At 29.2% G+C, this 129,948-nt stretch overlaps 4 protein-coding genes, 1 long non-coding RNA gene and 1 other non-coding gene across 15 annotated transcripts; 3 read left to right on the top strand and 3 right to left on the bottom strand.

Moving 5' to 3' along the window:
• Positions 1-7,720: 7,720 nt before the first annotated feature.
• LOC107172558 (E3 ubiquitin-protein ligase RNF185-like) lies at positions 7,721-16,242 on the top strand. 9 transcript variants are annotated; one of them, XR_016189478.1, is made up of 12 exons: positions 7,814-8,011; positions 8,111-8,266; positions 8,328-8,475; positions 8,545-8,705; positions 10,395-10,526; positions 11,392-11,446; positions 11,512-11,623; positions 11,712-11,872; positions 13,447-13,653; positions 13,749-13,810; positions 13,897-14,074; positions 15,930-16,242. XR_016189478.1 is itself a non-coding variant. In XM_089216265.1 (9 exons), exons 4-9 carry the CDS (start codon positions 8,467-8,469, stop codon positions 11,807-11,809), a joined length of 567 nt encoding a protein of 188 aa, XP_089072391.1. In that variant the 5' UTR covers positions 7,721-7,842; positions 7,902-8,011; positions 8,111-8,266; positions 8,328-8,466; the 3' UTR covers positions 11,810-13,199. The 9 variants fall into 9 exon arrangements, 6 of the variants coding, with proteins under 6 accessions (XP_089072391.1, XP_089072393.1, XP_089072390.1 ...); XR_016189479.1 differs by having other exon boundaries at positions 13,897-14,350; XR_016189480.1 differs by lacking the exon at positions 13,447-13,653.
• Positions 16,243-22,733: 6,491 nt separating this feature from the next.
• LOC107163828 (uncharacterized) lies at positions 22,734-31,918 on the bottom strand. Its single transcript, XM_015511423.2, has 6 exons — positions 30,882-31,918; positions 25,061-25,234; positions 24,797-24,938; positions 24,373-24,713; positions 23,360-23,561; positions 22,734-23,227 (listed from the first exon to the last, which is right to left on the bottom strand). Exons 1-6 carry the CDS (start codon positions 31,665-31,667, stop codon positions 22,911-22,913), a joined length of 1,962 nt encoding a protein of 653 aa, XP_015366909.2. The 5' UTR covers positions 31,668-31,918; the 3' UTR covers positions 22,734-22,910.
• Positions 31,919-34,520: 2,602 nt separating this feature from the next.
• Positions 34,521-35,573, top strand: LOC149060558 (uncharacterized). Its single transcript, XR_016189913.1, has 2 exons — positions 34,521-34,845; positions 35,196-35,573. It is a non-coding gene; the product is annotated as an uncharacterized LOC149060558 (long non-coding RNA).
• An 876-nt stretch (positions 35,574-36,449) lies between these two features.
• LOC149060557 (U2 spliceosomal RNA) lies at positions 36,450-36,643 on the top strand. The gene has a single exon (XR_016190059.1). It is a non-coding gene; the product is annotated as a U2 spliceosomal RNA (small nuclear RNA).
• A 4,953-nt stretch (positions 36,644-41,596) lies between these two features.
• Positions 41,597-51,700, bottom strand: LOC107163813 (NHL repeat-containing protein 2). Of its 2 annotated transcripts, none has more exons than XM_015511400.2 (12): positions 51,544-51,700; positions 51,155-51,441; positions 50,882-51,048; positions 48,899-49,058; positions 46,037-46,416; positions 45,777-45,941; positions 45,358-45,689; positions 44,514-44,784; positions 44,092-44,349; positions 43,553-43,678; positions 43,227-43,422; positions 41,597-42,696 (listed from the first exon to the last, which is right to left on the bottom strand). In XM_015511400.2, the coding sequence occupies exons 1-12, from the start codon at positions 51,570-51,572 to the stop codon at positions 42,164-42,166; spliced, it is 2,904 nt and encodes a 967-aa protein (XP_015366886.2). In that variant the 5' UTR covers positions 51,573-51,700; the 3' UTR covers positions 41,597-42,163. The 2 variants fall into 2 exon arrangements, with proteins under 2 accessions (XP_015366886.2, XP_015366887.2); XM_015511401.2 differs by having other exon boundaries at positions 51,540-51,697.
• Positions 51,701-68,135: 16,435 nt separating this feature from the next.
• LOC107171889 (uncharacterized) lies at positions 68,136-129,563 on the bottom strand. Its single transcript, XM_089215618.1, has 10 exons — positions 129,023-129,563; positions 124,624-124,993; positions 111,622-111,910; positions 96,793-96,954; positions 91,781-92,257; positions 89,597-89,878; positions 77,911-78,216; positions 73,529-74,101; positions 71,542-71,839; positions 68,136-69,336 (listed from the first exon to the last, which is right to left on the bottom strand). Exons 2-10 carry the CDS (start codon positions 124,930-124,932, stop codon positions 69,261-69,263), a joined length of 2,772 nt encoding a protein of 923 aa, XP_089071744.1. The 5' UTR covers positions 124,933-124,993; positions 129,023-129,563; the 3' UTR covers positions 68,136-69,260.
• Positions 129,564-129,948: the final 385 nt, after the last annotated feature.

Raw genomic sequence — 129,948 nt, 5'->3', positions numbered from 1 at the left:
TCGCCTTAGACCTTAGATTTTAAGAGCAGTAATAAATGTTCAATCTTTCACTTTGAGGTTTATGATAACAAATCGGATTAACAAATGTATATACGAGATAATATATAAACTCGTAAATACATAGATTCTGGGTGGTAAGTAAAAAGTTTTCTGTACTTTTCAAAATAATCAGAAGAAACTTATTATTATCGTATGGAATTTTAACAAACATTTTAACTCAACGTTTACAACAAATACACTTAAATAAAATTTAACAAAATACGAATAAAATTAATAAAAACATAATAGGTATGGTAACATGGTAGCTTTTAACTCTAGGTAGTCTGGTTAAGTTTCCATAAGAGAATTTCAAGTGATGAGTAAAGTTAAAGCCAAATATTATGTAAGTATATTATCTAAGGTTAAAGCTGCATTCAAAACATGTGGGATAGTGGGTTTCGTTGACTGGTTCGTTAAAAGCATGGATCGTACAATAATTTATGACGTGTTCTATTGTTTGAGATTGATTACCACAATCACAAGCAGGGGAGTCTTTCATGTCTCATTTATATAGCATTTTTGCACATCTTTTTATGTCCGGTTCAAATATTATGTTTAAGATGATCCATTATCGTAATTTAAGTGTAAAACCAGGTACATTGGAGCCGATACATATACATCGGGGTTTGATAAACTCCAGTTAACTGTCCAGTATTAGTCTCCATTGAATTTGTTTAAATCCTTGGTTGTTACCTGTCAGACAAGTAGGCTCTAGCACAGAATAGATTAAATCAGAAGGGACACTTTCAATGTAAACAAAAACGTGGCGGCCATGTTCCCGTTGGCTACTTTATCAATTTAGTTAGTTAAAAAATTGGTATCATCATTCATGATTTAATTCAAAACATTTACATTAAGATTATTAAGAATCTTAGTAAAAGCATTTGTTACACGTTTTTTTAGTGTGTACTGCTTTTTAACTGCAGTTAAAACATGCAGAATATGTTCTGTTGTGATCTGTCGTCTCTCGTCTGTACTTTTTTGAATAATACTGTGCATTAGAACAGTGGTTCTCAACCTTTTTTGGTTCACTTGGTTTCACACTATTATACATCACAAGTTTTCACGGCACACTCACGCACTTGACATCCACAACAACATCGGAAAGTTAGGCTTTTCGACACTAACAAACATAAAAAACAAAAAAACGGGTGAGGCTTCTTTCCGTTGATCAGAGAATGCGTGTCTGCTTGTCTTCAACTCGACCACGTATTGAACTTTTGTGTACGAAACGACAAGCTCAAGTTTCTCACTAATAATTAAAAATCTATTAACTTTATGATATAATATTCCTTTGTTTACTTTAAATAATTTAGTTCTTAAAATATTATTTTGTTGCTTTAAAAAAAAAAATGTCATATTTAATAACATTTCTCGTGGCACACCTAGACAATCTCGCGGCACAGTAATGTACCGCGGCACACCGGTTGAGAACCACTGCATTAGAAGCATTATATAATAACATACTCTTTTTATCTTTTTCCTTCTCAACCTATTTTCTTATTTTTAAACCATAATCTTAATGTACCTCTACTATTCAAGCTTGCCTTCAAACAATCGTGATCTATAAATTTCTAAGCTACATTTTAGCTGCTAATAAATAAAATATTTTATTTAATAAAACGTGTATTTTTTTTCCAATATGTATTTAATATGAATACCTATTTTATCATATATTTGATATATACTAATCTTATGCAGTTGCTAATTTTAAAATTAAGAATTTTAAGCAATTAGTAAGTAATTTGAATAAAACTAGAGTTGGATCTATACATTTTTGGAAAAACATTGTATTTAACATTTTGTTAATGTAAATGTCTATATTATTATTTTCATCTTGATAATCGTGATCTAGACTTTAGATTCACAAAACTAGAAGTAGAAATTACTACAGACTTCTATAGGTACTAACTAGATAGTATAACTCGGGGCATTAGTTGAAGCCGGGTTCCATCATTTTTTTGATTGGCAAATAGTATACTACCTATATCATATATATATATTTATGGTAAATAGGTATCAGTTTATGTTGTATTGTATTTTATTATTTCTAGACTTGATGTTTGTAACAAAACAAAATTATTATTATTATTATTATTATTACAAAATTATTTTTATTATTTTATATAGATCATTTTGTCATTATTATTTTATTTCACCTTTAAAAAAAATATATTCCATTTATTCCTTATACATTTTGAAACCAATATTTTACCAACAAAATGACAGTCGTCCCCATGCGAGCTTCACTGATAAAAATGTAAATAATATATGAGTACCTCAGTTAAGCCGCGTTTACACGGTGACGGCGACAGTTGATGTTTCAATGTTAAAGAACTGTCATGGCAGTACTGTCACACTATCTAACGCGACTAGATAGTCGATAATACTGTCGCCGTATAAACCCCCTTTAGTATAGAAATCTGTGAATAATACTCACGACCCGCAAGGCCAGTTTTATAATATCTATAGATTATTTATAGATGTATAAGGCTTTGATAATTTAATAATATAATTAAGTTGTCTATTAGTAAACACTATAGTCTATAATATACCTATTATTTTATTGAATTCTTTATTGTATGGGGGAACCCGGGGGCATATTAACTTTAAATAAAAACCATAGGGAAATACGACCTTTTCATTGGTCTTACATATTTAGCACCAAATTCAAATTATGTTATATTATTATAATTTATAATTTACTATTGAATAATGAATATTGACTAATTATTTAAAATTTTAAAGAATATTAAATATTATAAATATATATTAAATAAATATCTAATTATTAGTTATTTCTTTTTATTTAACATATTAGAAAGGTTTTGTTTTCTTATGTAGGAAACATTTGGTATAGTCAGACACCTATATAATAGTCTGTGTTTTAGTTCATATCACAAGGTTAAAAAGAAAGTAATAAAAGAGTGCGGTCTAAAAACACAAGTTTCAAAACTCAAGTTAAAATATAATGAATACAATATTTTAGGTAAATTTTACTGAAATTAGGTACAAGCTTACCAGCATTCCGGAAACATGTACCGTAAACTGGGGAACTGCAAGCAGGCCGAGCAGAACTACACTGAGTGCCTGCGACAGATGGAAGAGGCACACTTGACTGAGGACGACGAATGTCAATTAAGGGAAACGGCCATCCTTGCTGTGGACGAGTGCAAACATTGTGTTGGTCTGCAGGAGGATGATTGGAAAACGTGTGACTCGGATGATGAAAATCCGACTACCGAGCTGTTAGTAGGTGGTAGAAACAAAAACATTCCGGCGCTATCGGCATTCTTGGAACTCAAATGGTCCGAAAATATGGGACGAGGTGTTATGCCACTCACGACATAAACATAGGCGTGCGCACGGGTGCAGCAGAAGTTTCATATGCTGCATCTGCCACATTTTTTGGGCCGATTGATTAGTCTATGGGCCGGTCGGGGCAATTCATTATTTAATAATTTAATATAAATTATAACAATTAATAAGTAAATAAAATTGATGTGAACCATAAATAATATAATTATTTTATATTATAACTAATAAAGTCTGATAGTACTTGTAACTTGGTGTTTTCAAAAGCAGTGAACAAATGTTTCCTTAAATTTTGTATGTGAACATTTGTTAATTGTTAAAAAAAATGATATTATTATAATCACTTAAGTAACAATAACACTGCCTGTGTATAATATGATCAATAATTATAATTTTGACTATTCAACATTTATTTGGCCGATTGTTAAAAAATGGGCTGCTTAATTTTATATGCTGCATCTGCAATGAAAGTCTGCGCACGCCTATGGACATAAACACTGATAAGTTAATAATTTATAATGATTTATAGTTATGTTTACTGTGTTTGGTAATTGACAAAAAATATTACTTACATATGGAAAACATAAAACAAGAAAATATCGTCCTGGTCAACTATTCCTTATCGAAATAAGGTAGCCCGGGTAGGTAGGTACATTTTCCACCCCTCCGTTAGACGATGGAAATGGAACACAGACTATGTCCCAGACTAGTAGTTGATGTCATAGAAAATAAAGATAATTTGTGGTTGACGTTGTGCGCCGCGTCCAGATTCTGAAGGGACACTGTAGTCTGTACCATTATGGCATTATCGCTATTATCTACCCATGGTTAATTTTTTAATGTCTTTTCGTATAAAAAATAATGAATTTAATAATGAAATATATTTAATTGTAATGAAATTATCTAATTAATTTACAATAAACTAACCTTACATTTGTGGGCCATTACTATCACATAATAATTTTTGTTATAATTGTCTAAAATTATACGTAGATCCTATAATCTGTCCGAAATGTTCATTGGTAAGTTTTTTATCTTCAAAATAATAGAAAATATTTCATGCATCCATATTCTATTTGATGGTTGGTTAATTAATTATAACACGTATTATGTAATCTATAAGTATAACTACCAAAATTCCAAATGAAAACTATAATTCTGACTAGTCGACTAGGTGTATAATTTATTTTTAGATTTTGAGTTGAGCAATGAGTGTAGTGATTTTGTAATGATTTTTTTCAGGCGCGTAGCTAGAAATGTCTAAGGGGAGGGGGGTGTTATTCAAAATTAATTGAAAAAATTATAAACACAAAATTGATAACTTTACGTAGGTATACGATACTTCATCATGATAATCAAATAATCAATAATTAAGAAGTTGTAAACGTTTTCTTACACGCCGCATAAAAAGATATAGGTATTAAATCATGCATGAAACGAGTAATCGATAAAACGCCACAGAACATTCTAAAATAGTAATTAATGCCGGATCCCGGCTTAGTGCTTTACATTATTGGTATCGTAATGACGTAATATAAACTAATATACTTAATTTTTATAAATAAGTGTAAATCACGATTTAAGATAATTTGTGCTTATGATGCATCTTTATCTTGATAAAAAAATATTAAGTATACCCCGGCTGAGGGTTGGTGTTATTACACCTGTAACACCCCCCTGGCTACGCGCCTGATTTTTCTGGTGTCTTTTATCTTCCCTTAGTCTTTAGGATAATGAAAATGATTCGATTTTTTACTTCAGCATCTTTCCTGGTAGGATAGTGAATCAAGTTGGCTATAGGTATACATATTACATTGTTTTATCTATTGAAAATTTGTTTTGATTATCTGAAGAAGTGTGAGATAATATGAATTGCAGACAGTTAATACTGATTTAATAGTAGATTTGTAGTAACTAAAAAAATGAATTAATATAATTATTAAATAGGAAGCATAGGCGTGCGCACGAGTGCAGCAGAAGGTTCATATGCTGCATCTACCACATTTTTTGGGCCGGTCGGGGCAATTCATTATTTAATAATTTAATATTGATGTGAACCATAAATAATATAATTATTTTATATTATAACTAATAAAGTCTGATAGTAATTGTAACTTGGTGTTTTCAAAAGCAGTGAACAAATGTTTCCCTACATTTTGTATGTGAACATTTGTTAATTGTTAAAAACAAAAATGATATTATTATAATCACTTAGGTAACAATAACACTGCCTGTGTATAATATGATCAATAATTATAATTTTGACTATTCAACATTTATTTGGCCGATTGTTAAAAAATGGGCTGCTTAATTTTATATGCTGCATCTGCAATGAAGGTCTGCGCACGCCTATGATAGGAAGTAAATAGGATGAAGCATCTATAATTTAGGTGTATATGATATTTATAATCATAAAACATGTATTATTAAATACTACTCATAAAATGCAACAATATATTTTTCAATGAGAATAATTGACTTAACAAACATAAATTATACTATTAAAAAACCAACAAAAAACTACTGTTATCGACAAACTAAAACACATAACAAAATCTAAAAAGTATACAATAACTTAAATTAATATCACCATAATTATTGAATTATGTAGTACTGTAAACAGTACCGGATTAAGATATTTTGCGCCTGTAGGAGTGTAGGCAAACATTTTTCTGGCGCCCCCCCCCCCCTACTCAGGCCTTTGAAAGTAAAAGTAAATATTATGTACCTAACATAATATACTAATTATTCGTAAGTGCATAGGATTATAAAATTAATAATATACCTATACTAGATAATATTGTATTTATTTAACATTATTATCAGTAAACACAGTATTCAAATTTGGGAGGGGATGCTGGGAGACATTGTTCTTTTAGCACTAGGTTACACTTTAGATATACAAAATACAATATTTTATCATAAATTAGATTAAATTAAATTTGTAGCTTATACATAATAAAAAAACAACACAAATTTGTTTTAATTATTACTACTTTATTTTATAAAACAAATTGTCACTTTCTAGTCTTACATTCAGAGAATTCTTTTGTTATATTAATAAATGATATTTCATTTAAGAGTTCACTTTCTATGATTAGTAATGCTAAACAATTTAAGAGTTCAGCACTAGTAGTATACCTTAACTAATTTTTGATTCGTTTCATGAAAACGATCGCTCTCCAGAACAATTTGTCGGTGATAATAAAATATATAATCATTAAAATTACATTTAATTTTTCATTTAAATTATTATATTGTATATTTTTTTTAATATAAAATTTATACAATAAAAAAATATTTTTTAGAATTGTTCTAATTTTCAATAAATATATTAAATTTTGGCGCCCCTCAAAAGCGGCGCCTGTAGGCACGTGCCTACCGCGCCTGGTGGTTAATCCGGCACTGACTGTAAACTTAAGTCTACTGCATTATGTGTTATATTATATAGGTAGGATAGGTAACCTTTGAAATTTAAAACTGTGTCCAAAACTCCATCAATATGATTTAGCTTTAGACTATTAATATAACCTTATTGTAAAGTATTACAACAATTATTATACAACATGTATTGTGTGAAGCTTTCGTATCAAAACTATTCAAATCAGTAATTGTATCTACATGACTACATTAAGTGACTTAGTGGTTACAACATATAAACAGCTATAACTGTTAAAAATAAAATGCTGTTAGCAATGTTTTTTCACATGAATAAAATATAAGACAAGACAATAGTTCTTAAAACAGACAGAAGTGGTTCAAAAATTATTTTGAATGGGTTGTAGTGGCTAGTCACGAGTGTGAAGAGAGTTAATTAAAAATTGACTATAGGTAATAATACATTTTGGCTTCTTCGACAAATGTTAAGACTTAAATGGTAATTAATAATTACCTAATTATAGCTGATTCAGTACTATAATTGCATTGGTTTTTTTTTTTTGTAAAATACTGTGATTATTTTAATACCTATTTGTTTTTAACATTACTTATAAGTTATAATCTTTTAATTGTTTCAAATAGACAATGATCAAAAGTATACATCTATAATTTATTGTATTTATGGAAATATTTGGTAATTAAATCTGTCCTAGGACAAAATAATTAAACATAATATGATAAAATAATAATGTTTGTGATTTGCTGTGGGGGGAAATGAAGTTAGAAGTAAAAGTCACTTAATAATATGAGATATTGCGATGTACCGCCGTACCGGTGAAACGTACCGAGCCGACCTATTATTATCATTTATTAAATCGAACTTACTCGTAGCGTCGTAGCACGTCAAGACGGTACACCGGTTAGTTGTTTATTCCAAGTCGACCGCACATAATTTTCCTCTACCATGATTTAAACTTTACTGGTATGAACTTACGAACGGTTTATTTTTCTGATCAGTAACCCCGGCCTGACTAGCATAAGTATTGCTATAGTTGGTAGTCCGTAATCTGTATAGTGATAGACGGAAACCGCTTTTTTTCTCAGAGAAAGGTACATGATATTTTGTTTTTGTTACCCATAATATTATATTTATTTTTATTGGTTGTCAGTCTCGGATCGCAGTAGAGCCGTACTACGTAAAGCGTTGGTGGTTGCCGGCTGGTGCACAATGCACATTGCATTGGCCATCGATACCTGTCCTGTCCTGTTGGCTATAGAAGTAAGCATTAATGCATTATCAAATAGTTAATACTACAAAATATTTTTTGTTCCATTTCAATTGCTCATAACTATAAAGTTATAACTCACTATTCACTAGCGACACTAGCCTGTTGACGTTTGCCGAAGACCAGATCGCATGTCCGGCGTGGCGGCGTAAAACCGTAAACTATATTTTGTCGAAATTATTACAGTGCATAAGATATAAGAACAGATTGTGCAAAATACGTTCACATAATTATTCTACCCATAACTCGTAAGTATAAAAAACAAAATAGTAACATTTTCATTAATCACGTAAAACTTGATGTACGTAGGAATGGTTTAAGTTAATACAGGAGATAATCAAAACTATAGGTAGTTATAATGTTGAATACATCAATTACGAACAATTAACTTACGGATAATGTTAATTGGCTGAATTTTTGTTATTGTTACGAGTGCGATTTGTTTCTAATGTATGAGGTATTACTAGGCATGATGTTACAATATTATTAAATTTTGATATTAAGTGTCTATTTTTGAACCTGTTAGAACGCGATGGCTACCATTAGCAACGAGTCAGATTCTTCGCAAAAGAACACAAGCAATGAAGAAAGTGATGACAAAGATGATGAGAATAACATGTTTGAGTGTAACATATGCTTGGAGAGCGCAAGAGACGCAGTTGTCAGTATTTGCGGACATTTGTTTTGGTTAGTACTATTGCTAAATGAAAATTATATTGACAAGTATATATGTTTGTTTATATGTATTTGTATGATACCTATATATGTAAACATTTTATTTTCACTATTTGTTGTTGAAATAATACAATTAAAATAACGAATCATCAACCATTTAGGTGTGGATTTTCATATATAAATATTTATATTATTTTTGTCAAAATATATTAAAATTCCATGAAATATTTACCAAAAAGTTATTTTAGTATAAATCATAATATATGAACAACAAAAAAGTACTGAATAGAAAAACAAACTGACCAACCATAACAATTAGTCACCAAAGCAGTTCCCTAACTTCTTTTCAAAAATAAGTAGTTAAAGAAAACACTTACATAGATACACAGCAACTTTGGCACCCCTTTACAATTACATGGTACACCCTTTGGAAAACATAGGTTTATCAATAATAGTAATCCTATTTCATCTTATTTATCACAATGTTCTCTTTAACCGCCTTATAACCAAATTATTCTTATAGACCAGGGGTGGCCACTAACCTTAACTTTGGGTGCCTCAAATTTATAAAATTAATTCGAGGTGTGCCACACATTGTAAAGCAATGTTTACAAAATAAAGATACATTTTTCATTTTAAAACAAATGAAGGAACATTTATTTACTTTTAATTTTAGTCTAAGTTTGGTTCAAGAGCCTCACGAAATTGATTTAAGAGCCGCATGCGGCTCGCGAGCCTCGTTGTGGCCACCCCTGTTAAAGACTAAGTGGAAAAAAAATCTCAAAATATCTAGCATGAATCAAAACCAATAATAATTATCCAAAATATGGTATTTTGGGAACAAATTTATTTCTAAATTTTAATCAAAATTGTTTATTTTCTACCTTATGTTTTTACAAAATTTGAGTCTTATAAATAAAGTTGTGTATCTTATAAAGTTATAACTTATTATAATTTTTTTTTATAATGTATTTTGATATGTCCAAGTCGTTCTAGATGATTTTTAGCCTATTAAAGCGACTGAACCTTATACCTGTAAGTCATACAAGTAGCGTTCACTGTATTAACATAAAAATCTGCACTTTATTCATGACAGAAATGAAGTGCTTAAAAATAGTGATTGGAATGGTTACCTTATTCAATATATTTTAAATTTTTCTATAACTAATTACAGAACATTTAATTAGATATTCATAAGTTTGATGATAATTTTATATTTATAAACTAATACAATTATTATCAACAGTAAATATAGGGTATAGTATGTTCTGGTAATATGCTTCCTAAAAATTAATTTCATATTTATGTTTTAGGTAATTTATTGTTTAGTATTTGGTACCTACAGTTAAACCTCGATAAATCAAAATAACTTGTTCCCTTGCTTAACCTAATCTTACCCTATTAAGCCGAAAACCTTGAAAAAATTCAGCTTCTCTTGAATTACAACTTGTCAAAGTTTCACTGTTATACTTTATACATAATTAGAATCAATTCGCAATAACTCAAAGTTTAGGATAGATAAAAAATAACTTTGAGATACCTAACTCTAATTTGACCTAAACTAACCTTGAGGACAGTAAAATAAAAAATGTATGTTATTGCTACTCGACTGTATTAGTAATTACTAAATACTATTGTTCAATAATTTAATACATTTTAGTAATATTATGTAGTTCAAACCTAATACATTTTATACTATAGCTGGCCATGCTTGCATCAATGGTTAGAAATTCGAACAAGTCGTGCAGTATGCCCTGTATGCAAAGCTGCTATAAATAAAGATAAAGTAATACCAATTTACGGACGAGGAAATTCCAAACAAGAAGATCCTAGGTAAATTTAAATGCTAAATGCATTTTTTTAATAACTTAAATTAATATTTATTATTCATACTTCATATTGTTTATTTTATAAGAATATACATAATAAATAAATTGCAGTGTCGGGTAAGTAACATTACTTTTTTTAAAAAAAAGCAACTTTGATACTAAGTATAATTTCTTACTTTAAAATTTCAAAGTTTTATCAAAAGTTTCATTTTTACTACATCCAACCAATGGCTGATTGGATACAAAGTGCCATTCAGTAGTGTTTTATATAGCTTATATAATCTGACTTTGCCCTGGAAAAAATGAACAATTTATACAATTAATCGGTTTTGATGTAACCCAGTTCATATTGAAATATATTGGAAACCTTCATGGAAATGTACTCAACAATTTCTCAAATTTTTAATGCAATCAAACATATATTTGCTTATATATATAAGTATAGAAGATAGCTATCATCGAGTACTTTGTTGCTTGTAAGAAAACCCATCACTTATATGATCAAATTTTATTTTAAATTTGTTATTTAACTTACTGGTTTAGTGATGCTCAAAACTTAAAAAAAAATAATTAGGTTTAGCTTAGATTTTAGTTTTATTTTTGATACGTAAATCATAACATTGCACATTTATTTGTAATTGGATTAGGTTTATTTTTATAAAGATTACGCCTAATACGTAAACCTAAAGGTCTATCATTTTTTTTTTAACCTAACCTAGGATGTTACTTTAAGTTAAAGTCTTTAACAGTATTTAGCTTTGTATGAGTGAAAGAATTTTACATTCATTACAAACAAACAATTTCACTTCTTTTTGAAAATAATACTTATGAATTCAGTGTTCACTGTTAAATATATTTTTATGTTTCAGAAATAAAGTGCCACCTAGGCCGGCTGGTCAAAGAACAGAATCCGATGCTAATAATGTGAGTCATCAACATACAAATTTTTATTTCTCATATTCATATGAAACTGGTTTTAATTTTTTCAGAGTTTACCCACTTTTAGCTTTGGAGAAGGTAATTTTCATTTGTCATTTGGAATAGGAGCATTTCCTTTTGGATTTTTAACATCGTTTAATTTCACTGATCGTCTACATGGAAGTAAGTACACAACAGTTACATTTTTGAGTTATTGATTTCATTAATAGATTAAACTTGTTAAATTTAATTAATTTATAAATTTAATTAGTTCCAGTTGGTAATCAACTACAACAAGATGATCAATACTTATCAAAACTTTTCTTATGGATTGCAGTAATATTTATTATTTGGCTATTGTTAGCATGATTTACTCATAGAGTATGTTCTTTTTATTTTAAATATTATTCTATCATTCAATGAACTACCGTGGTAAGCACTTAATGAGAGTTTCTTTTTATATATTATTTTAATTCACTAATTGTCCTAATCTATTGGCTTTATAAGTTCCAAATTTACTTCAATTTGTACTATTTGATACTTAGTCTGACATTTTAACTGTTATTGTTAGTCATATTATTTTTTATGATATGATTACTTAAGTATTAAACTTTATAACAGTTTGACGAATATTTTAGCCATGATTTTGTCAAGAATATTCACAATACCAGCAATAATTTGAATAGTTCTCTCTTTTGATTTAAAATCTATACTAAATCTGGAGTTATTGATTTGTAATTTGTATTATGTTATAATTATTTTAAATGTCACAGTTAATTTAATATTTTTGAATATTGTATTATTAATAATGATGGTTTATTTATAATAATATAATGGTATTGTTTTAGTTAGTTAAAATATAATAATTCTCTATGATTTACTATGTTAAAACATTTTTTGTTATTATTATTATTATGTCCATCCCATCCATTATATTATACATTTTAAATCTTACCTACTTAAATAATAATAAATGTTTTATTGTTCATATCTTCTAATTCAAACATATAAGAACATAATACCTGTATGTTATTCATATGTTATGTCTTACTAATATAAACATTTTAAAATTAAAAATATACTGTTAATTCTAATATGGTCATTTTGCTTTGATATAAAATATTTATCAGTTATATATCAAAATAACCCTGTTGTGTCCTCAAGAATATTCATACATTTATTTGTTAATATTAAAAATAACAGAGTAGAAGGATTCTTTTGAATGTAAAATAAAATAATTTTACCCATGTTATTTGTGTATTAGTAAGACAGAGCACATGAGGTATATACAACTTAAGAATTGTGTGTTATTAGATTATCTATATAAACATTAATGTTGAAATTTAAGGACTTAACAACTAATCATGAGTATTATAAAATGTAGAAATGTTATCTTAAGAATATTAAATACTTCCATTTGGTAGATCATTATTAGAAACTAAAAAGGTTGTACATTGGTTATCAGTTAATTAATCGAAGATTTTTTTATGATGTATATTGTATATTATGTGATTAACTTATTGAAAAACACTATATATTTTTGAAAATTATTAACATTTTTAAATCATTGTTTTATATAATTTGATTTTGTTAGCAATAATTTACACAGATATTTTCAAAGGGTAACAGGGAAGATAAATGTTTTTGAAGGACTAAATTAAGAATATTGTAATTGTTTGAGGGCCATCAAAATTGCAGACCTTCATAAAACCAATAAACATATTAATTAAATAATAATCTATAACACCAGAATATTTAATATTATCAGTTTTTTTTCTTTGTGCCGTATACAATTTACCGTGGGCTACCAACCTAACCATTTATTTCCCTTAGAGAAATTTATTTAATGTTGATTATTTATTTCACACCTGTAAATTATCAAATTTAGTAGTTGACAAACTTAACATATTTTACTTAACAAAACCAAATTGCAAAATAATTTTATAATATGATTATATTTTATATATTTTATTTGAGTAAACACAAAGTTTATTTTCTTCTTTTAGTGAGTTAAAATTCTGTTACACAAAATTGTTCAACCATACGATGCTTCAAATGACTGCTTTATTGTCTTTATGTGTGTGCCAACTAATGACATGTTATGGCAAAATATCCAAGGCCATGCACTAGCCAGTAGCCAGAATATTCTGCATTGACTTAAATAACAAAGCATATAAAATTATAATATATGTTAATGCACATTTTAATTATTAGTATGTCCAACATGAAAAGAATAATATTATTATGTATAATCATTTTGGTATTAATTACTCTATCAAATAATTACGTATTCATAATTTTTTTTCAGAAAAGCTAATTGTTAATAATCAGTTCTTTGAAAAATTTTAAAAATTAATTAATTATCTCATGGTAAGTGTTCAAGTTATTATTTTTAATAAACATTATTTGTTTTGATATTAAAGTTGTGCTATTCAAAATTGTGTTTACTTTGCTAGATTAAAGAACAGAAATGGCACGTTCATATCCGAAAAACAAAATACAATCAGGATATAAGAAAACACATACAGTGGCTGAACTCAGTGACTTACTGATGTTTTTTGAAAAACTTTTCAATACTACAGTGCCATAATAATAATTATTTATGTTAAACTATAAAATGGATAATATCCATGTGTATGTTGTTCATACTATATTACATATACTTAATTAATTTTAATTAACTTCTTAAAAGCAATTGATAAAAATATTAAATTTATGACGCCCAGAAAAAAACATCCGTGTCTAATCTTTATATTTTAAAAATAATTATATTAAGACAAAAACATAGTAATATATGTTGATAGTCCAGTTTTCTGCCTTCTACGGCCCAGTTTGGGACTGATATCAGCCAGTTACAGGTTGTTAGATGCAGGAAGATTATGTGATAAAAATTTCCAGTTACAATAAGATGTAAATATTACACCAAACATAGTATAAGTACCTGTATTCAGTAATCCTCGTCCCTCACCCAATATATCACATCTCACTTTTCACATACCACCATCCCATTGACCCACTCAATTACTCAGTTTGAATTGATACTTGTATTTTATGCCACTGTAAAGCTAGCCATACACAATCCGGTTCGCCGGAGAGGTCGGACTGCGCAGTTTAACCTGCACAGTTTTAACCGATTCCCGACGACGACATACACGCCACGATTTGCCGGATACGCAGGACTGAGCAGTCACACGCTTTCCGGCCAATAGTCCTCAGCTAAAACCAACATACGGCCATACATGATCCGGTATGCCTGTACAGTCATGACTGCGCAGGCCAAAAGAATCTTTTTTCGATTTTTTTCCGGCCGCCTGCACAGTCTCCAAAAACTGCGCAAACTTGTAACACACACGTTCCGGAAAAACTGTGCAGTCCAGCCTCTCCGGCAAACCGTATCGTGTATGGCTAGCTTTAAAAATGTTTTACTATTTATCATTAATTACTAATTTCTATGAATTACAAAATTTAAATGAAACCTAACATTTATCTCAATTCTATTCAATTATTCACCAACATTTTATTTATTTATAGCTATCAGAAACCCCATAATCTCTAAAACTAATGTTTAACATTTAGTTTAAGTGTGTTATTGACTTATCATGAAAGCATAATAAAAAAATGAAAGCATAATAATTTACACGTATGTTTTAATTAATATCTATTAAAACATACAAAACATATGGTTTATTCAAGTTGGACCTGATTTGATTACTGATTACTGTATTTGCCATCAAAATAAGTACAAATAATTATTCAGTCATTCTTTAACCAACTTCTGAATTCTGAAATCTTGGATTTAGGAAATTTTTTTTATTAATTTATAAAAAAAATTTTTTTAGCACCAAATTATATATTAATTATTATCTTTAGCAGTGGCATAGCCAGGATTATGAAAAGAAGGTTTAATTTAAATTAAATTAAATTCTTACAGTTATCATATATAAATAATATATTTACTATAGAGGAATTTAATTTGAGGAAGGGGAAGGTTGAACAATCAAAATCAATGTGGCTTCCACACTGCATCGCATAATTATTTAACAAACCATAATTAACTTTTTTAAATAAATTCAAAATATTAAACTGCTTGATAAATTATAACATTTATCTATTTTATTTGTCAATACAACACACTTGCTTAACATAGAAAGCCTAATACCTTTTATATTATAACATAAATATATAATACTATTATACAAACAATATGCATTAGTAACTATGATACAAGTTTGCAGATTTCTTAAGCAAATTAAACTGTTTAGTTTTTTTTTAAATGTTGTTCCATAAAAATCTTTTAAATTTAAATGTATATTCATAGAAAAATAAAGAATTTTGGAAAACCTTTTTTATTCAAAGATGTTACAAGTAAGAATAAATCTAACAGTAAGCCATAAGCCATAAGGTCAATAATAATTGAGATGAAACTTAAATAACAATAATTAAGTATCATTAATTATATTTAATCTTATTGGTTATATTTACTTTTTAGATTTGGGATAAGACTCCTAGAGGGAAACATACTGCCTACACAGTGGTAATAAGAAGAACACTGAATAGTTAAGCAAAGACCATAATCTTTTAAGATGTTTTAGAAGTATTTATCAAGCCAATGCCGATTACCTAAGACGTTAGTTGGTCCTCCTCTACCACCTCCCTCCTATATATTATATGTACAACTTTTTTTTATTGTTAACTTTATTTTATTAGCATAAATCTGTTTTTGGGCTGGATAAACTATCCAACTGATATGATTAAACTATTACAATAATTTTACAATATAATATAAAGTTTTATTTTTGAAATTATTTGGTATAGTTATACCATAACTATTAATAACATACTTAACATAATCAAACTTCTTTAAAAATAGTTTAAATTTATTTGCTTTAAAGTAAATATTTATATGGTTAGAAATACGTCTGTTTTTTTTCAATGAATTATCAGTGAATTCAATAAAAATTATGTTGAATTTATTTTTTAAAATTATATACATAACTTTTTTTAATAAAATAATACGTAGCACTTTACTTGATATTTCTACTCTACAAAGAAAATTATTTCTCGTTAATTGTTTTTCCCCTAACACATATGTCTGATTCAAAGATTTTAACATAGTATAGGAAATCTTGTATTAAATTTAAAAAACTTATATTCGTATAAGAAATGTATATGATTTTTAACAAAATAAATGGCAAATTATTGGGATTTTGATAAATTTTATGAACTTTAGGCGAACTTAAAAAAAAATTGAGGTTTACGCTAAACTTTTTTTTTGATCTCCACTAAGAGAAAGACTTGTATTAAATTGTCAAGTTTTTGGCAGAATAAGCATTTTTTTCAATAATAGTACTTGAAAGTAGTTTAGAGTTTAGAAAATGTAAATTTAAACATTCAGTGTAATTTTAATTTACACATTCATATTTTAAGGATTACCTCAAAAAACAAAATTAATTTTTTTGAAAACAGGTTTGTCATACAAGTCAGACAGTTTTTCTTTAATTTTGATGTGTTTTTACATTTCAGAATATTTCTGAAAAATTTTAGACAACCCCCTCACCCTTCAGAAAAATAATAGTAATAAAAATAAATTTTCCTTCTAAAAAAGTTGCTGAAGTATAAAATTGATTCAATTTTTACTGCCTCATCTGATACCACAAATAGTAAAATCAATAAATGTATTTAAAATTACGTGTATGACTCGTTTGCGGACATTTATCTTTTTACAATTCATTATTTAAGCACATCACATTTCTGTTTTCACTTTAATATAGGCTATATCTGTTTTTCATAGGCGTAATAAAAAATTTGTACTTGTGTGTTCTAAATATATAATATTAACCTATTAATGATTAATAATTAATAAGTAGTGGGTAATATTGTAATAGTAGTCTATTGGTTTTATATTACACTATTTAAACTGCTAGGTATATAAATTTAAAATTTTTGCCTAATTTTGAATGGTTGAATTAAAGTCCGATTTTCTTCATATAAGCTAAACGATCAATAATTGATTTTTTTATATTAATTCCAAATATACTGACAATATACGGACATCCTTATTAGCAGCTTCCGTTGCTAAACTCAACTCGACACATTTTTTGAATTTTGAATTGTTAAATCCTCCATATTTTTTTAATATTAGATCTATGAGCTCCCAAATTAATTTATCACGCATTATACCATCAAATTTCAACCCAAAATCACAATATTATACATTTATACTGTATTTTTTAAGAACCGTGATAAAGTGAATTGTCGTTTAGTTCGACTTACTGTTTACGTTCTCTGATTTTATATTGCGTGGTAATTGAATTAGGTTTAGGATGTATGTAATTCAGTTATAATATTTTTATTTAAATTTTTTTTAATTTGCTTTTTATAATAATCATTATTCATTTTAATTCATCATAAATTTAATTTACTTTCTGGTTTCTTTGAAGTGCACAAATCTCGCATTACTGAATAGCCTTTTCATTGCTAAGCAACGTTTAGAACATTAATTTCTTTTTTAAGTTTATTCATTTAATTTAACATAACATACAACTTATCAAACCTTTCCGCCCATCACGTATCAAAATCATCTTCCAGTTTAAATCCAGTGATTTGTCTCATTTTTTCAATAAAGGAACCTTTTTAAAAAGTTGCTCCACCTTGGTTTAATGATATTACTCCTTGATAATCATTCTCTGGATCCATTATGATTGTTCATAAATCATAATATTGCTGAACAATATGATAACAATATTCGCATATTTGAGTAGGTAGTTTCCAGAATATATCCCATCTTCCCATACATAGGCCCAGTGTTTGAGATTTTTTCTCGTGGTGGGACTGAAGCTCAGGTTTATATCGGACACTTATAATGTGGTATATATTTGACATTAGTTTTTTTTGTGGGAGGGGGGCTATAACAATTGAAGGGGCTTACTCCCCCATTATTCACACCTATGATCCCATCCTCGTTGCAAATTTCAAATTTGTAATGTCTCTAAAAGTCTAAAAATCGGATGCATTTAGATAATAATTATTGAACCAACATGTGTGTTATTTATTAATGCTTATTTTTTTACAACTACAATTACATTTTAAACAAGCAACAATGTCAATTTGTATAACAAACATCAGTCTCTTCGGCGGATTTTTTGCATAACATAAATGTTTCATAAAATCATAATCATTGTGCTTATGTTAAGTGTATCAATCTCACATTTCTTAAACAACAGGATTTGCATCTTCTTAAGTTACAATAAAGTTGGAAATAATATATCACTCGCCACTCAGATTAGTATCTGGAACAACTTTGTTAAGAAAATTCGAATTTGTTTTAAATGACACTAAAGAACCATAGACAACCTTTAAATACAATATGTACAAGTAATACAAACCCTCTACCACTCAGACAAAAAAAAAATTAAAAATTGGGTGATGACTGATGGGTGACACTCAGGAGTCAGGAAAGTATTTGAAACATTTCTGTGAAAAATACAATGCAGTGTCGTTAGAAGTTTGGAAAAAAAAATATGCTTATTATTATATATTATATTATATATTGCTTCAGCGATCAGGCTGAGAGATGACTTTTGTGGAGTGGTGATATTAAGTTAGCCTGCGTCATTGTTGTAACGATTAAATACCTAAATAAATTATAATTCGCTTAAAGTTCAGTAATTTTTTTATATTTCTTGGAGAAATTAACAGAAGTCGTTATCCTATAGTAATTTAGCATTTATTATTTTTATTTTTTTATTGGAAAAATATTATGCATAAATACTTACTATATTAGAAAAGAACTTATTAATAGCTTCTTCCATTTTAACCAAGACATTTTAAATATTTGCTAATATTATACAATACAAATTTTTCCTTTCTAATAAACAAGTTTAGTTGTCTCATATTAATTTTATTGATGGTTTTATTTTGCAAAATACGATGTTCTCTGATATAAATAGTTTAAAAAAGTATAATTTTATTGTTCCAAAATGTTCGTTTAACATGACATACCTAATAAATGTTTCACTATTAATATTTTTGGAAGAAATAATGATCTCTACATGACTTGATAATATTGGTAATGCAACTATGCAAGTGCAATATGTATATGTCCGCAGCAAATTTCCCCCTCCCCACACGCGTCTTACTACTCATTAATGTTAATTGACTTATTGTTTATTGAATCATATTTAATTAATTAATCACAGGCCCCCTATATTTTTGGCCCTGGTAAAAACTAAATTTGGGATCTTCTTAAATAACAATTCATTTTTTGACATAAAAGATATTTAATAATGATAATATTTAATATTTATTTATTAATGACTTAAATATTAGTTTTATTAATAGATTTTATAAGAGTACCTACTTAGGTATAATTAAAAAAAATAATATCAACAAATTTATTATAGGTATAATTTATAAATAGAGAACAAGTGTAATATTATACATATGCATAGTACACATTAAAAATGAATGTTACAAGTTAAAGTTAAAAAAACAGTTGTTAGGTAACATTGGTAACAATAAAATAGTGTGATTATTATAACTCATACTGTATAATATTTAAATGTGGGTATATATTATAGTTCTGGACTCTGGTACCTACACTTATAAATATTATAATACTTAATAGTAGTTAATACCTACACATTATTTGCATGAACACCTGGCCCCAGTACCATGAGTCCTTGGTTTAACAACCTAAACGTACAACAATCACACATAGTTCAATTTAATCGTTTACATATAAGACATTCCTTATTACCTTAAATCACTATTTTAAACTTGGACTAAACGACTCACCATTTTGTACACTTCATTTAAATGAGTGTATCCATGACTTCTCTCATATTTTATTTAACTGTCTTGCCCTGCGGCTTAAACGATAAATGGCGGATAAATTCTATATAACACTCTTAAAACTCTTAATATTCTTCTCAATCTTTACTTTATTTTAAACACCAAATCATAAACAGCTACAAAAATGATACCTAATCACATTATATATATTGGAGGCTGGCAATATAATATAGTAAATAATTAATCTATTGTTTATCTAAATTTGTATTGTTTTTCTTTTTTGTTTTGTAACTGTTGAGTTATCATAGTTGTAAACTAGTGGATTCAAAATAAAATAAAAAAAGAAGTTTTACTCAATGCTTTATTTTAGTGCGATAATGATGTTTAGGTTTATGTTTAAGCGTCAATATTTCTACAAAAACAGTATGACAAAAAGTTATAATTACTAAGACTAATTAAAATAACATTACCAAAATATAGTTTTCTCAGAATAAATCTCAATAATGACTTTATTGTGACATTCAGTTTATGTCAGCAGAGCATGGGTGTAAATAAGGTCCTCAAATGCATAGGGCTTGACTGCCTGAGCCCAAATAGTTTTAAAAACGAGAATATTGGGAGACTTGTCTTCTACCCAGTACTTAACTACATAAAATTTTATCTATAATGCTGATACAATTTAAAACTATCACAAATCGAATGTAAATTATTTTTTTTGATAATTGTAAAAATCAAAGAGTTGTATAGTCATAATTTATATATTTATTACATATTATAAATATTTATAATATTATACATCATTAGTTGCATTATAATCTCATAAAACTTGTTAAAATTGATTCATTATCAATTTGGTTAGATAACTCTTTTTCTGTGTTTATTATACTTAAATCGGTAAATCCATCTTGTTCCATGTTGGACCTTAGATAAGTATTGTTTTTTCTCATAGAGAAAAATGATGACTCACATGTTGCCAAGCTTATGGAGTATAGCTAATTATTTATATTTGGATAGGTATCATATGAAATAACCGACAATTTATTTATTTATTTATAGGTATTACCATTGGTTATCAATATTTATAAAAATAGATTTCTGTTTGTTTGCCTTTTATGCATTCTTAAAGGGTGGATCGATTGTGATGACATTTGGTACAGTGATATATTAGGCTTATGGACAGAAGATAGACCAAATTAAAATGTGATAGACCCAAATATCATTCAATTAAATGTTTGAATTGTTACCCTGTTCTCGATAAAACAAATAAAATTACATAATAATAAACTAAATTGAATATCGTTGTAAGATTATTACTTAGTATATTTTAACCTTTATCTAATATATATGTATAAAAATATACTGCTAGCAAAATCACAGGAAATAAATTTAAGACACAGTTTGAGACATATAAGAGGTAGGATTTTTAACGGGCTACCAAGTGCATGGGTTCAGCTAGTAATTTATATAATTAATATAATAAATATAGATTATAAATTACATAATTTATTATAATAAAGATAACCTAAATATTAAAATATTTTAGGAAGAGCTTAAGATGGCTCAGGACGGGCTTAGCCCTCCTGCTAGTTACATCCATGTTGTAAAGTTAACCCATACCATTAAACCATAGCTTAATTAATATTGCACTAAAGCTATACTACCAATTTTAAATAATAAATATTAAGGATTTTTTTTCATTCTTTAAATCTGCAAAAAAATTTCTAAATTAATAATTACATATTGAATCTGAAAGTCCCATTTCAAAATTAGTCAAATATAATTTTTTGATACTTGGTCGAACTAACATAAATATTACTATTATTGGTAAACATTAATAATTTTATCACAGACATTTATCTCTATTACAGCTTATGAATTATTAATAGTTCTACATCTTTAAATTTATCATATAACGTTTGAAAATAATTTTATTGGAATGAGCCATGAACAAAGGCGTATTTAGGCACAGGCCCTATAGGTCCGGGCCTAGAGCGGCAACATTGGAGGGCGGCAAATTTCAACAATTTTTTTTTACAAAATTAGAAAAAGTATTTTTCATTTGATGAAATCAAACTCAACTAATTTTTGTTCGCTCAAAATTAATCATACTAGTATATCTACATATATCTCAATGTATCTTTTTTAATATAATAAATTGTATATTTAAATACGTTTTAGAAATAATTGTAGGAAGGATGGAGGTGGGAGAAAGGCGGCGAATTGGAAAGTGCCTAAAGGCGGAAAAACCCTAAATACGCCACTGGCCATGAATTATGATAACCAATTAATGTGTGCAATGCGAAGATTACACTAGTCCAATTATTTGGTCTGTAAATATTTCATTTGTACACTAAACACTGTCTTATTATCAAATTCACTAACACATTATGATTAATTATATAAAAATAAAACATTATAATTTATGATATTATTGGTCATGAGTTCATGACAAGTAATAGACATGAAGGAAAAATACAATTAACATAAAAAAAAAAAATAGTTAATTAAAAATGTTTCTTTATTTTTACGTTGCTTTAAAATAACTTTATTCCTAAGAATGTTTTAATACTTATTAATTAGGTTTAATATAATCTAATAATAAAATAAAATAAATAATAACTGTAAAATCCAAATTTAATATATTAAGTAAAGTATTCAAAAACCTTTGATTTAAATCTTAAAATAATTGCTTTGTTAAGATGTAAGCACAACGTCTATTATTCGCCTGGGTATACTTGTTGACAAATGTATATCTTAACCTTAGCTTTAAATTTTCTTCTGGTCCACATCTATTACAAGTACTTTTAGTGATAGTTTTTTCTCCAACAGTCATAGTTTTTTTAGTTTTTTGAGGACCACGCCACATACGGAACTCATTAATTATAAACTTGTTACCTTGTTCAACAAGCAGCTGATCCCGTAACAATAAACCAGTCTGTCTAAATCTAGTAAATGGTGAATAAGATGATGTCGAAAATCCTATTTGTAGCTCATCTATAAACATAATCATTTTAATTAAAGAGTTAGATTTGGACAATTATGTAAAAGCATTTTCAACAAAATCGCAAGAAATTTAAGTTAGTAATTTTTAAAAAAATATGTAAAATACTATTAAAATATTTATACCTTTATCATCGATAATTTCTTGACCATTAGGAAAATCAACTACCATAAATAATTCTAACATATGTGCATAGTCTCCTCCATTGGCACTCGTATAAGGTGTAATACACTCTAAAACTAAGTCTTTACTATGTACATGGCGAACTTCATCTATAGTACACTTATACATATCAAACTTCTTTAATAAACAAGCATTAGATACTACCTGAAAAATATACTTAGTTCAAAAAATCAGTTTTTTAAAAGGATATATATTAAAAGAATCACTTTAAATTATAAAAGTACAGATTTAAAAATGATTGCTTTGATTAAAATTTAGATTTGGGTCCAATTATTTGTCGTTGCTTAAGTAAGTACTAAAAACTACTTATAATTAATATAATTTTTATAAAGCAAAATAAATTATAGAATTTCTAATCAAAATGTTTTCGGTTCTATGAATATATCAATGTAAATACATTTTTTGTAATTTATTTATAAATGATAAATAATTGAATATCATTATTTATAAACAAGATGGTGTAGTAGTTGCACATGAATGTCTATCGTTTAATACTGCATTACAGACAATTTTAGACTCAAAAAATTCCACATAACTTTGTTGTTTTTAATATTAAAGTGAATTAGACTGTTATAAAATTAAAAGTAACAATATTTTCTAGGATCCACATAGATATTTTATACTTTAATTTTGAAACAATTTATGAGCATTTTAAAATTTACAATAACGACAAAAATTTTAATTAAAAATACTATTTATTTAACATTTTATATTCTCTGTTAAATACTATTTGTTTTTATTAACAACAACATAGGTACTTAGTTTTTTATTGTTATTGTTATTATATACATAAATATGCTAATACAGTTAAATAGTCAAATAAGTTAAATACAATAACATCTTTAATATAAATAAGAAACTTTATAATTATTGTACCTATAACAGAATGTTTAGTAAAATAATATTGAGTTGCATCTTATTCTTTATCTTCAAGAAACATAAATCAATTATTTACCTTGCACGGATCAAAAAATGTAACTAGAGGTTCATCCATCAAGTGCCACTTTTCTTTTGCTAATTTAGGACAGTCTACGCTTTCAGAATCACAATCAACTATCATTTCTGTATTTGATCTCATATCAAATCCATAAACATCACTCCACCATGAACACAATGTTGAATCTGAAGAACTGTCAGTATCAGTTTCGGATTTATCAGACTTGTTTAAATTTAAGCAACTATCAGATTTTTTATTTGTCTTTTTTTTAATCCTTTTGCGAATACGACAATTTCCAAAGATTCGCCTTTGTTCTAATAACTGACAATACAGAGTAACACGCATAGGAATCATTAAACCTATAAAAATATACAAATTAACATAAAATAAATTTAAATATAAGGAAAAATACTTGGTGACTAAATTATATATCAATACAAACCATTTGAAACAAGAAAACGATCTCTAGCTTCAATAACCTGTTCCATTTGATCTCCTTGACTTAAAACACAGTCTCCCAAAAAATCAGATAATATAACATCTACCTTTTTCAGTCTGTGCGGCAACTGTTTTAAGTCATGAACCTTAAAATACAAAATTATTTAAATAGGAGCAGTAAGAAAGCTGTAACATTGTGTAACATTTACATATTAAAATGTATAATATTAGTAATAGGTCATATAAAATATAATCCAATTATTCTTACATTGCTTTGGACTAAGGTGATCACAGTACTATACCGATTGTCTGTGATTATACGTCGAGCATATTCAATGCAAGCCGACTGTTCTAAAGCAATTACTTTTTTGGCTTTTCCATCCCGAGCACATAACAAAGGTAATAAGCCAATACCACAGCGGATAACTAATACCACTTTATCCTGAAAAATGAATTTAAAACAATTGTAATGCATAATTCATAAGACAGAAGAAAAGTAGTAAAAATTATTATATTTATATTTAATATTTTACCAACAAAAATTTGTATATAATTATATTTTAAGCTCTGAGAGTAGAGTATGAATGTATTGTTATATTATTACATTTTAAGTTATGTTAATATTTATATTATCTAGGTTGTATATATTCGTGTATTTTGAATATAATGCTATTTTATATTTTTTCCTTTTATTCACATACAATTTTCTTAAAATATCACAAAACTGTATTTTATTTGTGCTTAGAATCTATACTTTGTATCTTTAAATTTAAGTTTTATAGGTATATTTTTATATAAGATGTATTTTATTAATAATTGTATTATATATCTCCAACACAAGCTTTGTTTAAAAAAGATAGATAATCGAATCGAAAATATTATAGATAATAAATAGATAATAATGTATATTTAATTTTTCGATCAATGAAAAAAGGCTCAGATTTTCGAGGTAAAAATAAAACGACATTAAACATGTAAAAATAATTTATTTAACCTATTTTTCACTAAGCTCATCAAATTATTAATAGAACAAAAAGACTGAAATTTTAGCTTAAACGTTATACAAAACCAACCATGTTACAAATCATGTGATACTTACATCATCCCTTTAAGGTGGGTAAATTATCTATAGGTATAAAATTAAGAAGAATATATTTAAAAAATGTCAAATTATACCTTCATTAAGATTATCGCACACTGCAACGGCGGCGGTAAGTTTCTATTGGCTTAGCGGTGCTGTTGTGGTAAAATGTGGCCAGCTTTTTTTGCTACCGCCGCAGTGTGTGCAGGCCTTTATATTTATATATGCTGAAAACGTTAAAAAATAACAGCCCTTCAACACAAAATGTATTTTATTTTATTCCATTTTATATAGTGGGTGGATTTTAAAAAGGCTGAAAATTTTAATTTAGTAAAATATATTATAATATAAATATAATAAATATATTATAATGGTGTGCAATCTACAATGTTCAAATTGAAGGATGTAAGTGAGTGTAAGTTGTGTATGTTTACACTACTGTAATCCTTTGTTATTAAGCATTTGAGGCTGACCTAGATGATGGAATTTATTAAAGTACTATTATTTAACTAATGTTTAAGTTTGTAAGTTTGTAAGTTTCTAACCCTTTTGATGTTATATAAGATATTAAAAATATTTATCTGGTTTCAAATATCATTTTAATTGTAAAATTTGAGGAATTACAAGAAAGAATAAGATGGTTAACATTTAAGTCATAGGTATTTAACCTTTTCTGAGTCACGGATCCCTTTGAAATATAAAATATGATCACAGACCCTCCCCCACAAAAAAAAAAAATTAGTATAAATTTTATTATTTTTTAATGATATTACTAAGACTAAAAGATTAAATACTAAATTAATTATATTACAGTGAATAATCACTTTTTGTAATAGTTTAAAACAAGTTTCAATGTGACATTTGCTGTGCTTTTGATTGCAATATTGCCTTGAAATCTGGGACCGTACTCTGGACAAAGAAATATTATTTTTTGAGAGTTCGAGTTCAAGTGTTGAGTTTCCGAGTTAAGTTGAAATTCTCATAAGATTGTATATTACAATCACAATAACTTAATATAGCATTTAAGTAATTTAAAATAGATTAAAGTAATCTAAATTTGATACATAAAAAAATTGTTGTCTTTCAAGTGGCAGAATGTAGGCAACACATTATTATTATTGGTATCTTAAAAACATTATCGAAAATCATAAAGAAATATGAACAACCATTACTATTTGCGTTATTTAAAATAAAACTCACAACCCCCTTGTGGACCCCAAGTAACCATCTACGAACTGCCAAGGACATTTAGTTAAGAATCTATATGATCTAAGACAGCGATTCCCAAACTGTGTACCACCACACCCTGGTGCGCCGTAGTGTCTTTACAGGGGCGACGCGCTGCCATAGAATGTTATCATTAATCCCATTAATTTAACATATACCTAAATCTTAATATAATTAATGTTTTAACATAAATTTAATGCCTTTACATATGTATAATTACAATTAAATAAATATTTTCATAGGTTACTACCTAGTCAAGAAGACTACATTAACTTAATACTTTTCTTTAATGTTTAATTACATGTTATCTATTTTATTAGGGTACTTATCTAAGTTTTTTATTTTTATAAATTACATAATTATCCTTTTGTTACTAGTCAAGAAGACTGAATAAACTTAATAAATATTATGTATAAATTACCTATTACCTATTTTAATACCTATATACATACTTACCTATTTTATTTGTTTTAGAATACCAACTACAGAGTTATGACTTATATATACTGGACAAAATTTTGTTATAACATAAACAATACAATTTGTTTATAATAATTAATATTTAAATGATTTTGATACCCGATCAGTCACCCCAAAACTAAAAAATAAAATAACTCAAAAACTAACGAACCGATTTTTTTGTGGGTCGAGAATGATCACTTGTATGACTGTACCTATGTTTATACCATGAAGAATAAAGATAAGGAGCTCGCACTCCCGTTGACGCGCGTAAATAAAACACACTCGTTTCCATCCGCACGAAATAAGGTATGTGATTTCGCCACTAGGTCGCAGGTCGTTCGATGTTTATACTAATTATACTAATTCATGATTTATTTATTTATACTTTTATACGTCTGTCTCGGTACTACACTATACACTTCTACAGTTGTTGACTTATGTTTTATATCTTATAAGTAAAACATTATCAAAAAATGAATGTAGCTATGGCATTTCAAGTAATTTCTAATACATATTGTGATTAATTATTTAATGTAATAACTTAAGTTAATTTTAATATATTATACAGTTTTTCGGTGAGCCTATTGCATCAGCAATGCAATTATTGAAAGGATTCCATAAAGACTTGGCAGATTGTGAACCAACTATTAAATTTATAACTAGAATACAAAAATTAATTATTGCAATGAATTCCAGAACTCCATTGAATGCATTACGACCAAATTCAATACACTGGACAGTAATTAAAATATACCTACTTTATAACTTTATGTATAGATTTATAGTATTTGCATTCATTTTATAAACCATAACTTTTGAATTTTAGGCAATTGGTGAATTTCTGTCTTATATGAAACAGTGGGAATCTATGGTAGATGACAAACACTTTATGTCGAATAATACATGTTCTGGTTTTAAGATATCACTTACTGCATGTTTAGAAATATCAAGTTTTTTGCAAATTAATTGTGGTTATAAATATGTGATGACATCTAGATTGAATCAAGATGCCCTTGAAGTAAAATAAAAATTAACAATTATCTAAAAATTAGTTAAATTATATTTTATGTGTATTTTTAGAGGTTTTTTTGGAATGATGAGGTCTGCTTGTGGGTCAAATGACCACCCAGACTCAGTTCTTTATATACAAATGTTTCGACTAATTTCCACATATTCATTAGTTAAGCCACCAAAAGGTAGCAATGTTTCTGGAGGTGAAATATTGGAAACCCTGATGACCCTAGAGGATGTGACTGAAAATGTTTCAAAAAAAAGTAAAATTTCTTGGGAGGATAGCATGGATCGTATATTGGACCAAGGTATACATTGCGACGATCTTGAAGAAATAATTGAAAGAACTCCTAATAATCCAAATGATTTCATAATAACATACATATCTGGATATGTAAGACGTAAAGCAATACGGTTTTCTACCTGCCAGAACTGTCAAAATAGTTTGAAGTTTAACAACTTTGAAGAACTTAACAGAAATAAAGTGTTAGAAGTACGTAGCAGAGGAGGATTATTAGCTTCTAGCAATAGACTTTATTATTTAATTTCAACATTAGAATCAGTTATTGTTAAAACAATCGAAATTAATAAATTGAATGTAGATACATTTTTTGATGTTGCCGGTACATTAGAAAATGTTGAAAACTTGCCACTTATTGGTTGCATTGAACATTGTCGAGAATTTACCCAAAGAATACTCCATTTTTATACTGTGACAAGGATGCATATGATTTGTAAAAGATCAAATAATGTTATTGACAACATTGCAAAGGACAAAACACGAGCACTCAGGAAGACCTCAAAATATTAGAACGTTGGAAAATGTTAATGTTATTATTATAATTTTTTTTATTTTCCTAATTGATTTCTTGTATATTGTATTATAACTCTTAATTTTGTTTAGTTAGTTATTTAAACTAAGTTTAAAGGTCAGAAAGAATTACATCATTAATATTTTATTGAATGTGTTTATTGTATTACCTATTATAGCCTGTAGGTATTATAATTATAACCTAACTAACATTATTAAACACCAGTTTACAGTTAACAATTTTTCTATATCTACAATATTATATAATTAACATCGCATTCTTTATTTTGGAAATAAATGCTAAAAACTTCCAAATTACTGTATGCATTCGTCATGTTATTCAAATATTTTTATTATAACCATCGAACGACGCGCAACCCGTGGTGATTCCGCGCAACTTTTATTGTACGAGCGAAAGTCGGCCTGGTTGTATCAGCGAGTGCGAGCTCCTTATCTTTATTCTTCATGGTTTATACACATTTTCAGGGCAGTGATCAAAGTCACCCCAAAAGATGGGTAAGTTTGATCATTATCTATCATAGTTATAACTAATACGAAAATGAAAAAAAAAATTAGTTTAGGCAATTATCAGTTAAGGTATAGAATAATTATTAATAATTAAATGTTTTATATTTCAGTTAGTTATTAGTATAATAAGTATAGAACTAAAAAAAATGAAAAAAAATTATCAAAGTGACCCCACTTTACAGTATTACAAATTGCTATGGTTTTTTATTATTATTTTCGAAGGGCACCATATAAACACCTTATTTCAAAAAAAGGTGCTGAGACACAAAAAATTTTGGGAACCGCTTATCTAAGAAATATTTAAATTTATCATAAATATGTTGAAGTAAGTTGATTGTACATTCAGTTGGGGGGAGTACGTAACAATTGTCTTTTATGTATCCCGAAGAAACAAAAATGCCGACTGTATGTTTTGGAAATAGGAGCAGTTATAATCATTAAAATATTATAAAATAATATTTTTAATGATGTTTTCATATATTTTATTAATTTTAATAATAAGGTAGGTATGTTGGAATTACTTGTCTAGTGAACACTCAAGTGATAGCTAGCTACTACTTGTATTACTTACTTTGAATGTAAATATAAGCAGATTTTATCACTCTTTTGTAAAATTAAAAATTAAAAATATCTAAATGAATACACCTAGCCCCCTTCATTAAAATACAAAACATATCATATTAAGTTAAAAAATATTTGCATAGAACAAATAATTATTAAAATAACACAACAATTTACTGTCTTAATTATCTATATTATCTATAGAAACTATCACTATATCCCATAATATGCATTTGTAATTACAATTTTACGGACTGATCACAAAATGATGAGAAAACATAATTTATAGTAACTGAACCTAGATAGGTAGATATTTTAAATATTGTTAATAAGTGTACTAACCTGCCTACTTATGTACCTATATTTAAAAACATATAAGTAACTTTAGCAAGATATAATTATATTTACTTTAATATATCCTTTTGAACAATATTCTATGCAGTTTTTAAACGTAATAGTGCGCACATAGTCTTTGATTTCTGCCTCGTGTATCCCATAGCGAGCATAACGATCATCATTAAAATCTGCAGCAGTCATCATATTCATCTTCTCTATATCACCTGGGTCAGATTCACATTCTGAATCATATTCAGAATTTTCATCTATGCCAGGCAAATCATTAATGGTCAAAACATTTTGACTGAAAGCCGGTTCTGTACAACCAGAATTATTTATAGAACCTGGCTGATCATTTTTTCCAAAGGGTGTATTGTGGACATTTGTCACTGAAACAAAATCGTTGAATCTCACTGAGGCTTTGGTTTTGTTATTCCGATATTTGTTTGGATATTTCTTGTTGTTGAACTGATTCTGACGATATCCGTTATATTGTCTGGATTTGTTATCATTCCAATTCAACTTGCCCGAGTTTTTGTTGTTTTTGGCGCCTACTGTTCCCGAAACAGGGTTTGAACTCAAAGGCTTATATGTTGACGAGGGCATTTTTGATTCATCGTACAGGTTTTTATCGGAAAACATAGATAATTCGACTGGTTTTACCACGTTGAAATATTTTAAATATGCAGTAGTGTTGTAAGTAGAATTGTCGGTGTTGCCATGGTTGACGACTATCCCACGGTCCGGATCACGTGTTTCGTCTGGACGGTCCGGTTGCTGCTGTTCTTGGTTATTCCCATCATTTCTCCAAATTGAATAATTATTATTACTTCTATAGTTATCGTCGTTATTCTGCATGGTGGTCAACCGCGATTCGTAGCAGGTTGCTTACTAAATCGAACGGGACATGCACTTACCGAACACGAAATGACAAATAACGCAAAAGCAATAACACGATTGCCGACGAACGATTACTCGAACATCGAAGTCTCCAACGACGAATACTCGAACAGTGGCAATCGTGCGATATATCGGTATGTGAGAGGTGAATACTGAATGGGATAATGGATTTCATAATCATAATTATTGTTATAACTTATAAACATTAAACACAGAAAAAACCCAACGACCGTGGTATTGATAACGACATAACAACATCAACAATAATGATATTAATAATAATAATAAATAATAATATTATCAAGGATAGCCGTGTCCCGTGTATATTATAATAATTAATATAATTAATATATTGTAATATTGTATATGATATTGTACTTTTGTTCAAATTTTTGGCGCCAATAATGCACGAATCGATCTAAAACGGAAACGCGACGGTCTACGCCGGTCGGATGAAAATAAAAATAGGTAGCCAATAAGGCAATAAGTAGCTGGTGAAACACCATCAATTTCATATTTTTTAAATATTAAATATTTACCGAAAAAAAATCAAAATCATAATATATTATCTTAAAATCGTGGTAATGACTGGTGTATTTGGGTATACGGCTTATACTCACTTCTCTAGTTTTTTTTTTCTCTAAATAAACAATGATACGGCAGTTTAGCCCCATATATCTATTAGAATTTTCGATGTAATATGTTCTGTATATTTTAAATGTTCTCAGATACTATATTTTACTATTTAGTATTTAATATTATTAGCTGATTATCGAAAAATATTTTGTGAACCAATTACCAGTATGAAATAGTAGATAGTAGATATCGTATGGTAAAAAACTAAAAACTATACTTGATGTGTGCTAAGGTAATTATAAAAAATAGGTGGGTGTGAAAGGTAGAAGTGTCTGATGTTATAGGTAAAATGTTGGACTTTGACACCACTGATTCAACATAATATATTATTCAGGCATAATAGAAGTACCTATGTGTATTCAGTACCTCAATTCTGTTTCCTTTGTATTTATAACAATGTTTATTAAAATTATTTAGAAAAACTATCATCTACAATCATCAATCAACAATCACTAACCATTAACTTAATGGTAGTTAGTTATATTTATTTGATGAATAATTTTTTTGTTATTAATAAAGATAACTTCTTATACATTTATTAGGTATTACAATTATTTAGTTAAATATTTATATTTACTAATTGATAATTATAAGCTCTGAAATTTTGAATTTAGAGCAAGGAACTTCAAAGTGCATTTGCACATTTTGTATGGTTAATACTGCCATAATATGTGAAAGGCACACATCATTGTAAATCAAATACATTAATCACTCAGAATGTAAAATTGAACAAATTAAAAATGTCAAGTGTTTATAAATTATTAAATATCGTATCCAGTTTCAATGGTAGTTATTTTTTTAAATTATGTCATAATAAATAATAATCAAAATCATTGTATTAGAAATATTTGTTTCAATATACAATTTCATAAAATGTATATAACAAATCTAATATAATGGATAATATATTAATATCTGACATGCACACAATCCATAACACAATAAAAACGCTGATTTTCCGAAAAATCTTCAGTTTGTGAACGAAGAGTTTGGGTTCAAGAGCGCGCCACCGATACATACATTTACGATACATTTGGGTACGGTACACGGTACATACTAGTGATGGGAATAATCGAATGATTTCGATAATCGAGAGATTAGTAATCGAGATATTATAATAATCGAGTAATTCACTCGATTATTTTAATCGAGAGAATGGTCACTATTAGTCGCTAGTCGCCGAGATATAATAATCGAGAACATGACGTAATCAATAGATAAGAATCACTCAAATAATATTACAAATTTACGGTCGATAATACTGCAGCTTAACTCAAGATCTATAAAAATAAAATACTTTATACTTTATAGTACTACTGTCTACTTCATAAGACATGAATCTAGAGCTTTACTACCTATAAGTATTAGATACTAGATAGCCGTGCTCGATTGTCAATAGACAATATTACAATAATCATTAATCAATAAAGCCAATAAAAATATGAAAATAAACATTAAAAATTAAAATACGTACTATTTTTGAATTTTTAAATATAATAAAATCTTTATAATGAAACAAAATAAAATAATATTATAAGAAAAACAACTGACAATTTATTTTGTTTGTACATATTATGTTTAAAAATACTAATAATATTAAACAATTTTTAAATATTTAACGTTTAACCAAATATAATTATATGTAACATAATTATTAATTGTAATACTATATTTAAAAAAACTGTATTTATATGATGAATAATAATAATTTATAAATTATAAAAAAAATGCTTCAAGGTAAAACAATAAAAAATAGTAAATACCATTTAATATTAAATAAAGTGAATAAAAATCTGACAATGCTTAGTCTTTACCGTCAAGCATATAAAATTCAAATAATGATAATCAAAATTCAACGTAAGTAGATATTACTATTTATAAAAGATTTAAATTACTATTTAAAAAAATAATATAGTTTAAATTTTTTGGTGACAGCCTATTTCGACGATCATTTGTTAGCAATCAAACTATAAACTAGTTATTATACAAATAGTAATTACTAATAACTACTAATTTTTCATTCGATTACTTTTGACCGAGCAATTCGATTATTTTTCTATTTCTAATAATCGAGTAATTGAATAAATCGATTATTTTTCAAATAATCGAGTAATCGATTATTTTCTAATAATCGAGTACTCGATTATTTTCTCTCGATTGTTCCCATCACTAGTACATACACTGTGTTTAGTGCATGAAGTGAAATTGTTGGCATAAATCATAGTAATAAACATTTGAAATGAATTGCGTACGTTATTTAACCTATTTATAATGTTTAGTCAATCACTCTGCGCACTTGATTTAACAGTAAAAACAAAAAAAAAATGTAAATTGTAGCGAGTTACTAAGTCCTGGGTTATTTCAAAAAACGTGAAGTATGCTAGTATCCAGTAGGTACTTAATCAAAATTAATAAAATCAATACATTTTATTTCGAGCTGAACTATGGCCAATGAGTAAACACCAAAACAGGCCTTTATTACAATGAATCATTATAATAGGTACGTAGTACAATAGCATAAGAAAACGTAAAACACTGTAACTTCTAGAACATTTCATAAAAAATAAAAATTACATTATTTTGAAAACAATCACTTCAAATTTAATCTTTATAATATTAGGTAAGTACCTAACACATCATGTAGTTATACGATTTAGTCACTCGGCGTCGAACAGTGAGTCGTAATTTGACTGCATTTAGTTTAGTGTATCTCCATCTCAAACGTTTCTAAAGGCCCAAGATTTATAAGATTATAGTTATTGTGTATAGCTGACATTTTTGTGTACTCTGGACAGTTTGACCTAGCAAAACATGAACCTTTCAACTTTATTAATTTTATTGAGTTTATAGGTGGATCGCAAGGATACAAACACAAAACGTTACTTACATTTGTAGTCACTGTTCACTCATGGTGGTACATTGACGGCGACGGTAGCGCGGAAGCAGTTGATAATATGATTCAATCAATTTGTTGTATTACTACGAATGTTACACCCGGAAATGGGCGATTTTAAATTCCATCAATACTTTTTTACTTGAAAAATCGAATGGGTGGAATTTACATTTTTTTCAAAATACATGCTTGTAATTTACAAAAAGGTTTAAAAAGGTCTCAAACGGTGGAATTTATATGCACCAGCATAAACCTATACAAATAATAAAAATACATATATTATTATATAATTCTATTTTAATTGGAATCAAAATAAAGATTTTTATATGATTTTATACTCGTCTATATTTCTTCTTATTTGTGGGTGTTAATATTTTGTACATTTTTATACCTATATATTTTTATATGATATTAGTTAAGTGGACTGCACAACTAAAAAGGTTGGGAATCGCTGGTATAGACAAAAGGCTGTGTGCCCTTCAATGGTTAAATACAGATTGAATGAGTTACAACCACTTAGAATTTCAAAATATAAAATTTCATTTGTATAATTATATAATTTAAACAATGTTTATAAAAAAATGTATTTCTTATTTGTTTAAACTATTTGGAATATTGTACATATTTAGGACGATCGTACGACAACGAGATGGCGTTATTTGTACACGATCGTCACCGCCACATCAGACTCAGACACGTAGGTAATATTCCAACGACGCGACGGTGGTGGCTATCGGCTGCCGCCGTCGTCGAATTTTCGTATACCGAAACACATATTTTGTTATAATTCAATCGCTATGGTACCGAACTGTGTTGTATTCAAATGGTTATTTGAACTCGTATGTATTTTACAGCTATAAAACAAATGAAAAAACACATTTGTGTAAAAACAGACAATGAAATAGGTGTTTTTTGGAACATAATATTTCGTATATTCGTCCGTTTTTCACTGACGGTAGATGGCGCTATTGAGCTGTACCATTTGTCTGATGGTATCGTCAACAATTAATCCTTAAAATCATCTATTTAAATGCAATTATCTTCATTCAATGAAGTGTAAAACATCAAATTAGTGACGTGTACGGCCGTTCTTCAAAACGCGATTTTTCGAAAATCGAAATTTTCGCTCTATCGAACACGCTCAAATTTGAAACTGCAATCGTCTTAGAATTGCGTTTGTCTTTAAGATACCTCAGTGATGTTTGGAGAGTATCGCTTCTCGGCCTATCGGCTAAGATCAAAGTGTAGTATCTGTTCTTATCAGCTTAACATCTGATACACCTTTCATCGAAAGGTTCAAATGTTAAACTAATTTTTTCAAAATTGGTGGAGATTTTGGGGCTTGCTCCTGCTCCACCGCGGGTTGACCCGGTATTGCAGTACCACCGGGAACGGCCCACATATCAAATCATGAAGTTTTTAAGTAGTTAATTCATCACCTACATTTTCGAAATTTACAAACGTGGATTTTCAAAATCGTAAAATTTTGGATTTTGAAAATTTGAAAATTTTTCGAAATTTTGAGTTAAATTAAATGGAAATCGTCCTAACAGATATCAGTTTTCCAAATTTTGAATCCTTAAGTCAATTAAATTTGATGGTAAAGTATATATTTTTATTCCTCTTTAATTTCAAGTTTCGGAAAACTTTTAGTTTTTTTTGTTCTTTATGAATTACAACATTGTGAATTTGTGATTTAATGTGACTACTGTTATTATTCATTTCTTGATTAAATCATTTAAAATATTGTAGTTTATACCTATTGTATAGTGATTTGTTAACTACATTCGTTAAATGCATACGCGCCACTCCGACGATGACGCGTTTCCCTTGCCACTATGACGCGTATGAACTTAATCAATGTAAACTAAAAATGCGCGCGTACAATACGTTGCCTATGATACGCGTCCATGTGAAACGGGTCTAACCTAGCCTTTTTTTTATTTAGTTTTTATATCATGATTATTTAGTATAATAGTATAATAATATTATATCTTATAATATTTTTTAATATTCAATACAATTTAATACTTATTAAACTGGATTTTGGTATACTTTTGTATTTGTTGGTACTTGATTAAATATAATACTTAATACTAATATAATTTGATACTTAATATCTAATCCAAAAATTAATTTTTTAATGTACGTTGTATGTCCATAAATGGTTTGAAAATTAATTTAAAATAAAAAGTACGCTCTAAGAATCACAGTATCGTCATTTTATGTGCTGGACGCGGACGATGACGGTTTGCGATCGGTTTCATGGTTAAAATTTCGTCAAAATGAAGTCGGATCGAACTCAGTCGTATCAGGGACGCACATCACATGGGCGGTAATGCCATTTTTGGCCTACCGGAAAATTTTAAAAAGGGGCCCCCACATGCCACATGAAAAAGAATTTAATAATATATGATATTAAAGGGCCCCATTACCGAAATACGAAGGGGGGCCACCGGGAAATTCCCAGTTGCCCGGTAGGCCTATCCATCCATGGACCATGGGGACGCATGGACTAACGACACTTTTCTTCGATTTGACGTTAGCGGCGGTGTCGTTGCAAGCGGCGGCAATAATTTCTCGTTTAACGGCTACCACATCATATTCCCGTATTACTTATATTCTGATCTTTCGCATTATAAACGTATAATACACACGTTTAAAAAATTGAATTCATTGCTATAATGTTGCCTTACCAAACCGTTCCGTGGTGGACTTTTCAATAGCTTAATATATTTATTTAATAATTTGAAAAAAAAAAAAATATTAAATAACGTAAAAAGTGAATAATGTGAAAATAATATATATATTACATTTTTTCTTCATATTTTATTAACCTATTTCTACTAACTTTCTAGGGTTCCTTTTGCTTTTGACACATTTGTATGAAGTAATTTATCATTTAATTTGAATTTGTAGAATATTATCCATGATAGTGATGAACTGATGAAACCAATTATACAGCGAACAGCAGTCTATAGTAGTAAAGTCTATAGATCTAAATATTAACCTACCTAGCGTACAGCTGAACCAAAACGGTTAGTACTTACCCTTACCTGCCTCCTCCCATTTTTAAATATTCACTGCAGAAAGTAGGCTATAAGTGGGTTTGAAATGTACAATGTACCCTTCTACAGTAAAATAAAAGTGCCAGATGGGGTAACAAAGTTGCAATTTTTTAATGTAACTATTTAGATTGATAAAATAAAATAATAAATCGTGGAAATATATTTAAGTGACTTTTTTATCGACTGAAAACGAATTCTGTATGGTTATTTAATTTTAAAAAAGGTAGTGTGTGTGTGCTTGTAGTGCCCATAGGTTTATCATGAACCAGTGCAGTTATAATTATAGGGCCATTATACATTTATAATTTTTAAACTAATTTAACTTATATATGATTATTGGTTGTATATACCTGTATAGAATTATATTTGTTTATATATTTGACATTGCAAACATAAATAATATTTCATTTAACGATCTAAAGTAGTTATGCATTTATAATGTTTACTACATAGTGGGCCTTTGGCCCCAAGACCCATGTGAAACCAATACAGTTGCACTACTTGGTATCTTGGTACCTTACGAGTATAGGCGCCACTGATTGTAACATAATATGGTCAGTACCTACTCAGTTTTGGGTAAATAACTTTTGAAAAGTAATAAAATTACGGTAGTCGTTACGTTAAATATTTTTATTTAAATTACATTATAGCGTTACCTGTCATTATTTGTATCACATTTATTTACTATTATATTCAAACAGTATAGCATTACTGATATTATGCACTAGTTATAATATACACAAATTGATTACCTTGTTCTTCTTTTCCTTATGTATTTAAAACTATTTAAAATGTATAAATTATCACTAAATCATTCTTATATTGTATTCTGATATTCTTATATTTATATAATGGCAAATGATATTAAACACTGCATAATTTACACCATCAAAAGAATAAGAACTTATTCAATATAATTGAGCAACAATTGCTAGAGTTGGCGGTATTTTCGGTATACCGGTTTTTCGGTATTTACCGTTTGATCGGTATTTGCCGAATATACCATATATTTTATATATGTCGAATGTACGATATTTACCGAATATAGTCGGGGCACTGAGAAATGCCCAAGGTAGATTTGGATACCGATCCTCTAACTGGTGGAAAATATTCAATTCAGAGTTTCCCAATTTATCTCGGTTAGCAAAAAAGTATTTATGTATTCAAGGTACTAGTGTACCAAGTGAAATGTTGTTTAGCTACGCAGGAAATGTTATTACAAACAAACGGTCCTTGCTGTCTGAAGCCCATGCTGAACAATTAATATTTACCAAAAAATGGGAATTTTTCGATAAAAATATTTGCTAAAATGCACTTTACCAACCCCCTCACGATTTTCAAAAAAAATTTTTTTAACCAACTTGTTTTTTTATGCTTAAAACGATGGTGTAATTTTTTTTTACCGGAAACTATTATTTTAGAAGTTATAGCCTTCCAAAGTTTGCGATTTTACGCTTATGTGTTTGCGCGCAAAGCTATAAGACAGCCACTATAACAAATTTTTATAATTTTTTTATGTATTTTAACCAGTTGTGGGACATAGTAATTTTCGGGTGAAAAAAATGGAATAATTGCACTTTAGCTCTCACACGATTTTTTCGAATTTTTTTGAAGTTTTTGTTAGAGTATGACAAGTATAGTAGCTCCCTACGCCTACCGGCTCCGGTCGCCAAACTCGATGGACCTCCACATCTACCACCGGGGCTAAAATAGCAAACCTATGCGACAGAGTATAAATATACCAATTATCTTTATGATAACAGAATAAGCTATATTAAGTTGTTTTGCTATTATCTTCAGGTAGACAACTTGCTAATGGGTACCTTTGTCCTATATAGTATATACTATAACTAAACTTACCAAACGAGTGACCCAATTATATAATTACCTACCTAGACGATGATTGACGATTATGTGATATAAATACTTTATAAATTGTATAAATAAGTAATATCATTAAATATGTTGTACCTACCTACAGTATTTATTTATTATTATTACGCGCGCCCTGTTAACTGTTGTGTTATGCGATAAGCGTGTCGTGCGCATACGTACTATTTGTAGTATAACCACAAACTTTGGAAGGCTATAACTTCTAAACTAATAGTTTCCGGTAAAAAAAATTACACCATCGTTTTCAGCATAAAAAACAAGTCGTTAAAAAAAAAAATTTTGAAAATCGTGAGGGGTTGGTAAAGTGCATTTTAGCCAATATTTTTATCGAAAAATTCCCATTTTTTGGTAAATTGATTATACATATAACATATTATGTATTTAATTTAATAACATTTAATCAATCTAATTATAATTTTATTAATTAGTATTTGTAGAAAGTTATACAAAAAAGAATAAAGGATATTAATATATTTGTATTTTAATTTTTAAATAAATAAAAATGTTTAATAAAAAAAGAACTACCTAATAAATATAAATTACACATTTTGAGTTTAAACTGTTTTTATTGTTTACAATTTATGAATTACTTTTTAGTTTAAATCCTTATTGACTATTGTCTTTAATATGTTTCTGGGAAACACATAAAATGATATGCAAACTATTTTGTGGGTTGTAGTCTTGTACTCTTTTAAACCAATATAGGTATTTTATTTCATATTTATAATGATCCTGGAGCTTAAGAAGAACTCAAAATGAAAAAACTACACTAAAAATGAAAGTGGGACTCCATACTCCATAACTCCACTGGCTCATCTTAAATTATGTTGTCTGGTTATAATATAAATCATAGCAGACACAATTGAACTCATAATATTTAATATATAAATATTTCATATTTATGAAAATTTATTATTAATTAATAATTATTAAGTTGATTTATATTTTATTTTAAAATGATAAAAAATATAAATAAGGCATTAGTTGTATAATATTATAAAGTTATTTTGTATAATTTTATCACAAAAAAATAAATTAAAAAAATAATTGCAGTACAAGCGGTATATACCGAGCAAACGGTATTTACCATGCGAGCGGTATGTATTGATACCGTTAAATACCGGTATGTAAACACATACTGAATACCGGTGGGCAAATTCCACATACCGCCAACTCTAACAATTGATTACCAATACATTTTTGTGAAATAATATTTAATCATCTATTATTTAGAAAATATTTATATCAAATATGGTAAAATATACACAAATACACCAAAAGATGCACTTAGCATTTATATCAATAAGTTTTTTAATTTATTTATTTTTAATAAGTTTCGTTGGAATATGCAATATTAGGTTACTTATGGGAAAAATCAAATAAATTATACATATAAATTGACTATAACTAAAAATTCAGTTTTATTCCAAAAAGATATTTTATTGTTTATCAACAAATAACACATGAAACATTTTTTTTTTGTTTTATAGGTAAATTATCTTTGCACAATTTAAACCACAAAAAATAAAAATAATATATCTAATTCTTAAGTTACTGATATCCATAGTTAAATTTTTTATAAATTCATCGGAATCGTAGGAATAATTGAAAAATTATCAATAGTAAAAAAGTTTAATATTAACTCCCATTTATAATGAATACAAATGAAATACATTTAACTAAGAAATTATGAATTTAAAATAATAAAGAACCTACAGATATCACTAATACATCGCAAAACGATACAATAATTCAAAGTCATGCATAAAATATAAATACAAAGCTCATATTTATCTAACAGAGGGTAATGTATAATATATTTATATTATATTCATAAAATCACATTAAAACAGTCAAATTAAATTAAAATTGTGTTGAAGATTTAAAAATGTATTTGTTAAGTATTTATTAATATTTAGTTTAAGACTAAAATTATAAATAAAATAATTATGAAATCGAAAAGATCAGTTATTAAAAGTAATAGAAGATGTTGATGCAGACACATTATTTACCAATTCTATTGGCGAGTCAACGTTACATGTTGAAGTAAGAGAATCAATCTCAGAAGATGCTTTATTTAATAATTTTTTGCCACTTTTATTATATGGCAGAGTATAAGGGAAATAAGTATCAGCTGCTTGAGGAGTATTTTCTTCATCACCATACCGGACACGCACCACAAAATCAAATTCTACAGGAACACATTTATCATCATCTTGACAAATACTTGTTTGACATCTTAATATAACAATTTCCTCTTCATCGTCAGATTCATCTTCTGAATCTTCATCGGATTCATTTTCAACCTCTTGATTATATTTATCATTCCACCGTTTGTTCCCTTCTTTAGATTTTAAATTTTCAGTATTTTCATCGTTTTTAGCTTCTTCCAATTCTTGTTTTGGTATACGAATTAAGTACTTAAAATCAGCTGCTGCTCCTACTACAGCTGATATGGAGGTATTTGATTTAATTTCTTTTGATTCCCATGTTGAATCTAAATAAAAAGATATTTTATTAAATACAAAATCTTATTAACTAAGATATTATAATAATTTAATGAAAAGTTTTACAAAATATTACAAAATTTACAATATATTTTCAACACGGAAAATGCATTAATTAATAAATCAAAAACTTGGTTACATAACTCTTTAAAATGAAGGGTATGTAGGAATATTTAGATATGTTTTCTAACATTATACATTTACAATGCATGTATTAAGAATAGTTACTTAAAAAAAAGACTAATAATTATATATATATTTCTATATTTTTTATTCAAAAACAATGTATTCATCATTTAAATTAGTACATAAATAATGTATACAGTATAAAAAATAAATGTATGCCTCAGTAAATAAGTTATAAGTGGCATTTTTATTTTTATTTTTATGTTTAATTATTTAGAATGTAATTTCAACACTTAAGTTAAAATGTCTGCATATTTCCCTTTATTTTATTTGACTTGGCTTACAAGATAAGTAATTGTGAAATCAACAATTTGATTTACATGATAAAATTTACCTGGCAGCTGAAGAGTCCAATTCAAATGTGGTTGTTCTTCAATAGTTTGAGACACATCAGTTCCAGAACTGCCTCCTAAGGTAACGCGTCCGCGTAACATAAGTTGCCCACCTGTACGTCTATTTAATCTAATTTGAGCTGTTCCGACCACATTTGATGGCGATGATTCCAGAATTTTAGGAAATTCCAACTGTAGCTGATTATGAAAATAAAAATAAAAACATAAATAATTATTATTATGGACAGTATATAAATTTAAAATAAATTATGAGAATTAGATAATAACAAATTATGTTTGTTAAACTCAATGTGTATTATTATTTTACCTTTTTAATAACATAAGTATCAAAGTTATAAACCCAAATAGAATGATTATTTGTATCAGCTATCAATAATAGACTGGATCCATCTTGAGGATTTTCAATAAAATGTAATCCATTAGGTTCATTCAACTATAAAATATAAATTATGTAATTAATAGTATCTATTTTTATACACTTTCTGTATTAAATTTTACAAAAATAGTATACTAAGTCAAAATTTAATAATAAGACTCATGTACATAATATAAAATATTATTGCATTGATGCCAATATTAGTTCAAATTAATAATAATGTTGTCAAAAATGATATATTGCATTAATATTATAGTAATTTTAAAATAAATATATTCACTACTTTGCATTACTATATTAAATATTATTTAATAAAAAAAATATATTTTAATCAATATAAAATGAATTAAACACAGATAGTAAAAATTAAATACATAAAGTCTGATGTAACTGAGGAAATTTATATTTTATAAGCTTTCAAAATATTCAGTCAATTTTTATAGTAATTATTTCTTATAAATGAGACACACCTTAACAGGCAATGGTAATGTGTGTACAGATCCACCCGTAGAGCCAGGAATGCCCCCAGTTGTTGTGTTGCCACCACCATTATTATAATGATTTTGTTTATGACTGTCCGACAACCCAGTAACATATTTAATTTTATGATTGTACGAATCAGCTATATACAAAATGTTACGTTTATAATTCCATGCAACGTCCATAGGATGTTGTAAACGTGAATTCGCACCAGCTCCACCATCAATATCACCATAGCTGAAAAGATCCTAAAAAAATGTATATTATTTATAAAATTAGTGTTCGCACATTTTGAGAAGTTTAAAGTAATGCAGATACAAAATTGTAATATAATATGTTTAAAATTTAAATAAGGCATGTTGTTATTAATAAATTTAAACAGATTTTCAATACAAAATTTGAAACAACTCACGGTTGGATCAGGACTTCCGCCAGCTACATTAAGTACCCTATACTTTCCCATTGAATCCAAATACATACGCCTGATTGATGAACTTTCACTATCAGCAATATATAAAGAAGGATCGGACCCTTGTGATACAGAACCAATACGAGATGATGGCTTAGTTAAGCACAATCCAGATGGTTGAGCAAAAGAAGCACGTTGGCCATTGTAAGAATTATTTCTATTTTCTTCTTTGCCTGTTCCTGCTACCATAGTGCATAATCCTTTAGAACACCATCTAAAAGTTTAATTTATTTTTAATCAAAAATAATTATTAATATCAAAACCGATAATATGTAGTTATAAAATATAAAAAAATTATAACTTGTAAATCAACACATTAAGTATATTTTTTTCAATTTTATTTTTAATACTATTATACTTTTTTTTTGCAAATCAACAAAACATATTAAGTATTCTTTAAAATTATTCTGTATTAAAACTAGAGGCCACAGTTGTAACCGAGTAATACATAGGTAGGTACAAATGTATTAAAATAAAAATATATATTTATTTTAAAATACTTTTTTATATGAAATAATCTTTATATATATCTAATACTAACATCTACTTAATTTTTAGTTTGATAATGGCACAGAAATACACTGCAGTTCATAAAAGTGTTTACATGTGTATTTTAACTATTCTGAATAGTTAGGCACACAGGTACAGGTAAACATCATATATAAGATGTATAATGAAAACTGATAAGAATTTGTTAAAGTATTGTTAAAAATATATTAATTTATATATTATAATATTATATTATACAATTAAAGATTAAATTAAATATTTAGATGATGATTCTTACTTTGATTTCATGCTTGAACAAGTACTAGTACTTGTCTTATCTAAATAAAGAGCCCATATTTGATGCAAACCAGCCATAGCAATCAATAAACAGCGCACTGGAGATGGTGTTGGAACAGAAGTAGACTGTTGGAGTTGTTGATAGTTTTGATTAGGTGTATATGGCTGTGGTGTGTATTGTTGTTGATATTGAGGACGCGCTTTACGTTTGTAATATACTACATCCCAGGGAGTATTAAGGATTTGAGAATTCCACATTTGGCCTCCATATTTATCATGACCTTTTTTCCCATTGCCAGCTACAGTTTTAACAGTCTTTTCTTTTAAATCAATCTGTAAATTTATAAGTTTAGATGAATATAATTTTTAATTTTAAACATGCTAGAAATATCAAAAATTTATAGAATACTTAGTGGTTACCTTACGAATAGCATGATTTTCTGTGTCACACACAAATAGAATATAAGAATTTTGGAAGCATATGCCTTGAGGACTATGAAATAAAGCTTCTGTGAAATTTCCATCTTTGAATCCTTTTTTAGTAGTAGATGGAAAAAGACCAATTCCGCCGCCACCAATAACATGCTGTTTATAAAATTAAAAATTTTTTTTTATGTAGATACTATTTTTATTCTTTACTTTTAATAAATCATTAGATAATAAAAGTATGAATATATTACCTTTACACGTCCTTGAAGTGTACACACCACTACTCTATGGTGCCCGCTATCAGCAATCGCTATTAATATTTTACCATGACGTCGGTAATTTGAATTAGAACTATTTAAAGTTTCATTGCCATTATTCTTCCTCTTCTTCAATTTTTTAGTGTATGCGAACACCTTACCGGGATAAAGTAGATGATGTTTTGTAACAGATGACTGTTTACCTGTAGCTAATGACTGTAAAGTAGTACGGCCTGGAACAATTTCTGGTATACTATGTGAGCTTATCATAGATGCTTGACGGAGAATTTGTAAAGCTGTTTCAATAAACGTAGGCAGTAGTTGTGAGTGAAATTCTTCACCTTGAACCACAAGCATGGGTTCACCATTAGGTCCTTAAAAAAATTAAGATCACAATTATTTTTTATAATTAACAATAAACCATTTTTTTTAGATTCTGAGCGTTGCAATGAATGTATTGATTTTTAATGATGTGTGTTTTTTAGTTTTTTTGTGTCTATGTACACAATAAGTTGTCAAAATAGTGTTTTGATTTTCAATTTTAGAAGCTTTTTCGGTTGGAAAGTGAACCTAGTTTGTGCATTGAAGATGTAAAATTTTGAATTTTCCAGTAGTTTTCAAAAGCGCCGAGAAAAACGGGAAATTTTACTTAAAATTTTTGAGAAAATCGAATTTTGATATTGGTGTAACTCTAAAACAAATTACCATAGACACATAACATTTTCACTGAGTGTTTATAATATCATTTTTTTTATTTGATAACATTTTTAAAATATTTAAAATCTTTTTAAGTTATTTATAAACATTTGAAATTTTCGATCATTTTAGTTTTTTTTTTTTTTATAAATTACAGTAAAATTGTATTCTTTTGGTTAAAAATCTTCAACATTTAATACAAAGCTCCTAATATATTGTGACAACAACATTTAAATTTAAAAATATTAAGTCACAATTTTTTTAATAAGCATATATAGTACAAATTTTGACAAAATACGTAATGATCACAAAAATTTGCAATTTATTTTAAGTTAGAAATTTATAGAAAATTATCTTTTTAAATCTAAGGTTTAAAAATTCAATACAAGATTTTTCATGAGTTTTTCTACTTTTATCAAATAAAAATTGTTTACTGCAAAGTTAAATAAATTTTTATGAGCATTTTAATTACAAGATTGGATATTTACTCAATTTCTTTTGTACAGATATTCTAATTTTATTCTTATTCAAAAACAAATAATTGTAGAAACTTGACATTTACACCAAATGTTTATTTTATCAATTCTTATACTTGATAAGTTTTTCAAAATATTTAAACAATTTTTAAGTTATTTATGGACATATAAAATTTTATTCATTGGGTCAAAAACTTGAAAATTTAATACAAGGTTCCCCATAAGTTGGTATAACAGCAGTTGGAAAATATTAAAAATTCAGTGTCACATTATTTTTATAACCATTTAAAATTCAAGTTTTGACAAAATTTATTTAATTGAAAATGTACAAATTCTTTGGTTGTTAAAAATGTATAAAACTTTTAACTTTTATAGCTAAGGATTAATAATTTAAAACAAGATTCTAGGTAATTAGTTAATTTTGGTGCAAAAGAAATCTAAAAACTACAAACACAGTTGTTTAGTTGTTTTATCTATAGTTATTTTAAGTCCAATTTTAGGAGAAATTACATATTAAATAATCAAGAAAATTTTAGTTAAAGTGTTGTAATTTAAAAACATTATTTGTGGTGGGTACCTAAATTTCTAGAGTATACTTTATATTCTAATATTAATAGCTAATGTTGTTACTCGTTAACGACTTGCATTAATATTTTATAATAAATTGTATAGATATACATGTTATGAATGACTGAGTTCATAGGCGCACATAGGGTGTGAATTTAGGGGGTGCTGAAATAATTTATAGTACACAGACCCGTGGGAAGTGAAGCCCCCCACTACACCACCCTAATACTATAATAATTGCATTGCAATAATTATAAATTTTATTAAAAATAAAAATAAATATTTTGTAATTATATTACAAGTTATAATAACAAGTAATCATTAATTATTAATGTTAGACAAGATTTAATTTTCTGTTTGATATTGCAAATGTTTGCAATATAATTTCCCCCTCTATTTTATTGGTAAGATCACTCTCAATGCTAAGCGTAGATAGCTTGGTAAATCTTTCTATCTTTCTTGGCCCATATTGGTGTGTAACCAGTTTTTCAATCTACGCATAGCTGAGAAGGAGCATTCACACGTTGACGAAGAAATTGGAATTGTTATTCCCAATACCTTACAGACATTTGGAAACGAACTTTTATAACATTGATTTTTCATGCCTTCATATATAAAGCTGGCTGGTAGACTATTCATTAAAACCATCATTTCTGCTGATAAACTAACTGTTGATATTTTAAAAATATCCTGATATACATAAACAGATTTATATAATAATATTTCAAAAGATATGACTATGTAATAAATATTTTAAATAGTTTATGCGGTGCTAATTTTAAACCTGGGAGTGCTAAGCACCCCCAAGCACCCCCCTATGTGCGCCTATGACTGAGTTGGGTACAAAATTAATCTGATTTGATTCGTTTGAAATTAATTTTATAGGTAACTACCTACATATTTTTTGATGAAATTATAACATTATAATTGATATAGTATAATAATGATATTATATCATTGAATTCAAATTAAATGCCATCCATTACAGTAAGCCACTTGTAATCTAATGTACACTGTACAGCAGAGCAACATCCACATACCCGCTTTTTTAAAGTAATTATACATAACTTAATGTACAAACAATTTTTTTGGTGGTCAATAATATATTATATATTACCAATGAGTACTAAAGTAGGCCAACAGCATACAGCTAAATCATTCCACATTGTACCATCTGTGTCATTTACAACACAATGTTCAATTGAATATTTCTCAATAGCATGATGTACATTTATAGATTGTTGTTCATTTGGAAATTTTGCACTATGTACACCAATCTGCAAAGATAATAAGCAATTATTTATGTTATTATCATACATAAGCAAAGCTGGACATTGTATGTATTTATATATTTTTATAATATATTAAATTTGTATTACACTGTTAATGTTTTATTTTGAAAGATTTAAGATTAAATATTTGACTAACTTTTATGTAATCTTTGACTGTTTTAAATTTATTTTTATGAATTAATAGCATTTTGGTACCAAAAACTACATAATAATTTCTAATCAAAATCACAACTTTTAATTTAATCATATCACAAAAGAGATGTAAAAGAAGATCAAAGAAGATATGAATAAATAGAATGGAGAATATAATGAAAATAACTGGTATGAGTAAATTAGGAAAAGAGGATAGATCTCTACGAAGGATATGTAAGAATGATATGACTCCATATAATTAAAGAGTGCAGGGCAAAGTAAAGTCAGAGAATAACAATGAAAATTACATTTTTTGAATTCTATAACTATCACAAAAATATTTAGTGATTTAGAGCAGATACATTAATTTAAAAAAATTACTGAATAGTTTTAGTCTAATGGATCATTATTTTGTTTTTGAAATTAGAAAAAATAAATTTTTATAAAAACCATCTGTAACCCTAGCATCCGTAAAAACTTTTAAAAGTTCAAAAATTTGTTGTATAGGTTATTTTTAATTTTTAATTAGTTCAAATAAAAAAAAAAATTGGTTTTAGATAACTTAATCCAACGGAAAAATGTATAAAAAATGTTGCAGCTTTTATAATGCAAGAGGTATAACTTGGAATTTTGGTTTGATTTTTGATTTTTATTATTAGTTTCCTAATCTAAACAATATCTATAAATAAACAAAAAGGATTTTAATTCGTATTAAAATGAATAAGTTAATAATAGAAAATGTAAAAGTTAATAAACAATATTTTCAATTAGGTACATAAATATCTATTTATTATAAATGATCAAAAATTCAAAACAAGCACTAATGTTATAAGTATTTCAATTCCATTAAAATGAATACAGTATTTGTTAATAAACATTGTGATGCAAACATACAATGAGTCTCTGATCAGGAAAAAGTAGTATACTAAATGAGTTGGAGGTTAAAAAAAATGTATACCAATTTATCTAAATATGAATCGTAAAATAAAAATATACTAATACACTATAATATAAAACCATCCTAGGCGCAAAGTTGATCTCATACATTTTTAAGAAATTCAATTCATTCATTACCTATATTTATTCATTTATAAATCCTTACAATTGAATTGTACATAAAACCAATTAACTACTATAGCATATTTTAACTGCATTATAATAATAAGGCACACATATTAAGCAATTACTTCAAAATTAATAAAAGAAAAATAATAATTTAACAATACATATACTCATTTTTTGTTACAGGCAGTCTGTGATGGTAAATTAAATGGTAAAAAGAAAGTAATTTTTTTAAACTTTGACAAGACTCAGATATTATTTAAACTCAATATTAGTGTAATATTTTAAATTTCAAGGAACTCAAAAATATTTTGTTGAGATAAGTTTGTACATACCTATTTGAATGTTACATTAATCAATGAATTTAAATATTTTACCCACAATTTTGTCATAAATTGGAACTTAGTGTGTTAAATTCTGGGATTAATATGTTTTTTTTTTATGATAGCAACTGCAGTTCTAATTATAGACTTATAATAATTATTGTTTAGAGAACAAATGATACATACTAATAAAAAATAAAAAATAAATAATGGTTGTAAGGTAAAAGTTAAGTTTTTTGTAATCTTCAAAGGATTTTCCATTGATTAGCAGTATTGAATATTTATACTTACAATTACCAATCCATCTTCACACGTAAAACGCTGTTGTAAACTATGTAGAACAGGTAGTATATGCAAACAATTCACACAACAATAAGTGAAAAAATCAAGTAGAACAAGTTTGCCTTTTAGATCTTTATTGAATAATAAAGGTTTTGTACAATTGAACCAATCAAGATCTAAAAATACCCAAACAAAATTATGTTTATGAATTAATGTGTTAACTTATGCCTAGTATTTAAAATAATTATATTTTATTGGTAATTTTGATACTATTAAACGTACTGGGCTTAAACTCATTGACGCGCAATCCTGATGAACCAACAACTGATCCACTCTGAAATCCAGGGTTACTAGTGGTTTGTTGACTACAGCACGCAGTTAGGATTTTCTGAATATAATCTTCGGTTATCTCCTGAAGTTGAACAGGAATCGGAGATTCAGATTCGTCTGTGGAGGCTTGGTTACCGGCCGAGCTGTTAAACAGATCAACAAACACTGACGATATCTCAATAATCCTGTCCATGTTTCTACTGTTGCGGCGATTATTGACTCCGGGCGTGAAAATTAATCTGAACAAACAACAAAAACCGAATTTCCCAATATTAATATCACAGACATAATCTAATAAATGTATTTTGAATTAATGAAATACGTTCGTCGTACTTACCTACGTGATTAATTTATAGTAATAAAAATTCATAAACTACAATTACAATAAAATTCTCAAATATCTGTTATGAAAATACGAATATGAAATTCGGCAAATAATGCAGTATAGATAAACGAATCCGTGTTCCGTTGTAACTTGCGGGTGGTAAGCCATAAACACGAATGATTTGTTGTGTACGAATATGGTTCTGATGATAGTGAGACCGCGACCGGGATCACTGCTTTTTGTTCTACACTACACTTGTTCCAAAGTATATTTGTTCCAACTGGGCAAGACAATAAATAAGTATCAAAAAATTAAAAAATTTGCATTTTTTTCTCCAAGGAACATACAAATTGGAACGAAACTTACGAATCTGACTTTTTTTTTTATTACATTCAAAACGCATTCACACCTAAGTTATCATGTCGTTAATGTTTTGGTATTGTTTAATAAAAAAGTTGAAATCGAGTTTACCAATAATTGACTACAAAAGGTGGGTTTCCGTCTTTAAAATATGTAAATAGTAGATACCTATTAATGTAATGTAGGTTCCTAGTGTAGGGCGATTGACTGAGCTAAAAAGTGAAATCCCTTCCTCCTAAAAACCCTCACAGCTGTAAATACTTATAGGGAAAAGCAGCAGCGTAGCCAGGATTTTTTTTCGAGGGGGGGCTGATCAATTTTTTACACAGCGGTGCATTAAATACCTACTAGCACGGCCGAAGCTATAAAAAACTAACAAAATAAAGATGACAATTTAAAATTAGTAAAATACAATTTAAGACTTTTTGAGTGAATATTATAGACCATTAAAATAATTTTTAAATTTTATTAACATTTCGGGGGGGGGGGGGCTGCAGCCTTCTCAGACCTCCCCCTTGCTACGCCATCGGGGAAATGTCATATATATCCTCGTTTTTCAGCGGCCGGTGGTTCCAAAAAACAAAGTAGGTGCACTATTATAGGTTAGGCGTATTTGAAGGTGCTTTAATCTTTAGTTTTTGCTTTATTTTTTACAAGCTTTATGCTTTATCATTTAAATTGATAAATATTCTCAAAAAATTAAAGTCAAGTGGCTTGAATGAATTTCTAAATATAAACATTGATTATAGAGTACCTAGACTATATATGCCCGCCGCCCGAATTTATGAGATAATGGGCCCTAGGGAAAATGGTAAAAATAGTCATTACCAAACATATGATTCATCATAAATACATAAATGTACCTACTAAAATATTTTTAATTAAAAATGTTACAGATGTAAGACATTAAAAAAAAAATTACACATAATATAACACTCAAAATGTACATACCTACACTTGTATGTGGTAGTTAATCTTATACTTAATCAAAATTAACAATAAATGTATAAAAAAAATAATTTACTCATTATACTCATCACATGTCTTATTGAATTTTTCATTTGGCTTTAATGAAATTCGATATTATTTGATTAAAATTAATTGATGGTAACAAATCATGTTCTGTGGATAATATCATACGACATACATAATTTTGTGAATTCTTCTTGTTTGTTGTGCTATTTTGAAAACAAAATAATTTGTACTACCTAATGTGATTAGTACAGATTCGGAAAAATTTATCGATTGAATCAATCAACATTGATTGACTTAAAACATGGAATATTAATTTTTATTTTAGAATGGAAAAACAATATACTAGAGTTCATTTAAAAAAGATATATTCTTTTTCTCATTGATAAATAATAAACCTATATAAAGTATTAGTCATTATTACTGAGGAATTTTAACAAATCATGAAATCAATAAAACAAAAATTTTAAAACCGCTGTTATAAATATATTTTTTATGAAAAACCAGAAATATTGAGCACTTTTGACGCGTGATAAAATTAATTAAATTACCTACATCACAAAAATAAATTACGTAAAAACAAAATCCAATTTTGAAAAGCAAGAGAACTGAAAATATTACAAATGTTTTACTTTTTTGATGTGAAAAGTTAAAAAACGCACTGTAACTATTAGTTAACTTTAACGTTTTAAATCGATTTCTAACGGGAAAAAATTCGTTTTAAGCCCTGTGGTCTGTGAACGTTTTTAAAATTCGGGCGCTTACATAATGAGACGTTAAAATAACATATCAATAAAAATCATGATATTATTATAAAACATATTGAAATTAAATCAATAATAAAATATAGCATAGTGTGAAATTTTGGATTCCTTATAGACTATGTAAGTACATAGTTGTCTGTACTATTATTGGTTAAATTCGATACAAACACATGAATCAACGTATAACAGTACTGTCTGGCCGGAAAGGGAAGGGTATGAATTATACGAATACCTACTAAGAAAAAACAAATAGCAATTCATTGCCTGAAATCAGGAGTGGCTTTAGTTCTTTGCCTGGATGGGGGCCAATATATTTTGATACCTATGTATTTTGTATTTATTTAAACTATAATTAAATTAGTCAGCAAGTGTTTATATAATATAGCAAAATAAATTAGTGTATTAAGTAATTATTTAGAGTAAAACTGAACAGTTTGTTTATATATATATCTATATAGGTATATAAAAAAAAAATTATAAAAAAATTTTTTTTTTTAAAAACATTCTTTTCTTAATAATACTATTACATGAACGAAAAATTTGAAAATAAACTTACTTTTAAAACAATTTCTTAATGAAACTTCAAGGTTATTAAGATATTACTAAAACTGTGTCTAAAATGTATTTGTTGCAAAACTAAAATTACTGCCCATGACAAAATTATTGGCACATTCTACGCTCAGCAGTACCATAACTGCGCATCGCAGGAAACTGAATAGATATGGGCTCGATTTTATGGATTAATTATTAAATATTGAAACACGAGTACCTATCTATAATAATATTTTTCTGTGTCTCGATGATATTATTAATATCCTATTTTTATTATCTATAATATTCACCTAATAAATATACACTATACACAAACCAGAGCATATTTTAAGTAATTTTCACTGGGTGGCACTTCAATAAAATTGTCTACCAGAGGAACATAGAAAGAAAATCAACTCTCCTATCTCAACAATTTTGATATAGGTTTATTAACTGTACTCTACTGAAAAATACATCTACAAGTTGTATATAGGTTTATTTATTGAGAATTTGAGATATTATTATTATATAAAAATAACCGATTTTTCAATAATAAAACTTTGATAAAATAAGTAGAACAGAGTATATATATTTCTATCAGTATCTGTATTTAAAAAAATACGTGTTAAAATTTAAAATTATATGTTTGAATCTATGGAAAAAAATGTTTGTATAAATTCTTGATTCTGGTATAGCTCTGGGTCAGGTAGTTTCCTTCTTTTCTCTTTAGATTCCAGAAACTTAGCATTTTAATAACAGCTATATTATAATAGTATACACTAGGTATACAGTCAACAAACAGGATAAGATCGTTACTATTTATTAATACTAAAATTCGTCCAATATGGGCTTTTATAGTAAATTACGGACCGATTGAAAAATATTTCTCGAAGGGCCGAGACTATCCAATCCGGCCCTGGACGAGTATAAGTATTTGATATTTCAATCACAGAACAATGCTATGAAATATGAATACTTCTAAACAATTGTATAAAAGTAGTATAAAATTTACCTATACAGTGTATGGTCGCCTCGCCTGTCTTTCATCAGGAGTACAGGACGAAAATTCAAAATATGTAGAAAATTAGAAATGTTGTAATATAGCACCTTATTCCCACCCAACCTTCAATTTACGGTGACGATCGACGACTTCCGAAGAAATTGATAGCATTGTTAAAATTACGTGTACCTACTATTTTCGTACTACATCAGTACAACTATATCTATTCGTATAATTTATATTATCAATAGGTATATAATATAAACAATTCCGACAAAATAGTTGTGAGCATGTGACATGTTCTACATTCAATAAAATATTATTATTGTTTATTATATAGTATGGGATAAACTATACGGGCGAATGTAAGTTCCTACACGAGACCTAGCAGGTAAACAAGATACATATGTCAGTTCCTACACGATAAAATAAGGTACATATGTAAGTTCCTACACAGCAATAACCAGGTACATGTGTAAGTTCCTACACAGTAAAAAATAGGTACACGTGTAAGTTCCTACACTAAGTATATTATAAGTTATCAATATGATATTAGTTATAATGATATATCATATTATAATACTGTCATACATTTTAACCCTTTATTCTATATAATTCTTTATAATATTTAATAATTTACCTTATAAATATTATCAATTTAATAATTTTAAAAATAATAATTGTAATAATATAATAATAATTCGTCATTTATTGAAAAAAATAAAAATAAAAATTATCCATTCTATATAATATTTAATAATTTTAAAAATAATAATTGTAATAATATAATAATAATTCGTCATTTATTGAAAAAAATAAAAATAAAAATAATCCATTCTACCTATATAATATTTAATAATTTTAAAAATAATGATATAACTGCAGTTATTAGATTAAAAACTTATAATATTCCTAGTGTAGGAACTTACACGTGTACCTTTTTTTACTGTGTAGGAACTTATACACATGTACCTGTCTTCCGCCGTGTAGGAACTAACATACGTACCTTTTTTTTTTCGTGTAGGAACTTACATATCACATAATATGTAGGAATTAACGTATATATTTGTCTACCTGCTGTTACTCTCGTGTAGGAACTTACGATTCCCCAACTATACAAGAGTCGAAAGCTTAAAATAGTTTTATGTTCTTTATACATATATTATATACATAATAATTGACATTGGTACCTATCGGTCGTTATATGAGAATGTATTAGTCAGTGGCAGTGTGGCACGATCACCCACCAGTGGGTAGCATTAAAATATCACTGGGGGGCACTAGTGCCCCGTACTTTGTATGTTAAAATATGCTATGACACAAACTTTAAATTTTAATAAATAAGAACACATTATCGGCCACCAAAGACCAACAGTTCTTAACATATCAAATTATTGCTCGGTACATTATTATAACGTCATATTATTTTATAAACATAGGCACAAATTGAAAACAATTTTGCGTATAATCTAAATATAAAATAATATTTCCATCGGTCTTTTGCGCCTCTGGAGATGACCTCCAGGTACACTCGTCATCGGCGACCTGGTTGTCCAGGTCAAGAATTGACAACGTGGTTATGTTTTGTCACCGACCCGAGAACTCCATACAAAATTTGAGCCGTGTAGAATGTAGAAGTGACTTAAATTGAACTCGCAAGATTTGATAACAACAGAAATGAATGAATGAATGAAACATTGCGAGTTAAAGAAAAACATGTAATAAAGGGACTTGTCCTAGGTGATTCATCAACGTCCAGACCAAACTGCTGAGTCTAGAGACTTAAAATTTTGTACAGAGATTCCTGAAGCAATGAAGAGGCATACTAAGAAAGGATTTTTCAAAATTCGCATTTTAAATGGTTGCTCAAACGGAGATTTTGAGATTTACGATGGCAATTTTGTTTATAAATGGTTGCTATAACAACCTGATTTATGTGTTGACACATTTATCACTTTATTATAACAGTGTAATGATATGCTCACACATCATGATTGTATGTTGTTTAAATATTCAATAAAATATATAACAGTCAAGTTGTCGCACGCAGATAACAGTTAAAATCCAACAAAAAAAACACCATTGTCCACTGATGAAAGGAACGATTTGTATTATTTAATCACATGGGAACTTATACGTAGTTGTGACTATCTGGCACAACACGTGTGAGCTATTTCGTGTGCCACCAGGGCGGGGGATGGTCCAATGAGGATCTCTGTTGCCAAAGACAATGCTAAGTCTTTGGAAACGCAGAGGCCTTTGGTGGAGCCACCTACAACCCTGGCTGGCTGGACCACGTCGTCTCCTTCCATCAGTGCATGTAAAAGCCGTAAAAGCCGTAAAAGCCGTATGGCAATATTAAAACCTGAGTGAATAATTCTTAGTCATTACATCCACCCTGTATATACTGTAAAAAAAAAAATACTGTAAAAAATAATATAAGTTAAGTCAATATGTTAATTTATATGTACACAAAAAAAAAATATACTGTAAAAAATAATTAAAGTTAAGTTAATATGTTAATATGTCTGTACATCAATGCAAAAAAAAAAAAAACATAAGTTAAGTCAAATCGATAAGTCATAATTGTTTGTACAACAATGCAAAAAAAAATACTGTAAAAATAATTTAAGTTAAGTCAATATGTTAATATATATGTACACAAAAAAAAAAAATATATACTGTAAAAAAAAAAAAAATTAAAGTTAAGTTAATATGTTAATATGTCTGTAAAAAAAAAAAAAAATTAAAGTTAAGTTAATATGTTAATATGTCTGTAAAAAAAAAAAAAAAAAATACTGTAAAAAATAATATAAGTTAAGTCAATATGTTAATATATATGTACACAAAAAAAAAAAATATACTGTAAAAAATAATTAAAGTTAAGTTAATATGTTAATATGTCTGTACATCAATGCAAAAAAAAAACATAAGTTAAGTTAAATCGATAAGTCATAATTGTTTGTACAACAATGCAAAAAAAAAATACTGTAAAAATAATTTAAGTTAAAAATAATTAAATTATATACGTAAGACAACAAATGTTAAAGCAAATAAGTGCACAGAATAAGTAATAAAATGTCTAGAGTAATTAACCCAATCTAAACCTATATGTAAGAATATGAATGTTAAAGCAAGTAAAAAAAAAAAATAATGTGAAACACTAACACACTCTAAATAAGAACATTTCCAATGTATACAAAGCAATAAACTAAGTTATGATTGCTGTTACATCATCATCAAAAAAAAAAAAAAAAACCAACTGTAAAAAAAGAAATATAGTCATAACCTTAGTTAAGTTTACATAACTTAATTTATAATAATCCTCTGTGTACTATTGCATAATAAAAAAAATAAAAAAAAAAATAACCTAAGTTAAGTTAATATAAGTATAAAAAATAAATAAATAAATAAAATATTTATTCAAAAAACAGTCAAAAATAAATAACACTAAAATAAACAAATAAACAACAAATAAAATAATAAAATACTATATAAAAAAAAAAAGGGGGGAAGTTCAAATAAGACAAACCCTATAGAGATAAAAAAAAAAAAAAAAATTAATTAAGTACAAAATACAATTAAGTAGTTATAAGTCAAACATTACCAACTCTAGCTAATAGTTAATAAGAAATAATATGTAAAACTAGAAACTAAGCAAACAATATGTCATTACATACAAAAATGTTAAAACTTAATAAATTGTAAAGTAATCATTATCATCCACCAGTTAGGAATCTTAAATTTAAAAATAAAATAGTAACATTAATACAAATAGAGCAACAATGGAATAGGAGTGGAAGAAGACTCAAGCTTCAGTCCTGCACACATACTATTCCTATATTATATGTAAGCTCAAATCATATTACACTCGACCCTTCAATTTTGTATAAAAAAAAAAAAAAAATTACCCGGTTACATTATATTCAAACTTTTAGAACTTTCAGCTTTCAACTTTAAACTTTAAACTTTCTCAACGTCACACTTGATGTATCACGCTGACACTCACCTGTGAGTGGTATTGTGAGGGCACAATACAAAAAAGCGTAGGGTGGATGTAATGATATGCTCACACATCATGATTGTATATTGTATGTTGTTTAAATATTCAATAAAATATATAACAGTCAAGTTGTCGCACGCAGATAACAGTTAAAATCCAACAAAAAAAACACCATTGTCCACTGATGAAAGGAACGATTTGTATTATTTAATCACATGGGAACTTATACGTAGTTGTGACTATCTGGCACAACACGTGTGAGCTATTTCGTGTGCCACCAGGGCGGGGGATGGTCCAATGAGGATCTCTGTTGCCAAAGACAATGCTAAGTCTTTGGAAACGCAGAGGCCTTTGGTGGAGCCACCTACAACCCTGGCTGGCTGGACCACGTCGTCTCCTTCCATCAGTGCATGAGCACCACTCTCGAGTGCATGAGCACCACCCAAAACTAAAACAACCTCAAGAGTGCAGGAGCACCTAAAAACTTTTCAACACCAGACATTGCGAGCGACAGCTGGACCGTTTCTTTTTTAAAATCGAAATTTAACAGTGTTGTTTTTCTTTAATCTGAGTGTTTAATAAAAAACCTTTATTTATTTTATTACGTCAACTGCATATCAAAGACAGCTGCGAATAAGGTAAGGTGCATGCGCATCTATATTCATATATTTATATAATTTCATATATTATATTGTATTTATTAAATTTTTATAATTTAATAATTAACATTTTATTACTACGGTGTACTTGATCGTTCTCGAATCACGACCTCGAGAACCCTCCGACGATTAGGAGGAAGGTAATAGCGCAATCTTAATATTTATATCTAGTAATATATAACTATTGACAGGAGCCTTAGTTATATAATAGTTATATTAACTTAATTATTTTAGTCAAATTATTACTTATTCTAGAATTTTATTTTTCATTATTTTAAATTCTTTTCTTTTATTTTTGCGTTATTACAACAGCTAATTATTATTATTATTATAAAATAACGCGTCTTCGTATACGCGCAATTACAAAGTTTATGTACGATAACTTCGGTTTTTTCTAAATATTGAAATGTATTAAAACAACAAGGTGTTTTATTTATTATTTTCGAATATTAATGCATCTTCATATACGCATCTCAGTTTATGTTCGGTTCTTTAAGTGTATTAAAATAAATTTTTTACATTCTTACAAATTATAATAAGAAAATTATTAATATATGGTTGTCGAATTATTAAACAAAAATGGCACAATTATGCCCCACAATATCATTCAAATTATTGGTGACGGAGCATGCCTGTTTAGGGCAATATCTTTTGTGTTATATATGACACTCAAGATAAGGCACAAGAAGTACGTAAAAAGATAGTAACCTATACCTATGTGATAAATCACTGGGAAGATTATTCAATAATGTCACATGATAGTGATGACAATAATTATCGTTGTTCTGCTGGCTACTTTAATGATATGTTAAAATTTAATACTTATGGAGGTTAATGTGAGCTGGTGGCAACCTGATAATTATTTTTGGTATTTATTGAAGTGTATCTCAATAGTGAACTGTATGAAAAATTTGGTTCAGAAAGGAACCCTGTAAAGAAATTTCGTTTTAGTTCTATGCAAGACCTATCTAATGAGCATTTTGATGTTTATTTACCATATGAAGATGAATTGACTATATTTATATCTGACGATTTTGATAACATACTAGCTCTCAGAAGAATACTAAAAAACGACGGAAGAGATTTACAAATAACATCTGGAAAAAACAGCTTATACAATCTACTAGGTACTAAATATTAGCTAAAAAATCAAGAAGTTCATAAAGTAGCAGCAGCCAAGTATAAAAAAAAACCAGAAGTAAATATGGTACAAGTTTATAGATATGAACAAAATAATCCAGTTCGAAAAACAAGATATTGTGTTATAAAGTCATGATAACATTGATAACACATCTCAATATTTTAGTGAATTGCACCGTTCATACGATACACTGCAGTACCCATTACTTTTCTGCCATGGCGAGGATGGTTATTCCATTAATATCTCTCAGATTGATTCAAAAACTAAATAACCACTTCAGAAAACAGTTTCTGCATTGCAATTTTATTCTTACCACATCATGATTAGACAAACGGAAATCAACTATTTACGATACTGTAGAATCTACAGTGATAGATCACTTTTTAATTAATATTTAGTTGATATGTACGCTAAAATTGAAACAGAGTGGTTACATTTTATTAGAAACAATTAAATGCAACTCACTACTCAGAGCTGATAATTACATACATCTCAGATATGCTATTGGCCCAGTATTGGGAGAAAAGATACCGATCTTGCCCATCTTGGTCAGACGGTAGTGCTTCCGTAATCTTTCACTGGCTTACTTCGGCATATGCATGAAAAAACTCAGGACATACATTCGTCATTACGGTCGGGTCGTCCTGATTTATTCATAACTTTTACATATAATCCTCGATGAAAGAAGTTTCAAATGCATTACTACCTAAACAAAAGTCTTACGATTATCATGATATTATAGCTAGGAAATTTAATTTAAAATGTTAAAACATTAATGAAATTGTTAACAAAAGCGAATTTGTTAGGGGAAGTGCAATGTTTTATGTATTCGGTCGAATGACAAAAACGTGATTTTTCTTAGATGCATCTTTTTTTTTTTTTTCCGTTTGAACCGACAGCAGGGGAGGATCTGTGTGAACATTACTACTTCTTAGATGCATCTGGAGGTTAAAACATTTGTCATAAATATTTTATTGGCCAGAGTACGAAAATATCATGGAATAGCTTTGGCTGTAGCTTCTTTAGACATCGCTGCTACTACATTGCTAGAAGGATGTAAAACAGTTAATACTGTATTTAAATTACCATTAAACCTAATGAGAGTAGAGACACCTGTGATAATATGGGCATCGATGTGATAATGTTTTAATATTACTATGGTCATTCTAGTGCCATGACACACGCATTTTGTAAAATATACTAGTAATTAGTAAACTACTGTTGTTAAGTTGTGCGTTGAATATTTAAATAAATAAATATTTGTAAGAGCAATTATTAAATATTGTATATTATTAAATACAATTATAAAATAAAACATGGCGCAGTCGTTAATTTGAGGCAGATTCAATTGGATGAATTCTGTATTGGTTGCACGTGACACTGTGAGTACATAAAGCATAATACATTGATGCATTGAAATCCATATTTCACAAGAATGGAGTTTAATAGACAATAAACCAAATTCACTTCAAATGACAGGCAACTTAGCTGAAAATTTTCGTGTGTTCAGACAAAGTGTCCAAATTTATTTTGATGCTACTGAGTTGCATTTGAAAAAACCGGGAACTCAGGTAGCTATTTTATTAAATCTATTGGGGCCTGAGGCATTAAAAATTTATAACACTTTAAAACCCAAAGAAAATACTGTCCTTGAAGTATTGAAAGTTTTGGAAGCATACTGCATTCCACGAAAAAACGAGACAATGGAACTATATAAATTCTTTTCCCGCAAACAAATGGAAGGCGAACAATTTGACAAATTTTATGCTGATTTGAGAGAGCAGGTAAAGTCGTGTGGTTTGGGTTCATGCAAAGACAAATTATTAAAATCACAAGTTATTCTTGGTGGAACTCAACAGAAAGTTGGTCCAAGATGAAGTTAAATTGGTGTACAATATCGAGGACGGTCAGAAGAAGTTCCAGAACGCAAAAGGAAAGAAGGTGAAGACTACCTCAAACTATCCTAAACAGTCTACAGAAAAGGTACCGGGTAATTTTAAGATGTCAAATATTAAAAATATTAAATATATAAATGATTGTAGTAGATGTGGTAAATCACATAAGGTAAGGGAATGTCCTGCATATAAAAAAAATTGTTGTAATTGTGGCCTGTTAAATCATCTTAAGAGTAAGTGTAGATCAGGGAAAGATAAAATGGAAAATCAAGTTGACAATTTAGAAATGGAGTTTTTAATAGACACTTTGGAGGTAAAGGTCATGAATATAAAGCTAGCAGATAGTGAAATAAAAAAATCTTGGATTGAGAATATTAAAATGAATGTCGTTGATACAAAAATTAAGTTGGATACTGGTGCTGAGCTAAATGTGATGTCTTATAAATTATTTAAGCAATTGAATGGTAAAAACCTTGATAAAAGTAATGTAATAATGAAGTCATTTGGTGGTTATACAACAAAGTCAAAGGGGAATACTTTAATTGAATTAGCAAATAAGGGCAAAAAAATAACTAGAGTGTTTGAAGTTGTTGATTATGATGGTTTACCACTATTGAATTTTGAGGCTTGTGTGACATTAAATTATAGATTATCTAAGGTTAATGAAATAAACAATTTAGATAAACAAGTTGAAAAAGAAAAGTTCATACAAGAGAATAAAGATATTTTTGAAGGCATTGGAAAGTTTCCAGACATGGTTAAAATTAAATTAAAAGATAACCCAAATCCAGTTTGTAACCCTCCGAGGAGAGTACCTATCAAAATATTTGATAAATTAAGAGAACAACTAAAATTAATGGTTAAGCTAGAGTTAATAGAACCCTGTAGTGAACCAGGTGAATGGCAGAGCAACCTTGTAGTGATTGAAAAACCTAACGGTACATTGAGAATATGTCTAGATCCAAAGGATATTAATACTAATTTAATAAGAGAATTGTATCAAATTCCTACGCTTGAAGAAATAAGGCCTGCGCTTGCTAATAAAAAATTCTATAGTCTATTTGATTTGAAAGATGGTTTTTATCAAAAGTATAAAATGCGAATTGGATGAGGTCTCTAGTAATCTCTGTACTTTTAGCAGTCCTTTTGGCTCTTATAAGTTTAAACGATTACCATTTGGTTTATCTGTGGCTCTTGAAATATTTCAAAGATTAATGATGAAATATTTTGGAGGGATTAAAGGTGTTCATATTTATTTTGATGATTTACTGGTTTATTCGGATACTAAAACAGAGCATGATTTGATGTTAGTGAAGTAAAATTTTTAGGCTTCATATTTAACGAGCTTGGTGTTACTCCTTATCCAGAAAGAGTTAGAGTAATTAAGGAACTAAATGAACCAAAAAATAAAAAAGAGCTTCAGTCGTTTCTGGGTATGATCAATTATTTAAGATCTTTTCTACCAAACTTGTCCGAAATTGTAACCCTGTTTAGGGAATTATTAAAAAAAAATGCCCTGTGGAACTGGAATAAACAGTGTCAGTTAACTTGTATTAATCTAAAAGTTATTATATATTGTAATATACCTACATTAAAAAATTTGATAACAAATCTGGATCAGAAATACAATGTGATGCTTCTGAAAAAGCCATTGGTTGTTGTTTAACACAAATGAAAAGTCCTATTCATTTTGCATCTAGATGTTTAAGTGAGATAGAGGTTGCATATGCTCAGGTAGAGAAGGAAATGTTGGCAATTTCTTTTGCCTGTTCAAAATTGCATTCATTAATTTATGGTCAAAAAATAAAAATATATACTGACCATCAACCTCTTGTAACTATAATGAAAAAAGATATTCATAAAATACCTAATAATCGTTTAAAAAGACTTAGACTTAAGCTATTAATATATGCGATAGAGTTGTAATATTTACCCGGTCGTTTTATGTATGTTGCTGACCTTCTCAGTAGAAATTATGTAAGAAGAAGTAGTACTGGTGAAGAAAGTTTAAGGGATGTAATTCATACTGTGAGTGATATTGAATTAAAATGCAAAAATTCAAAAGAACAAGAGTTTATACACAAAACGCAAAATGATGAAGTACTTGGAAAAGTTAATTTGTAAATTATGAATAAAATTGTATTTCAATATTAATTAATAGCTAATAAATAATGAACTCATGGCCCCTATGCTCCTCCTAAAATCCACCCTGTTATGATCCATTATGTTTAAAAAAGTATGTGTTCACATTTTTTAATTGAAAATTGTTCAATTGTATTAAAAAAAAAAACAAATAATTTATAATTTATAATAAATATTTATATTCTTTAAGTTTAATAATTTATTTAAAATTTAATTACTATATCACATGATTAATAAGTATCATAAACTATATAAATATTATTTATAAATACAAGTATACCATATAACCAATATAGCCTGTATAGATTAGGTTAGACAACTACACTATGGGTCAGCGAGTACTAGCAAATTGAGACGAAACTTTTGATACAATTTCGGATGGTTTTGAGAGAGACGGGTGAGCTACCTGAAGTTGATCCACCATTAAATAGGGGTGGAAGGAATGACTAGCAAATTTCGGGAATGGACTCACAAATTCTTGCAAATTACTCGAAAATATTGGCATAGATTTTGAATAGATTGTGCGAAGTTGGTGGGCCAACTCCATGGACGTCATTTTCAGCTAAGATTTAAATTTCACGGACGGAAACAAAAAACACTCAAATCTTTAGAAACTTATATAATGAGAAAATTAAAAAGAAATCAAAAAGAAACATCGATGTTAGCTGGTGTTTCTAAAACCGATAAAAGTATTGCATTAATTATAGGTACTGATTACTGTTTACTGACAATATATATTAAAGTCTACAAAATCCAAAACACCAACGATTCAATCACAAAAATTAAATAATCTTTAACGCAGAGAACTTAGCTAACTATCAAAAAGTTATATTAAAATTAAAATTTTGCGTTAATAGATAAAGAAAGAAAATATTAAAAATGAGTTAGACAAGAGCTTAACTATTTAACTTAATTTAACTTAACCTCACTATTTAATTTATATATTGAACATTCATTAAATAATTAATGATAGTTTCAATATTGTGCTAGTACAAATACAAATCTCGCATCACGCAAGTGAAGAAGAATTTGGAAACATGCTAACAAAAATAAATGATAGCTGTAAAGAGTATACAATTAAAATTAATGATAACGAAATAAAAATACTAACTTGCAGCAAACAGTCATTGATTTCGGACATTATGATTGAAATGAGAATTTAGAATCTGCAGTTCATCAAAAATGAAACCCGGTGCTGGAGAAGAATACCAAGGGCGTCCGCATGGGGGGGGGGGGCAAGTAGGGGCATCTGCCCCCCTTGGATTTTTCATGGGTCAATTATCATAACCATTATGTAGTATAAAATATCATAAAATAAATATTTTTTAAATTAAAAAAACATTTTTAAACGTGGAGTGCCACATAGTCGACAAATGTCATGTGGATTTATATGGGTGTATTAACTATTAAGTCATCGGTTTTCGATGCACTGTTTCGACTTTTATATGTGAATATTTACTATTTAGTAGGACCTCGTGATTTCATTGCCCATTGTTATCATTAATTATAAATATTAAAATACTAATAGTAATTATAATCATTAATCAATGTTGGTATATTTGGATTTTGCGTAGCTATTTTTAGTGGGTAGGTATTAATAATTTTTCTCGAATGACGACGACGGTGACGGCGACGGCGATGTCGAACAATGCAGTGGTGCTATTTCTGATAATAATATTATATATTATTTCGACAAATGGAGTTGACCGTCGGGCGTCGGCGTCGCGGCTCAGTTTTAGCGTGAAAACTTACTATAATAGGTATACGAATAGTGGATACGATATACCCATCATAAATACTGTGTCACTCAGCGTATAAACGTCTACTCAGCTAATCTTTTTATGAGTATATTTTTATATTTTTATTAGTATATTTTGAAGTGTCAAAATACATTTATTAATTTTAAGTTGCACATTAATTAATTAAAACTAATACCTACTGTAAAATTAAGTTCTATACTATACACACTAACTATACACATAATTAATAATTTAATTTTTAAGTTCCCTACTTATATGATAGAAAACACGTCAAAAACAATAAGGAATTATACTATCACTAATCAGATAATGAAACAAAAATTAAAAAATTAAAATACCTTGCCCCCCCCCCCCCCCATTGAGAAAATCTTGTGGACGCCCTTGAAGAATACCGAAAATTTCTCGAATAGAGGAAGTCAAAATTCAAAAATTGTACTTAAGAATTAACGAGTGAAAAACATTATGGAAAACAATGAAGAAAACAAGGAAAACAAGGGTCGAACATATGAGAAACAATAAAAGGACAATAGCTGCAATTAACAATTATGGAAGGAATTATAGAGTTTAAAACAGTAAGAGATACAGGTATAAAGCAATTTGTTTATGAAACAGAGCGGAAGTCCATAAAATTCATTGAATCAGTGACGTATTTGAGGCCTCGGTGGGAAGGAATTAGAACATTTACCCGTATAAAATATTTACTTCTACCTTAGGTCAGCACATTTAAAAATGATAGGAAGTCTTATTTTTTAGGCCAATGTCATAATTGATATTTGATAAACAAACAAATTGGTATTTATTTTATTTTTGATTACAGCCTATACCTACAGGCTACTGATCTCCAAATGGAGCAGTTAGGACTTAGCGGAGCTTATACATATTTATAGACACATACTTACTGCATAATAGTACAGCGTAATGTGGTTGCAGGTGACATACCCGTCACCGTTTTCACGTCTATTTAATTTACACGTCAAATCAACTTTCTAATTATAAAATGTAAGTATAACTCCAATTCCAATACCACTATCATAAAAATGAATGGATCATTGATATTACTATATTAGTGTACGCATATATGCTCAATAACAACCTAATAAATTTTTTAACAACATTATTACTTTTTGAGATATAGCTGACTATTAGATTTACAGTAATTTATATAATTTTATATAATTACTCAGCTTAACTAAGTAATTATTCTAACACACTCTTTATGTCAACAGGTCAGTGGCAAACTTTCATCTGAAATAAATTATGGTTAATAGGAGGAGGTGTTCTGAAGAATGTTGGAGTAATATTGGATGCCTATATAGTAAGAAAGGATATTTTTATATGATTAGTGATTACATTAAACAATATTCAATAAAAATCGGAAAGATTTTAGGTAAATTTTGAATGATATTTATATATTATAATTGAAAATGTACACACATAGCTATTATTTCATATATATATATATATATATATAAAGATGTATATATCATACATATAAATTATAATAGTATAGAAAAATAACAATAACTCGATAATTGAAAAACATACAATGAATTATTTTGTGCGATTTTTTGATCTCGCAACTTGGCATTATATGTGGCCAAATATATTTATAGAGTTAAAAAAAAATAATAATGTAATATTGTTCCTTGGCGGTGACGATAATGAAATAATAATTTACGTAAAAAATAATGATTTTCCTTAAAATGTATTAACTTATTTCGTAAACATATTATAATATACTATAGGTACATAATTCATGACATATATTCCTATCATAAACCTACTTATTTTGTTATTTAATAAAGATGTTATTATTAGTAAAAAAAAAAAATGTACACAACAACCTTACAGGAATAGTTTATAATAATATGTTTAAACATACGAGTACGACAATTTAATAAATAATAATAAAATTCTTTATAATAATAATAATAATTTATAAGTTTAACAATACGGTGTTGGTTTTTGTTTATCATAACATGTAAATTATATCACCGTATCTATAAAATTAATTGACATAGTTTTTTTTTAAGCTCGTTACAATTTCATAATACAATGTAAATTATAATATTATATTATATGGTAAGAAAAGCTCGATTATTAATTCGGCTAGAACACGTTCAAAATCGGTGACAAATTAAAATAGAAATAATGATAAAAAACTAGGTAAATAATATTATAATATAATATGTATAAATAATATATAAAACAACATGTGTTGACTACACAAAAAAAAAAAAGAAAAGGAAATGATAAAAATCGTATACTTAACAATAATGATGTTTATATTTTTAATCAGGTGAATCGCAATCCCGGCGATTACTTCGATTATTTCTATCATATATACAACACACATCAAGTGTGTTTAAATTTAAACTTTAATTTAATAATTATCGCTTATTTGATTAAAAAAAAAATAAAAAAAATAAATAAATTGTCGTTCAGCAGCTCAGTCTTTGCGATCGTACACAGTAGTAAAAACGACGACGGCTGTGAACACCATCATCTACTCATCGTCTTTGTTGTTGTTGCCGCACTCGGGTTTGAAGTCAACCAAGGCGTGCAATTGTTGGGCACTATAGCTGAAAACAAATAAAAACACCGCTGTAATAAATACTTTTTATCTTCCAAACGTTCAATATTGTCGAGACGGTTTCGTGTCCACGCACGGGTTCATATTGTATACATTATATCATATAATACTATCTAATCAAAGCCATTTAATTAAATAGAGATGCGAAAAGCAGTTGGGTGACTTGTGAGTTAATTCGTTGGCGGATATCAAGGGGTGGTTGGCACAAGTGGTATTAGGATTTTGTCCGTCATTCGTTTGTGAATTTACCATTCAAAATCGGCTTTCACTTGAATGATTTTCGTCCCATAGGTATATAAGTATAAATATGTTCAACACAATTGTTTGTAGATTTACGCTACGAGAAACTATAATATTATGAACAAGCTGATACTAAAGTTCAGCGACCAGGTTCTAAACATTCCATGCGATCTATTGCAAGGACTGCAATCTTACATTAATCGTAGAATTAAACTATATATAAACATATAAAACCATCATTGTGTAGCCTCAACCTGTAGTTGTTTTATATATATATATACCCAATTTATACCTAGCGGCTTAAGTCCTAATTGGAGCTGAGGTCTTATCAATTTAAAGTGGGTATGAAGTATGAACAAATAAAAAATAATGATTTCGAAAAGGTAGCAGATGTCTTCCTCACACACGTGCTAGTGCTTGTGTATAACAGAAGTGTTCGTGTGTATAATAATCTACTTAACAGATACCTATAAGAAGATCACAATCAATATAATAATAGTTTACGTTTTTGTTCTTTGGATAGTGGATACCTATACTTAAATTCATTATTTTCGTGAATGTGAAAATTAAAAAACTCGCAACAAATGATTATTTTGGCCACCATCCCCGCTTATAATATTGTATGATTGTACAAATTCATATTATATAAACGTTTAACGATTGTAAGTTCTTAAAAATTGTATCTACGTAAGGTTATTCGGTAAAAATCGAAAATCAATTAATTTACTATACGCAGGTAATAAATTATAGAGATACCTATTTATACTAGGTAATTGAGAATTATTATGAATAAAAACAATTTTACTACATCTAATTAAATTATAATATAAAGGCACAGGATGGAAATGAATGGTGAAATTATAAAATGATTTATAAAACCTAAATATAAATAGACATTATAGGAACATAGTGAAAAAGTCATAAATCGTATAGCTCAAATTTGTAATATGCTACAGCTTAAATATATTTACTGACTATTGAATACCTATAGTAGTAAGTACAAAGTATATGCATGCAATACGCATTGGCAAATAAATAAACGCAGTCCATCGAAATTACAAAAAAAAAAAACAAGAAATATGCTATAATTATTATTGTGGTACAATAATATGTTTAAAATGCTGTGTGGTACTATAATACAATATATTTTTAACGTTAATACATAGAAATAACAATTAATCTTATATCACTATCAGTTATATCCATACCTAAGTGATATATAGTTTCGAAATTTGTATCTTGTAAAGAATGACTATAATAATAATATAAGTATTGCCTCTACGCGTTGTATTGGGCTGGATTAGCTTGGACTTGTTTGTTTATAAATAGGTATAATATTAATACCTATATTATAATAATGCGAGACATTTGAAATTTCCTGACAAAAAATTATCTTAAATTCAGTAAGGTAAAAAAAGTTAATCACAAATATTGTACAACTTATCAATTAGGAATAGGCGATCGTTTATTTATAAGTTATTTTTAATAAAGAATTTAAAACTTAGAAAATGATTCCACAAATAACAAGCTATTTTTACTTGAAGTTATAAGGAATTTTTTTTAAGAGCAAATATGACTGCCAGTTGGACTGTATACTTAATATGTCTAGTTAATTAAAATAGCCACCTGCCAAGGTCAAAAACGTAATAAAAATAATAGTTTAATCTACACATAAGGTTATTTTTATTTAACAGCGAACGCCAACCCCTTGAAAAATAATTAGCGCATACTCCCCATTTAAAACTATATCTTCAGTTTCTAATTTTTCTGTTAAAAAAAATCACTGAACATTTTGAAAATCCACTAAGCCACCGCAGCAAGGTCACCGATCTATTCAAGATCAAGATTTCGGTTCTTTAGAGTTTGGACTTTGAATTTAGTCGATCTATATAATATATACAATCTGAGCACCTCATATACTATATACGCTAGTCTTAATATATTATTTACTTACCCAAGAAGGCTTTCGAGATCGCAAACAAATTTGTACACGTATCGTTTGCCGGCTGTCTTGTGTATGATGTTCTTGTCGTAATAATACCTAAGACCACGGCTCAGCTTTTCGTAGTTCATTTTTGGCTTGTTCTTGCGCACGCCCCACCTGCGGGCCACCTCGTCGGGGTCCGTAAGTTTGAATTCCCAGTCGTCGCCCGTCCAGGAAATAAACGCCTTACAGGCGCGATCGGTCAATAGCTCCAACAAGAACTGCCATAACTGTATGGGGCCGCTGCCGGTGAAACAAGGACCGCCATCTGTGACGAAAACAGTTCAAATTAATATATTATATTATGTAGGTATACTACAGGCACTGCAGAGTATATACGTCAAGTGAAGTTTTATAGGTGTATTCGAGATGAATTTTTAGGGACTTTAACGTGTTATTTTTTTTATGCACCCGAGAATAATTTACTGTACCAGAACAGCTTAAAATTGGCCCAAGCTAATAATAATTTGTTTTAGCATTGAATTGGTAATACATTTTAAACCAGAGTGGCCGGGAAAAAATGTATACCTAAAATGCAAATTTCGTGAACTAAGCTATGTAGTATATTATATATGCTATGCGACCTGTATAAAATGTAATATATAATAGACTTTTGGACGCAAAGAACCCGCGGAATTCTATATCACTCGAAAGAAACAACTATGCCCTCAGCGCTCTTACAAATTTTTGTGTATACGAACGCCGATTAAATAATATATAAACAATAGTACCGCGTATTACATATATGCGACAAACACGCAACAAATAATATGTCTACTACACAATTACGATTATTTTTGCACGTATATTTGTCTAAGAAGAACAAACGTCGAAGAAATGTCTTGGAACTATGAGCATGAACAGAATTATATAGTATATTATTATACTGTATAATATCATTGCGTTGGCACAGACGTCGTTATATAACACGATATATTATAAAAGAGCTAGGTACGTGAAAATGACGGGGCACTGGACCGCGAACAACTGCATTCGTAATGTCGGCGAGCCATAATCATGACGTGTAAATCCCTCAAAATATTTGATTTCGTTTTTGAAATATATTTTTAAATGTAACGAAATTAGATCGAACACCAGGGATCCGCTATACGTTAAAGTGGTAAGGTATAGTATAATGTTTCGGGTAAGGACACAACCACAATAATAGTTTGTTAACAAAAAAATTATACTGAATTCAAGACGAACAGATGAGCCACGTCGAGCCGTTACGAAAACTTTTCCTACAGACACATCAAAATACTTTAGTTTGCAAAAATAGTGAGCGTATTTTATAAACTAATGATATCTTAACATAAATAAGACGACCGTTTAGAGTTTGTTAAAACCCGCCGCACAAAGAACTCCTCTCGGGATAGAGCCCTAGTAAAAAAACTGAAAAAACTACGTTATTTACAATTAAAGCAAAAGAACACATTATCACATGGTGTAATATATTTTTGATCTTTAGTAAATCTCTAAACTAAAAGTTTCAAACTTGAATGAATTTTGCGCAAACTCCGAATACCTAAGACAATATTGCAAAACAACAAGAGATTTTTAATGGTGTAAATTGAATTTTTTATTTATAATACATCATAAATGTATAGGCTATATTTTTTGTTACATTACATGTCATACGCCTATATATAGTAAATAGTAATTGCCTATTTAAAAGCTTTTAAATAGGCATCGTCCTTAGCAAATTGCAGGAACAAAAGCTTAACATATAGCCACAAATGAATTGGAAAAAAACAAGCTAGATGCAATAATGTTAAAAAAATTGAATATATCGTTGGTGATAATGCAATACAATATAATGCAGTTATATAATTATGTATATTATGATAAAATTGAATACCACATACAAAAAACAACTTTAAGTAAATATTGATTCAAAAGTCAAACGCAGTCCTCTTACATTAGCGAATTTTAAATACCTACAAACAATAATACTTACTTGGCGTATAACCGGTAATGAGAGGGGGAGCTTGTAACTGCAAACATGGTTTTATGTCAACCGACATATTGTTGTTGCCACCACCGGGCACCATTAAATGGTGCTGCTGTTGGTGTTGCTGTTGAACGTGCGGATTGTTGTTGTTGTAATGGTGGTGATGGAGATGTTGCTGCTGCTGTTGTTGTTGGTGATGGTGTTGTTGTTGCTGCTGTTGATGGCCGTGGTGATGCTGTTGTTGCTGTTGATATTGCTGTTGTTGCTGGTGCATAAACTGCAGTTGCAGAGCCGAATCGGCACCGGCAGCAGCCGCGGCGGCTGCCCAGTGATCGACCGCGGCCAGCGCAGCGGCCGCTGTGACCGCGGAGGTCTGATGAGACGGTCCAGTCGTGGTGGAGGCACCGTTAGGCACGGTTTGCGCGCCCGACTGAGATGGCGGCACCGAATTAGCGGATGTCAGATAAGGCGACGTGGTACCACCGCCAGCGTCCAAGTAAGGGCTGCCGCTGGTTGTCGGATACGGTTGCTGTTCGCCGGTGTAGTTATCCTGTTGCTGTTGCTGTATGTACCGGTGATCTGTAAACGTCATTTCCGTTTTTAATTATATAATGTGTACTTTTTGGCTATAGATAACATTATTACATAGGTATAGTAGCATTTATAGTGTAATATAAGTGAATTTATAATCGGTAGTAGGTACTGCAGGTATACTATGAAGTGCAGGGCTGGTAACAATACGAGTCGTGGACAATGATTCTACTATATACTATTATATGTACTATATACATTATAATTACTATATAATATGATATGTAAAAATAGTTTCAACGATTTCTAAAAATCCGAGCGACCGATACTCATAGCTGCAGTACCTATAGTATTGTTTTAAGAGACGACAGGTAATATATATATCGAGTGAGGCTGGGAGTTCACATCTACGTCGTCTTTGTGTAGTATCCAGTTAAGCTTGGCAGTTAAGCATTGTAAATGTCCAGGTACATCTTGGTTTAGTGAATGATATACCATAATTAACGTGACTATCAGAATACGATAAAATGATAGACAACGTAGCTGTGAAGCTGGCTTAGACACGGTACCATCATAAGGCCATATTATATAAATGGTACGGATTTAATTTTTCAAGCAGTTTAATAATATTATACTGAAGGTAATTTATTAATTATGTATAGATTTACTATTTTGGTATTACGCCGAAATGTATATATTATGGACGGGTTATTATTTGTGAAGTGTTTCCTGCAGAATTCATTAACAGTTCAAATTGTGCATTCATATCGTCATATAATGGATTTTCTCCCCCGCAACTGCACACGTCTATACTATAGAATTAATAATTATTTATCCAACAATAAAATTCTATAATTCACAGGTTGACGTTTTGGTAACAGTCAAAATTCTATAAATTCCGGGCGTTATCAAAACCAGAATGATAATATCCAAACAACATTTGTAAACTTTTTATTTGTATTTCTACAAGACGTTTGAAAAATGTAAGCAATTCCACTGCAATTCGCTTAACCCTTAACCTGTTATTGTCCATCATATAACGCCATATATTACAGGACCACTTTATCACGTCGTCGCATAATATAATATTATTATATTATATTATGATATAATAAAATACGCTTAAATTATTAAAATAAACATATATCATACAACACTGATGAATTTTTTTTGTGAATTTCACGTTTCGTATAGAGCACGGTACTTTATTGAACTGTGTTATAGTTAGCATTGCAGCAGGTACATTATAGGAGGTTGTAACCGCGAACACGGTCGGACACGAAACAGCGTTTATATTCTGGACACAGGACGAGGGCGTGGTTTAATATGACTGCTGCTGAAGAAGCGAATTATAATATACCTATACATAAACGTATTTTATGATGATTTTTGGGCAGGGCAGTGTATAAATAATAAGTTTACACTCACACACACATAAAAGTCGTGTATAATGTATATACCTACATCATATAGATAGAGGCGTCAGAGAGGAGGGAAGAAAGAACGCTTAAGCAAACCGTGACGCGCGCGACTAGACAATAGACCGTGGTGTATAAATGTGTATATGTATAATATAATTTATTGCCATACATATATTTATATATGTGTGTATGTGTGTGTGTGTAGGTACTCTCCTGCTTTTTTAGCGATGACGATTAAAAAACTTTATTCACGTTGTATTACGCGCACTAGCTCGTTATTGTATTGTTCTACGATACAATACAATATATATATAGATGGTTGGCCGTGTTCGGCTACGTCCAATTATGAGTAGTTCGCGTGACCCCTTGTATACAACGAACACTATATTGTGTATACGCGCTGATTCAAATTATATTATAGGAACGTCAATCGTATAATACAACAATCGTAAAAAATCTAGTCAAATGCGTTTTCCACACAGTGATCTTTATATAGGTAGTACATGAAAACTGATGAGGTCAAAAAAAAAAAAAATGCCTACACGTTTGAATACAACGATATCATATTTTATATAATTGTAAGTACGTTTCGAACTTTGTTGAAACGAAAAATTGAGTAATCGGAAGTTATACTTATAGATCTATGTATATATTCGCTACATGCTCTAATGTTACAAACTACAAAGGCTATATTTATCGGAGATAGAGGCCTAAGCTTTTCTCTAACTGTTGTATGAGTACATATTGCGCATATTATAATAATAACTCTAAATTGATTATCTATAATATAAAATATTTGCCTATATAATACTGCACGATTATTATGCACTGTCGAGTCTCGATAATTCCGACTTCAAAAAACACGAACTTTTTTTATTTTTCTCGAGATTCGAGTTAACGAGACTCGGCATATATATAATATTATGTAATCGTTAAAGCACTCAATGGAATTATTTCAATTTCGTCAATCGTGTTTAATTGATTAATGCGCATTAGCCTAATGTGGATAAAAACGAATATTAACATGGTATATAATATATAATAGACTATATTATATTTAGAATACCTATGGAATGTAGAAATTGGTAAAAGTATTAAGTGGTACATAATTATTTTTCTGAATATAAATATATAATATTATGTATTTTTCAATAAACTACGGTGGTTATGGGATGACGTTTATTTCCACGTAAGTTTCCGTTATCGTCTGTCGGTTTATCGATATGATTATCGAAAACATTGGTACGTGTAATGTACGTGTAATATAAATCATGATAAAACACACAATGTCATATTATATACTATAGGTGATTCACACATTTCGCCAACTCTCTTTTTATCTTTAATAATTAATTTAATCAAACTGGAATTTGTAAGTATAGTTATGTCATAAGTCATAACTAGAGTTAGGATGTTGATGACTTTTGCATTTTTTTCCTTTTATTCTGTACAATGCTATCCTAGCTAAAAATTTGTTTCATACTCCCTTGATGCAGAATATTCTAATTTTATTTTGCATTTTTTTGCATTTTTAGCTCAAAATGCATTTTATTTGTTTTTTAACGTCATTTTTCAACATTTTTCAGTCATTTTTTCATCTTTTAGGGCATTTTTGTGTGTTTTTTAGGTCATCAACATCCTAACTCTAGTTATAACATATTGGTCATTACTGATAAGTGATAATCATAACAAACGCGTCTACCGGCTTTTCTTGAGGCTAAACTTAGGCAAGATAGGGAATAATATTTTTACCGATTAAAAGAATCAATCTCTATCAGATTATGGGGGAGGTAAAGACTTAATTGTCATTCAACAATATTTATACATTGTATTTTGAATGATGGTTACCAACGAGAAAAATAGTAAGAGTATGCCACAATAAATTCTATGAGCGCAATAAATTAATAAACCTACTTTCCAGATTATACCTACTACGTTGTACCTAAAGCATTATCTAAGGTATTGCATTTAAGCATCTATTTTAATAAACATGGTCAAATAATTTAGCTTATAATACCATTAAACCAAAAATATCGCACCCAAAATCATCGTGTATCGATGATGCTATAAAATGCTGAAATCGTGTGTATAGTAGGTACTATACCTACACCGTAGTACAATCTATATGCGACATTCCTAGATACAAAATATTTTTATGCACCTAACGTAAGATAATATATATGGGTATAATTGAATAGATAATAAATTACCTTAAATCACTATATGTATGTTAAAAATACATAGTTTTGCGACATTGAATTATGCATTTTAATGAAGATTAATATTTTAAAAATAGGAACGCTGCGAGCATTGATTTCTACCATGGCATTATAGTTTTACTAATTTTTTTTCTTTAAGCCATTTGTATACCTGTATACACTAGTTTTTACCGACTACCGCGTAAAATGTATTATGATAATGTAATACTACACTCACTGGCTCTGTGCTGTTGCTGGTGGTGATAGTCCCTCTGCTGCTGGTATCTGTTTTGCTGCTGTTGTTGCATCAATTGTTGCTGTTGCTGCTGCTGCTGGATCAGAGGTATGGCGGTCGGCTGCGGAGCTTGCGGCTGCTGCGGATAGAGGTCCGGGGGCGACGATACTGTCGAATCCATGCCGTTGTCGCCGCCGCCTGTCACCATCAAACCAGCGCCGGCGATGTTGTTGTCGGGTGTAGTGGAACCGCTGCCGCCGGTTTGGCTGGGTGGGGTGGTTGTCCCAATGCTCGTCGTGTAGGTGATTCCTGCGAAAAGCAAACCAACGACGTTATAATATTATTGCATAGGCGTAACGACAATACCCGTTTTTACGGCGACAGCGACGAGTAATAGTCCAACGGATTACAAACATAATCGGTCGTCCGAGCACGCACACGAAGCACACGTATAACGTATATTCACGTATACGTGTGCGTTAAATTAAGTACTCGAAATGTACAATAATAATTTTACGATATTCTATTATTATTGTTGTTATTGTTATTATCATTATTATTACTATCATGATTATTATTATTATTATATTCATATATACTGACCATCTAGTAGTTTTTTGAACGGCCATTGTGATTGTGCCGCTTAGAAAATCACAAATAGAGGTGTATATGATGATGACGTGTATTTAATATACATATATAGACGTATATTATATATAAATGCAAATGTACTGGGGCATGTAGAAATAAATAATAATATAATAACGAAAATGTGAAACAATGCCGGCGTACTTATATATATGTAGTCGCAGTACATACATAATATACACAGACACTTTTCGCGGAGAGGGGGGGATAATTATGACCACTATATAAATATAATCATAATATTATGTTCCCGATGTTAATGGTTGATAGGCTACATTATATATTGCATAGGGACGCGGTACACACAATATTATATGATGTACATAATGTACCTAAAAAATATTGTATAATAATAAAGGGGGAGCTGCGGAAAGTCACGGTCATCGCCGCCGCCCGAGCCATTATAATATTATTTTAAAATCGTTGCCACTGCAGCGGGCACAAGTACCCACGGTATTATAAATACATATAAACATACACACCACGTGATATCCTGCAAGCCCATGCCCCATCATCGGATATATTATATTATAATATAACAGAGCCATTGCGACGAGGAAATAAAAAATTTAATAAAAATATAATATATTTATATTATCGTTATTACGGCCTATATAAAATAGGTATAATATATGATCCGAGTGCATGTATGCTGCGGTGTATAATATATATGTCCACGTATATAGGCGTACACAATGTATATAACTACTTATATATATCTATACAATGATAAAATATTAAACACTATAAAATATGTATAATATGGTCGACGACACGTATACTTAATTATTATTGTATAAACCTATAATTGGCCGCATGCAGAATACTAATAAGTTTGTTGTGCCTACGTATATAATATATATTGTGTAAAGCGCAGTAGGTATATACATGTATATATATAAATATATAATAGTGAACATATTATAGTAAGTGCGCGATAACAAGACCACAAAACAATGGTCGGTACCTATTATATAATATAATAAATATTAAATACATATATACATATTATGTTAAAATATATAATATATTAATAAACTAAATATTACAAACGCGAAGCACAATACTTGCAGCTAATACTTATGTATTATAATATGACTACGTACCTATACGTTTATGTATTGATGAATATGCATGTGTAATAATATGATGAATACATCATCGGTCCAATTTTTCTATTATGATACATCAAGTCATCAAAACCATACACATAAATAGGTATAGTAGGTACCTACTGATGTTTCCACATCAATATGTTATTGTTGATTGCCTTCAGGCGATTGGGTGTGTTTATAATTCACTTTATACGAGTGTACATGGTGACAATAACATAGGTGCGCAGGCACGGTGGTCGCTGCGTTATCCGAATTTTAAATTAACAAAAACAAACGTATACGCCTATGATGATCACAAAGAAACTTGATACAATTATATACATGTATATAGTATACAATTTTCGATATCTTTTTTTTTTTTTATTTTATTAAGAACTTTCAGTATAACTATTATACTTCAACAATTAATTTTCGATATTCATAACGTCAAATCTGACTCTCACAAAACAAACATATATAATATATAGGTATAATTTATATATACAAGAGACAAACAAATATATTGATTATAATTTTTTAAGCTATAAGAGTTATGAACACGTAATACATATTGTACAAAATGTACAAAGATGTCACTACCTAATCTATATTATACAAGTATATTTTAAATTTGAAAAAAATCATACAACTAAAATATATTTTAAGTTTAAATAATATGTTGAAATTGTTAGTAATAATAATATGCGGTATATATATTAAATGATATACATATAGGTAGGTATATACATAAAGTAAAATTGTTGTTCCATCATATGATGTGTGATAGATAAATCATAAAAGTAGATAAACATAATATATATATATACCTAATATATTATATATTGCGGTAGTGATAAACAATATAAATAATATAATGTATTCTATATGAATAACTATTATGAATAACTTTTAGTATAAAATATTATTAGGATTAAATGTAAATACATAATAGTGAACCTTCAGTTTGGTTTTCAAATTGTAACTCAAAATTAAACTGAAACTACCTTGAACAAAAGCAAAACACCGTAAAATCAATTTCTGCAGAATACACAAGGTTAAAAAAATCTAGTATATCTATACCTATATATATATATATATATAGGGCTACATTAATAATGATTTCGATGATTCATATAAAGTTTTTCGTGGAATACAAAAACCGCGAGGGAAAACAGATTTGCTAAAAAAAAAAATGTGATAAAACAAATATAATCAACGCATCGCTAGACATTAATTATATTATTATTATTTTAATCATTTCGCTCTGATTAGAATATAAAAACGATTTTAATTATTTACTGGGCTATTATATAGGTATATATAAAATAGTCATACCGATCATACATTTATCATCTATATCTAACCTAACCGATCAGGGTAAAAAGGAAACAGTTGATTAGAAAACCAAATGGTTTGATAATTGTTCATGCGCACAAAAAAAAAATATATATATACGCATGTATCTATCGTATAAATATATACGCATCGCTCGCGCATCGTTTGTACAGATCCAAATCGATTCCAAAATGGCTACGTAAAAAAATATATTATGTCGTCTCGATTCTTTTTTTCTTAGGTACCTATACACTTTATTTTAATTCACGGTTATTGTTGTTTTCTATGGCGTAGTAGCAGTAGTATACGCGATTCGTTGGACCGAATCGTTGATTTTTTTCTCCACCGTGTCGAAATTTATCATTTAGTCATTGTGTATATGTGATGGGTTGGGTGCGGCGGTGAAAAATCGGTGTAAAAAAATCATCGGTGTGTAAAGTTAAAGCAGATAGGCCCGGAAGTGAGTTGTTCGACGACGATGACGACGACGACGACTATATACTACAATAAATACTGCTGCCGAGTGGGGTGGGTGCTGTGCAGTGATTGGTTCGTCGATGTGCGACGCCTACTCGCCGCCCGACTAAACACGCGCGCTGATGTATATAAAATATTATATACGCAGCGCAGGAGCGATAAATGTATATACCTATACTAAATCACATATATATTTATATTATATTATTATATTGTATTGGAAAACCTGCAAAACCAAGTAAATTGTATTATTACGATACTACGTATTGCACACGGCTATTATATTATATCCTGCAGGACGCCGAAGTTATATTATAGACTGATATATTACGCACGCCGATTATTACGTACTCCATTCTTATACAACTAAGGTGAGAAAATTTTCCCAAACATCATTTATCACATATATTTTCTAAAATGGAATAGATAAAAGAACAGAATCTATTATAATATATTACGATAGCCGATAGGTACAATATATTAAAAAATGGACATTGCAGAGGGCGGAAACGATAATATATTCAATATTATATAGTTATAAATATTATATAGAGTGTAACAGAAAGACTGACCAAAAAAAAAAAAAAAAAATGAAAATCTATGCTATATCATCGTATATGATAAAAATTGTTGAAATTATATGATAAGTAAATAATTTTTAGAAATATACCTATACTCATGTCAGCAAATTATCAAAAATCATTATTTTTAAAAAAGTAATTGCGTTCCAAATTAATTTAACCAAAAAAATATTGAATTTCAAAAAAATTCTTTTTACCATCAAAATTGTTTTTAGAATCAGATTCACAAATAGGTTATTTTAAATTTATCTAAACAATTTTTATTAAATTTCATTTTTTTTCAATACAAAAAAAACTAAACATAAAAAAATGTATTGTACACGCAGCAATGGGTGACTTAATGAACAAAAAAATAAAAAATAATATTAATTTGAACAAAAGTTATTCCAAAAGTCAGTTCTATCTGTTATACCATGTATACCCTGCTGCGAAGTCGGACTAAAAATTACTGCAGGGTTTCACCATATGAAAAGTCTGCAAACTAGAGTACCTTACCTATAGCCAAATGTATATACAATATATGGTAAAAATCCGCCTGGATTGGTTGCGCGGGTAAGATCTTTTCCTCGCTATATACAAGCAGACAAATTACCTGCAGCCATCGTGGTCTAATATACATAATTCAAAAACACTAGCTGCTATAAAATATATCATATTAATTTTCACGAGCACTAGAATTATTTTGCAACCCGGAACTAATATAATAATACACACCGTTTCAGAGGTTCAGAGGTAAGAATCGTATAATTATTATTGGCAAACGTCGAAGCGGGCGTCCGCCCTTTGAAATAAAATCTGAGCACGTACGTACCACGCGTCACACTGTCGGGGGGCATCGTCGCTATATAGTATAATAATCTAGACGCTCTGCGGGCGCACACGTGTCTCACACGGCATGGCGCTTATTGAATATCAATATCGGTCGAGCAGTTTTTAAAGAATTAATCGAGAAAAAAATGACAGTGACGCGTGTGCCGTGCGCACAACAGTAATACAATTTATTATAAACACGCGCGATCGAACGGATAATTTATTTTTTGTTAATTTTGAACTTACCGTTACAATGTATTACACATAATATAATATTATAGTACTTATATAGGTGTATTATTATTATCATTAACACCTAAGACAAAAAAGACAAAAACGTTAAGAAAAAAAGAAAGACGTTACGAATATTGGCCGTTTATTAATCATATACACGTGCAGGGGAGACCGACGACCAGCCGTCGACATCGTCGTTATCCAAAAGAAACGACAGAAGCCTGCAGGAACAGCAGGTGTTTATATATATATATATATAATATACTATATATATTATATACATAGCAGCAGACATATACGTTTAGTTTAGGTACCTACAAGTCTCCGGCGATTAAGTACGTGTATAATATGTTGTATCTATATAGACTATGTCATATATGTAGATATATAAACGGCGATGATGCGCTTATAACAATATAAGGGTAGGTATTATTATACCACACACAGTAATATATAGGTATACAATGTAGTGTTAAACAATAATACATATAATATAATAAAACTCATTTTAAAACACCGTTTCCGGCCAAAATTGATATAAGCGACGCATTGTAAATTGTGATGCGTGTAAGTCAGCTATATAGACTGCAGTTAATATATTATATTCATCTTAGTTTTATCGGCGGACCATAAAATGTGCGAAATATTCCGCCGACAATAATGATGAAAACTTTATATAGATAATAATAAACACTGTACAAAAGGTCAGTAGGTATATCGGTTAGAAGGTACTAAATGGGGTGGAACCGGTAGTAGGTGTCATCCGGTGTGGTAGTCGTTATAAAGTTATATAAATAGTTTGTATTATTGTATACCTACATCTAAAGACTCACCAATAATTGACATAATAAAAAGAAACGCTATGTACATTACAATATATAGCTACAGGTACCGGATACAATTGACACTTTTTGTGTAAAATATACTAATATAGGTACTCGTTTTGAAGTGGTTGTATTATAATATTATATGTAGTAACGACTGTATTATATGCACTATATTATATGCATTATATTATAGTGTAAATGAATATAATGGTAGTTTCAAGACACAAAGATGTATAGATATACCGTATTATTCGGTGCTATATAACTATATACACATAAAATTCATTTTAAAATGTTCGTGCGTTATAGTATATATTTCAACATAGACCGTCTTTCACCCCATATTATATACTATATATTATTGCGACGCACCTGTGACTGCTTGTTGCTCCCGTTTCCGTTGCGGAAACCCTCCTCCGCCTGCTGCACCCATCTGAGCAGTATATACTACATTTTACCCTGTCTATATAACCATCGTCACCCTCCTCGAGACGCGACGATTCCTTTCCGAGAAAACTTTTATAATATATGTAATATAATACATAGTATAAAAGTGTTAAACAAAGCTCACCCCCCGGTTACCCGTTTTCGGATCACCCACGAACTGATTGTATATATCTTTATACCTATATATCCATATATAATGAAATAATACATTTAGCCAAATTATTTCCAATATTATACAGATAATTCCAAGTTCACCAAGAAAACGTTAATAAACTGACTGGCTGGGTATAGCCGAGAAACAGCAGGTGGCTATTATGTACGAGCTGCTATCATCGTTCCCCAGCAGCAGCAAGACTACGACGACGCTGCCACACGTATATCTAACAGGTGGCCAACACCAGTCGTCTCAGTGGCACGAGCCACAGCCGTCGAATATAAAAAACATCCTATGTCTTTAATGTGTGTGCGCGCGTATAGGTATTACATGTATATATTATTATTACACAGGCTATCTATCAATTAATTTCACGCATGTTCTTTAACAGCGAAAGGAGAAGAAAAGAAAAAGGCGGCTGTTTTTAGATGTCTAAGCACACACGACAGTAAAAAAAATAAAAATAAAATAATAGCACGACAGACGAACGAGCGGTGAAAAATGCATTTATATACATAACAGTACCTATCACATAATGAAGTATCGTTATTAATTGCCTACACTCACACATACACGAAAATATTACATCGAATCGCGAATAATATTGTGATTGTGATTTACGAGATACTTATATGAATATCGATATAACTCAGCTCGCTATAATGAATTAGATCATATATCCTGATGATAATATGTAAACGACAAGTTTCAAAATTGCGACGAGACGTCAGTCCGAAATTCGATTTTTACTATACATATACATAACATTTGGTCATCTAAATTTGAATATGCGCGCATTCGCCCACTATACAAATCGAGGGTCGGTACCCATCTGTAATATCGGTGAATAGTATATAATTTCCAAACCCCCGTGATGGTATGTTTAAGTCACAACCATCGCGAAAAGTCCATGTTAATATAATATAAACGCGGTATAAAGAGAGATACACGAATTGAAATCGAGCAGAAAAACAAACCTTTGCGGGAGCATAATAATTATGTTAAACATTTTATAAAGTACCGTTTTTTATATAATATCTCCGTCGGTTGCCTGGAGTGGACAGCGCCATGTCGTCGACCGCGGCCCCTGCCGGGTGCAGCACCAGGTTGTTGTTGTTGTAATGGTGTTGGCTGTTGTATTGATGGTGATAGGATGTGGACGACGCCGCGGCTGCGGCTGCCGTGACCACGAGATCAAAGTAACCGGCGGCGTTGTCCAGCGCGACGTTACCGGACGATGTGGAGCCAGCCGCGGTTGCGCAGCATTGGGTGGGCGAGGACGCCAAAGCCTGTTGCTGATGGTGGTGATTCCTGTGGTGCGCCGGGTGCTGCTGTTGGATGATGTGCTGTTGTTGTAGTAGCACCATCATTTGTCGGTTGATATGCCGGTCAGCCGCCGGCACGGGACGGTGATGAGACAAGACTCGGTCCGAAATGTATATTGAGAACGAAAAACAAGAGACGAGACGAAAACGGAGCGGACAGAGACTGCAGCGGCTATTGCATACCGAGTGTCAGCACGAATTTCGGTCTCGGCAATAATTGTCGTATGGAAGTCGATTCGGCAAAATTGTCGTCACCCTCGATGGCGGGGATTCGAAGTAAAAACGAAAAAAAGCGATGACGTCCAGAAAAAAATAATAAACGGCTAAGACCGACTACGAAAACACAACGATAATATTAAAATATTATAATATCGTTTCTTCTGCAGGATGAATGCAAACGCAGCACAAGACAGTAATCAACGCACAACACACACGACACGACAACCGTACTAAAACGAATGAGCCGCGACTCAACTCTGTAGTGCGGGCTGTAGAGTGCGTGCGCGCGCGGCGCCCGGCGATACGCGTTTATCCCCACTGCACGCGAGCGAACATCGGCGGCGGGCGGGCCTGTACCCTCCACGCCACCGCACCCTCCACACTCACGGTCGTTTTCCGAGACTCCCGAGAAATTCCGACCAACGAAAAAAAAAAAAAAAAACGGAGACTTCGGATAATGTATTATAATACACAATGAATACACGCACGTTACCACAGTATACAGTGTATTATATGGCACGTGAAATATAGTATATAATACATAATATTACATGATATATTTTACTCGACGAAGAATCTTCAATACAGTACCTACGACATTATACCTCTCCGTATTTATAAATATTATCTGTCTAAATATATTGACGTCTGTCGTAATTCCAAAAAAAAAAAAAATTAACGAACGAATAATAAATAATGAATAATCGTATTGGTATATATTAAGACGGCAACGCTCATTTTCAAGAAAACTATAACAGAAAAACTTTAATATTATGAGTATAGTCTGTGTATATTAGATTTGTATACGTATAATATAATGTTTTTATAGTTTTGTTAACCATAAGTTAAACATGTGACAACTATTAACATTGTTACAAAAAAATAACCACGGTAGCATCCATTTCAATTAAGTCAGTGGGTATAATACATCTAAGTACCTATAATATTATGTGGTATATTATACTATAATCTAACATTTATTTAAGCACGTGTCGACTTCAGTATAGACTCGTGTTATAAATTTATATAATATCATATGCACGCTATACATCAGCTCTGTAAAATATTATTTAGGTATACTACTACGCCGCGCGCTCAATTAACAAAATTCATCGTACCCCATGATCTTATTATTCGTAGGTGTATATATATAATATATATACATATACATTATAATATATAATATGTATAATAACATCCGTTAAACATTAATAATAATGTACACACGTTGAAGTCGCTTATTTAGCAAAGTCTATTAGTAGAGTAGGTACACCTATATAGACGTTAAGGTATTATAAGGACGTTTCTATACATTATTATAATACAGACCCTTTATGAGCAGAATAACGTTAAAACTATAATATATATATAGGTATTCATTGAGTGCAGTCTTGAAGGCAATAATAATTACCAGATGGCTATTTACAAGCATTAAACTTAATTGGAATTATATGTTTGAATATTTCCCATGACTAACCGATCAGAATTTAACTCAATGACCTATATTATATTAATAAAAATTAAAAAATCAATATGATATTTTAAGTATTGAGGATTCAATGTGGAACACAATATTTTAAGTTTTAAAAATCATAAATTGGTAGGTACTTTATGACTGTTATGAGAATACATAAATATATTTTCTATCCTTAAAACTGTTTGGCTTAGCCTTTTATTGAAAAGTATATCATAGAAAATCAACTATAAACAAATAAGTATGTTCTGAATAAAAAAAAAAGTTAATACTGGAAATTTCAGAAGAAACAGTAGTAAATAGTAGAAGCAGTTCTAGAATTTTGTATAAACTGTTATGAGATGATAACGTTCTATTATTTAGTAAAAATTATATATTTATATATGTACTTTTTTAGCACCAATACATGTTAATGTGTAATTAATTAATTATTATTTATTTATGAAATATAAGTTGCATGCGCATTTCAAGCTATTTAATATATATAATAGTTATAGTACATATTATGCTAGAAAATATTACTTTTACAATATTTCACGACTTAATTGTTTTTTTTTCTATTCAAGACTACTATTACAACTGCTATACCTAAATAATATATATATCTAATAATACAAATATAATATACCAAGACTGGTAACGCTGATGACGGTTCTTGTGTTGTTATACTACTAAACATATATAGACGTTGGTTTTATATTATTATAGTATAATAGAGTACCTACTCTAGAAGAATAATCGGAACTTCATTTATTGTATTCAAGTTTTTAGAGGAGGAGGAGGAGGTGGTATTGCTTGTTGTACATCCGGTGGGCGTATAAAACGCGCGAGTCTTGTTCTTCTTAGCCCGTGCTATGCCATGTACCGCTTTTATTCTCGAGTAACTTGAAACCTAAGACGACAAGGACGGGCGTGCCATAACACGCCACCCTTTTGTGTGTGTCATTCATATTTTCTTTTGCGCGCGCGCCAAAAGCATGCAGCTGGAGCAGCTGTACTTTTTAGAAGGTGTATATAGTTGTTTAAGAGAACCGGAACTACCGGGTATATATGCGTATAAGAGGAGGAACCTATATGCCACCTAGTAGAAGCATTAGCAAAATGGGATTTTAAAACATTTTCGGTGTATAACACGTTGTATGCATGATATATAATATAATCACGTGCTGCAGTTTGCTTTAGACGATGTCGCGACATATATTATGTAATATGTTTGTCTTTTATAGTGCAGGAGGAGCAAAGAAACTTTATAATAATCGTTATTATTATAAAACGTATGCATGGTTAATACAATAGCGTGGGTTCGATTACTTTATATATTATATATATATGTCATCATATATGTACATAATAATATAGCGATATATTATTATATTGTATTTACGAGTACACGACAATGCCTAAAATGAAGTAGTACATTGCAGTCTCGATGATGAAGACGATGGATATAACTGTGTTCGTGTAGTAATAATAATGACCGTCAAGTGCTCGTCTGTAGTTCTGTTCGGCCAGGTATATCATGATGGGCTCCCGTGGCGCGGGAAGGGCTGTAATAAATATTGTGATCGCTCGTCTATACGCAGCTAACAGCGGGTGGCCGACGTAAGTAGCCGTCCCCTCGATAAAATGAAATAAAATTAAATGGGCCCCGGTATTACGCGGTTAAATACCGTTTATAAGCCGAAACTGGCCCAATTAATATTTAATATAAATATATATAATATACAGTACGCAACAATACGTTTTTTTTAAATTCTGCTTGTCTATATTATTATTATTATTATTGTGGAAATAAAATAACGCGATGACGTTGTCGACGACAGTATAAGTGCAGTAGTACTACCCTTGAAGTATATGTAATGGTGGTCCACACTCGAAGTTTATATGTTTAATAATAAGATTTACACACACACACACACTTATATAGTTATAAACATAATATTGGTGAGTCGTACGTAAACCTCCCATTCGGACAAAGAATAAAATAAGGTATATATTCGTAATAATAATAATAATAATAATAAATACCTATACCTATATACGAAAAAAGCAACGAAAACGTACCTGTTTCATATTGTTGGTTGTGATGGAGATTGCGATTACGATGGTTCAGTCGGTGTGGTGGCGATTGCAACCGGATATGCTGCGGTTCGGATGCAGCCGGTACAGGATAAGCGGAAGAGAATAAACCACTGTTGTCGTCCACTTGATGTCTGTGTTGTTGATGTTGAACGAAATTTTCGTGATAGAAGTTTGAATTATTGTTATTGCCACCAGTGTTGTGTAACGATGTCAAATGTTGATTGCCACCACCAAACATGGATATCGACGAGGCTCTATCGATGTCTACGAAAATATAGATCAAAAATAATTTATTGTTCATTTCCATAAACATATAATTTAGCTTTTATATATTTGATGATGATTAAATTTGATACACATATTATATGGTACATAAATTATTGTCACATTGGTTTTACGATGTTAACATATTTTTTTCATATACTTGGTGTAACGTGTCATGAGCAGATTAAGCCGTTTAAGGGTTAAGAATATAAAATTATACATTAGTAAATATGTAGGTCATCGTCGGCTCACATTTTTACGTCACAACCACAATACAGTGCAGTGTTTACATTCAATGGATATCCTGTCTGCTACGTCATATTTATATATACCAACCACCATCACAGACTTAATATATACATAGCCACCATATAGGTTTGTTTACATTCAAAGGATATCCTGCTCACGATACAACTACCTAAACTACGTCACACCAACGGCAGTGGTAAAGTGTAGTAGCCGTTTTGCTAAAAGGATGATAGCGGTCAAAGGATATCCTGCTTATTACAACAAACGGCCTTGAGCTAGCCCCCTTCTAGCGTTCCCTGGCAAGGCCGTGGCTGGCCGCAGAGCTTGCATCGCCGCCTCACACATATCCCGCCGGATAAACGCTATTTTTTTTTTTTTTTTATGTTCCTGTTTTATCCAGCTAGTGGTCTAACGATGTTATTAGTTTAGTCAGTTTAACTAAACTGACTGTACGGGTCGGACGGTCGTGAGACGCGCAAAATGTATTTAATTTTTTTTCCTATAATATAGTGACGGTAGTTTATGCAAATGTATAATAATATTAAACTATATCAATTTTTTGCTTTTTTTATTTTATCAATGCTCTTCGTTGTAACAAAATAATTTACTAACGCAAAAACGATAACTCTTTTGACATAAAATAACGACGTATACTGCATACCAACATTTATCTTCAAATATAATATTATTACAACATTTTAGTATTAAACGTACAGCGTGATGGCAGCTATACAGTAGCTACTAGCTACAGTACAATCTAATATAATATTATTATAATACAATCATTGGTATCGTTTATTTATCAGCCTTATACAATGATACTCGCTGTTGGTATGCGGTAGTGGTTTTATCTACGAACCGTCCGTTTACCATGCCCAGCACGTGTGTTAACCATATATACATGTATATAATAATATAATATGATAATCGCATATCGTTTCCTAATCATCATATATAATATTATTATACACCCGCTCTTCTTTTGGGTTCAAAATATTATAGATAATATTATTGGACATTCGTGTCGTATATTCGGTCTGATACACATACACACACACACACATATATTATATACAAGACTATGATCCCACGCGACCACGATATCGTTTCATCATCCGCCCGCGAGTATAATAATAATATGTAATAACGTTTTAAAATATAATATTAATATAATGTGTTTGGTTATAGTAAATTAATGATTTTTTTCATAAACTCACGTTCGGATTGCTCGAAATAATGTTTTTTTATCGTCTAAACAATAGCCTATATTATTGTTACACGTATATGTTTAAATTATGATTGTGTACGACCAACCACTTTCAGTGTATATATTAAAACGTGATGACCGGAACTACGGCACTGCAGACACGAGGTATTCTTGTCGTTTGGTTCGCACGACACTGCTTTATACAATAATATAATATTTCGGATAACATGTATACAACCATTACAACCTGCAGCAGTCACAACAGCTTATAATATTATTAAAAAGCCGCGACACATATCGTATAAGCCGATAAACCCAACGTAACGTGCTATCCATTGCAGTATAAATCGATTATTATATCCTAAGCCTGTCGGGGGGAAGGGGGAGACTATATTAAACAGATATATCGAACACTATGAAAATAAACAATTTCGATTTTCACTCACCTCTTTGCATCATTTCGAGATGTTCCCAGAGGATGTCACCCAAGAACGGTGGCGCCTCGGCCACGAATCGTTCGCGTCCCATATTGCACAAGTGTCTACCCCTCCGAGCGTACAGTGGTTTGTTGCTGCTTGACGACGATACCAATTCGTCGTAGGGCTCGTCGTCGTCGTCGTCCAGGTCCTTGTCCGTGTCATTGTCGTCGTCATTGTTGCTGCTGCCCGGCGACTTGCTGCCGCCGTTGCAGTTACCGCTGCTACGGAGACGGCGGCGGCCGCGGCGGACGCGTTCCCGGATCATCTGACTGCTACGGCCCATGATCGTGGTGTTGGGACTGGCCGTGGTGAATTTCTGGAACTGAGATGTGCCACACACGACGCGGCGCAGTAACGGTGTCGGCGGAGGTTCGGGTACCGAGAACTCGCGGTAAGCCCACCAGAACCAATGTGAAGCCTGCGCCTCTGTCCATAGCCTGGGATCTGTGAAAAAAAAACGAAAGCCAACTACAGTTAAAACGTATCATAAGAGTTGCTAATGAGTTATGACATAAATTATTACAAATTAATTCAAAAATTAATAATAATATTTACTTAATGATGCAAAAGGGACAAAGTGTATACATTTTAAATGAACACAATGATCAAGTTAATCAAATATACTATACTATACGTTAAATTAAATATCTTTTTTAGTAGTAAAACCTGTATGCTATGTCAGTGCGACATTCTTTATATCTGTAATCTGTTCATAATATAATGTATAATATAACTACACACACACACACACATTATATATATATTATTATAGTATTATGTATATATAAATAAGCAAAATAACCATTCGCATTATATATCTCTTTGCAATAGAATGATTCAATAGTACCTCTATATTACTAGACATTTCTTAAGATACATAACGAAAAATCGTAGACAAATCGTAAACATTTGATATTATTATCATTATCATTATTATTTTTTAATGAAATATTTATATTCTATATCTATCTATATATTAAAATATAATCTATCAGTATGTGAATGAAACAACCAAAAACGTATTTTTATTATATTTAGGATGAATTCTAATAAGTACCTACCTAATGTTTCAAATAATTGATAGTAAAAAAAAAAACGTCAAAATAAAAGCGTCTATCACCACCCTAATAGCAATAATAATAGGTACCTATATAGTATATATACATATAGATTATAGGTATATTATAATATAACCGATATACGCGCGCAATAACCCCTCATCGTGATACACATGTTCAGCCCTCTGCACTGGCTCCGTCCCATCGTACGCGCGGCATTCTAGATTATTGTATATTATTATTTTTTAATATAGACTATCGTGGCAGTGGTGAGGTCTGACGATTCCACGATGATTTTCACATAAAAAAAACTATAATGAAGCCGCCAACATCATACGCGCGGTGCGTATCGGCGCAATGGTCGTTACGCTTTCCCTCTGCATGTTATGTAAAAACGAAAATATATTATATATTATATATATATTTGTGTGTGCGTATGTATAAATACAATAAAATTATAAATATAATGTATATTTATATATATTATATATTTATATACGCTATATCGTTTTATAGATTCTTTATCGAACGTAATTATTATTAAAAGAAATGTAATAAAATAAGCTCTATTCTTCTTGTTACAGAATAAGATATTCATAAATATATACGTTTTGTGTACATACAATGTCATATATCTATACATATAATTTTCCACGCGTTTATTGGAACGACTGATGCTTGCTGGCATAACGATATCTTTTAAGCTTTGCATTTCGCCGGTGTACATATGATGTGGATGCGGTTGCAGTGCTTTCATAATCTTATAATTTATGTTTTATAGGTAATAGGTATATGTATTATTAAGTATGCATAGGTACGTAGATCTAATACTGTTTAGACTTTGGAATTCGTTAGACCTATACTTAATATTATTATTCTACAAACGAAGCGGCCGAAAATTTAATCGATTGATTTCGTTTGAAGACGAACAGCGGAATGTTATAAATTCTGTAAGTTCAATATTGGTAGCCGCGACGTTTTGTGTAAGCCGCTCGCCGTGGGAACCACGGACGCTATGGGGTCCGGCCGATGTATATTATTTTTCTACAAAATTTACACTTACTCGAGTCGGGTTCACACGCTATACTCTATACGACTACAGCAATGATGATGGCGTAATTAACCATACACATACGCGCGCGCGCGCGCTCACACACACACACACACACACACACACACACACACACACACACACACACACACACACACACACACACACTCACACACACACACACACTCACACACACACACACACTCACACCTCTTATTTGTTTGAGCCGCACCCAATATACGAAGGCAATAATTGTCATATATTTATACAATGTAAAAACTTAAATCTATCTATACGTTTCGTTTCGAGAGAAATCTAAAAAAAAAAACGTAGTGACGTATTATGGTTTGTAGTCACACTTAGATATTATATATTATATTGTACCAACATCACCTATTTATAATAGAATATTATGCATAATATTATCACAAATAGCGGCGATGGCTATGACGAAGTTGTGGGAACATTTTTCATAACATTAAATAATACATTAACTTACCTACCTAATACCTATAAATGGGTACCTATACACTCTTTAAATTATCGCGTTTAATTAAATTTATATACATGTTTTTAATAGTATAAATATGGACTAATTATTGCTGTAAATCAAGTTAACTATGTAACTATAATATACCTACATGTATAAGTAAATTATAACTCAGCAATGCAATTTGTTTTGTAAGTGACAGAAGAAAATAGATCATTTATATATAGAGCACAATTGCATGTAATTCACGGTCCATCAACTACCTATATAAGTCACTCAACCGAGAGAATACATAAAAATAAAATCATGTTTGGATAAAATCGAATACACTGCCATGGATATAGGATTTATTATTTTTCAATTTTACACTATTATACAAGATAAGTACATTATGTATTCATGTCATCTGTACAAACATTCTTAATGTTAATAATGTATTGTAATTAATATAAATTTGTTATTATTTGCGGATGTATAAAGTATGAGACATTTTATCAAAAGTATGTGCTATAAGGTATTATAACTTATTAATTTAAAAATAAAACTTCAATATCATGTACTTTAGGTAAAAAAGAAAAATATAAGGGCAAACCGATTTTGTTGTACATAATATAGCAGACAGTATAATAAACCTACTAATGTACTTGCAATGTACTTCGAGTAAGTTACAGTAATGGAAATGTTAAATTGTAATTCAATAATTAATCAAATCATCAATACCATAACTGTTAAAAAACAATTCTAAGTGAAGTAGATAGATAGGTGGATAAGTAGAAAATTCTAAAAGCCAGCTCAATGTGTTACCTATATTGTTACTAATAATTATTTATTCGGAAGGTTTTTCGTCAAAAACATCGCATATAACGATATAACTAATGACTAATTTGTTATAGGTAATAGTCAATATTAACGTGGCAAGGTGTAAATAGGTTCATGCAGGTAGGTTGTGTTTAAATAGTTTACAATTATTCTATACATTTTAAAGATTGCAAAGTGTATAGAAGATAAGAATTTAAATTTGTTAAAAGTGCTTTAACTGAAAAAAATTTGAAGACTTATTAATATAAATATTTTTTAAAATTACAAGAAAATAACTAAAATTGTTTGAAGAAAAATCATTATTTTTCGTTTTAATATGTATAATTTTTCCAAAATTTTAACTCCAAACACTTATTAAAAATGATTGTATATAATTTCAACTTATTTTTACTAGCTATAAGGAATATTTCACGGGGAATTTGTCTATACATTTTTTTAGCCAATTTTAAATTATTTCAGTAGGTATGAAATAATTTATAAATGTTCAGGATTTTCCCTAACATTTGAACTTCAAACACGTATAAAAACATTTATTTTAGATATATTAAATTTTTTATGAAATAAGCCTACGTGGAATTTTAATGTAAATTCTATTAATTTTTAAATTACCTTATCAAGATATCAAATTACGTAGATCGAATAATTGCTAAGAAAAAGTCAAACATATAAAATAATTAACACGTTAAGTGCCATGCGACCGCCGGTGGCCTTACTTAATGGTATTTTTAAAACGTTAACGGGGTTTTTATGTTTTTATGGAGCAGCAATATTTAAAAAATTATTTTAACGTCTAAAAAACGCTAATTGATGTACTATTTGACAAAAATGTTTAGTTTCTGTTTTTACGAATTTATTTCTACTACAACTAAAACGAACCAAATTTTTTCGAAAAGTAAAGTTGTGTGGTTTGTACATATTTCATTTTATAGTTAATAATAGATTACATTTTCAACCAAAAATCACTCTAAAGTCTAAAATTGAAGAATTTTTGCTTCAAAACGTGATGTTAAAACACTCAAAAATGCATAATTATAAAACTTGTAAAACACATTCTTCGCATTGCTCAGAATTTAAAAATTACAATAACGCACATAACAACTGTTCTATTAAATATTTATTCAATGCCGGATAATGATTTTATAGTTGAATATATTTATTTAAAATAAAGATAACATTCAAGTAATTTGGATATTCTGTGCGTTTTAGTTAAACAAGGAAGCTAATGGTATTACAACAGTTTGGGTTTCGATCTTGAGATAACTGACAGCCAACACGTAAATACTTAATAAACATCAAAATACTTTGGTAACTAATTAATTTTTTTTTGAGGGGACTCAAAGTATTCTTTCTACCTATATGATATAATATAACACAATTGTTCTCTAAACTTTATAATAGAATTTTAGAAATCACAGTGCAAGTCACATATACCAAATCACTTAAATTAAATTTAAATATATCACTTATTTTTATCTATTTCGATAGTTCATGCAACTTAAATATTTTTGAGCGATAAGTTCATTGCAATTATTATTAACATTAAATATATTTAATTAATTACCTTTTGGGACATTCAACTTATGTCGCTCTTTTTCCCAGGATGCAAATGTAGCTTGCAGGGCTTCGGTCATTTTCTTATTTGTACCAGGTGTCAGAGGCGGTGGAACCAATTGTCCACCGGCATTATTTGTACTGTTGGCATTTACCGCTGATGGTGTTTGATCTAAAAGAAAACATAAATTATTTATTGACAAATTTATTACAAATTAATTATTGCAATGAATATTGGTATAATAACTAATGAGTCTATAGATCAAGATGTTGAACCAGAAGCAAAGCCATTCGTTTTAAAACACGACTAATGTGATTTAAAAATGTTGAGGTGAACTCCTCATGTTGATATAATATAACTAAAATTGCTATATTAGAGTCGTAAGTCACAGAATCGTATATTCTGATATGTCTAAAATGCGAACGGTAAAGGGCCTCCAAGGGAGATATTAAACACTTAACAAAACTCAAATAAGTGTTGAGAGCTATGCAGCAGGCTCACTCAACTTGCATGTTAGGGTTAAATGTAGGACAGAAGACAAAAACTGATTCAGTTACAGTTATAGTTATATAACAGTAATTAAAATAAATTGTAATTTAAAACAATATAAATAATTATTTAATTGTTATAGAATATGATAATTATTATTTTTAAATTATAATGAGGTACCTCTCGAATATAGGTACCTATTGAACATTATAAACATTCTAGTCATTTATTTGTGCATAAGTTTTAATTGAACGGACGAACAATTTTGTTCGTTTTAAGTTTCATTCATTTTATTTTACTATTCACTCTGCTAACAATTTATTACGTTATTAAATATTAAGTAATAGGGATCGTAACGAGTCAACTATACTATATAGTAACATAAGGAATATTACAACAATAAATGGCAAAGTATTGTAACCAAAATTACAGCAGCAGCCTTTTTATTGGACTTTTGTTAACTAGTTAAAACTCCAACAGCAATGCCATTTACTGCGATGTAAAGTAAGCATGCAACTCATGTTGTTCAGATACAAAGAAATATGTTTACTCTAATAATATATATGGACGTAAAAAATAAAAAAGCGGGTAAGTCATGTATGTCGCTCTGCTGTACAGTAGGTTACAAGTGGGTTACTGTAATGGATGGAATTAAATTTGAATCCAATGATATTATATCATTGTATACAAAAAACGATTCTGAGCGAAGACGGTTTATCTGTCTAGGATATATTATAGATTATTAAAAATTTTCAAATCTTAGATTTAAAAAGAAAATTTTTTATGAATTTCTAGTTTGAAATAATTTGCGAATTTTCGTGATTTTTACATATGTTGTCAAAATTCAAACATTGAATGGTTGTAAAAAAAAAATTGTGACGCATTTCCTTTATTTTTCAATTTCTATTGTAAAAATATATAATGAGCCTTGTATTAAATTTTCAAATCTTAGATATAAAAGGAAATTTTTTTATGAATTTCTAGCATAAAATAATTTACGAATTTTCGTGATTTTTACATAATATGTTGTAAAAATTCAAATTTTGAATGCTTATAAAAAAAAAATTGTGACTATGTATTTCTTTTATTTTTCAACTTCTATTGTAAAAATATGTTAGGAGCCTTGCATTAAATTTTCAAATCTTAGAATTAAAAAGAAAAACTTTTATGAATTTCTATCTAAGATAATTTGAACATTGCCGTAATTTTTACGTATTTAGTCAAAATTTGAACTTTAAATGCTTATAAAAAAAAATCGTGCCTACGAATTTTTAATATTTTTTAACTTATATTGTTACAATGTGTTAGAAGCCTTGTATTAAATTTTAAAGCTTTTCTACCGATCAAATAAATTTTTATCGATATTTATAGAAAAAAAAACTAAACAAGTTGAAAAATTAAAATGTCAGTAAACAGCTCAAAACAAATCTAAATATTTTGAAAATTTTATCAAATATATAAAACGCCTATATAAACATTCAGTCAAAATTTCAAGTATCTGCGGTAATTTGTTTTAGAGTTACACCAAAATAAGGAAATCGCTAAAAGTGAAAATCCAATGTTGTAAAAATTTAAATTTCAAATGCTCATAAAAATTTAATTTGAATTTCCGGTGGAATTTTTATTTGTGATAAAGATTGAAAAACTTGTAAGGAATATTGTATTAAATTTTTAAATCTTAAGAAAATTTTTTATGAATTTCTAGCTTAAAATAATTTGTGAATTTTCGTGATTTTTACGTATTTTGTCAAAATTCAAACTTTGAATGCTTATAAAAAAAAATTGTGACTATGAATTTCTTTTATTTTTCAACTGCTATTGTAACAATATGTTAAGAGCCTTGTATTAAATTTTCAAGCTTTTCTGGCCTAACAAATAAATTTTTATCGATATTAATTTAAAAAAAACTAATAATGATCGAAAATTTGAAATGCCTATGAATAGTTCAACTTAAGTCGAAATTTTTTGAAAATTGCATGGTAGATAGAATATATTTATATAAATATTAGGTGAAAATTTCATGTATCTATGGTCATTTGTTTTAAAGTTACATCAAAAACCAAAATCGATTTTGTCGAAAAATGAGTGTGCGTAAAATTTCCCGTTTTCCCCTTAATTTTTAGTTAGTTTTTCTCAATTATTTAGAAAAATATTAAGAATTTTTTACTTTTGACCCCCCAAAGTACCAACTAAATTCACTTTCTGATCGAACGAGGTACTGAAGTCAAAAATCGAAGCATTTTTACTGCCCCAAAACGTGATGACAGACACAAAAAAAAAAAAACACACATCATGGTAAAATCAATACATTCATCGCTCCGCTCAGAATCTAAAATTTTAAATTATATTTTTGTCGAAGTTATATATTACGTAAGGCTTATTTAACTCAATTAATTTATTTTTCTAAAGTTACATATTATAAAATATAATAACGAAAACGATAATCATAAATAATGTATGGATCATTTGTTATACTAAAAACATGAACAAAACGCGGTATTAAAAATAAAAATGTACACGTCCTGTGGTCTCGTATTATACACAGTCACATTACGATAATTATTTTAATTTTTTTTCAAATGAATGTGTCATTATCTTTTTATTTAATTTAAATTTAAGTTCAAAGGTTTTTCTTTATTTTTCTTAAAAAAAAATATATGTATATATAAATATAAATAATTATACTAAATTTTACTACGAGATAAGTCATAATAATTAAATTATGTCACGCTGCAAAAACAACAAACACGAGTAAACTAAGTTTTACTCGAGTTATTAATCGAACGAAAAATATTTAATGTAAGTAAATACATTTGAATAATTTCATCTAAGCCTGTACTACATTATAATAGTAATTAGTATACTGTACCTATTTAGTATACTTAGTTGAAACACTGCTAGCAATGTATAGACACACTTTTAAGTAAATTTGGATTTCAAGCATCACTGATATTATAATCAATAAACATAATATCTACGTCCTCGTAACAATTGCATATGTACTGCATACATAACGTTAATTACATAGAAGTGTACCTAGTGATAGTTTGTACAAAAAAATACACGACTATATAATAATATATTATAGGCATATAGAACTATACAATTGAACCGCTAAAATGAACCAATAATGAAAGTGAATATAGTGGAAGTATATGTATAATATTATATTATAAATTATTATACATATTGCTGATGTTTGATGCTGCAGATGTAATTGAGACGTGTAACGTGTAAGCGTGTTACCTGCCACTGCGTGATCTATCCCTTTCTCCCTGTTGCAGATTGACAATGGGTAATATGTGTACCCACTACCCATACACTTTTTCTTGCTAGACAACAATAACACGAGCGTATAATATACAAATACCTACCATCATCCATTACAATACCACGCAATTTACTTTTAGAGTAGGTAACTGTCCGTTTATACATAAATTCCGTTCAAACGTTTTCTCGTGTTTTTTTCTTTCAGTATATTAACATTGATAATTAATACCAGAATTCAATGCAAAAAACAACAAAAGTATACACCTATTATAATATAAGTAATAACCTTCGTTATTTTTTGAGATCCTAAGCAGTTTTACAAATATGTTTAATAAAAAAATAAAAGTAAAGCGAGTAACCGGTATAGGCACATCGTACATGTTTTTCTTTTTTTTTTTAGTATTCTCATCATATACATTTAACACTAAGTACCTACATAAACTAAACAGGACTATAATATATACACTTTATACAATATCATGTTGTGAGAATGTGACTACCGACAGTCAATCTATATGAATTACGACGAATTCATCTAGTCATAATGTACGGCACTTCAGCACTTGTCGACGACGGTATATATTCAGGAACGGCAGCAGATTAAGTAATTTACAAGTAATAAATAAATGAACGAATAATGTATAGGATGATGATGCGGGTCACGACCCACACACTGTGATTAATAAATACGCACTAAGAGAAGGAAAAAAAGGTCAATGTGGATGGTTGATTAAGACATTTAAAAATATAAGTAAATAGTCCAGTGCAGGGGTCGAGCGCGCGGGTTCTAGAGGGCAGTATCACGTGTATATAATATATTATAGTATTGTTTAACAACAGAAATTGAGTAACGGCGAACCCAGATGAAAAGTTCAAGTCTATACTTCTGCTGGTAGCAACAAACTAATTCGTTTATGAATTCCCAACATTAGGACGCTTCAGTTTTAGAATTTAGATTCTGTACTATTCCACGATGGAACTATATTAAAGTCTACAGTATTATCGGTTATACAATGATATGCATTTTTTTTTTTTTTTTGTTATCTTGTCTGTAAAAATACTTTCGTAACAGTAAAATAGGTCACGCAGCAGTGTAGCACTCGATTTTTCCTTAGGTTTGATTATTTATTCGAAATTTCCCAGTAATTTTCGTGGAAATTTTAAACAAAAAAATAACAGAATACGACCAAGAAATGGTATACTTTAATTTTTAGAAATGTTATTATAATGAAATTCATAGTATAAAAAGAAATGCCTTTTTAATTAATATTTAAAATAATGAACTATAAAAATTATCATAATAATAATTAATGAACATTCAAAATTTGATGATAACTTTTACTGGTAGTTTTTTTAGTCTTGTAATCGAATAATTTATTATTATAAATTATCATAAATGCTTAAAAATAATAAGGACATAAAAGGTACCTAATGTCAGAATCATAAAAAATAAAAACGTAATTCGCCATGCTTCCTTAGCTTATTCGATGGTGTCACCTCCAGAACGTGCATACATTACAATAATAAATAGTCAAATAGTAATGTTCACTTATTACAGGTCCTTAATTCCGGGTCAACATCAACATAGTCGTCGCAGTCGTGTTGTTATGCCAACGCTTATTTTTCTAAAACGGTTTCATGTGTTTATTTGAAATGGTTTTGAAATACAGTTGTACTGTTCGTATTTATTATACAGGTTAAACTGAAAGTGCTTATTTTCAAAAGAAAATTTAACTGCGCCTATCATAAAATTATGACACATCAAACACGGCAAGTTTGTCAACTTTTATAATGTTGTTTATGTTAAAAAAAAAAAAAATACTTTGCGCGTAATTAAACTTTTAAATCGCATTTCCATGTTTAAAATAAATGTCATAATAATATACAATATTACATTTAAAGGAAACATTAAGTTTAACATGAAAACAATGATACAAAACTGTTTCCAAATTAGTTTATCTAGACAATGCTGATGATCAATTATATATATATTATTGATGTTTAAAATTAACTATGAAATAAATAATACCTATCTTTAATTAGTTTTTTTTAATTTTACAAGAAAAATAAAATACTGTAACAGCCCTGTGTAAATCATCCAAAATGCCCTGTTATACTTAGTGTGGGAAAATATACCAATAATACTCCCCTCTTATGATTAACATTTAACAACCACCTGTTTTGTATGTACGTGAAGTAAAGGTAGGTAGGTACAAATAATATTAATTTGCTAGACACGCACCCTATATTCACACGCACGCTAGGCGTAATTGCGTGTCGCTTGACCGCTACTAGTCAACAGGTGCTAAAGGTTAACAGAAATTATTCATTTATTGCATTAGTGCAATATCACATATGACAGTGCTCACATGAAGGACTTTTATGAAGTGTTTATAATATCTAATGATAATTTTTTCTAAAATCGTTTCTTAGGTATTATATAGGTGTATTTTTAAATCAAAATTTTTCGAATTCAACATGATATTTATAATATACATATATTTTATAATAATATAACCATTCATATTTTTATTTTAAAACTTCGCGCTGCTGATATATATTTTTAACCATTGACATAATTTGTCAACCAGTATAATATTACACGTCATAAAATGAACTCATTGTTTAAACAACTATATAGTTTTTGTGTGATAATAATAGAGTAAAATATTATTCTACGAATAACCGAAACTAAGAAAAAACAATTAACCAACGTAATAACTAATAACGCTCAATACGTAATACATTTTATAAAATTATATAATATTTTTATGGAAAAAAAATTATTACTTATTTTATTCTACTGAATATTTATAAGTACCTATAGTTGTTTTATTTCCAAGTGGAAACGTTATTAAATCAACTATGAATGCTTTTTACCATACTTTCAAGCTTGGCTGGATGGTTGTATACATCTATCATACCTGTGCTACAGTGACCATTAGACCGTATCATCCACTCTCCCACTCGTAGTCGTCACAAAACAACAACGAATAGATAAAGATAGTTTGTTCACTGTTGGTGTTTGTGCACATGGGCGGCCATAAAATAATGTAATGATGAAGCCGTAATTATACTGGGGGGGAATAAATAGAACTGCTGCAGGTGCTCGCAATCGTGGGAACGTCGGACGAAAAAAAAAACAACAAAATATTCAAATTCAATAAAACGCCTATTGTAACTATGCGCACATCTACGCATAATATTTTCCGCGAATCGCAATAAATGTATCGTATATATTTGTATGTAAATAAATGAAAAAAACTCGTGTGGCGTTAAATCAGAAACATAGACTACACATAAAAAGTAATTTATTTACGAGAAGTATTATACATATACTGAGCATAATATCCCCAGTCCCCACCAACTGTATTTTTTTGAAATTATAAAAACTCGATGATAGGGAGCAGCATTGTATATTTTAACTATTAGCATGACTACTGTTGAATAATGCTAGATGCCGAGCTAAAATATTTTTAGTAAAAATAAACATAATGTAGGTATCTATTAAATCGCAAAAAAAAAACATTTTGTGTAGTTTTTTGATATTTTAGATTCTGAGCGGAGCGAAGAATGTATTGATTTTACCATGTGTTTTTTTTTTTTTGTGTGTGTGTGTGTGTGTCTGCAATCACGTTTTGGGGAAATAAAAGTGCTTTGATTTTCGACTTCAGTACCTCACTCGATCAGAAAGTGAATCTAATTGGTACTTTTGGGGGTTGAAAACAAAAATTATCAATATTTTTTCTAAATAATCGGGATAAACAAACTGAAAATTAAGGAAAAAACGGGAATTTTTACGCACAATCAGTTTTCGACAAAATCAATTTTGGTTTTTGATGTAATTTTAAAACAAATGACCATAAATACATGACAATTTCAACGAACTGTTATATAAGTATATTATATCCACTATGCAATTTTCAAAAAATTTCTATTCAAGTTGAACTATTAATAGGCATATGCAATTTTCGATCATTATCAGTTTTTTTTAAAATTAATATCGATAAAAATGTATTTGTTGGGTAGAAGAGCTTGAAAATTTAATACAAAGCTCCTAACTTACTGTTACAGTAACAGTTGAAAAATAAAATTAATTCATGATCACAGTTTCTTTTAATAAGCATTCAAAGTTTGAATTTTGACAAAATCCGTAAAATTCACAAAAATTCGCAAATTATTTTAAGCTAGAAATTCATAAAAAATTTTCTTTTTAAATCTAAGATTTGAAAATTTAAAACAAGATTCCTTACAAGTTTGTGAATCTTTGTGACAAAAAAATATCCACCAAAAATTCAAATTAAATTTTTATGAGCGTTTGAAATTTAAATTTTTACAACATTAGATTTTCACTAGATTTTCTTATTTTGGTGTAACTCTAAAATGACCGCAGATACTTGAATTTTTCAGTAAATGTTTATACAGGCATTTTATTTATTTGATAAAATTTTCAAAATATTTTGATTTGTTTTGAGCTGTTTACTGACATTTTAATTTTTAAACTTTTTTAGTTTTTTTTTCTATAAATATCAATAAAAATTTATTTGTAGAAGTAGAAAAGCTTGAAAATTTAATTAAAGACATCTAACATATTGTTACAATAGTAATTGAAAAATATTAAAAATACATAGGCAAGATTTTTTTTTTAATAAGTATTTAAAGTTCAAATTTTGACTAAATACGTAAGAATTACGGCAATGTTCAAATTATCTTAGATAGAAATTCATAAAAAATTTTCTTTTTAAATCTAGGATTTGAAAATTTTTAATAATCTATAATATATCCTAGACAGATAAACTATCTCCGCTCAGAATTGTTTTTAGTATACAATAAAATAATATCATTGGATTCAAATTTAATTCTATCTATTACAGTAACCCACTTGTAACCTACTGTATATATAGCAGAGCGACATTCACGACTTAGCCGCTTTATTTATTTAATGATTTAATACATGGGTAATAACTGAAAAATGATGATTAAAAATAACAATTTCCTCTTGTAAATATATGTACAGTATGCTGTATGCCATATGTTTTCATTTTTAAAAATATAACACAATCTGAAATCATTCCAAAACAAAAAAATTTAAAAAGTTGCATTTTTATATACCTAATTGTGTCCCCGAAAAACGATTATTTTAGCGCATTTACGAAATATACAATACACTCGTCTTATGATATAATTATATTAGCTGCATGCTACAGTTATATAAAGAAATATTTAGTAATGTTGGTTGTTACCTATACTTTGACTAAGTATTGCTGACTATTTAGAGTTCTATTTATTTCATTTTGATAAAAGCCTACATCCCCCTCCAGTTACCTAACAAAATATTGTTGTAGCAACATTTTGAATCTCGATTTATATATTGTCTTCATTGAGGATTCTGTCGCTAGACAGATACTCTCTTTAAGCTGATTGAGTAACAGATTATAGACATTCTAAATATAATAGTTATTAGAAAAGATTTAAGTATCTACGTAAGACTCTGTAGCCTATAGGCTATAAGTATACCTGAAAAAACTTACCACACAATGGTGACACTATAAATTAATCAGGTATAGGTACTCCAAGAAAGATTTGTTTTATATTCAGTTCATCGCGTACCTACTATACCTACACTGGCTACACTGTACTAAACATTATTTTATTATTATTTTCTAGTACATTTTCAACGTACAGTGTGCGTTGCTTCTGAAATTAATTTGGATGGACACATACCCGGATATGGTCTTTTGTGGGTTTTATGGCAAAACGTTTAAATAAAAATACGAATATATCAAAGAGAATAGCTTAAGTACCAAAATAACAGTGGTTCTTATTGAATATTTTTAATATAATTATAGGTTACATTTGAATATTACATTTGTAGACTTCAATTATACGCCATTATTGCTATTCCTTTTAAAAATTAATAGCATAATATACAATAGTTATTTTGTCGTACATCCTTCGACGATATAAGGAGACGGATGTATCTTGAGGACCATTATTCATTCCTAAATTTCACCGCGACTTTAAATTTAAGTCTATTATGCTTCACTAATATGTTTTGCCCTTTAAAAGAAAAACTCATTCCAATTCGAAATTTATTATTATACGAACAATGCAAAAACATACCATATTGATTACTATACAATGTAATTTAACTGCAGTATCGTCAACATAATTTATATGTAGTTATAATGTCCTTTACTAATTACCTATTAAGGTACACAAAAGGGGAGCTAATATACCGTTATAACAAATTATTAAAAGAACATTTTAAAAAAATGCCACCATCACACATACACGCTTTTTAAGTAGATTGATAACGTCAATTTTAATAAGATGTTGAGAAAAATTTAAATCTTATATTAAATTAATTTAAATACTATTTCAAAGTCCTTAACTCATGCGTGATCCCCTATCAGCATTTGATGACTGTAACATCATAATTACAATATTACCCATAAGTATACCCACGGAAAATAGTTTGGCGCGAAAAACTATATATATACAATAAAGTTATAGTATAAAAAAAATATACATGACAATAAAGACAATATTAGTTGCTGTGTCATAGGGTTTTTATTTTGTTGACATCACTAATACAAAAAATGATATTATTGTTTTAAAATCCATTGTTTTTATGTTTTTAAAATTAGAGTAACTTTTTTTAAATCAAAAAAATAAAAATAAAAATGTTACGACACAGAAATATTGTCTTCGTCTATAAACTCTTATTCGACGTATGTAGTGAAAATAAATTTGGATTCTCAACTACAATGTCTGCAGTCCGAGTAGCCGAGTGTGACCTTTTTCACGTGAAACAGTCTTCAAAAACGTTATATTTTATCGGCATTTATATAATATCATACAATATTCATTCACCGACTGGTTTTTGTTGGAATATTATATGCACACTATACGTCATGTAATATTATTTTCGTCGACGTACATTTATCATTAATAACGACAATCGTCAATCGGTATAATAATATATATAATAATATACAGTCTATTGGGACCACAGTTCATAAATTTCGATACGAAGGTTTAGGCACGAACGCTGGTCGCCGTGTATTGTAACGTCGCAGCCCGGGTACACAAACATGTTGGCTATACATTTATTACGTAGCCCCGACAGGAAATGGTCAATAACAATATAAAAACGCTATCCGTCGTTATTCTCGGCACGTCACTATTAGTGAATATTATATCTGCACAAGCCTCGTCGTATACACTATTATAATATTATAGTTAGTCACTATATATAGTCGGTCGCTGCCATATTATGCATGTCAATGAGCGCATCCAACGACGATGTGTTATACCTAAAATCGATATTGTATACAGAGGTAAGTACGTACCTATTTGGAAGAATATTATTATACAAATGTCTGTAGGTAATCCGAAAATTTCTAGGCGGACACTCACGAGACACGACGCCGGGACGGTGATTATTGGTCGGAACTAGGATCGATGACGTAGAAGGCCGATTTCGCCGATCGTCCGAAGGGAAATTTCCCGCCGAATCGTTAACCGTAAAATGGTATATGGTATAATAGTGGTTTACCCAATACCGAGTTGCAGTGAAAAAAAAAAATTAAAATAATATCTTAAAAACGCATAGCCCGATTACCGGTCGTAAATAGACGGACGCGATCTGGTTAACCAAAAGCGTAACGTCAAACCGGATACCGAGATACGGACAGAAAACAATCCGACAGGTAGCGTTGTGCGCATGAAGAGTGACGGGAAGCCCGATAGATGGCAACACCGTGTCGTCGCTACGTGTGCCGTGCCAGAACCCGAAAATAAATGGTATTTTTTAATGTAGTATTTTAATATATTAAAATTTTAATTTTACGTGGGTAGGTTCATCGTGGATTTAGAAACCAGTCGCGCGAACACAACAAACGATCTTGAATGATACGTACCTATATGCAACTCATTCGCTCGTTACGGTATTTTGACCTATGGCGTAAGTCTTCGGATAGTTAGGTTGGGTTAATCGTATGGCTAATTTTCATACACACAGGTATATAGTCGTTTATAATTTATTAATTATTATATACCTATTTTGCAATATTAGCAATTTCGTAGTATAGACATAATCATATAAACATTTATCGTTTTTCGAACAAAAAAAAAATTGATCTTTAAACTGACATTTTTTGTCCACAGCGGGTGAAAATGAATACAAATGTTGAGCTCCATTAAGTGTATGGTAAATTCGACACGTTTTATACTTAACTACAACTTACTTACATGTAATACATTTCAATGCTATATCCATTATATTGACAAGATTTCTTATCTTTATTTTTATTGACAACACAATGAAACGCATTCGGCTTTGATATCGAAGCAATATGTGCCTTCATTGATGTAATTTTGTGATGAGGACGTTACACACTCATAAATCGTTAGTCAACACTGTTTAGCGTGAAAAAAAAACTATTCAGACTGCAGTCATATTTGAAAAACCAAATTTATACACGTTACAGAAGACAATATTTCCTATATATATTGTAGCTTTTGTTTTATTTTCTTAACATCTTTAATAAAAAAATGTTTGTTAAAGTTCAATAACTATAAAAATAATGGATTTTAAAACAATAATAACTTTTTTTGTATTAACACAACATATTATCACAAAAATAAATACGCTTTGAGTTTACGATAGTGTAAATGTTGTATTTTTGTTTTAGTTTAAGTAAAGGTACTTACTTTAGTTTCTAATTAGATTGTATGTATGATAATAATTAATTTTTTTTAGCATAACCTTTTTTATACATTATAATCTTGTAAATAAATGTAACAAACGATAATGGTACATATATGGATTATGGGCATAGGACCACTTGTAAGTCAAGAACTTTGAGAAAATATTAAAATATATTTAAGATTTATAGAATTTTAATTTTGTACTCATTTGATTTAAATCGCCTATATCAAACACCTCGAAATGCGAAAGTTCTCTTAATGTCATGAGCGTGTTTTTGTATTCATAGTTAGCATATTTTAATGACATTTAAAGAATAGCGCATTGGTATAATCGGTTTTTGGGTTTTTATGATTGTTTTCTGTTTATATTTGTATTGGTTATTTAAATTTTTTTTTAAAACGTTAATGTTGACTATAGCTGTATATTATTCTACTCATTATTTGACTGGTTTTAATTGTGATTTTAATTGATTGCCACGTTCGAAACACTCCTCCACTCTTAATTGCTCCATTCCCTCATAATAGTTTAGAAACGTACTTAACAATTTTTCTATGAAAATATTATTTACGATATGGATAACAAGCAGCGATCAGTATAACTATAATTTATATATGTTAAACAAACAGTTTGGTAGGTGTATCCTGCAATATTTAGATAGATGAATAAGTGGATTGACGTATATATACTTTTCATATAGTTAATTAGGGTAAATATTTAAATATGAATTACTATACCTACTAAAAACGTTTATTTTTGTTTTGTATACACTATTGTTGCATGGCATATATCAACATACTGAAAATTTTATCAAAGTTAAGTACAAAGGTTTGGAATGCTTTGCTCAAATTATTTAACGACAATATGACATAATATTATATTAGATAAACATATAGTATTACCGTATTGAAGTATAGCTACAATAGTATGATAAATAATAGTAAATGAGAATAATGTCAAGCACACGAAACTGACTTATTTAAGCATAATAAAAAAACATGCTTATTGAAGGTTAATGAAACATTTTTTTGCATATGGATATCTGGCAAAATATAACAAACTTTGAAGTTGACATAATATTTTTTAGAGATATATTATGAAAAATTCGTTTCGCGATATTGTGCTTAAAAAATAGATTAGAGTTTTTTTTTTTAATTCATACAGAAAAATAGCTTAAAGCGGAATAATTAAATTCAAGTAGGTATTTAAGTATCTACGAAATATTCACTGTTTCCATAAAACGCAGTAAAACGATTTAAATATTAGTATTATGAAAATAACATCCTGTAAAGCTGTAAGTATACCTATGTTATATACCATAATATTGCTGCCTCATGTATAATGCACTTTATAACCATCCTAAAATTTCTCGAAGAGTAGACAAAGGGACTGTTAAAATATATAAATTATTAACAATAAATATATAAATTATTAACTATAAATATATAAATTATTAACTATAAATATATAAATTATTAACTATAAATATTAACCTACATACATGACATAAATAGTAAACTATGATATATTATTTTAAAATGATTGAATTAATTGCTTAGCTCGAGAGGCAAACAGTAACATAGAGGAGACATTGTCCGCTCTCCCAATTACTATACAGGTCTTGAATGAAAGGACGTGGGAGTAACAAGTACCTACTCTTTATGTTTTCATAATAAAATTATATCGGACTCCCACTAATTTTACAAATTAGTAATTACCTATTAATATGGTATATTAAAATATACTATATAATATAAGTAGGTCTATAGAAATCTATATTTCTATAAAACATAAATTTATGAAATATACCAGCGATACAAAATTTCTTAATTCTAACTCTGACGACATCTTTAAAACTGGAATACTCGTACATTAAAAAGTTAATTTCATTAGGTCATAAAAAAAATGTTAATGATTAAATACGGTAAAAATCATCATCGTTACTTTCTATATTATACTTTAGTTACTCGTTGAGTTGAAAAAGTGTTAACTTATATCAGAAATAATATGTGGCATGCGCTGCCTAAAATCTGGATTTGATTTAATCTATTACGCAAGTACAGGTGTAAACTTTATGTATTATGCAGTAGTGTTGGTATATAAATTGTAATTGTAACCTTAAAATTATAAATTATTTAAGTATGTTTATTTTATTTATAGTCCAATACGTAAAATAATGGAAATAAAACCCTGAATATATTATATACTCGACCGACTAAACAACGGTCCTAGAAAAATATTGAGCATTTATTAATACTATTAATAATATACCGGAAACAAATAGTATTACCACTAATATAAAAAAATCTAGTGAAAATAGTAGTTTTAAGTTATAACATTTAGTATACAATATCCATTATACATACCTAAAGAATTTTCTGGATCGGAAAGATCACTTAATGAAGGTACTTTTTGAAGCATATTACATCCTTCTGTTGTATTATTACTGTAGTTGGTCGAGATGCTTTTATAATCTTGCAGTGTGTTGGGTTCTTGTTTAATAACTACAAGTCCTCCACAACTATTTTCACCAGTCGAAACTCCGTTCATATCGTTCGTACTGCTATTGCTGTTCAACATAATTGTTGAAGACACAGATGATGGCATCATATTATTTGGGCTACATTGAAAATCTTCACCACCAGAAGACATGTCCTGTAAAAATAATTGATAATTTGGTTAGAAATTATTTGCTTACGTTAATTTTTCTTTCTTTCTATTTAATTAGTTATAGGTTGTACATCAACTATCTTTATGATAAATTAAAAACGTAATTTTGTCTAAGACATAGTACAAAATATTTATGTTTTTAATGTTTTTATGCAATATTCAATTGCAATGTTTAATTTATAATGTAGCAATGAATACGCACTATAAACTCATATAAACAATAAAAATAAGTCAAATTAAACAAATAGTCATCACAAATTTGTCATCCAATTTTGTATGAAACACATGGAAAGGACGGCAACATATGTATTTACTATTTATTATATGTCTATCGTATTACAAGTAATAAAACAAATTTATACTTTTTGTTAGACCAACATTGGTCTTTAGGTCAATATATTATAGTTGATTGACCTATTATCGAATTAAAAGAGGAAAATATTATCGGTGACGCGTAGCTTTGTATTTTTTTTTTTTTTTAATTTCACTAAGAAGTTTATGTATCTATTTCAAAGAAATAAAATTTAGATAAGTATCAATTTAATAGTATAGGTGTTGAAAAATCAACGCTACGAGTCATAAGTATGTAATAGGTACGTCTACCTACATTTGACAACAAACGAACGATCAACTTTATGTATTCGAAATTTAAAGGGTAAAGTATAATTAAGTAATTTTCACAAAATTAAACTGTAAGTTTAAATGCATATAATAGAAAAATCGTGTAAAAAGATTTAATAGAAATGTGCCTACTGTAAACAATTTATTGCAATACGATATAAAAAGTATTAAGTTCAAAAGTTCAAAATTTAATTAAAATTCAAAAAATATCATAAATATTATTATATGTATATATAATGTACACATAAACATATTGTCATAACATTTAAAAAAAAATTGGCTTACTTTTATATTACTGTAAGTTCCTATTGTTAAATATTTATATAAAAATACTAGTTTGTTATGATTTTCATCAAACTATAATAAACCACTACTATGTACGCATAAAAATTTGAAAGCACTGTTTTTAATAAAAATCAGAACATTACAGAGCATGTTGCAAATAATAAAGCCAATATATGAGTATAATGGTATAATTTACATGTTCTGGTATAGACTTTCTTTAAATGTTATTTACTGGTGTTTAATATTATTATATAATATAATTAGATAGATCATAATTTTAATGATAAGACTCAATAAAAAAAAACTGTGATATGAATCCACGTTAAGCTAAAATATAATAATTTTCTCTTAGATACGTAAAAGGCATCAATCAAACAACAGAGTAAAAAAACCTCGAAATACCACATATATATATTATACTACACATAATATATAATAAACATCAATATACACAATGATACTGATAATATAATATTAATGGAATGACAAGATTTATAGAGGTATGAACTACGAACTAATATTGTATAGGTTAGGTAGTAAATAATTCGTAGTATAAACAATGGGCATATTAAAATTTGACATACTAAATACATCATTATAAGATTAATCACAGCAGAGAAAAAAATATATTAAAACAAAAGTGCTTTATGCTGTTGAATAATATAATTTTATGCGTGTATATTACACGGTCTCGCCACTAGTCATAATTGTTGCAACATAAGTCTAATATATACAACACCTATACAACTTAAGTGTATATATATTATATAATTGCAGGTGCAAATACAAAGTACATGACACTATATTTTATAAAGGGATACATATATCACTCCAAAATGTGGTTGTTAAATGTTAATCTATGTAAGTACCTAACATATGTGAAAAATACACTTATTAGTTACCTATTATTTATAAATACTTAATTTGTATTTATTCATGATATTATATCCCAGACAGCAATTGTGTAACATCAATATTATAATAACGTCAGTATTTTGTTAAATATCAAATATTATAATGTTGGCGTTATTATAACATAACCTACAGTTAAAATGTATAATATTAAAGTTTAAATTACGTAATAATATTACAATAACATCAAGTTATTAATTTATTATAATATTTTGGTCATGTTTTCAAGTGATTATATTCAGTATATTTAAATTATTATAAAAACAAATACCAGCTAGAACAATATTAAATAATTAACAATTAATCTGTATAGTAATAACATATTTAAATATTTTTAAATAACGATGATGGGGACTGGAGGAGAAGTATTGGCAACATATTAGTTCCTTTTCTCGGGTCCTAGATACAAAAAAAGTGTATATTAAAATATATGGATTATTATTATTCCGAACGTCGAATGAGGTATTTTATCTTTTTATCTTTAAATATTGTTAAAACGTGTGGCGATTTCTTGTGACAGTTATATATTATCTGAAGTTCTAGTGGACCAATTTTCATGATTTCTTTTTTTAACGCAAATACTCGGTGTGCGGTTGAAGAGATAATTCCAAAAAATTAATTATTCAAATAGTTATTAGAAATTTAGAAGTATAAAGTATGTTGGCCGTATTGTTACGTGACGTGCGTTGCTTGCCGTGCGCACACACACATATTTACAACCCCCACTCTTACGTCTGCCGAATACTGCTGTGTGGCTGTGTCGTCGTCGGCAGCATATATATATATATATATATATACATACCTATTATATATGTATTAATGTATAGTTATTTAAAATAACTGTGTCTCATAGAAAAATGAAAACAACTACTTATTTTCAAAAAAACGCTGCAGTGGTGCAGCGTGAATATGTGGCCAATAAGATGAGTTAGTTGGAATCTCCATTAAATATTGAAATTAAATTATTATAAAAAGAGATGGTCTGATAAAGTGATAACCATATACCGCGTGTTCACCAATTCAGGGACTACTGAATTTTTCGGACGGATTATGTTGGAATAAATCGAATTTTTTTTACAAGCTAGTGGTATATAAATACACATTTTCAGTTAAATTTCAAATATTTAACCCTCTGAGTACGTGCATGCGCAATGCAATTTATTATTTTTTTTTTAATAACAACCGGTATTTTTGATACCAAATTTGGATTGACTGAATTTTTTAAGTCATTTTAACCGATTAACCATAGCTCTAAAACCAAAATTGACTGAATGAGAGCCATTCAAATTTTAATAAATAATACATTTTTAAAATTCATTATAAAATGCATAAAACCATTTATAATTATTTATTATTGGTTACTTTTTGAATATTTTTATATATGGTAAGGAAAAAATAAGTACACACATAATTAATAATTTCTACTCATAAAGGTAACTATATTATATTATATAGAATAATATGATAATAAATATTAAAGTTAATTAATTATTATTACATAAGCGGCGTTTAATACTCTCATTGGAAAAACAGAACAGTTCTTATCAATATTTTTAGTTTATAAATTTTCTCATTTATAATACACTATTACAGACGTTGGTTTTGTATTAAAAAAAAACGTTAATTAACCTGTAAAAATAATTTTAAGGTAACTTAAAATTGTTTGTACAAAATTTAATAAAAACAAACGAATTTTATTATGTAATAACAATAATTAGTCACCTGCAGTCACCATAATAAGTAATATATACCTACTATTTTAACTTAAATACGATATTCTGATATTAAATTAAAATAAATTGTGTTCTAATCAAAACTATAATGATCTAAACACAAGACACACAGTTTTTTTTATGTATTATACATTAATACTATGAATTATGATGTATATTATACTATGTAGGTATATATCATGCAATATTCAATATTCATAAATAAGATAAAGTAAAAACCTATTCATTAAAATTTATAATTTAGTATTATTGATCATTAGTTAATAATATTATTTTTTGTGATTCAGCTTTTAATAAACTTATATGACTTTATGAGTTATGTTCTAGAAATGTACGATGATTCATACAATTTACAAATTCAAATGTAACAAACTTAGTACAATTTTTACTTCTATAAATCATTATTCATTACTAGTTATTTAAATATATTTATGAAGTTTTCAAAGCATTAGCATAAACTTGATTATTCAAAAGTAAGAAAAAAAGATTAAAATTATAAAATAAGTAGGTATAGATTCCTGTAACCATATTATAGTAGTAGGTTATATTATTATTATAGTCCAATAACTAATAGGAATTGTAATTCTATGATTATTTAATAAATATTTTTAAGATTATGTTTTTTTTTATTAAAACCTAACAAATACATGAACCATAAAATATAAATACGATATTATGAAATATGTTCATAATAATTGTTATTAGAAATACTTTTCAAATAACATAACAAACATGGTCAATGTGTATATTATGTATACATAATTATATTATGAAGAACAAATAACAAAAAGTATGATTTTGTTTATTATTTTAATTTTAACTTCCACCTATGTGACATGTATCTGATATTTGGTTTTCTAAACGACCTATATTAATTTTTTCTAAAGATAAATTACTAGTAAAAACATAGATAGTTGAAATATTTTTTTTGTTAAAAATGCATATTATATGAAATGTTTTAAATGGTATTTTATGTAGAAACGCCAAAGATATTTTAATACACTAATACAGCAGTAAAACACTATTACATTGAATAATAATAATTTTACTAACAAACGCGTGCGATAATTTTTATTTTTCAAAAAAAATGTTCCAGTTAAAAAATTCCTACCATCGCGTATGTTCGAAATGCAAATGCCCCGACGTTGCATAATTATTATATAGTGTAATTTTAAACTTTCTAAAAAAATGTAAAGAATCAATTAGCTGGGTATTTAGCGCCGATCGAAACATAATTAATCGTTTGAATTGGTTGTAATTTTTCAGTCTAGACATTGATTTTATCCAATAACTGCAGCGATACACGGGCCATATTATTATTACATATTATATTATTGAAAATAGTAATAGAGTTATGTAGTAATGAACTAACAAAAATATTCGGCATAATATTTAGATTAACCTGCGACGGCGGACGGAGGTGGCACTGGTGGCAGGTACCTGTTCGTTATCGCGGTATAATCATAACATAATATAACATTATAATACACGAGGAATACGGGAGCGATTCCATTATGCATAAATATATAATAATATATACTATATATATAAATAATATTATCATGAATAGTACGCTGTAGTGGATGCATATTCAGTTGTGTGTCGCGCTTGGTACAACTGTAGCACCGGTCGTATAATAATATATAGTTCTATAATATGCACACATAGACTTATTGTGTAGTGCGGTCAAATTCACCTTGCGTGTACTACACACACGCACGCACTCGCTCTAACAAGTAAATTTATATATATATATATAATATAATGATAATAATAAAATAATACACGAAAACGTTACATACGAAGATCATCGAAAAAAAATTTAATAAAAAAAGAAGGGATAAAACAAGGTCGGCGGACAACTACTACCAAGTACCAACTCTATGAATGAACAACAGCTGCCCGCCGCCGCCGTCACTGCAGCGGGAGCGTGTGCGTGCGAGTGCGCCGCTCGCTCTGTATACAGCGTGTGAAACGCACGCACATGCACACGCACACATGGTGAAGGCAGAAGAAATAATGTAGAACACCGCGGTCGCTGCCTAGACCGGGGCCGCGTGTGTTTGGAGAGAACGCTCATAAGCGTCGCGGACCACGGGGTAATGGAGCGAGGAGGGGTTAGGAGGCGATGCGTGCGAGTGCGTGCGAGAGCGGTGGCGGCAGCGACGATGAATGAATGAACGTCGACGACGGCACAAGGAGTAGGCCGGCCGCCCCGAACTCGATGAATGAACGCGAACGAACGACGATGAATGAATGAACGAAAAAAAAAATACTCCTAGTTGACCGCCGACGCCGCCGGCCACCTGTGCGTACATGTGTGTGTGCAACGAAAGAGTGAAAATAAAACTATTCTCAAAACCATGTATTAATATAATATACTATTACCTACTACACAGGACAGTTATACAAACGATGATACTACCGTCGGTCGAACGCTAGGATAGAATATTATCATATCATATTATATAATGCCGATATTTTTTTTTTATTTAATATTTTGTTTGGCAAAAAACGGTCGACGCAACTAGATGACAACGACGAAATTAAATACGACCAAGTTGGTTAGTTATTAGACGGGACGCTGTCTAGTTTAATAAAAAGGACAAGGCGGGACGTAATTGAAAAAAAAATCCTGGTAGCAGAAACTACAGACGGGTCATGAGGTCCCCTATAATAATATTATTATGACCGGTATACTCGGCGGCCTTTGGCCCCGGTTGATTCGGTTGCTGGGAACGAATTGATTTAATTGAATTACCACCATCGTTCCAGAGGCAGAGGAGCTTTGCCACTGAAATTAACCGAAAGAATAGAATAGATGAATATTATTATTAAACTGTGTAATAAAAGTGTGCGCACGAAAAGTAGTTGGATTGACGAGAATGGAAAAATTAGATAATATAACCGAGTAACAATATTATTATAATATACACGGTATATAGTAGCAACGAATCAATTCAAAACTGTTGGTCAGCAATTTGTCTGTCATTGTTTGTATATTTTCAGTTTATTTGATGGCTAGTCCGTTCGTTGCTACTAATGATGACGAATGTGTAAAAATTATATTATTGTTTGAATCGCCCATCGAGTGGAAAAAAAATTTATTAGTTAACACGTATATTTAAAAAAAGCATAATATAATATATGATTAATTCAACACAGAAATTTCAAATACCACATTAACACGAAAGTCAAAAGAGTAAAATAGGTTATCACCAGACAACCATATACTATATAACAGACAGCATAATGAACAATCCTTGTATATAAAAACAGAGAATACTGAGAAAACACATGTAACAGATATTAGACACCAAACGGGCGTCTCATTTTACAAGTAATAGTAAGCTGATGGAAGACAAAAGCGGTGGCGCTCGTTCTTTATTATGCTTATGGTGATTAAAACCTTGTTTTTTATTATAAACTGTTGAAGATCAACTGTTCTGGATAATGTAACAAAAAAAAAAAAAAGACAGTTTTTAAATCAATTCTGTACAGTTACTATCGAAAAAATTCTTCGACAAAAGTATATACCAATCTGTTACTATAAACATAAAGGAGAAGAAAGAAATATTTTCCAACGTATTACAGTGTATATATTATTATACTAATAAATGAAAAAAAAAATATAAAATATTGCGACTTAAGTTTACTCGTGTTCACAACCAATGTTCTTCTATAAGTAAGAACATCTATAATATAATGTCTAATGATAGCCATGATTATAATATATTATATACACATTTAATATGCGTGCAAGTTTATACATATATAAAGGTGGTAAATGTTAATATATATGTATGCTATGTATTCTAAAAATAGTACTCATCTTGATCATAACGAAACTACACAATATTCGCTACCACCTCCAAAAAGCCCACGCTTAACTAACACAATAATTTAAATACTCCGTGTTTACTGTATAACGTTTGGTATTGGCAAGATAATGATAATGAAAAAAAAATTATTATTATATTTGATGTTATTATTTTAATCTACATAGGTATTTAATGAAAAATAATAATAAAAAACGAACACTCACTTTTAAAAGATATTGTAGTTATCCGAAATTATTATTTTCAATCACATTCAGTTGTGGAGTATAGTCTACAGTACCATCAGAATTTAAAGCGAGACTAAATAATGAAAATTCGTCGGAACTTGGCTTCAATCCAACTGTACAACGTAGACAAGTGCGTGTGTGTGTGAGAGAGCAACGTTATTGCTATTGCTATACAGATAGTCGCTCGTTATGTGTTTCACACAAGACTCGTTTTACATATTAATATAAATATTATTATATTATGATATTATAACAGGAATAATATAAGTGAAACTAATCTTGGCTGAATACTGAATAGGTAATACACTAATATATTTATATATATATTAAATATTATATATAATTATATAATATAACTAATACGATAAAAGGCAGCTTGATAATAATAATATAAAGTTCTATATTATTACGGAATGATCATAATTCCATTAACACGATTTCCAAGTATAAAGTATGATTTCGAGGGACTACCGAAGAGAACAGATTAATATTTAATCAATCAAAATGCAGGGTAGACAATCGAGTTTCATTGAAAAATACAATAATATGTTATACTTATAAAGTTATAACATGTTCAAATATAGTTATTTTCATTGAAACATACGATTTAGGAGCGTTAAACATTTTATATAAATAAAACGCAAACGCATATTGTGAACACAGCAGCATCAGCATGCAGCATTACAACTACAGTCTGTAACAGTGTAACAACGGCGGCGGAGTCTGGTACTGTGGTTGTGTGTAGGAGTCGTTACCCAGTCACCACAGCTGTTTCTACTGAATAACCATCATCAACGCACCCTTTCACCACAGTAGATAAGAAATGTTATTTTTGTTTGATTTATAATTAAAAACCTTTTTGTATTCATGGAGTTGTATTTCAATTCAGCTATCCAAGTTAAGTTTAAAAAAAAAATACATTATTATTATTTCAGACTGCAATGACAACTTTGGTATATTTTATAAAACAAAAAATATCATTATTTCATTTGAGCATTCTAGGCGTCGAATACTCCAAAATATAATATGTAGTTCTTCAGTTTACTTGAAGGTACTAATAAAATATAAAAACATCGTAGACATTATACGATTTATAACAATAATAAAATAACACAATTGAAATTCAAAGGTTTGACGATTATTGAATCCGTGAAAATCCTATGAGATATTAATATTCATCGCGTGAGCCACTCATGTAAACTACTCATCGTCCAGACATGTAAAACAAAGAAAATATAAAATACCCTAAGACACCGAGATTATTCATGTACGTAACGTGTATATTAAAAGATCCATTCATTATTATTCACCGCCACCACTACTATCATCGTCCACCATCGACAACAACACCACCACCACCTCCATCAACACCATAATGCATATAATAATAATAATAATAATACGTGTAGACATAATAATATATGCTAATGCATGGCTATTTTACAATAAAGGTTCCAATGACACCTTGATCAAAAAAATTGTTTTACATACCATGGATTTATTATTCAAGCGAATTTGAAAATTGAAGAATAACAATCAATAAATTATACATACAACAACCATGAGCACAATTATTTGTTGCGTAAAATTCTAGACTCTGATGAAATACGAATTATCAGTAAATCTATATTATTCAATTATTGGACCAAATACAAAATTGCGAGGATTTGAAAAAAACTGCAGACGGCGCACAAAAAATAAGGTATTTAAATTTGAAACTTATCGATAGCAACTTCGTTAATTTTATTTCACAACCGTATACCTACCGGAGTGATGGAGATTGTGCTTATAAATATATTTATGTTTAAAAACATATATTATATTTCTTATTCATGATAATAACAAATGATTTCTTCTTTCGTCAGCGTTATTTTTATTATTAGTACCCAGTAACCACTTGATAAACACAAACTGAAGATCTAAAGATTAAATGAGTCGCCCCCGACATCATATTTTCGTTTTTTTTTTATTACTATTATTATTCTTTTTTTTTTAACGAGTTAAATGTCGCTATTCTATAGTGATTGTTATTTAAAAAACCGGAAATGTCTTTTCTCGCGCCGGCGGAACACGTTATTAGTATCATAGCCGTTGTAATAATAACAACAAGACATTATAATACTACAAGATTGTTGAGGAGACCGTAACGCCGCTGTTTCACTATTATAATATACTTAATATGTAGGGATGGATGCGGCCGGTTTAGTTTAGTACCCTTCTGATAACAATAATAAATCTTTTTCACTCCCGCTTTTGATTTTTCTGTATCATCTGTTATGTTGCTTCTGTCTACGTTGTTTTTATTGTCAACGCCAAAGAACCATCGTTCGTTTCCTTTGCTCGTATTAATTTTTTTTTTAAAGAATCTAATAATAACAATCGTCAGAATAAGTGGCGTGTATACGATGTTTTTATTGTTATTCCTGCAGTACTTCCTGTAAGCAACGGTCAGGTGAATGAAGATAGAAAAACCGGATGCACACAGCACCGCATCACCAACACCGGATGGACTACGGTCGCAGAAGTTAATATATATTTAGTCACGTAAACATTAAAAAAATAATGCAAATCACTAATTATACTATAACTATAATTTATAAATTATAAGTATTATCCTGATAAATAATCTTTACAAAATGTATGTCTTTTAGAGATGAGAAAAAACCTTTTCTACTAAAATGTCAACTTTTTAAATCAAGTTATTTTTATTTCACTTTAATATTATTATCAACTTTTTAAATAATTTCGACAGAGATTTATCAATACTAAATAGATTTTTTAACTTACTGAATAAAACGAGTTAAAATAAAAAAATTATCTTCTAAGCCTTCGAAATGAATACTAGTTTTATCTTTTTACTATTGTCTAACATTTATATTTTTTACCAAACTGGGAATGCGAAGATTAGAACCCGACAAATTAATATAAAAATAATAATACGAGTATATAATATCTCGTATAATATAATGGTATAATATTATACAAATTTAATATTTATCTGTATTTGTTATTAGTTTAATATTGAATATTATTCAGATAATAAATATTATTTTAACTATTTTGTATCTGAATTATAAAAATATTGTTGTATATGTTTAATGTGAACATAAAGAATTGGTTGGTGTGGTTAAAGTGATGGGTAAACAGACGTTTCGTCCCCGCCGTTTCGTCACCGTCAAAAAAACCAATCCACGGACGTTTCGTCTCCGTAAATTTTTAAGATAGGACTTTTCGCGTCCTGGAGAGTTATAACGTTATAAGACATAGGACGTTTGGTCCCCGGCATATTTTGATTAAAGGACATTCGGTTCTCAGGTTTCTAAATAAGTAGCATTCAGACATTATATTATATTAAATTTCGAAGTAATAATACTAGCAAACAAGAAAAAAATAACAAACACTTGGGAAATCGTATGACTGAGTACATTAATGAGAAGCTTGCATGAATTGAATACTTAAAGAAAGTTTACTTTAAATTTTCAAATCAACGATTTTAAATAATTGTATTTATTATATTTTATTATTTGTATTTTGTACCTACACCTATAGTGATGACTATAGTTAACTTCCAAATTAACGATTTAAAATTGTATACCTATATTATATTATTTTTTTCTGTAATATCTAATATAGTATAATAAAGTATAAATATATTGTGTGAATATTGATTATGTATTTGTAATTTTGTAATATTATCATTTAAAAATTAAATTGTTCATTTAAAATTAAAGTACTTATCAAAATATGCCGGGGACCAAACGTACTATGTCTAATAACTCTCCGGGACGAAACGTCCTATCTTAAAAATTGCTGGGAACGAAACATCCGGGGACTGGATTTTTTGACGGGGGCGAAAAGGCGGGGGTGAGACGTTCGCGATTCAAAGTGATGGTATAGTACTAAATTTCGAAATTTTTGTTTATTAAAACTCTCCTTGAGAATCCTATACATAGGTACCGAGTACCTGTTGGAAAATAATTTATCAATAAACATAAGCTAATAGATACTGAATAACAAAAAAATAAATGACCCATCTCGTTTCGTCACGTCAATATAGAATAATGAATTGAAATATTCACTCAAGTGTATGTTTATAGTAAATTACGCAGTTGGTATATCGTAATTACGCAAATTTTTATGGGTATACGTATAGTGAGAAAAATAACAAATTAAAAAGATTAACTAGCTTCAGTCAACTATATGCACAGCGATGTATTATTAGTTGTTATCATTCATTTTATATTAGCGATAAATTATTAAAAAATTATTATGATCTGAGCCAAAATTTCCTACAATATGTAACTTCACTGCTTAAAAAATTTTTTTGGAAAAAAAGCATAAAATCAATATTTATTTATTGATTCGCTCAGAATCAGAATTAATAAAAATAAATTGTTTGTTCCTTATTGGCTCATTATACAAGCAAATAAAATGAGATTATAGCTTTGTATTCATTCTATTAAGGACATAATTTTTTTTTAATTGCCTTCAACATATGAGGACTATAATTTACTATTATTAAAATAATTGAGGTAAGACACGATTGGACCTTTACCAATAATTACAAGCAGGAAGCAGCATTACTTTATTGAATAGAGGCTTTAATAGGTATATAAAATATTTTAAATTAATATGATCAAATTGGTCTTAAATCAATATTTATAATGAATAATCATACTAATTAGCACCATTAGTCTTATAAACAATCATTATTTAAATACTAAAAACATTTGCAGATTCAATAAATTAACATTGATAAAACTAAGAATCATTAAAGTTAATTTTTTTATTTATTTTGTAAAAAAAAAACAAATAAAGTGCATTAAAAACACTTAAAATGTTTATTATAAGTTGTGCTTAAGATTAGTTTTTTTATGCTATATTGATTGATTCTGTACCGTGCTGATATATATTGTAGTTACTATTAACTATAATATAATGCGTAATTATTAGGTTTTAGTACTTAAATTTCGGTAACTTTGTCTAAATTGAGAAGTTTAAACTACTACTTAACAGACAACCCATGATTAACTAACAATTCACATAAATAATCAAATAAGTAAAAATAAATATGTACTTACTGAACGTAGAGAATTGGCGTCTACATCACACGTTAAGTCTCTAGATAGTTCAGTACTTGTAGTCCATCGTTCTATGATTTTACTATTACAAACTTTGTTCGACGATGTCACAATATTGTCAAATATTCTCTGTTGAGGCGGGCACTGAGATTGCTGATGAGTCACTATTATTGGCGTTTTTTCGCAGTCGAGCCAACTTTTAGTGCCTAATTGAAGTTGATGTTGTGCGTTCTCTGGATAAAAAGCTCGATCAGAATCGTCGTCGTAATAGCACGACGAATAATGTTTGAAGTCTTCGTCAGAGTCCATACTATACTAACCCGGAGTTAGCCACTGTTTTTAGTGACCACCGGCGGGTATAATTGTTCACCTATATAATAAAACAAAATTAGTTGAATATCATTGGTTACATTACCATTGTTTTCTATCAACGGTATCAACACCATGCAAATATCAATTTAAAATAGTAATTGTCATTAATAAACAGTGAAAATATTTTTCAAAGAATATTTAATATTCATTAGCACAACTACTATACAACTCGAATATTGGGAAATGAATAGTTATTATTTATATAAGTACCTACAACTCTATAATCTATATATAAATCCTTTGAAAAAAGTATACACTTAATCCTCTTTTAATTATATACACAAATAATGTTATATATTAGGCGATTTGCATAGATAAAAGTATACTACATATAAGCGCATAAAAAACAAATGACCTAACATTCATTATATTTCACACCATCTGGACACCAGATATAGATATATAATTTAAAAACTCGGATATTATTATGTTTTAGTTTTATCTAAGAATTCTCTAACATACTATATCGTTGCTTTGTGTTTTCAACAGTTTAATAAAAATAAAACTCAATAATCTTATGTATTCGTAATTAAGTATAATAGCACATATATTATAATAATATACACTGTACAGGGTAGACTTGTGGGAATTGTGGTTTTCCTGTGTTAGTTTTATGAAAAAATAAGAAAGTACTGTGTAGCTCACACTGTATACATAATATGTATTATGTAGATAAGTACGTAAAAAATGCATTCATCGTCATTCAAATAAACCGATTTAAATATTTTCATCAATGATAATGCATCATTGATCATATGAATGAGTAATTATTATTAAGTAATAAAGATAATATATTTTGGCATGCAATAACGTTCACACAATTGCGCAAACAAAATCAACAAACCATCAGCGAGTGCGAAACCAGTTGGTTTTTTTTCGGCACAAAGAACTCGTCGCCGTCGTCTCTTGTAGAACACAATAAGTAATGAGCATAATATTCCAAAAACCACACGTACACATCCCTTTTTTACGCGGGCGGCTCGGTTAGCCATAACATAATTCTCCCACGAATCTCTCCTGTCTACCATCGCACATACACACACACACACACACACACACACACGCACACACACGCGCACACACACACATTCAATATATATATATATATATAATATTAGTTTGCTTCTCCGCCCGCCCTTTCGTTCTCTGTATATTTCTCCGACACACACGGTCGTCTCTCGTTTCTGTCCCCACCGACCCCGTCCCCGACTGTTTATCGTCACCGAACGAAAGAGACTAGGTCTACGACGACCACGATGGCGACGACCGGTTGCACATGCATGCACGCACGCACCACGCATGCATAAGGAAAACGGCACCATAATATTATATATTAATATTATAATATATATCCCTATATATATATACTTATACTATGAGCCTTCTGCTCTCCCTCGATTATAATACACACAAACATATAAAGTCTTCTCCTCACTAATAGGAGATATAGCTGCAGAGTATAGTGTAGTACTATTGGTGGTTGTAGTAGGTAGTGCAGAGTAAGTACGAGTACGCGCCATAGTTAAGTAACACGATACTTGAATGGGCGATATCGCTGTAGACGGTAGACACATGGAGAAAGAGAGAATGAGAAAGAAAAATAGACAGAGCTAACGAGTGAGAGGGACCAAAGGAGAGAGACTTCGGCGGCGACGATACGGAGGGGTACAACACAACCCACCAAACGTAGTAGACGGATATTGTAAAGAAAAAAACGACACACGACGCCGTTTTTGTGCTGCTTCCCAGATGACGGTCGAGTGTGTGTATGTGTGTATGTTTTATGTACACACGTGTGTGTATGTGTGTAAAAGAGTAGATACTTGGCATGACAGCAGCACCAGCAGCAGCAGGTGTGCAGAAGGACGACTACGTCATCGGTTGTATATAATATTACAACGCGTATATAGGTGGTACGTTCTAGGTGGTAGTATATAGGAGATATATTATGCGACATATACGGGCGTGATCTATTGGGACGAGCACAAGGGGCAAGGGTTTTGTAATTTATTTTTTGGACTATTAGATTTCACTCACGTTCAAATTTAGCACACCGGCAAAGATTCCATTGATTAAAAAAAATTTAAATAAAGAACAGTTTCATAGATTTAACTTCAGGTTTAGGTGCTTTTTCGATGGTGTGCTGTTGTGTAAAGTATACATATAGTATAAATAAATGTTGAAGATAAAACAAAAGTATTTCAAATATTTCGAGATGATGAGAATGATGCCATTTTAAACAATCTAAACTTTAAGCTATACTTTAAAAAAAATCTTTACTACGTTTGTATAACGCAATCTAGTAAATTCTATGTATTTTTTGTTATTTAACTAATATTTATAACGTTGTAAGCTAATAACTAAAGTTGTTCATGCTAAACCATGAAAAAAAATAAAAAAAAATAGTTTATATTATCAATTATAATATTGACTACAACACTTGTAATATAGTTTTTTTGTGAAATAATTAAGTTTAATAATATTATTTAATGCTGCATAAAAGTTACACATCAAACATAACATATTGTTCTAGCAATACCTAACCACGTACCTTGCAAGGTTTTTTGTAATCATTTCATATTTTGTCCATCGATAACCTACCCAAACAGCACTATCTCATTGATTAAATGGTTTATTTTATAATAATGTAAAAATAATTATTATTCAAATAATTCTTCTTAAGAGAACGCTTTACCCACATGTGTTGTCTCCGTCTTATAAAGGTACGATATAGCAAAAACTATTTTATGTGGGATAGAACCACTCAGGCTGTAGTCATAACTATAAGAAACGAATTTTTCACACAGTAAAAAGGAGAACATTTACTGTGCAACATCATTTTTATTTTTTGATATCACAAATACAAAAAAAGTTATTCAAGTCTGAAATAATTATCTTTTGGTATTTCCGATATCGAAAAAATATAAACGATATTGCTCAATAATTTTATTGTTCTCCTTTTTACGGTGAGAAAATGTCGTTTATTGGTAATAGCTACAGAATGAATGCTGTGAATGGTTCTAACCCGCGTAAAATAGGTTTTGCTATGTTATACGTTTGTACAACGGAGACAACACATTCGGGTATAACGTCTTCTTAAAGACTGGATGATATTAAAACCTGAATCCGTGTACTCTTTATGTGCTGCAGAATTTTACCAGATACAAACGTTAGAATATCACGCTATGTTGCCTTCCTCCAGATGTTCGAAGGGCTGTCGAGGTCATGTATTCGAGGATTGATCAAATATCAACCAAAAGGGCCACCAAAATGAATACGATGCCTTTGGTTTGGGATTAAATTTGAGTAGGTATTAATACTCAAGTATAAAGATGAACGACAGTTATTCATTTAAATTATTACAACAACAAATTATATAGGATCTTTATTTTTTGAAAGTTAACCCTCAAAGCCCGATGTTCTATAAAAATTAAATAATATATTCAACAATAAATTAAATTAATTGTGATAAATTTCGCATCACAATTATTTTTGAATATACAAAAATATTACTGTACACTTGACACAGTACATTATATAAAGATATTACCTAAAAATTTGAAAATATATGATGTTTAATGATCCTTATCACAACAGTTGGTTAAGATATACATAACAAGAGCATACACAATATTACACACTAGTATAGTTAGGACGTGTTGTGTACTCTTGTATTCTCGTAACTATTAATTGTAGATAAGATGACTGATAATCGAGTTAATTATTTTGATACGACCAACAGGTATAAGATGTCTTATCGTTTTTATGGACGGGTGGTTCATGTTATATTAAAAATACGTTCAATATTCAGCGTATTTGTTACGTATTATTTGTAATTTTTCTGTTTTCACCATGAATCACGATAATATATTATAGTATTATAGTAACAAGAATGTGTAAAATTTTTTAAATTCTAACGAATAATGTTAAAATCGATGACTTAATGCAATGATAACTTAAAATCTACAAGTTTTTTAAACTGTCAAAGTATATCATTATAACTTAAAAAATACGTGAAATATGTTACCTATAATCCCAAATCAACTGTTATTTGTAGGGCAGCAATGGACAGCAGCAGCAGATGAATAATCGAAGCAAGTAAGCAACAATAATAGTATAGTTATAAAACGAATTATTGGCGACCGTCTCGTTTTGTAGCACTACGGCCGGTGTGATAATATTTGATCTGGCGATTTCATTGTCAACATTCGTATTGGCGATTCGTTCTCAATCATAGATTAACATATTTACTACATATGGCTTTATGTACATTCAGTCGGATAAATCGATGGATTTCGAACAACGAAATTCGCGAGTATAACAACACCTAAATAATATGTATTATATACTCCGAAGACGATAAAAAAAAGGTTAATTGAAATCACGGGAAAAAACCAAAAAACGTCGGACCGCGAAATAAAACAGAACCGGACCGATGTGTGTGCGTGATAATAACCGCGCAACCAACAAGTGTATATTTTTTATTATGTACGCTCGTTGACGACACGCACGACACGCAACAACAGAGACGGCACAGCAAAGACTACGGGAACGACGACGGCGAAACGATGAATGAGTCGGACCACGGACGTCGCTGCGGCAGCGGCGGCGGCGGCGGCGGCGGTGGTGAGTATTGCTGTTGGCCGGTTTCCAGCCGTCGTCGTCGTTCTTCGGTCGAGCAGCAGCGTTCGTGTGGAAGGGGTTGCGGGGAGCTGCGGTGTTTTAATAATAATAATGACGACGACGACGATGTAAATCGTTGGTGTATATAATAATATACCATATTATATTATTACGTGTATATAATAATAATAATATTAATAATAATGATAGTAGTAATAGGCGTATAACAGAAACGGCAATGACCGTTATCCGCCAGATGGCGGACCGCGCGCGCGCCTCCGCGCAAACAGGTCTCTCGGAAACACGACACGCCGAGCACGACACCGGCCG

Source organism: Diuraphis noxia, unplaced genomic scaffold, assembly GCF_037042655.1.
Source record: "Diuraphis noxia isolate RWA-SAM2 unplaced genomic scaffold, SU_Dnox_SAM2 contig0001, whole genome shotgun sequence".
Classification (NCBI taxonomy): Eukaryota; Metazoa; Arthropoda; class Insecta; order Hemiptera; family Aphididae; genus Diuraphis; species Diuraphis noxia.
The sequence above is the reverse complement of the archived record's forward strand: the minus strand, read 5'-3'. Positions and strand labels throughout refer to the sequence as shown.

Coding starts and splice junctions, on each gene's coding strand:
- LOC107163813 (XM_015511400.2), bottom strand. CDS start 51,572: ATGAATTTTTATTACTATAAATTAATCAC. Junction 51,442..51,543: donor TATTACTATAAATTAATCAC/GTAGGTAAGTAC, acceptor TTGTTTGTTCAG/ATTAATTTTCACGCCCGGAG. Junction 42,697..43,226: donor TTGGACTCTTCAGCTGCCAG/GTAAATTTTATC, acceptor CTTTTTATTTAG/ATTCAACATGGGAATCAAAA.
- LOC107163828 (XM_015511423.2), bottom strand. CDS start 31,667: ATGCAGAATAACGACGATAACTATAGAAGTAATAATAATTATTCAATT. Junction 24,939..25,060: donor TCACCTTAGTCCAAAGCAAT/GTAAGAATAATT, acceptor TTGTATTTTAAG/GTTCATGACTTAAAACAGTT. Junction 23,562..24,372: donor CATTTTTTGATCCGTGCAAG/GTAAATAATTGA, acceptor TATATTTTTCAG/GTAGTATCTAATGCTTGTTT.
- LOC107172558 (XM_089216265.1), top strand. Junction 8,706..10,394: donor ATTTGCGGACATTTGTTTTG/GTTAGTACTATT, acceptor TTTATACTATAG/CTGGCCATGCTTGCATCAAT. Junction 11,624..11,711: donor CACTGATCGTCTACATGGAA/GTAAGTACACAA, acceptor AAATTTAATTAG/TTCCAGTTGGTAATCAACTA.
- LOC107171889 (XM_089215618.1), bottom strand. CDS start 124,932: ATGGACTCTGACGAAGACTTCAAACATTATTCGTCGTGCTATTACGAC. Junction 78,217..89,596: donor CAACCAACAATATGAAACAG/GTACGTTTTCGT, acceptor TGCTTTTCGCAG/GAATCACCTACACGACGAGC. Junction 69,337..71,541: donor GATCTCGAAAGCCTTCTTGG/GTAAGTAAATAA, acceptor ATTTGTTTTCAG/CTATAGTGCCCAACAATTGC.